At 39.4% G+C, this 136,922-nt stretch overlaps 3 protein-coding genes across 3 annotated transcripts in view; 1 reads left to right on the forward strand and 2 right to left on the reverse strand.

Moving 5' to 3' along the window:
• Window positions 1–351: 351 nt before the first annotated feature.
• pdzrn4 (PDZ domain containing ring finger 4) lies at window positions 352–61,250 on the forward strand. The gene is made up of 8 exons (XM_036576808.1): window positions 352–700; window positions 45,839–46,086; window positions 48,336–48,438; window positions 53,358–53,456; window positions 55,135–55,197; window positions 58,129–58,230; window positions 59,140–59,256; window positions 59,352–61,250. The coding sequence occupies exons 1-8, from the start codon at window positions 632–634 to the stop codon at window positions 60,954–60,956; spliced, it is 2,406 nt and encodes an 801-aa protein (XP_036432701.1). The 5' UTR covers window positions 352–631; the 3' UTR covers window positions 60,957–61,250.
• A 57,126-nt stretch (window positions 61,251–118,376) lies between these two features.
• On the reverse strand, window positions 118,377–130,867 carry gxylt1b (glucoside xylosyltransferase 1b). The gene is made up of 7 exons (XM_036575508.1): window positions 130,542–130,867; window positions 123,957–124,146; window positions 123,613–123,744; window positions 122,229–122,480; window positions 121,917–122,040; window positions 119,922–120,094; window positions 118,377–119,031 (listed from the first exon to the last, which is right to left on the reverse strand). Exons 1-7 carry the CDS (start codon window positions 130,724–130,726, stop codon window positions 118,858–118,860), a joined length of 1,230 nt encoding a protein of 409 aa, XP_036431401.1. The 5' UTR covers window positions 130,727–130,867; the 3' UTR covers window positions 118,377–118,857.
• A 2,259-nt stretch (window positions 130,868–133,126) lies between these two features.
• yaf2 (YY1 associated factor 2) overlaps window positions 133,127–136,922 on the reverse strand; it is an 8,185-nt gene continuing 4,389 nt past the window's right edge. The window contains exons 3-4 of the mRNA XM_036576809.1: window positions 136,168–136,320; window positions 133,127–134,265 (exon numbers count right to left, since the gene is read on the reverse strand). Coding sequence (XP_036432702.1) covers window positions 134,022–134,265; window positions 136,168–136,320 — 397 coding nt within the window. The 3' untranslated portion in view covers window positions 133,127–134,021. The remainder of the gene's footprint in view (window positions 134,266–136,167; window positions 136,321–136,922) is intronic.

Consider the following 136,922-nt stretch of genomic DNA (forward strand, 5'->3'; position numbering starts at 1 on the left):
CACACACACACACACACACACACACTCGCACACACACACACACACGCACACAACAGCGTTCTACTACCCCTTTTATGAATAACCAATGAGTTCATTATTATTCATGAGCTCAAGTGAATGTAGTCATGTGTACTGAGCCCCACTCACTGACAGAGAGAGAGAGAGAGAGAGAGAGAGAGAGAGACAGAGAGAGAGAGAGAGAGAAGGGGGTGTGTCTTGAAGCTGAAGCTACTACAGCTTGTGTATGTGAGTGTGAATGTGCAGTGTAGTATGCCTGAGAGAGAGAGGTGAACAGAGAGAGATAGAGAGAAAGAGAGAGAGAGAGAGAGAGAGAGAGAGAGAGAGAGAGAGAGAAAACACGCTGACTCCCACACGCTTACAGTCTAGTGGAGGGTGGTCAGAAACACTGCTGGCTCCAGTCTGCTGCTCTGCCGCTCGCTCTCTCTTGTTTTTCTCTTTTTTCTTCTGGGTTATTTTTCTTCGCTGCTGATCAGGAGAGAGAGAAGAGGGAGACACTGATGAGAGACGTCGCTCAGAACTTGCGGGAGATCCCTGGTGTGTGTGCGGGTGTGTGTACCACTGCCAGACGTCCGTGGGGGGCTGCGAGCGGCGCCTCTCGCGCTCCGCCAGGATGGGCTGTAACCTGTGCACGCTGCAGAAGAGAGAGGAGCACTACAAACTGCTGTACGAGATCGCTCAGGTGAGCCTTATCTTTGTCAGTTTAACCCTCTCCTGCCTGTTTGAGTTTGTTCTGTTGGAAGATCACCCTTAAAGAAAGAGTGACTTGAACTCACCTGAATCACATGTGTGCGTTGCTGCTATCTAAGTAAAACATATCACCACTCAATACTTCCTGAAAGACAAGGGGTTCTAAAGTGGGCAGTTCTAGGAAATACCCTGGTATAGAACCTTTACATTTCTGAACTTTAAACTTTACACATCCACATCTCATCTTCTCTATAAAGAACCATCCATTGAGAAAGAACCAATAGTGGTTCTTGTATAGCATTGCTCCAAAGAAAACTTTTGTGGAGCCGCTTTAGAATAAAGATGAAAAAGAGATTTGTAAAGAACCTTTCAAAGGTTTGGGGAATCTACACATAATATAAAGGTTCTTTACCAATTTAAAGGGCTCTTTTTAGAAACTTTACATTATGCAAAGGTTCTTTAAACCTTCAAAAGGTTGTTCATGCTTGCATATTTCATTTACAATATGGTTCTTCAAAGAAGCATCCAATATTTCTTTAGGGAACCAAAAGTGGTTCTTCCATGGCATCGTTTCATAGAACACTTCTTGGCACCTTTTGCAATTTTTACATGCAATATGTTTTTTTTTTCATGTGGAGCTGATGTACATATTTTGAATTCAGTGCACTTTGCAAACTGCTGTCTGTTGGAGTTGGACTCAGGTGGTCTGTGTATTCTTTGATAGAACGTGTTGAATGTGGTGGGATGAGTTTTTTGCTCCTTCACTCTGGCAGTAGTTGCATCTTCATGGACATCATGCTTGCACATTTGTGTTTGTATATCATTGGTGTTGAAAGAAAACCTCCAAGAAAAAAGTCCAAAATGATAACTTTACAGGAGGACTTTTACTTTTAATGTAAGTCAATGGAAACAGACTTTTTTCCAAGTCGTTTTGGGCTGATTCATTTGGTCCATTCATCATGAAATTTACACACAATGTAAAGGCCAACAGGCATTTTCAAAATATGTCAAAAACTGAAAAAGATACGAGGTTTTCTTCTGACAGAAGAGATATATGGGAAGGTTTCAGTCATCAGTGGTCCCAAAAAGGACATTTTTTGTCACATTTAAAAATGCATTAAGCTCATTGTGTTAGAAAGCAAACTGTCAGAGTGGCATTTATTTAAAACAGATTATTCCAAGACTGTCAGTTTCTTTTCTTTCAAAATGTGGCTGGTGGGTTGCAGATTGTTATCAGTTGAGCAGTTTATTTGCAGGTTTGCATCCAAAATGTGAACACAAGCTCACTGACACTATCGTAAAACACCAGGATATCTCCAAAACTCTACCCTCAGTTTGATGTTGTGTTAGAAGTGATTTTCTCTGAAACCATTGTCATTTTCTTAAACATTTTATGAAGTAACTCAAAAGACGTCATTAAAATGTATGAATGGTTAAAGTGTCTAAATACTTTTGGGGTTGCTGCAGGTCATTGAATTGTCTAGTAGTAGTAGGTCAAGGTAAATGGTACAATGCTGAAGACATGCTCATCTAAAAGGCTTCACCAACGAAGCCTTGAATTAGTGGTGAAACATCTTGAAGCCCAGTCACCGTCACTTCTACTGCTAGTCATTGATGGTTGTACTTCATGATGTCTTAACCTCACTTGTTACTGTTCGACAGCGGTGGTAATGAAATGCGCTGTGTAGCAGCACATGTCCACTGTTGTGGCTGCCCATTCTGTGTGCCAACCTACACAGTCTCATTCAGATTAAGACTACAGAAGGGTCAGCATCGGTGGAGTTGAAGTCTCTCATGCTAGGTTTGATGTGAACGCAGGCAGGGAGCGAAGATCGTTGGGGTGTCCTTTTCATGCTGCCAGCTGAGTTTCCTCTCTGATATTGAAGATGCTGACCTGAGCCCATTTTAGCTGAGACAGTGAACCCCTTAAATGGCCAGTGGCCGCCAAAGTTTTATTACACACTTCTGTAACCTAAGAATAACTCAACCAGTTTGCATTAGAGTCTCTGTAGTTACTGAATAATAAGCCTCAGTATGTAAGAAGCCTGGGATTTTAAGGGGTTAAAGTGATAGTTTGGTGAAAAATGTAAGTTGGGCAGTTTTCTTGTGTTTGATCAGGTGAGACATGTTTGGTGTCAGACGTTTGCTTCTTTTGTTTTACACTGGAGCCCTATGATTAATGTAACTAGCAAGTAATGGGGACTTATTTAAACCAATTAGCATGGTGTAAGCTCCATGCCAAAATGTTTTCATAACGTGATGCAGTAAAAGATATTATCCTTTATCTGTGGTATTTCCAGCGCTGTGGTCATGCGCGTATCTGTGACAGTCAATAGACGCAGTTGGTATTGCACCGGGGGGGCACCCAAGAGTGATGAGCTTGTAGAACCTCAGCAACACTAGATCTATTCAACACTGAAACTGATACTGATGACTGGCAACTTCAATTATTATATATGTTGACCAAGAGGGCACTTGTACAGTCTGAGGGCAAAAGGGACAGGAGCTCAGTAACGCTGTGGGGTCTATCTCTGCAGGTGCCTGGTATAGCATGCTGTCATCTATAAAAATGGACAAGGGTAAAGACAAAACTCAGTCATCGATTCAAGATTGCTGCTACTGTTTTTAGTTATGCTTTACATTTTTATAGATATAGATGAGGCAAGGGATAATTTAGGCATGCAGTTTGGTGGGGATTATAAACTTTCATTACTTATTAGGTACAGGGTGATTCAATAAGATTCATCCGATTTCAAAGCACCGTATTTTTACAACCATGAGGTGCCTAGGAACAAATCACATACCAATTGAAAGAGGGGGTCATAGAGTTTCTGCCTGTCACCGGCAGTTGGCTCCCTTCAGTCTGTGAGGAGATGGCGACCCCTGAGCAGAAAGCGTTTTGCTTTCTCCACTTCAATAAGAGTGAATCTGTCATAACTGTGCAACATGATTTTTGTTGGCAGTGAACCTCTAACAGCTCAGAGCGTTCGTCGTTGGTTCCACAACACTGATCTCTCTCTCTCTCTCTCTCCGAAATTGCATTGAAAGAGCCGTGAGTACAGTGACACCTGACATGCTCAATCGAGTATGGGATGAATTTGACTGTCACGTTGAAGTTGTCCATACAGCTAGAGGAGGTCATATTGAGCACTTGTAAAATTACATAATAAACTTTAAGCTCACTTAAACCATTTACAATTTACTGCATTGTTCTGTAACGATTTACAAGTGAAATAAATCATTTTGAAATCAGATGAATCTTTTTGAATCACCCTGTACATTAGCTCAGTAGCAAAACAACAATCTTTAGACACCAAACATGTAGAGCTGAAAGGTTTAGCGTTTTTATTTCAAAATCATGATTTAAAGAGTGCAATTTTCAAATAGCTAGTGGTGCAGTTTTATTACAGCCTATATTCGGCATTTGAGTCTCAAAGCGGTAAAAGTGGATATAATGGTGGTCTTGGCTGAAATAGCAGGGCTAGACCTCAATTTATAGAAAATAGCCACAATTTAAATTGCAGTCACAATATTGGTCAGAAAAATGGCAATTCTCTGAATCGTTCTGCCCTAAAACATGCTGATTGACTACATTTAAGGGGCCCATATCATAGAAAGCCACAACTGTCTTGCTTTTCGAAATAAAGAGTTTGACATAATATGTAAACATTGTTAAAGTTTTAAAATGTATCGTTCACTTTTCAGTCCATACAGAGTTCATTGTTTTTGTGATGTCATTCATATTGAAGTTATAGGGAGTGTTTCAAGTCTTTGAATGAGGCACAATACATGAAAACCAATCGGAACAGAGGTCATTTTTCTTCTATCAGTCTTAAAGGTACAGTAACAAAAACAGCATGTTTGATTCTAAAGGATAAGGGGAGATTAGAAAACGTTCATGTAAAAATGGATTATGACCATTTCTGGCACATAAAACCACACTAATATTTTGAGTGGACCTCGGGGAAAAAATAAAAGACAAGGAAAATGTAAGATATGGGCCCCTTAAGGTAAAAGTAAATTGTAAATTGTGAAAATATCTTTTTTATCTTGCTTATATTGCTTTATGGTTGGAATTTGGTGGAGTACGGGGGCTAATCCAGGACCCCTGGCTCTGCTCCTTTCCCTCCAGACCAGTTACTTGCGCTCCTCGTCGGTGTGGGAGGGCTGTCGTGTCTCTCCTGAGCGCTGCGTGTACTAATGAATATTTTCACGCCGCTCTGATCGCGGCCTCATTAAGCTGCTTTGCGCTTTAATTAGATGTAAAAACGGCCCTTTTTTGTTCGCACGGACGCCTATCGGAAAGATTATCCCTGCTGGTGACTGGCCGGGGGTGATAGGAAGTTTTCTCTGAGTGTGTGTGCAACTCTGAACAGCGGGGTCTTACTTACAGTGATTGGTGTACAAAAACGTGAACTTCTTCAACCCTAATGGGCCTCCACTTCAGTTCTCACTTTAATAACTACATTACTTACGTTAGCTTCACAGTAGTAGTTAACTGCATAGTAATTACTGAATAAGTCTTAAGATTAAAGGCTTAAGATTAACAAGCTTGGGGTTGAAGTGTTTAATATTGGCCCCTGTCTGATTCCCAGTTGTCCTTGGTGGACTGAGATACAGCACAGTCATTCAGATGTGTGGCTACTGCTGGCTCTTTTGTGGCTGGGCGTTGAGGAGTGAAGTGCAATAAAGGAGGGACTGCTGAACAGCTTTATCCTTCACTGAGTGCCCCGTTAGACAACAAAGAGGCACATCCTCTCTTATTTCTGCTCTTTTGTGCCCCCAGCGTGTCTGCTGCTCACGCACCTCTTGGGTTAATTTGTGTGTGTGTGTTCTGCTGCTGGAAACGTGTGTGTATGTGTGTGTCTGTTGTGCTTTGTTTGTGTTCCCCAAATGACATGAAACCGTTTTGTACGTGTGTCGCCTTTGATCCTGTGGAGTGTGTTTAATCCTTATGAGTCTGTGGCAAAGAAAAGATGTAAGGGTGGGTAGTATGCTCTACAGAGAGAGAGAGAGAGAGAGAGAGAGAGAGAGAGGGAGAGAGTTACAGTACAGTACCACAGGGGAGAGGGGGTAGAACTCTACAGCAACTCTCAGTGGAGCGAATTTCCATGGCAAAACAGAGAAAGTGTGTCAAAGAGTCTGTGCCTAATCTTCTCCCTCTCTCTCTCTGTCTCTCTCTCTCTTTCTCTCAGTCAGCCTTGCTCTCTCAGTCTCTGTCTCTTTCTAGCTCTCTCTTTCGCTCTCTCTATCCCACTTTATTCTCTCTTTCTGTCTCAGTCTCTCTTTCTCTCTCTTTTGTCTCTGTCTCTTCCTCTCTCTCTGTTTCTCTATAATTCTTTCTCTCTCGTTCCTTTTCTTACTTTCCTGTCCCTCTATCACTATTTCTCTCAGTCTTTGGCCCAATCCCATTTCTTAGTTTTATCCCTACCCCTTGTTTTCGAGTGTCACCTTGCCCCTTGGATCTGAGTTACAAGTTGAAGGGGTTGAAATCTTTCTCTATGACATGAGACCCTCAAATAAAAAAGAACATTACTTCATGAACAGCTACTAGTGGTGCTCTGTAGGCGACCCTGCCAGTCTGCAGTGATACCAGAGGAGGGTAAAGTTCAGCCACCTCGCTGCTGGGCTTTGGTTTACTTTAGGGAATCATATGCCTTCAGAGATGGGGGATGCGACAATTATTTATTGTTGCCCACACATAATCCTTTAGTGATGTGAAGCTGAATTTAGCTGAATTTTCCTGTTCCACCTTAAATGGAGCAGCAGTTACATTCTGGCACTTCAGGCATCAGAACTGCTGGACTATTTAATGTGGAACGGGAAATTTTAGCTAGCTAGCTACCAAGACATTAGCATACTATTAGCTATGAAGTACTATTAGCAATACTATTTCTTATGCTTGTTATGAAGAAAAGAACCATAATACACTGAAATGACATTAAACTAAGACGAGGCAATGGTTATTATAATTTTTAACAGAGAAAATACTCACATTTGTGGGTTTTTTGGTTGCTTGCCGTTTATTATTTTTTTTTCCATAACACCAAGTTTGAAGTGTGCCTCTGAAAAACGCCCTACCCCTCAATCTCAACGAAAATCGGGACACCCTAGCCTTAGACATGAACATGCAAAACAGAGGGGTAGGGCTAAGTGGTAGGGGCAAGGGGTGAAATGGGATTGGGCCTTTCTCTCTTTTTTGCTCATTCTTTCTTTATCTCAGTCTGTCCTGCTCTCTATCTGCCTTCCTTTTCTTTCTCTCTCTCTCCTGCTCTTTCTTTCTGTCTCTTACTCTGACCTTGACTCATTCTGTTACTTCTTCAGTGCCTTTCTTTCTGTCTCTGTCTGTCTTGTTTTCTTTCAGTTTTTCTTTTTCTCCTCATCTCTCTCTTTGTCTCTCCTTTGTCTCTCTCTTTTTTAACCTCTTTCTCTCCCTCTTTGTCCTGCTCTCTCTCTCTCTCTCTCTCTCTCTCTCTCTCTCTCTCTCTCTCTCTGTTCTGTGTTTTTATTGGAGTCAGATGTTGGAGTGTATTTACAGTGTAGTAGCAGATTTACAGGTTACAGATTTCAGGCTACAGTAGAATATTTATTTGAAAACATGGGAAAAATTAATAACAGTAATGAGGCTGAAGGAGCGGAAATTAAATAAGCACCAAGCAGATATAATGATAAGAACTGGAGAGATATGGAGAAGTGGGAATTTCCTGTTAATGTGCCTGTCTATGCTTGTGTGTCTGTGTGTTTGATTGTGGATGTAAGTCCACTCTTTGTTCCCCTCACACACACACACACACACGCACACACACACACATACGCTATTTAGGTTGTGTGTGATGATTGTGACTGTGTTCCTGTTAGCTCAGGTCTGCAGCCCTGCAGGCCTAAGAGGGATTTATGATTTATGAGTGTAGTGTGTGTGTTCGCTCTGTCTGCGCTCGGCATAGAAACCCGCTCTCCTCTATTCACCACTCTCACCACAAAGAGCACACATTAGCATCTCTCTACCACTCTCTCTCTCATCCTCTCCCTCTCTCTGTCTCTCTCTTTCATTCTGCCTCTCACAAGTGCTGTTATTTGTTCCTTGTGTCTGATTTTATTGCACTGTAATTGACATGGATCTCATTTTAGCTGAGTTTTGGAAATAATGCGTATGATTTGATTGTGTTCCAAAGATATTGCTCTATATCTTCTATTTTGTTATAAATATAAGGTGTTATGGTGACTGATGTCCTCCAGATCCTCATAACAATTACTTCTGTTTTAACCACCACAAAGAACATCTAAAGGCATAATTCAAAACTTAAAAAGAAGTGATTGTGGGTTAATAAGAGCTCTTTTTTCTGCAAGTGTACAGACACATTGTTGGGTATCCCCTGTTTATTTTCCTTTATTTCCTTTATTTTTTTTTAAAATCACCAAATATTGCTGTGATTTATGAGCGGTATTTTACAGCAGCCTGAGGTGATGGATTAGTTCCGGTGTTGTGGTGCTAGGTGGCGCTGTGAGTCCGGCTCCCAGGGGAAAGATGGAGCTTCTGGCCGTGGTCAGTTCTCTGTATGGACAGATGCTCCACCACATGCCCTGTCTGTGGAGTGGCACTGGGGTGGGCAGAGGCGCATTTCCTACCTGCTGAGCACAGCGGCATATTTCATACCCAGTATTTGTTTACTATTGAGAGAAGGAAGGAACCATATTAATTACCTAAACAAATAAAGATATAACTGCACTCATGAAAAATGGTTCTTCAAGAGTTCTTTAGTAAAGGCAGTGGTTCTGTACAGAACCATGAGCCATTTGAATGCATAAAAACGTATGAGAACAAAACTGTAGTCCCTGAGGCCTGATGTGATTAAACATAAACAATTCAAATATGTAAAAAAGGAAAGACAGTGTGCATACCTACAGACTACTTGTAGCAACTATAAAGCATGCTAAAGAGAAAAGAGTGATACAACACAGCAGTTAACATGCAGGGTACATGAACAGTACACTTGTTAGATCTATACAGTCCAGTTCTGTCCTGTTTTGTCCAGTGGGCAGGTAGCCAGTCCACCTCCGCTGCAATACTGTGGCCCTGAAAGCCAAATAGCAGCAGAAGGAGTGCTGCTGTGTGTGCTGATGACCATATGGAGTAATGTGGTCACTCTGAGTAACTTGGTCTTTAATGTGGCTCCAGATGGGTGGACTGTTTTGTTTTTATGTGCGTCAGTGTTCATGCACGCATATGCGTATTCACTGGCAGTCAGAAAGAATTACTCAGGTGCACATACAACATACGCTGATACATACCGGCTGTTCTGACCTGCCCTTTTTACTCATTTAACCCTTAGATTTCACAGTTATTGCTGGTAGATATACAATGTTAATGATTTCTCACTTGCAGCTGTAGTAAGAAAGTCTAAGATACTAAACTATCAACTAAACTGGAAATATTTTAAGATCTGAATTTAATGAAAATTGTGTGTACAATTTTGTTTTGCAGAAAGAAAGTGTCCTTTACATTTTTTGCCATGTTTTTGACATTTCTTGACACATAAATGTAATAAAATAAAAAATACAGACTTGAACCTGTCGATACAAAATGTAAACCAACTGTGAAAGAAATTCACAGTTATAGCAAAAGAAAAGTAATAACAGCTTTAAAGGGCTGAAGCAAGAAAACTACTTTTTTTCTTTTAAAGCATATAATAAGTAGATTGTAAACCTGTAGTCGTAGTCATTCAGAGTGGTTTCATGTGAAAGCTCCAATTTACAGAAACATATTAAGTCAGAATTGTTCACAGTGGTGGAATCAGACATTCAGTTTGTTTAATGACTCTAAAATGACTCTAATAATTTTCTCAAGAAGGCTTATTTTTTCAATACCACTATTTTACCATCATCAGCATTATACGAAAACTCAGAGGACACGTGTAGGTTTACAGGTGGTTTTGAATAGTAAATAAAATGGCTATGTTTGTGTTGTAGACATTGTGACCCCTGGTTCCCATCACCACCACTGTAAAGAGAGAACTTCACACCAAACTGCTCAGAATTACTCTGTTTCCTCAATGATTGAATTATGCAGAAATTTTGAAAAGTTAGTGGAATTGCCCTTCAAGGCAATGCAAGATGCCACAGCGATGGTAAAGTAAGGGAGCCGCTGAAGGAGGAGGAGGAAGAAATTCAGGTGATGACAAAAAAATTGGCAACACTTTTTTTGTCCATCTTAGATGCTTTGTAGATACTTAACTTACTTTCAAGTTACATTCAACTAAATATCTACTAAATTGACCATAATTTATCAACTATGATCAACTCTAAACCTGGCTCTAATCCTAACCCTAGCCTTAACCAAACCTTAACCAAAACCTAAACCCAAACCTCACCCTGGTCCTAGCCCTAATCCTGGTCCAAATCCTAACGCTAACCCCACCACAGTTTAGAATCAACTGTGCTTCAACAGATAGTTTGTTAACAATCTGAACATCTGTAGATAATCTACAGGGGCAAGAGTGGACTATCTAAATAAAGTGAGACCAAAAAATTTCCAGATTAAAATTCCATCGAGAACTTGTGGGACCATATTGGAAAAGGTATGAGGAAGAAATGCGTGAGAAGCAGTTTGCAAGAAACAATTTTTTATAAGAAAGTATGAGAATATGGTGTGATGTCATCGAAACTAGTAGAGAAAACTACAAAATACAATAGTTGTGCATTTTCTATATTTACGTTCTTTTTGTGTGTGTGTGTGTCAGTGATCTTTACAAAAACTGAGCAGTGTGTGTGTGAGAGGGGTTGGGTGAACTTGCGTGCATATGTGCTTGTGTGTCTTTGGTTTATGTGTCGGCCGCTTGCACTCATGTTTGTGTGCAGTTATCAGCATCATCTTTGCCGGCCCCAGACCCCTGTTTGTCGACCACAAATGTAGTCATCCATCTTGCTGTCTCTAAGCAGCTTTCTGACTGATTCTCTTCTGCCATAAAACACAATGGGGGAAGAAGAAAAAGAAGGGGTGTGAGAGAAAAAAAGCGTGTTGTTTTGATTGATCTTGTGTCCAGGCCAGGATGATAAGCCTGACAGAATGCGCACGCCCTAGAGGGGTCTCTGAAACAGGCCGAGACAGCACTGGAACATCTATGTGTGTGTCTGTGTGTGTGTATGTTCATCTGTCATGGGAATCTAGTTTAAAACATATGTTATTCCTCTGTTCTAATGGGGGTAGAACGGCTTTGATTGGCAGTCAAAACCCCTCCCTCTCTCTGGGGCTCTCTTTACACTGGAGCACATTTGGGTGATTCTGTGCTTTAAATGAATACTCTGGTGTTTTTTAACCCAACCTCTGTCTATTCCATCTGTAGTCTATGCACTGTAATTTTAAAGCAATTGCCTGTCCTTAGAAGAGAACAGAAAACTTGTTTTCTTAAAACACACTTATAATACACTGCATGTCCAAAAGTGTCCAGACACCCCCTTTAATTAGTGAATTCAGGTACCTTAAGGTGCACCCTTTGCTGACACAGATGTTTAGTTGTGCCCACACAGCTTATATAACCTCTGTTAAACACTGGCAATAGAATGGAACATCTGCACATGAGCCTAAGATTAACATGCTCAATGCTGACCGTCAGCTAGAGGGGTATGAAGACCCTCCAGCATTAGGCTGTGGAGCAGTGGAACTGTGTTCTCTGGAGTGATGGAGCTCCATCCAATATCTTTGGGATGAATTGGAGTGATGTTTGTGATCCAGAACTATCATCCAACATCAGTAGCTCTTGTGGATGAATGCAATCAAATCCTCACAGCAATGTTCCAGCATCTAGAATAAAGCCTTCTCAGAAAAGTAGAGGCTATATTAATACCCTTGATTTCAGAAGAAACATTGGATGAACAGATGTCTGCTAATGTTTGGACATAAAATATAGAAATCAATGGGAAGGCACTAAAACAACTGCCCGCCAACTTCTGTTATAAGCCAATAGGGTTTCTATTAGGTTTCTTTTTACCAAGGAAATATGCTGAAATTACTGTCTGTGTTAATCAACCATATGTTACAAATGTATAAGTGAGAGATTAGGATGTAACAGCAAAGCTGCTGAGTTCATCTTTTTCCACTTCTCTACATGCTGACCTTGTCCACGTCACTGTCTGGAGCTTTTTACTTGGCGTTTGAACAATTTTAATGTTGAACAGCACAATGAGTAGAAAAAAAACAATAGTAATGATATGAATGCAAAACAAACCAGTGTGACCACATGCATTGTGGTAGGAGAAATGACGAGAAACATAATTTATAACTGCTGGAGTCTAAGTGTGTGTGAGACCATGTAGGCCAAATATATATTCTGTATTATGATGGAAAAAATGAATATTTGGACCCTGCAAGAACATTTGGCCGATGCTTCTAAGGAAAACTACTTTTTACACAAAATCCAGAATAAAAACTTTTATTAGGAAAAAAGTAAAAGATCTGGGCTTAAAGGAGAAGTTCAGCAGGAAAATAAATCAACACAATTTTACACTGACCACAGCTGTAATCGATTAGCCAAGACGCTGGTGCAATGAGGCTAATGTTGCTGAAAACACTAAAAGTCAATAGTCACCCAAATCTTTTCTGTAAATAATCCCCAGATCTCCTCTAAACCCACTCAAACTGCGACCAGGTCTTCACTGAGGTTGGTGTGTTATAGGACACAGTATGACTTTTCAACTATAAAAACGTCACTGCTGGCAGCCACTTTAGATAAAAGGTGTTGTGCTAAATTTTAGACATCAAACAAGTCAATCAACCAAGACACGATGTCACACCATGGACTAGTCAGAAATTGTGTACATTAGATTTTTCACTGACCATTCTTTTAGGGTTATGGTTTGGGTTGGGAACAGCATTTAGCTACAGTAACACAGTAACAAGTGTGAGTGGAAATGGTCCACAAAGATAGGTGTGTGTGTGTGTGTGTGTGTGTGTGTGTGTGTGTGTGTAGGTGTGTATGTATGTGTGTGGGTGTGTGTGTGTGTGTGTGTGTGTGTGTGTATGCACTCATTATCTTCTCTCCATTGTATCTGGTTAGCCAACAAAGCCCAAATTGCACAGTACCTGGTTTAATAGGTGCTATTCAACTTAAATGGGAAACTGTCGATCACGACAAGCTGCAGACTTTTAAAAAAGCTTTCTCTTTCAAATTGAAGCCACTTTATCCACTTTATCTTTCATTTGTTGTGCCACATAATTGACTGTAGTTCTGTATTGTCACATTAAATACAGCACATCTGTTTCTTATTAACTATACCAATGAAAGTGTTTAGCAGAAGATAATTGTACAGATATAAACAATACAAAAGGGTGATAACAGTGTGCAAAAAGCAATGAGAACACCCAGAATATTTTAACACAGTGTTTGCAGTTTGGTGTTACATTGGGTTTTACACAGCTGTTTGCCAGGTCTTTGACAGCTTCAAAAGCCTACTGTATGGAATAATCAAATGACCTTTTCCAGTCCTCTGGTTTTTCATCCCACAGAGTATGGAGCTTGACCTTTTCATCTGTTTATCAAACCCTGTCCAGATGCTCTTCAGCATGCCTTATTTTATCTCTCCACATCTCTGTCCTATTCTCTCACCCACTGCCACCACGAACACTGACCAGTTTATCAGAAACCTGATGCATCATTTTCCAGCCAGCAGTGATATTGAGTTGTGTAAAAATTTGCAGTGCTGCTGTACCTGTAGCTCTGCAGGGCCAGACTTGATCTCTAAGTTCCAAAGACTACACTGGATGGTTCTCCAAGAGTTCTTTAGTAAATACAATGGTCCTCTATAGAACCACGAACACTCAAAGAACCATTTGCATGCTTAAATTGTTCTTTTCATGGTGAAATCGCTCTTCTGATTGATGAAAATGTGTTGTATATGGTTTTATATAGCAGTTCTTCTGTTCTTATAAGCTTGACATCATAACAACAGCAGAACCAGTTTTGGCGCTATATAGAAACATTTTCAAAAAGGTTCTATATAGAACGATGTACAACTCATTCTCCATCAGTGAAGAGCCATTCAACATGCAATGAACCATTTAAGCATGTAAATGGTTCTTTGAGTGTTCATGGTTCTATATAGAGTCACTGTCTTTGCTAAAGGGTCATTCAAGGCTGATCCAGTCAGAAAGATTATTGGAATGCAGAAATGCAGCATACACTCTGACGCTGTCAGAGTATCCTTCACCGTCTTCTGCTGCCCATAATTCTTTGCGCACACATCCAACCCAATGAACATTCAAGTGAAACGTCTGCAGGTGTGAAATGCAGTCATATTCAGTGAGTTTAACAGTTTTGAACTTGCAGGACAGCGTTTAATTACAAATAGTTTTGCCTGCCATATATTACATCTTTCACATTAACTTTTTGTTAGCCAGCTTGTATTAACATCAATAATATTTTCTCCATTAAGTCTTCTTTCTGAGGCCGTTACAAAGCAGCCTGGGTAGACTGTTCTGCTTTGCTTTGTGAAATGCAGATGAAGAGCCTCCATATGACGGTCCTACCGAGGACCCACCTTTCTTGGCTGCGGCCCAGCTTTTTGAACACAGGTGTTGTCCAGCAGACAACAAGCCTTTCAAACAGTTACGCATGTAGATGTGTGTTACTTGTGCAGAGAACACATTACGGATGGTAGAAATAAACATTACCTCTTGCAAGGTGGATTTCGCTGCAATCCAGCAGCAAGTTTAACAAGTTGTCTCCAGACAGGCCTTATGAGACTACCTGATTTAGGTCTACTTATACCATACCACTACCATGCCAGTCTCCTGCTGTGCTAAGAATGGTCCACCAGCTGAATACTGTCTGGTCAGCAGAGGTCCTATGGTTCCACTGATTGATGGGGTAGAGTGGGGCTGTTAAATTGTTCAGGAACAGACTAGAGTCTGTCCCTATAAACCTATATGGTAGGTGTATGTGATGAACCCAGAAAAGAGTATATACATGCAGAAGATGGTGCTGACTGTACAGAATGTTGCACATTCACAAATGTGTGTGGTTTTGTGTTTGGCAGATAATTAACAATGTACGCGTGATGTCATATGCGTTGACCACCACAGATTCTGAGCACTAAATAAAGTGTAAAGAAAAGGCACAATAATGTACACTTGTGTCCTTCCGTTCCAGCAGAGTTAGCTCATTGTGTGTTTCCGGAACTGTGTTTCTCTCGGAATAATGGTGAGTTGTTTCCCTGGGAATTGCGCCCACTCCCTCTTTTGTTCTGCTTTAAGGTGAGGAGGTATGAAATGCTCTTTTGTCTCAAATCAGACAGAAGAGAAAGTGACCCCACTGTCCCCTCCAGACACATGCGTGTGTGTAATTAGTGTGGGGCTCCTGAGCACTTTGGAATCTGATTGGTAATTATGAAGAGAAGTTGAGCTGCAGAGGACTCCTTCATTACCTGCACAAGTCCTCTGTGAGTTGTCCCACTTACTGAGAAGATTAGACTGAGGTTCATTATGGCAATTTTGGCATGCTGGTACCGAGAAAAAGAATACCCCAAAAATCAAAATCCAAAAAATGTAATAAAGTGCAGTTAATTTAATGCTAGTTATTATTTAAGTGGATGTGTCATTGCTCTAAAGTGATATGGCATCACTTTAAAGAACCTTATATGGCTCTTTTATTTTTACTGCTTGTTGCATTTTGTATTAGAACCAGTTAGGAGTTTTAACCACAAGAACCACAACAACTATGGTTAGGAATCTTTCTTAGTGATGCTCACTTAAAGCAAGAATAACCAAAACAGTTATCACAATTGTGAATCTTTAGGTCAAGTGGTGCATGTATTTAGATGTTTACCATACTCCATGGTGGGCGAAGCCTGATGTAGCTCACGTTTCAATATTGTACAATGTCAGATTACACCTACTTTCTCAATGAGTGAAACACTCTGATGCCTTTACAGCCTTAAACTGCAGACAGTGTGTAAATTAAACTGCAAAGGCAGGGGGCCAGATTCATAAAACTCAGTGGTAACAGCGCTACGCCATGCAAAATGTGTCTTAAAAAATAAGTCCCCATGACTGTTAGAGCTAGGTCTTCAAATAAATGTCAAAAGAGGAAAAAAATACCTCTACAATAATGCTAATTTCTGCTAGCGTCCCTAAATGATTCTAGTAGTTTGCTAATCTATCCATTTCTCCTTTCTGGACTAAACACACACAATTTGAAGGTTTTAAAAGACATGCTATCATATATTTGACCTTGTTTGTAGCAGTTTTACAGTGACTCTTTCAGTAAAGACCCACAGCTTTCCATTCCTAACAACTGAAAAAATATGTTGATTAGTTTCAGTTTTTAATTATGTGGGTGGTTACTCTGACGCATTAGGCCTTCATTTCAGATCCTGAAGTCCTAACCAATGAGAGAGCTCGCTTACCCGTTTCTACCGAGGTACCAGAGGAAAAAAATTCTGATTGGATAATTTTCCATTATGCATTTCGAGATTACTAAAAATTACAGACTTATATATTTTTATGTCACAGAAATCATTAGACCTTCTCTGGAGGCTTAAAAGGCCCTGGAGCTTCCCCTCTATTTTTCACCTAGTCTCTATGAATTCTTTTCATTCATTTCATTCACTTATTGATGTTGTCCCTCCTAAAGAGCAACATCAATTTGTCCCCATTATAATCCAAATATCGTGCCATTTTTTCATACTCTTTCAGTTTTTTAGTAATGTCAGTCACTGAACTACCACACTGTTGCACAAATTGTAACTGTAAATGTAAATATCTAACACATAGGTTGTATAATACTGCATAAACAGGATTGCTAAAAGTAGTAGTGGTGAATGTCTGCTCTACGGAGAGCGACAGTCTGCAGGACATGTTTTTTAGCAGTGTGGCAGCATGGTGAAGTGAGCCATTGTGATTATCACCTGATTAACAGGCCCATATGGACAGAAGACACATGGGTAACACCTCCGCTGGCTCTGAGCCAAGAGAGGAAATAGCTCCTAGCACTGAATGTGAGAAAGGATGGGGGAACATAAAACACAGTTTTCAGCGTGTGGAAGAGGGAAAATGAAAGAGCTTAAGAAACAATCTGCCAGAGAATTGGAAGAATGCAGTGCTTCTATTCAAAGGTGGAACTGAACAAAACAGTAATGTGGGTTTAATATGATCATGACTCTAATATCACTAAAACCTCCTGTTATAAATGAAAAAGAAAGGGTTTGATAAGCATTTATATGGTTGTGGCTTTTTGATGCTGGGCAAGAAAGAAAGCAGTGTTTCAGGAATTTTCAGAATGGACGATGTTGAGCTTGCTGCTAAACCGGTAGGGTGAATGTAAATACACTCAACGTGTACTCCCTTACGTGCCTGACTTTTAAATAACAGCATTGCCTCATTACACCTCCCTCCTCAATGTGTGACGCCTTTACAGCCTTCAGCTGCAGACAACGTGCAAATGAATGTGTTTGGATTATTTTCACCCATTCTTTTTGCACTCATCACTTATTGTTTTTGTTCCTCAAAAGATCACCTTCAGCGGCATATTAATTAGTTCCCACAGTCATCGACAACTCACGCAGTTCCGCTATTTAAGATCTTTAGAAATTATTCTTGTTTTTTTGCTTGTGTTCACACTTTTGTACTTGCTTTCAGAAATTAGCCCCAATGGACTGTCATCTCTCTATACATCTACAATTATTGAAACATTTATATTGCTTATCAGATGTATTACAGAATCATTTCTAGATCTCCAATATTTTGTATACTGTATGTTTTGTCAACAAACAATATTAAACGGGATTAGTACTGATTTTCTAAAATCGTGAATTAAATAATTCAGATGTAATCAGTCATTCAGAGGGTTTTGATGCGAAATGCTCCTTTCTAGAGAAACTTGCAGGGTCAGATTTGTTCACAATGTTGGTGATAGGAACCAGACATCTGAAGCATTGCCTTTAAAAGATCCCTTACAGAAAGGTAATATATAAAATGGTTACAAATATGTTGCCTGATGTCAGAGATATTTCTTTACTATAGTTTTGAGGTAATGTTTTGCCCTCCAAAATATCCAAAGAACATTTTTTATCATTCACCAATTTCCAATAATCAATATTACATACAAAGACTGTAGTTTCACTAGTTGTTTTGGATGGAAAATAAAAGGCTATACTTGCGTTTTAGATATTGCGACCCCTGGTTCCTATCACCACCACTGTAAAGAAAAAATTTTGAGCTGGTTTATTTATCTAGAATGAACCATTTCACATTACCTTAAGTCTGAATGACTTTTGTATTTCAACAAATGAATTCTGCATTTTTTTTTTTAAAGACATCTGTGGAATTCCACTTTCAGTTGGATAATGAGTGAATATACGTACACTCGTATGTAAAAGTTTGGGCACTCCTGATATAATTCAATGTTTTGCTACTATTCTAAGTGAAAATAAGTTTACACATACTCAGGATGGCAGGATGGTGGCTCCTTCTTATATTGTTCCACTGATGGGAGACTGGTGACAGGACTGGTGAGAAAGCTTGAAGCAGAGAAACAACAGTGCCTGCGAAGGGTGGTGATGTGTGTCTGTGCGAGAAACAGAGATATTGAGTTTCGTGTACGGACAGGGTCAGTGGGAAATGTGGCAGGTCCTGATGTGTCTGTCCGCAGCTCTGAAAAGACAGACACGTCGTCACACGTGTCAGTATCAAGTGTGAGGATGAAAATGGAAAGTTCCTGAGAGCACAGAGCTAAAGAGAGGCCTCTATTGAAAGGGAGCATACTCTGAATGTGCATAGAATGACTATAATAATGTCTCAATATGGTCTGATAAGCATTGAAAAGCTCTGTCTGTTTTATATTCTGGGTCTTTTTTCCTCTCACGCAGTGTATTGTGGAGCGCACTTATATCTGGCTGGATCAAATTCAAATGGTCTTGCAAAGAACCACAATAGCCTGCACTCATGTGTCACCCTGGGCTATCCTTCCATTTGCAAACACTGTCTATAATGGGGCTTTGACAAGGGAAGCATGAATAAAGAAACATTCAGTGAAGTATAAGAGGTATGTAAATGGATTTAGCTCTTTGTGTGACAGCGTGACATACAGTGAAGTATCTGGCAGTGACAGACAGGGTAATGTACGGTGTGTCACCTTGGCCATGTATGTTTATTTATTATGAGCTAGTGAGCTACTGTGGACACACACACACACACACACACACACACACACACACAGACAGTGGCAGACTGAGGGGTCAATGCTCCTGTCTGTTCCCCTTGGCTGGCCGCGGCCCCCTGGGTGAGTGACAGCCTGTCTGACCACTGACAGACCCTGGCTCGGACACTCTACTTCCTCTGAGGCTGTGTGTGTCTGATAATAACCCACACCACACTGACCTCATCCATCATTCATTCAGCAGCTTAATGCGGCCTTCATTAAGAAATGCAGGACAGTGTTAACTTGCTGCGTGATCGTATGAGTATGTGGCATCAAATGGTAATCTGTGTGTAATTATGAGCAGGTGCTCTGTGGGGCTGCATAATATATCACTTGTTAGTCATTATCACGATATTAGCCTTTGAAATACTGTTATAAAAAGGCTGCAATATGCAAATGAACCCTCTAGGCTATCACAATGTTTTTGTGTGTTGTGTGATGTATGTTTTGATGAATTAATCACAAAAAATGCCAATTGTTGTGTAAGACAGTGTTCAACTGTGCCACATTATTGATCAACAAATGTGTTTTAAAAATGCCACAAGGAACCCATATTTTCTTCATAATTTGGTGATTCTCGCTCTTGTGGGAACAAAATATACACATACAAGTATGTCCTATGAATAACTTTTGAAAGTCTACTAAATGACATAGATTTCACCAAACATTTCCCCTTAAGTGTAGACTGGGAAGTGCTAATTTTGGGTAAAATTTGCCTTTAAATGCAAGACTGATGTGGTTTCCATATCAGCTTTAGCAAAATGATGTTCCTCCGCAATCTATTTCTCACTGTTTGAGTCAGAAAAACTTACTGACAAAAAGCTAGCAACCAAGCGAAAGCTAACCTAGCAAGGATATCAAACTAGCTCGTCTCCATGCCTGTTGTGTGTTTGGTGTGTTCGTCCAGCCAGCCTTGCTACCATTCTGTGCGTGTCCATTGCCTGGATCCAGTAGTAATGTAAATAACAACCATGCACCCAGTAGGGCCTACACCACCTACATAATTAGTGCCCATTTCACTCATTTCCCTTTACTTCTGTTCTGTTTTGTTCATTGACAGAGGGAGGTCAGTCAGGCGTGCTCTTAGGGCCATGCCTGATTGACATCCCTCTGTCAATGAGCAAAGCAGAACAGAGTATTAGGACCAAATAGGTTTAATCAGTGCTTGTTTTTTTATAGTGGTAGTTTATCTTATTTCATACACTTTGCTGAATGTTTAATTAACACTCAGTTTTAGTATCATACAACTTTTTAGATATTGTGCTATGTTCCCTATGACTGCAGCCCTAGTCTATTTTGTATGCCTAGTGTTGCTGTATGTTCTGTGTCATTCTTGGTCTGCATGTCCCGACTTTAAGCTTACTTAAACAGGCAAGTCGTTATTGGTGCACTACCAAGTGTATGCGCAAAAAGTCATTAGCTGCCCTCAGATTCCCCCTGTGCTGCTCAGTTGAGTATTGAGTAACAGACAGACCATCTGTGGCCTGTGGCTGGTATCGCCTCACTGTAACCAAAGAGGAGCTATGAGTCATCAGCATGGGCCGCGCTCTAGAGCAGACCTTTTCCTGGAACACAAGACCTCTACTGTTCAGTTATAGCTCAAATAGCTGTGTCTTATTTGTCAGGGTAATATTGAAGAAATTAAGGAAATCATGTCATGCTAATGTCTGATTAGCCAGTTATTCTAAGTATGACTTCAATCAAGAAGTCATACTTAGAATACATGAGAAAGCTAGAGCTCATTGATTGACTATGGGTTTAAATGGCACTAAATTACACTGCAACTCAATCCTGGTACCTTTGTATTAAATTATCTAGAGTGTCAGGCAGAGTGTGCTCGAGGGTGTGTATTTCTTCTGTTTTTGTAGGAAGGTAGGTGTGGGTACATATACATATACATATAGGGGGGGTACATATATAGGCTTGCCACAATCAAGAAATATAAATAATTGACAGTTCAATAGCAAGTAGGCCAATTGGTACAAGCCAGTTGGGTGATTGGCTTGCGTTCTTCTTAGCTGTCAATACTAAGTAGCACCAAACAAACATTACTCACTGCTGCCATCTACAGGTGATTTTAACAAACATCAAATAAACAAACATCACTCACTGCTGCCCTCTAGAGGTGATATTAACAAGCACCAGTGCTGAATTAGAATGTTTGTGTGAAGTAGGGGTGGGCTATATGACGGTATTTATCGTTATCGTGAAAAATTCTCTGCGTGTGGCAGAATGCTTTTCTGAGTATGTTGTGGATATCTTGAGTACTTAAAACACTCCCCGACTGCATGTTAGATTACAAAGAAAGCATAATCAGCCCTGTTTAATGAGACTGAGTGTAGTGCAGTATGTGAAATGTTAACTATAATTGGATTCATAATTTTTCATGGTATTTTTAAAAATATGGCACTACTTTGTCTGTTCTGACTTACCAGATGTCGGAAAATATATAAATATTGTAACGTTTATCATGTCGATCTCTTGAAGTATCACCCTGCTCTTTCTGATTACATGTATCATTTGTTTCACTCCAACAGAGGAAAACAAACCCAGTTCACATTCTGCTTATTGTGTAGGAGTGTAATGAGATGCAAATTACATGATATGATACATTTTGCTAGTTTGCATCACGATACGATACATTTTCAGGCGACGCTTTATTTTGAATGGTCCTTTTTAGATTAAACTAACGCTCAGCGGACTCTCAGTAACAGGAGTATAACATTTTCTTTTTTAATTCTGAGGGCTGCACAGTGGTGTTTTTAATTCAAATTGATGGTTATCACTTTTAGGAATATGGATTGTGTTAAACAGAACTATAAACCCATTCCAAATGTTATGCATTGTATTGCATGAAATCTAACTGTATTAGATTAGCAGCATCCCCCATACTGACAAAAATTAATATTAACATCCATATCGCAACACCCTTATTGCTGTATCATGTGTTTGTGGAAGCTAATAACTGTGGAAAAATAATTAAGGTCAGCTTAAGTTATCATGATCGAGTGAGGACGTAATAATTGGGAAAGGCCTAAGCAGCGCTGGAGATTATAGCTAGTTAAAACCTTGGTAAACACAGTAATGCATGTGTGTGTAGGTGTTCTTAGGGTTGTGAGGGTGTGTGTGAGCGTGCGTCTCCTCCACTGTTGGTGTGTGCCGAGGTGTGAAGGTGTGTTTTCCGTGTTTGTCTCTGCTCTGTCAGTGAGCTGAATTCCTCGCCCCTCATGAATAATAATGCTAGTTGGTGCAATAAAGGAAAAGCGGCCAATTACGTTCATGTTAAAGGCGGAAAAATGTTCGGCTGAAGGTTGAGAGCTTATTAAAAGCAAATCGTTATTTGATGTAAATGTATTTCTCGTTCTCACGGTTGCTTGATTGGCTTCAGCCATGGTAAGCGGACACGTTAGAATGTGTGTTTTTGCTTCTAAGCTGCCAGGTTATTCAGATCATGAGCCTGAATGTGATGAGGAGCAGATGCCCGGCTTGGCAGAGCACTGGCCACAGTCGTGGTGTCCACCTGTAGTGGCACATTAGAACCCCACTGTGTGCCAGTGCAGGCCAAGGAACCACTGTCATATACACTAAATCTCAATGCCTAGCGAGCTGTAAACACAGGAAGGATTTTATTTCATCAAACGTGCATCACATAAGCAACGATGGTTACTTAGTAGACCTGTCATGCCTGAAGTCAGGGTGTAAGCACATATCTCTTTGGGAAAAATGAATGGCGTTTTTGAATAAGGCTGCTTTTTCACCGTGTGATAAACAAATATGTTCCAAAGATGATACACTTTGCCATACATACATATTTCCTCTGAGTATCACTATATTCTCTGAATTCTGAGCTCCTTATGTAGTTGAAATATGAACACATGTTGTATGCAACCTAACGCTGCTCTGCATTGAACTGACATCATAATACTGACAACCCTGCCAAAACACACCACTCAAACCAGCCAGCTTTGCCAAATATGGTAGTCAAGTAGCTTAAGTAGTAGAAACCTAAAGTTTGAGTCGCTGGTGTTGTTAAATAAAAGTAACTTTAATAGTAAGCTTACTTACATGTGACATCTTTCCAAAGCATGTTAGCTTGCTTTTAGCATGTATGTAGCAATATTCGTATTTTGACTGTTAAAGGAGCAATATGTAAGATGATGCAACCAATCGTATTCATGATCCATGCAGTCCCTCCTCCTCCCCTGTTTACTTACCTGTCTAGAAGAAACGTTGCAAGTTCAGCATCAAACGCCATCCCTTTACTCACAATGTGTTTGCTACATCTTCATCCTCTCATGTTGGACTGATGGCAAACTCGTCACTACAGTGACTCACTATTGCCTCTTCAGGTACAAAGTGGTATTACAAGGCAGGATGAGCCAGTGCTAGCTGGATAGCATGCTAAGTTCAGTCGATATCTCTGCAAGACGATATACCGACATCTTTGATGTAATGTCAAAATTGTTGTTTCTTCACGTACAGTTGATAATTGTGGATCAGACACAGCAGTGCTGCCGGAGTTTTTAAACACCTCAGTGTCACTGCTGGACTGAGAATAGTCCACCAACCAAAAACATCCAGCCAACAGCATCCTGTGGGCAGCGTCCTGTGACCACTGATGAAGGACTAGAGGATGACCTACAGCAGCAGCAGATGAGCTATCGTTTCTGACTTTACATATACAAGGTGGACCAACAAGGTAGGAGTGTCTAATAGAGTGGACAGTGAGTGGACACTTTAAAAACTTAAAGACTCCAGCAGCACTGCTGTGTCTGATCCACTCGTACCAGCACAACACTCACTAACACACCACCACGTCAGTGTTACTGCAATGCTGAGAATGGTCCACCTCCCAAATAGTACCTGCTCTGTGAGGGTCCATGGGGGTCCTGACCACTGAAGAACAGGGTAAAAGGGGGCTAACAAAGTATGCAGAGAAACACTATATGCACATATATTGCCACTATATTGCCAAAAGTATTCACTCACCCATCCAAATCATTGAATTTAGGTGTTCCAATCACTTCCATGGCCACAGGTGTATAAAACCAAGCACCTACCCATGCAGACTGCTTCTACAAACATTAGTGAAAGAATGGGCTCGGTGAATTCCAGCATGGTACCGTGATAGGATGCCACCTGTGCAACAAGTCCAGTCGTGAAATTTCCTCGCTACTAAATATTCCACAGTCAACTGTCAGTGGTATTATAACAAAGTGGAAGTGATTGGGAACGACAGCAACTCAGTCACGAAGTGGTAGGTCACGTAAAATGACAGAGCGTCAGTGGATGCTGAGGCGCATAGTGCGCAGAGGTCACCAACTTTCTGCAGAGTCAATCACTACAGACCTCCAAACTTCATGTGGCCTTCAGATTAGCTGAAGAACAGCGTAGAGAGCTTCATGGAATGGGTTTCCATGGCCGAGCAGCTGCATCCAAGCCTTACATCACCAAGCGCAATGCAAAGCGTCGAATGCAGTGGTGTAAAGCGCCACTGGACTCTAGAGCAGTGGAGACGTGTTCTTTGGAGTGACGGATCACGCTTCTCCATCTGGCAATCTGATGGACGAGTCTGGGTTTGGCGGAGGGGGGATTATGGCGTGGGGTTGTTTTTCAGGAGTTGGGCTCGGCCCCTTAGTTCCAGTGAAAGGAACTCTTAATGCTTCAGCAGACCAAGAGATTTTGGACAATTTCATGCTGCCAACTTTGTGGGAACAGTTTGGGGACGGCCCCTTCCTGGGCCGACATCATATTAAATCCTACGGATTAAGAATGGGATGTCACTCAAGTTCATATGCGTGTGAAGGCAGGCGAACGAATACTTTCGGCAATATAGTGTATATATAACATAGTTTATGTAAATTTCTGGAAACTTGTGGAAAATTTATTCAGACTGAAACACATTTTGGATGATGTTCAAAGCATTGCTTGATGTATTCGTTTGTTAAAGTGAAATCCTAACCTTAAGCCAAAACCTAATCCTAACCCTCACCCTGGCCCTAATCCAAATCCTAACCTTAACCAAAACCTAATCCAGTTATGATCCAGTTACAGCTTGTTGAGGATGGTGAGATGGTCTGTATTAGACCTGTTACATGTTCAGTGACATCTCGGGTTAACATCTACAGATATGAACCTGGACACTAAATAAAGTGAAAAACAACTGAATTCACACACACACATTTTCTAAGCCACTTATCCTTCTGGGTCACGGGGGGAGCTGGAGCCTATACCAGCGGTCATTGGGCAGAAGGCACAACTGAATTCAGCAGATTATAAATATATTTTATGTGCGCAGTTATTAAAAGTCTCTTGATAGTCCACTGAATACATTCATTGCTGCTACATCATTGATATGTTGTTGATAAGTTTGAGTGTTTAGTTGATCTAAAATAACTTATACACTTATTTTTTTATTTATCCTTGATCTAATGACAGTCATTGTTGTCTTAACTTTGGGTGATGATGGGCCAGTGAGCAGTTAGATCTCATTGTTTTAAAGTAAATGTGTCCCAAAGTCTGAAAATCATTGTGTAACATTAAGAACTGACACTATTGAAACACAGATTTTCTGCAATTAGGTAATGTTTTTGTGTTTTAATGGAAAATATTGATTTTATGTGTGTAGAATCGTTCTACTGAATCATTTTGTAAAGTTTCAGTAGGGTCATTGTTGTCTTATTGGTAGTAACAAAATAGAATGTTCAGTCACTTATTTTAATAAAATGAACATATATAAGGTATAGGGTCACTCAAAGGATTTCTGTCTAATTTCAGTCAAAAGTCTGACATGTTTTTAACTCTGACTTTGAACCTTTTTGGGAGAATGATCCTAATATATGTATATAGTCTGTAAGCAAGAGAAGAACTCATCTTCTATTTTGGCTTGCACTGTGGTCCACTGGTCTTGAGAGAATTTAGCATCTAGTTAATATTGCTTATTAAAAGTGTAATTTTAAAATCCAGTAGAAATGTTACTTGAACTGAAAATAACTTCCCAAGTTCCAGATGGTGCCTTCAATGCTGGTCACCTGCAGAATACCATCAAAGTGTTTTTGTTTCAACAGGCTCAACAGACTCTTACTGCTACTTTCATTAGGCCATGTTTCTGTGATGTGAAATCTATGTGGTAATACTTGCTCTCCAGCCCCTGTGGGAACATCTCCAAATAATTTATCAGTGGCTTTGAGACCTGGGGTCTTCCGTATTCAATTTCTTTGAGCATGAGTGCTGATCTTGGATCAGTGGCTGGCGTTAATATTTCAGTGAAGCGTATGACACGGGCTGGGGGCAGCTGATCCCAGATGGTTATCTCTTATCGTCCTTCAAGATGTCTGATATACTGACCTCCTCCTGAACCCACACTCACACTGTAAAGCAGCCTTTGCTAATGTGCTCCTCTAAGGGCCTAATTTAGATAGATTGCTGTGTGCGTGTGTGGGGCTATTGTTTGCAGAGCTGCTGTTTGTTATGGTAATAGTTGATGGGGGATTAATGTGTTTGTAAGAGCGTGGGAGGAGGCCCCAGACATGCTACATCCATTACCCACTCAGACAGCGAGACTGGACCAAACTCCAGTAGAATAATGTCCGTAGCACTACTGCACTCACTGTTTATGACCATCTCATCACTTAGCGCTTGTCTGACCATATTGTTCCTTTGTTGATCGTGTTTCCTCTTCTGTCCTCTGGTGCCACATCTCTATCGCTCTCTCCCCCATCCCTCTCTTTCTCTCTTTCTCTGGAGCATGGTAGAAGAGTCCTTCATTACAGTCATTAAGGGGACACAGTAGTGCACTCCTATCAGAGCAGAGGGGCTCGCTAATGACTGAAGAGAACCGAAACCCTAAATTATGCTCCCATTAGTCTCTCTTCATGTGTGACCCCCACAGCCTACAACTAGCCCCTTTTCCGCTCAACTGGGGACCATATTTAGAACATTTTTAAAGATAATCACACCATGAAACTGTCTCCATAGTCCCAAATGCAGTGTCCAATCAACAAACACATGTAATCTAACACTCACAAACACCCTCAGCACCAAACGGGTGATGCGGATACGTTCCTCACACTCAGTGCTCGCCAAACACAGGACTACATCGTTTAATTCATGATTTCTCTGATATAGTTATCGATGTTGCTGACTATGGAAAAAAGTCAACATATTGTTTAGTCATTTTGCTATACCATTCAACTGTAAGTACGTAACCACCAGAGATGTTCACAAGTTGCTTCATGCAAGTTTTGAGTCACTGGGGTTCGAGTCCAAGTCTTTTGTTAAAGCATTTTGGTTTAGCCTCATTATTAGCTGCAGACATTGCATTGCGCAAAGGTAAACCTCTACAAAATCCCTACCTGTCAGGTGTGACACACCTTCAAATAACAAGCCTTTCCTTATCCAAAACCTTGAGTGTAAGCTTCCAGTGTCATGAGGCCAAAGGTGCTGAAGTGCTGAGCCAGCGGTGGAGAAATCTTTGAATAGTGAAAATTAATAAAGGAATAATTTTTAGCTATGTCCCCATAATGCTACTAAAGTCTGCTCTCATCATTTTGTCACTGCTGGACAGTTAAGTGAAGGGAGAAGCCTATAGTTTTGCTCTTGCTTCGTTTTTTGAGTGTTGAGAATTGCTCATGATTGACCATTAATATTAATTGATGATTGATTTATGCAATCTATTTATGTCTCTTAGGCTTTAGCTAGACAATGAATGAAGTTGAGAGAATGCCAGAACATTAGTAGGGCTGAAGCTAACACTGAATAAACTTGTCAAGCACAGATATGTAACTATTACTCACTTTTGTCACGTTGATGTTTGATGACATAGTTCAGGCGTGCACAATTCTGGTCCTGGAGGGCCAGTGTACAGCACAGTTTAGTGGTTGCCCTACTCAGACATACGCACTAAACCTAGTAATCAACAGATGAGTGAGATCAGGTGTGTGTTTGAGCAGGTAATTCACCAAATTGTGCTAGACGCTGGTCCTCCAGGGCTAATGTTGTGCACTCCTGGTGTAGTTGATGAAACAAAGACAGAATATTAATATACACTATACACTAAATAATTACATGATTCTAGCGATTTTTATGCTTTTATCTCCTGTGATGTGTTTGCTGATGCAGTATTCACAAGGTAATTATAGGTGACTGGATATCTTATTGCAGCCGATAATGCAGCATTTACAAGGTAATTATAGATGTCTGGATATGTTATCGCGTGCAATAATGCATAATCAGGTCCGACTTTTTCATGTGTAGGCCAGTTTTTGGTTCTATCTCACACTGACCTGTATTTAAAGGACTAAGAGACAGAAAACTGTTAGCATTGAAGCGGGAGAGCATTAAGAGTCTGTGTGGCGTTATACTTTTAACCCCTTATATGGCTATGGGCCTGCCGGCAGGCCCAAAGTTTAATTACACCCTTCTATAACCTATGAATAGCTTAACCTGTGTGCATACATTCCCTATAGTTACTGAATAATAAGCACTCATATGTAATAAGGCTGGGATTTTAAGAGGTTAAATATAGTCTAGTATATTAAGCAATGCTCCTCAAGGTAGCACAGATGGGTTTATGTCATTTTAGATACGTTACAACTGAGTGAATAATGTGATGAGGCTATGTGTTTACAAGATATTGTAAATAGGATAAATACCACATTGAGAATACTGCCTTAATCTTACTTGCTAAATCGACAAAAAGAGAGAAAGAGAGAGAGAAAGAGTTGAAGCCACAGCCGGCATTGACTGTTCATACACATTGTGCTGATGGATCGTCAACAATATGGCTGTGGGGCGCTTTTTCCAGGTTTATTGCACTAGCTAGCATAACTGATATTTAAGCTACACGTTAACCAAGTTGTTTTTTCTCTCTTTCCTTTAACCTCTTAAATGGCCAGGCCACGCCAGTGGGCCCAAAGTTATTTTATACACTTCTATAATCTAAGAGTAGCTCAACCAGTTAGTATTAAAGTCCCTGTAGTTACGTACTAATGAACCTTAATATGTAATAAGCCTGGGATTTTAAGGGATCAGCACATTTTCTGCATTTCGTGCTTTGTTCTGCCTGTCAGACTGAAGGTTTTTTATAATGTAAAATTTGTTATTTGAATTTGTAGCGACTCTGACACTGCTGCAAGCTGGCAGAGAACGGCATTGCACTACTGATTGCGCAAGACTGTAGCAAAACAGGTGAAGTTATGCATACAAACTAGAAATGAAAGATTGTAATCATTTACCAAAGTAAAATTGATGCTAACGACTGGTCCTGAACTTCAAATGATTTTGATTCAAGTAGTTTATTCATCAAATAATAGCTGTTAGATCAATCCATTTTTAAATGAATCATTAATTGCGGCTCTGACAAGTGCAATGCAGCAAAGGCCTGAAGAGTGAACTGGTGTTTGTTTGAAGGCTGGTGTCAGGGTAGGTGTAAGGTGTTGTGAGCCCTCATTAATAAATAGTGTGTTGATGTAGTTTGTCATAACCTGTGCCATCCACGGCTCGGCCTCTCTGAAGGCCCCATTACTTCTACACACACAGATAGACATGTTAGCCTGCTATGATATATGTCCTCGTTGGACCAAATACATTATTCATTTAGAGAGCACAAACTGAGGAGTGTGTTGCGTATGATAGGACGTTTCCTCGGAGGGGGAGTGCATGGATGCTGTGTTAGTGTTAATGGAGCTGGAATTAATTCTAATGTGAGATACTGTAGTACTTTGCCTGCAGGGGGAACTTTATTATATTGGTGTAGCTGCTATGATTAAATTCAGCCCAGACAGTAATCCTGCATTGGATGCACATCACTTTACATATAGTTGCTCCAGAAATTGACTATTACTGATTAATAACAATATTAATTTAATTTATTATTTAATGTAAGTTTTTTTTTTTTTCCTTTTTTTTTGCATTTTTGTATGTTATTAGCAGCATTGCTGGCATACTGACATATCTCTCTCTCTCTCTCTCTCTCTCTATATATATATATATATATATATAGAGAGAGAGAGAGAGAGAGAGAGAGACTTCTAATATATATATATTAGAAGTGTATCTGTGGTAATTTGTGAGGTCACTGATGTTGGATGAGAAGGCCTGGCTCTCATTTGATGTTCCAATTGATCCCAATGGTGTGGGGTTGAGTTCAGGCCGCTGGGGCCCTTTATAGACCTTTTTGTGTGTACAGGGGCACAGTCATGCTGGAAAAGGAGATGGCCTTCCTCAAACTGTTGCCACATTATCCTTCACTAGAACTAAGGGGCCCAAACCCTGAAAAACGGCCCAGACTATTATCCCTCCTCCACCAAACTTTACTGTTGGCATCATGCATTCTAGTAGGTAAAGTCTAGTAGGCAGCGTGCTTTACACTCCTCCAGGCGACGCACTTAGAAAGCACTTATAAAGGCTTTTTTAGCTTGGGCAGTGCATCATAGTATTCTTTTGTTGATTTTGTTTAGTAGCTCATATTTTTCTTAAATTTGTATCATTTTTTTTTTGTCAAAATCGTTGTTTAATCTACAGAATGCATGTATATACACACTGATGAGCTTAAGTAACCCACATGTGACCTTGATCTCAACCAGTTCTTATTGACCAAATTATATCTCATCAAGCGCCTTGTGCCTACTCTAACTTTTAATGTGTTCAAATGTTGCTGTCAAACTCAGTTTCAAAACTCGATCCACTGGAATATGGAGCAAAGACAGGAAATACGAAAATGGAAAATTAAATTTTGTTTAATGAATCACTAACTAGCACTGTTAGCCCCATTCATATGCAGATTTTGTTTGCAGTCTGGCTCGTCGTTGCTGAGTTCGGATGCATGTGTAATGAAGCTTACCTTTACTCTGTTAGCAAACAGATTTCTTTCTATCAGGCCTGCATTGTCTGCTCCCACACACTTACTTCTTTTCTTTCTTTCTTTCTCTCTCTCTCTCTCTCTCTCTCTCTCTCTGTCTCTCTCTCTGTGTGTGTGTGTCTCTCTCTCTCTCTCTCTCTCTCTCTCTCTCTTTACCTCTCTGTGTGCATGTGTGTGTGCTATGCATTTTGTTAAAGTGCTAATTGCCTCTCATTAATTCCTTGTCACATTGATTAATTGGTGCAGAGAGGCCACGGAAAATAGCTTCTATGCAAATGCTTAATGGTCTCTTTCAGAATGTATGAATATTTTAATGTGCAAGTGAGTACACTGGAAAACGTGGTCGGTTACCAGACAGAGAGCAGAGATGGTAAAATGGTAAACACAGAGAACAATGGGACACAAAGGCTGTGCGAGTGATTGGATAGAGCAGCCTGTGTGGACCCTCACCGACCAATGCTTATTTTGGACAGTTCAGGTAGATGTGTGCCAAGGGCCTTCGCCTCTCATTTATTACAATGCTCTCTGCTTAATTTTGCATGTAGTAGAGTATGTGGGTCTGCACATATAAGGTTTTTCATAATTCATATATCCCTTGTTTTTTTTTTCCAAATTAGCATTTCTCTCATACCCCTCAGCTCTACCACTAATCAAAGGTTACACATGCCTCCAGTGCATACGGCAGTTGCTATGATGTGCAGTCGTGCTAAGAACCTCACTACACTCTAAGGGAGTCACCAAGTTCCTGAGAGTGGCATGTAACCATGCTTCGAGAATATATCCAATTTTACATCAGAAGCGATGCAGTGCAGCAAGCCAAGAGATCGGCAACATTACAGAATGACATCATGATACTTCAGGTAGTTTTTACTGACACAATATGTCAAGATATTCATGAGATGACATAGTACAACATTTGGTAAAGTACTATCAAAAACTATGAATCCAAGTATTTGTAAGCAATATTTCTCACACTGTGCTGTACTAAATCAACTTAAACAGCGCTAAGGATGCTCTGATTCTAATCAGAGATGCAGTTTGGGAGTCTTTTTATGTACCAGTGATGAGCACAATATGCTCAACAAAGCATATTGTGACATATTGTGATGTTATTTATCACAATATTGATAAATATTGTCATATTGCCCAGCTCTGAGCAAGCCTACACTGTGCTTACACTGATGCTTGCTATTCACACTGGAAGTGATTCACGCATGTTTTTCTGTCCACATTCGATGATAAGTCCAGTAATAAATAAATAATAAGTACATCCAATAATAAATAAGTTAATATAACCTGAAGATGAACCTTTATCCCATATACCTGTATCCCATACATATTAAATAAACTTTATGTACACAACAGTTGAGTGTAGCTATTAGTTATTAACTGTTTGAAAAGGGTTTTGATTGGCTGACTCCTCTGTTATTTTCCTCATCAGTCCAGCAGACTTTTATACTAGTGCTATGATGCTCCTACAACTTCAAATGTAGCTGCCTGCTGTTTTGATTATGCTCCTAGACTGCACATTATAGCAAGATTACTGAATTGTATACTTTATATATATTTTTCTACACTGTCAGAAAAAAAATGTACTGTCCTGGTAAATTTTCCAAAAAAATTATTGTAAATGTACAACATGGTCCATAAGGTCCAATTGTTTACCTTAAATGCGGCTCACTACATTCACTTTCCAAGGGGAAAATAGGTACATCTTTTCATAACTTAACCTTTTTCAGTTAATATAATAAAAACCCTGGAGTCAGAAGAACATAAAAATAGTACAACTTTGTTTCTTAACTAAAGGTACTGAAGTCATACTTCTGAGGGTACCACGTCAATGACACCATTGCACCTGTGAAAGGTCCAGCCACGTGGTACCACCATGACACCGTGTGATGCATGCATCTAGTGTGAAAAGCTGCACTGACTAGCACAGAAGCACACTGCGTGCAGCATGGCAAGGTTAAAATGGGCTTGAAGGCACAAAGCAACAGCGCCGAGCCATCCATACATAGTGGAACTGAAATGCAGCGTTAAAGCAATAGTCTGATTTAAATGAAAGATTACACGATTTTTCTTTTGGCTAATGTAGCTCACATTTAGTGGAAGCTTATAACTAGTAGTGAACTGCATGCCTAAATCATCACATATTTTACTCAGACTATTGCGTTGTTAATTAATCTCTTATGTTGTTAAGTAAAACTTGCTTATGTGGTTTCTGACATTGAGTGTGTAATTCTGATTATGATCAATAATCTGATCATAATTGGATTTCTGCAGCCATCTGATTATTCAAACAGTCATGTAAACAGCATGCTCGGATTTCTTAGATCGGAGTAAGGTCTAGAAATCCGATTAAGAAATTTGATAAAGAGAGCTGGATTTTACCACAGTAATTGGATTTCTCAGTGCATCTGTACTCGTACTCTGATTTCTTTCATATTTCTCAGTTTGTGCATGTGCGACAACTGACAGTGGTACCAGAAATTAGCAAGCAGTGTTGCCGCGAGATGGCAGCAAAACACTTTTGGAGCGAAGCTGAAACCAGCTACATGCTTGACCAAATAAACGCTATAAATATTGTTCATCTTCTAGATTGTGCTTGTTTTTAGGTAAGAAAAAAAAAGCTGCGGCATGAAGTTTGAGTTTTACTTTACATTTACGTCATGTCTTTTTTCTATGAGTTTATTGGCTGGTTGCAAGGCAGAAATATTATTATTGTCTGACTCATATAGACCTGGAGTTTGCCCATTATCTAACTACCCAAGTGAATGTAAACGCATTGATCGGATTACTGACAAAATCTGATTTTCTGCAGTTATCAGATTATTTAGTGCATGTAAACACACTCATTGTATGACTTAATGTTATTGATAAAATGGACAAAACTATATTGTAACTATTTTGTAGTAGCAGCCATCTTGAAACCTGAATTTTGACCATACTTTTGTCCATTTTTATAGCTAACAGTATGTCACACAGTGTCAGATGATTTATGCATGCAGTCTGCATGATTCTACATTAGCTCATTGCTGTATGTGTCCATTACTTAAGTAGTCTCACTAATGGCAGCTACATTAACCTCATAGCTCCAGTGCACAACTAAAGCGGTAAACTTCAGACACGTCTTGGCTAATCAGATACATTTGAGGTAAGGATTTTTTGCTACATTAGCACTTCAAAACACCGCGCTAATAAGAGTTGTGTTCCATGGGGAGACAAGGTGCTTTTTTTTTCCAGCATAAATCCTACATTGCAGTTAACATTAGTGCGATAACCTTATGTGGAATGCAATAAACAGTTTATGGAACCACTTCTAGCAGTCTTTCCGTGGGCTCCTACACTCTTAAAAATAATGGTGCCAAAAAGGGATCTTCGAGTGATGGCATAGAAGGACCATTTTCTCAGTGGATTCTCTTTATCAAACATAGCAAAAGAGGTTGCCTCTAAGCCATCCCTCAAAGAACCCTTCGTGACACCTTTTTGTAAAGATTGTTTGTGTTGCTATTCAACCTTATAGATTCAAACCACTGATGAAATCATTCGTCTTTTCCCTCTCAGTATCTCCAGCCCTGTGGAGGAGAAAATAGCATAGCAGGCTAAGAAAAAGAGTGAAATAAAGGTTTATGATAGGGAGAAGCCAAGTATAGTGTATTCTTAAAGGTCGAGAGTAGCTATGCCGCTCAGAGAGAAACTGATATAGTGATGATCATTCCAGGAAATTGGAATGTCTCTGTGGTGGTCTACTGTGTAAATGGCAAGCCCATTACTCCAGCTAGAACCTGTGGAAATACCAGAGCGTTTAATGCAGTTATAGGCCACATCTGTGTTGTATATGCAGTGTGGCAAAAATCTGAGTCTGCTTTAGGTTTCTTCTTTTTTCTTCCACAGAATGAAATGCCATTCGGTGGTGTCTGTCTTCGGATGCACACTCAGTATTGAAATGAGTCGTCCTGGGGGTCTTGAATGAGAGTGCAGGTCTCCCAGACTTCCCCCCCATTGTAGAGCTCTGGAGATTACATTTTCTGATTGTTTGGCCTTTCCCAGCTGAGCTCACTCTTCTGTTCTATATTCAGAGTGCTAAAAAGCAAAGTGCCAATTGAATCAGTATGAACCAGATCGGTTTGGGAGATTGGTGTAAGTGGGCTTGTTTTGTGGCTCGCGCTTGAAGAGAAGCTGGAATAGAGTGGAGAATTCTCCAGGGAGAGACTCAGGACCATTCTGTTGTGTTCCTGTTCATTCCTACGGCAGTCAGCGGAGAGGCAAACAATACGCTGTTGAATGAGGGTTGTCCAAATAACCTCAAGGGGCTGGACAATTCTTTCTGAACTGACGTCCATGTGGCATGCTGTCGCATTTGTTGCTATCTCCATGCTCTGGTTGCCCAGCCAAGAGCTTCTCGTCCAGCTCTTATCTTGACGTGCCACACACACACAGAGCCTTTAGTCTTATCTCTCCAGCTTTGCTTATCTCACCTGTGTAAATGGCACAGCTGGAGGGACATAATGACTCTGAAGATGTGTGTCACCTGAGGAGAACTGACCTACATATGGATATGAATGTTTGTGCTCTTAATGCTATATCTGCACGTTTACACAACACACAAATGTATGCATGCAGCTTCTCGGCATCCTCTGAAGTAGTGGTGGGTGGTCTACCAGTTTACAGTTGAAATTCTTAGTAACACGTTATTGTAGGGCAGTGTTCTTAAGGTTACATGACACCCACAGAGGCTTGTTGTGACCGTTTATACCCTGCCAGAAAAAAAGGTACAAAAGTCGTTCATCAAGGTACAAACAGTGTAAATATACCCTCGGAGGTACAACAAATAGCATTTGTTGATTTTTTAAATAATAAATGAACTAATAAGTTAACACATCCTCTACAGAGAACACACTTAATTATGGTATTTTTCAGCAAATTTTAGTGCACTATTTCTATTTATTTACTTAACGTAACATATTGGGAAAGAAATAAAACAAAAAATGTGGTCTGTGCAAAAGTTAGGACACATTTTGTACTTTATGTTTTTTTCCCAATATGTTAAAACCAGCAAACAAAATTACACATTTCAGAAAAATGTCATATTTAAGTGTGTTCTCTGATGAGGATATGTTCAGCATGGGCCCATATTGGTGCATACCTCAGCATTCAGAGGGGAATCCTAAAGGCCTTCAATGCCTTCTTTCTGTGTCTCTGTCTCTGTCTCTTTCCCTCTCTCTCTCTTTCTCTCTCACTCACTCCAGAACTCTCCCAAAACACTGATCTTTACAGCCTATAAAAATCAGTTTCTTTCACTTTGACACCTTGATTGTGAATTATCATTATCATTGTGCTCACAAAGTTCTGTCAATTAGCAGAAGATAAAAGATTTAACGTGTTTTCAAAAGATAGACATTTTAATTGTACTGAGAAAGCAACAGTCACAGGAACAGGATAAATTCAACACATCATTAAACTGGCAGTAGTTATTCGATATCAGCACAAAACAGCTTACATAATGCCTTAGGGGGTAAATCAGTAAGCAATGGTGAGAATAAGTCACAGTGCAGTTTAATATATAAATAAAACCACTTTGAGCAAAGCAATGTAGAGGACACAAAGACTTTCTGTAAATATAAATATATATATATATATATATTGCTGTTGTCAGAAGAAAATCTTTGGTTACTTTACAGGAGAAGGAGAAAACATACTTTACTTTTAATGTAAGTCAATGGAACCAGAGTTTTTTCCAAGTCATTTTGTGTCATTTCTTTTAGTCCATTCATCATTTACACACAATGTAAAGTGTGTGTATAGATAGATAGATACATTTATTATTATTATTTATTTTTTATTATTAAAATGATTGACAGTTTTACATTAGCATAGCAGTTTGTAGTTTGTGTTAGATTCAAATTCCAGGTCATTGTCAGTCACAAAGGAAGGGCTGACATTTGAGGGTTAAGTGCTTTTGAAGCCATAACCCATGTACACTGCAAAAACCTTGTTACCAAACGAAGATGATACTTGACCTTTTTAGGCTGCTGTTTTGAAAAGGAAGGCTGTAGGCCAAGTACACACCTACATGACAGCTAATACAGAAGCCTGGCTGTGGAAACCATGTTTTATTGACATTAATGACCTTTGACTTCACACTGTTGAAGCTGGAAGTGACTGTTCCTCTGGTTCCCCTGTTGTCTCTCAATGGGCAGCGTTTCAAAGAAAAAACATTGCTGGAAAGTGAATGCTAACATCTTATTTAAAGGTTATTACAGAAGGACGTCATAAATGATTTATAACTTATAACTCGCTGGCAGGCTACATAGACAGTTATGAATGTTGATGTGAAACTCAACCTGAGCATGTTTACGCGAATGAACAAACCAGAGGCTAGGAGCAGAATCTGATTAGGTGTGACCAATCAGATGGTCATGCAGTAGGATTACTAACGCTTGACTGACAGCAGCAACTTCCACCCCCATTTTGGCACCACTGCTCTGTATAAGAGTTATTAACTGAACCTTTTGTTTTTTTCCTTTGAATCTATTATAAATGTATTCCTTCTGCTCTATATTAAAGTCCCTTATTAACCAGGGATGCATGATAATATCAGAAACATAACTGTCAGATGATTGTTTAAAAAACCTATTGGATTCAGACCGGCCCTTAGATTTGACTATTTAATTAAAACCAATATTTGATGACGCATTTACATTACCATTATTTATAACTAAGATCTATATGTAGCAGATAATTGTGTACTCTGAAAGAACATTTAGGCAATGCTGGGCTCAGGCCTGTGTGTTTAATAGGTGCGTGCCCAGGTGTCCGAGCCACTAGGGGGCCCCCGTGAGCAATTGTGACAAAATCTAAAATGCTGTCTTGACTCATGGTGGGGACTTTACTAACAGCACATGGAGAAAATGAACAAATTTAAGCCTTGTCACTGTGTTACAGTCGAACACAGTGTGCAAGATGAACATTCCCAAAATGCAAATACAAATACAAATGTCAGCCTGACTGAAAGCTGCCACATCATTGTCTGCAGTGGTCTATGAACTGTCTACTTCTATGTATAAAGAAATCAAAGGTAAGACATAAATGGGAAAAAAAAATTTTTTCCACAGCTGCTACGGATATATGCTATAAATTTATGCTTTGTTTGGCAACTTACAATTGTCTTTTGCAATGTTTGTTATTTGCAACTAATGCAGGCCAACACAGTTCCTACTGGATAACAACAACCAAATGACTTTATCATATTATAATAAACGTTTAATTTAAGAGGTTTGTTTCTAGAACCACTTAGATGGTATGTTTCTAAAGAGCAAAGACTATGCAGCTTAGTCAGAACATTCAAAAACATTCTTCCCAGTTGAATTAATAAATTCATGAATTAATTAAATAACATAAGTAAATATGCATATTTAATGGTTCCGAAGGCTGTCATCATGAAGGTGCCCAGCCCTTATGTAACCTGCTGTTATCATAAAAAGAATTATGACCACCAACAAAAGTAACCTGGTAGGGGCCCTTCAAACATTTGTGCCCTGGGTCCAATAACCCCAATCTGTGGTTGGCTGGGCTACTTTGTTAAAATGCCTACATTTTACTGCATTTATAACTTTCTATAAATAAATGTTCCATTTCTCCATAATGCTGATCAGTTGAATCTAGAATCTAGACACAGTTTCCAAATATAAAAATGTTTATGTATGAGTCGGGGAGATGGGGACTCAAATCGCAATTTGACTCAGACTCGCACTTAATTGACTCATGACTCAAGTTCAGCCTGAAAAACAAACACAAACGAAACTGATTAAGTTAGGTCCACCAATATAAATGCTGCCATAAAACATTTTCTTTCCAAAATACATCTTTGACTTTGTCAGTTTCGAGACATGCACAGTGATCACGTTCCTTTCAACTTTACGCAAACTTTATCTGGTTAGCTGTTAAGCTAACTGGCTAGCATACATGCTATACAATCTACAAACACCCCTTTTACTGCGTGTACTGCCTTTGTTCTGTCAGACTGAAGGTTTTTCTAATATTAATGACGCCATGATGAGTACTGACAGGTTTTCAGTAAGGGTTTATTTTTGCATAATCCAGTGCCTGCAGCTAAAAATGAGACTGAAATTCTCTACTAAAAACTCTCAGCTCAGGCTCACACCTCAGAGACTCGAGACCTGACTCACACAGCGCATAAATTGACTTGGTACCATCTATGGCATGAGCCTCAGCATCAGCATTAACTGACATGTACATAACAATATCAGAACTACAAAAAAAAATGAAGTATTCTGACCTTTGGTGTTTACAAGGTTTATGTTATGATCTATTGCCATCTATCAAGGCATTACTTGAGATAGTATCAAACTACATATATATAAAATAAATAAATAAATTAATTAAATAACATAAGTAAATATGCATGTTTTTTTAAGATCTTTTTTTTATTTGTATTCAAAAATGCTGTGCCATGTCCTCATTTCACTACAGAAACAGAGTTTTAGTCCATAGGCGGAGCTTTATTTTAGCCAACCTCCTACATTTTAGACCAGGAAGTGAGACTGCATCCCTGTCCCTTATGGCCACATGTTGAGCAGTTGGATCTCATTGTTTTGAAGTAAATGTGTCTCAAAGTCTGAAAATCTGTGTATAACATTAGAAATTGTCACTACCGAAACAATATTTGGTAGTATTATGATCTACAGTCAAGCGAGCTCTCCTATTCGTTAGGAATTTAGGAGCTAAACTGAGGGCCTTACACCTCCAAGTTGAGGTCTGCACTTATATGAGTTTCTGGCTGGGCCCGCAGGACTCACCACAATATCTTGCAGTGCTGGTAACCAGCCCACTCCAGGTGGAAGCAGGACAAAGAGCTAATTAATGAGTAAACTAAATGAAGTAGAACAATCACTGAATCATATATACAAACAATATAAAATGATAACAGTAAAACAAATTACCGTTAATTAATGAAGTCATTCTAAACAGTTGCAAAGCAACCTATCACGTGAACAACATGCAAATTCTCGTAGCTTGTAGAGATGGTGAAGCCTTCAGTCTGACAGCCACACTGGCTATGCCCAGCAAAATACCAAAAATAGGCATTTTGTGGGTTAATTCTTGTTTTATGTTTACTGGCAATAAAAGGCATTTGGTGAAGTTACTTGGCAGTAAGAGAATAATGCATTTGTGAATAGACTATGTTGAGTATTCGTTGTCAGTTCGCCTTGATGGAACTGTGCGGGCAGGAGTGGAACAAATGATTGCGATTTTCTGTAGGATTAGGATGAAATCTTAAAGGATCCGGAGTGGGACTGAAAAAACAGTCACGCACAGACCTCTCCCTCCAAGTGTTTGTAAAGCAACACCCTTGATCATGATATGTTCTCTCTTATGCATTGTCCCCTATTTGCTCCACTCAGACACTCACATCTGTTGAGCCTTCCTGGTTTGCTAGGAGCAGGTAGAGTAGCGCTCTGTCTCCCTATCTTTATTATTCAATCGTTTATTATTCACTTCTTGAGGCTCGATTAATTGGCCCATCTGTCAGGACACGCAGCAGTGCTGATTGTGCCTCTCCTCCCTCTGCATGTGGTCCCGTTGATTAATGACAGCCATGTTCGGGACAATAGGGACCTCCTTAGGTGCGAGACCAGGTGGACCGTACATCAGGATGGGAGGGAGTGCAGCGCTTGCAGGTGGCATAACCTGTACGACTGCGAATGGCATTAAATTTTAGGTAGCACAAACAGTTTTGTTTTATAAAGTTTTTTGTTTTATAACAGTTTTAATTTATAGCAGACTTTTTAGAGCATATTCTTGCATATTTGAGGCGATATTATCACGGTGTTAAAATAGAAAAATGGTTTATTCTGGATAACCAAAGTATAAAGCACTGTATTCAGATGCAAAGTAGAACACATACCAGTTGTGCATGAGGTTATGAACTCATTGTAATTCATTTAATACACTATCTAAAATCATCAACAGCCTTCTGTATCTGTTTGTACTTTCTACATCGTATGTCTTCATGCACCTGCTTGTTCAGTGTTCTTTGTATCTTAAATATTATTTGCTTTATGCAATTCCACTGTTAGAAAGAAAGATTGCTAAATGGTCCAAGGCTTTATCATATGGTTCTAGGAAAAACTTTAATTGGTATAAAACATTTACATTATAGGTAACACTTTATTTAGAGTTCGCCTTTGTAGGTGATTAATAAACTCTTAACAGATTATCAGTAACACATCAACAACATATCAGTGAAGTAGCAGTAGTGAAGCATCTGAATACATTGAAGTAAATATCTTGTAGATGTTCTGTTGATACATTACTTACATTAAGTAGATGTATCCTTAATATGTTACCTCCATTTCGCAAAACCTAACCTTACCAACCTTACCCAGAACCTAACCCTAACTCTGGCCCTAATCCTAACCCTAACCTTAACCTCAACCCAAAATCTAATTCTAACCCTCATTGTTTTTGACATGTTACCGAATCTGTTGAATGTTTGTTTCATTTAAAAAGACCACTCAAAATAAAGTGTCACCAAAGGACCACCCATTGAAAAGTTCTTTAGGCAACCAAAATGGTGCTTCTGTGGCGTCACTCCCAGTATGCCTTCTTTGGCACCTTTATTTTGAAGAGTGTATGGGAGAGTCGGTCACAAGCTATTTTGACTTTCACTTAATTATAATAATAAAGTTTAAAGGTATCTGAGCAAGATTTATCCTTTTTAATATGAGCAACCTTCACTGCTTTGCTACAATTACAAACAGAAACTTTGTTCCAGGCACCTACTGTTCGTGAACAATTCAGCCAAAAGTGGCACGAGTGCAAACATTACATCTAATCCCATAGATGGGTTAATTGTACAGGTAAGGGGCTGGTTGTAATAGTTGCTAAAAAGTCTGGTAAGAGACACAATTAATTTCAATTCAGTACTTTGTTGTTTGAAGTGTTCTAATCTAAATGCATAAAATATATTCATCAAAATATATGTGATCAGTGAAAAGAGAGCAGCAATTTATTTTTGGCCACAAATTAGAACAGCAAATATCAAATAAAACTGAAATACATTTTATTTACATGAGATCTGTAGTACATTTTCGATTAACCTCTGCAAAAGAAAAGTTCCAAAAATAACCTGTTTTGAGGGTATATGGACTTTACTCTTTGCTTACTATAAGAGGCTTAGTTGTAACACAGTGTAACACTAAAACTGTGTGGAGGCTGTTCTTTAGCCTGGCTAGCTTTCACTGTGAACTTTTGCACTCTTTGAAATTAAGCTATAGCCACCAAGAGGGTGATTAAAATAATATAGGTGTGATTTTTTGTCTTTTAGACACAGTTTAGTAGTTTTAAAAATAAAAAAGTCACTTTCATGGGATAAAAAATAATCTTCCGAGTGAATGTTGAGAAATATCTATTCAGTTTGCAGACAATGTTGCTATGAGAATTAAAGAAGATGACTAAAAGCATGTTCTACCTGTTCAACTACATAAAATATCCATGTTACATTTTACCCCATGTTAGTTTGTGCCGTGCTCTCACCCACACCAAAGGAAATTTCCATGTCTGTGAATCTTGTAAGCACATAATCTGCTGGCTAAAAGTATTCATGATTCTGATTCTGGGGCTTTTGTCATTTTAGAAACAAAAGCTGCTGTTAAAAGTACTTTTTGGGTGACGTGCCATCAAGTCACATGAAGCCTGAAGTTACTGGTGGCTCAGTATTAGCTTCAGTTTGCCCCAGATTCCTTTAGCTCCAATTTCAAAGCCTCAGAATGCAAACCTGGCTCACAGTGAGATCAGACTCTCCTGCTGCAAGGTCGTCACAAGGTTGTGTTCTTGCCAGGGAGCTCCAGGTTTGGTGCCCCACTGAGAGAGCTGTGGAGGACCGGCTGAGCCAGTTTGGCAGTGAGGGCTGCTGGATGCACATTGAGCACTCACAGCTGTTCTCTCATGGCCATGCCTGTCACTCTAGAACATGCAGCCTGACCTAAAGCATCTCACTAACACGCTTTTGTATGCATGATATCACCATGGATGCACTTTGAAGAGACCCAAGGGATTCCCATACTCTGGAAAATTGAAACAAAAAGATATTTGATTGGCGTGGTGTGGCATTGTTCGTTCTATGGATGTCCTTGCTCAACTGATCTGTCAGGGCTAGATGCAGAGCTTGAGCAGAAAGCCAGGATTTTTGATATTAAGCTATAGTCACACTAGAAAATTGCAGTTTGTGTGGCCAAGGCTGGACTTAATGTCAACAACATAAATCCTCCATTTTGATGTAGTTAGCAAGCTAGCTAACTCAACAATCATAAACAGTAAAAACTAGGGAGAATAATTGTGATTGATTGCATTACTTTGTTGCAGTTGACGCAGCGGAGCAGTAATCACAATTACTTGCTCTTATTTGACACTAATAAAATTTTTTTTCCATTTAAAAAGCTGTGCATTTTGCAGTAGCTGTATGAGTGGATCGGTGGTAAATGCGCTTTATTGGTGTTACTGATATTGTTGGCATCAGTAGTCTATATATATATATATATATATATATATATAGACTATATATATATACATATATATATATGTTTATATATACATTTTCTAGACATTTAGATGTAAATATTATACGTTTTTTGGGAGGCATTTTCGTCCTCCATTTTCAAACTAGAGACTAGTGACTGATAAGACTACTTCCAGGCAGGGAGTGTAGTTAACAGCTGATCCTGAGTGGTATTACAGTGCATTGATGGAATTTTCAGGAAACAAAATGGCTAATTCCCTGAGCATTGTCTTAACTACTGGTCTAGGGAGCTCTATGAGACACCATAAAATGGCTTTTAGCAGCTCCTTTTATAGTTCTTCACTAATGCATGTATTATGACAAAAATGTTGATAGACATTATGCAGACCAATAGTATGATGGTAGCTATACATTCATATTAGTAGTGATTAGTGCATTTCAGTAGTAAGCCCTGATGCCCTTGATGCAGATGTATGTTATATGGGCTGTGTGAGTAACTGAAAACCTTTCCTGAATGATCAGCAGAAACATATGTGATGTAAGGTTCTGTTCAATAGTATGCAGCAACCGGAATGTATGAGTGCTCACTGCATACTACATCATTTCTAGTTACCCCAGAATAAATTGTGCAGTACTTATTTTAAGTTGTATTTTGCTGTTGCATTCCTTGTTAAGTGGTAAAATTATGCTGTAATAGGAAATTTTACACTCGGTCCCATTAAAGAGAGAAATGGTGCAGAACTGTCTTCATCTCTGTAGCTGATGTTTGGATAAGTCTGATTTAATTAGGTTTTAAATAGCGCTATTCTGTCACTATTGATCTTGGATGCATTGATCTCTGTGGGAGAGAGTTCTTACATGCAGAGAAGCTGGCTATGTGTGGTGTGTGTCTATGTGTATCTGCACACCAGCATGTCTTTTTTTGTCACATGCATACTGTAAGTGTTAATATGTTTAGGCAGATAAATTCACTTTTAAAATGGAGCTTCGTTACTCTGTTTTCTGTCACTTTATTTCAGGTGTGATGTGTGGTTTCACAAAAACCTAAGAGTTTAATTAAACTGAATTTTTTTTTTAAAAGTGTTTTGGAAAATCAATAATACATTGAAAATTGGTTGAAATACAGGTTGCACTGAAGATATAAGAGGCTCATTTAATTGGCTGGGCAGCGAAGCCTCTGTTCTGGCTGATTGGAGGCCAATAGGGCGTCTTTGACAGGTGTCAGGTGTTTCGTGTCAGGCATCACTTTGATTATGAACGGCAGATCCCTTGTGAGTTTCATATATCGGGTGGATACATGTACACACATTTAATCACCAGAAGTGCTTTAGAACTGGCATGTACAGACCTCATTTCCAAAAAAGATAGGTGTAAGTATGTGAAATGATAATAAAAACAGAAAGCAGTGATTAGTAAATTCTGTTTTAAATTGAAAACAACAAAATACATGATGTTTTACCTTTTTTTTTTAAATACACAGTAAATTCTAAATTTGATGCCTTGAGGTCTGGACCGCAGACAGGCCAGTCTAGCGCCCACACTCACAGATTACACAGCCATGCTGTTGTAACACGTGCAGAATGTGGTTTGCCATTGTCATGCAGCAATAAGCATGGACGTCTCTGAAAAAGACAGCATCTAAACGGCAGAATATGTGTCTTTCAGCATTCATTTATCTTTCAGCATTAATGATGCTTCTGCAGATTTGCAAGTGACCCATGCCATGTGCACTAATGCACCCTCAGACCATGACAAAGCATGGCTTTTGAACTTAATGCTGGTAACAATCTGGATGGTCCATTTCTTCTTTGGCCCGGAGAACACAACGTCCATAAACAATCTGGTACACATTTCCACTGTGCACCAGTCCATTTCAGATGAGCTGGTTCCCAGAGAGGTCAATGGCATTTCTGGTTATTGTTGCTATATGACTTCCACTTCACTTTCATTTGTGGATGCAGTAATGAGCGACGTTTATTGACAGCAGTTTGTCTAAGTACTCAGTTTATCTCCTGAACTGAATGTGGTGATATATATCACATACTGAATTTTTAACATAGTGCTGTCTGAGGGCTCGAAGGTCATTGTTCGGTTAAGTTTTTTTTTTTTCCTTGCCTGTTTGCACACAGAATTTTTTTCAATTAGCTAGTCTAATAATGATGTTTTGCTTCGTCCTTGCACTTACACAGTCTTCCCTGGATGTTCTTTTTAAACACAGACATGATGCATGACCTGTATCAACTTTTCTGGAATTGAGGTTTGTATTTGATGGAATACTTTAGAGAAAAATCATATTTACACAACCCCCCCCCCAAATGTAGGCAATCTGTCAAGAAATGTTTGATGTCTGAAGTTAGTTTTTTTTAGTTTTGCACTAAAGCTATGAGGCTAATGTAGCGAATAAGTAATAGAAACTTGTGACCATCACTTAGCATTGGGTAAACTGCACTTGCTTTAACTAGTACCTGCTTGATTTACTGTATCAATAATACTACACTGTTGTAGAGGCTTTTCTAAAGCAGCTCAATCTCTCTCTGGCAGGTAAATGGGCGTGACTTTTCGAAATCTGGACATGAAGTGGCTGTTGAAGCAATGCGGAAGGAGCCCATTGTTGTCCAGGTATTACGGCGGGGTCCCGCAGCCAGTAACCATGGCAACCTGCAAGAGGTTTGCGTGGTGGATGTGTGTACTCAGACAGACATCACGTTCGAGCATATTATGGCTTTGGCCAAAATGAGGCCAGCTACTCCACCAGTGCCTGACATCTGCCCCTTTCTGCTGTCGGACAGGTACTCACTCGCATTACACTTATAAGTACTGTGCAAAAGTCAGAGACCACTCTTCATTTACTTGCATACAAGTTGTTAACCTTTCAGTGTCAAGGATAAAAGCAGAAAACATGTATTTAACAGAAAATTATACATAAGCCTCAACAACTAAATATCATTTTTAGCATCCTTTCAGACTCATAGTGTTGAGTTGTTCTTCTCACAGTGGAAGGATGGACAGAAACACCTGTGGATTTTTTCAGATCTGAATCAAGAGTGGAGCTTGATTTTCTCCTCTCTCTCAAAGATGAAAGCTTTAAGTGCTGTTTATGTGATGGTGACAGTTTTAGTGGTCTGCCAGGTCTTTCAGTCCCATCTTTTCTAGATCTTTTCAGTTCCAGTTCCACTCCAGTTTTGGAAACATCATCATTATCATATATCTAATCAGAAAAGTCTCCTGAGAAATTTCATTTTTTAATTTTAAAAACTAAAGAACTTATTGTCTGATTGAAATTAAAAAATGAAGGGTGGTCTCTGAGTTTTACATAGCACTGTGTATTCATCAAACATTACTCTGACTTTAGAATGAAACCTACTGAATTTATCCTACAATGCATAACTTTAAACTTTGTAAGAGGTTGTGCTGAAGGGGCTATTTACAACTGTAGGTACTCTTAAAGCCTCTTTTTTGCAGAGAAACATTTGCCTTTGGAGAGAACTCAAAATATTCCCTTATCTTGGGCCTTTACAAGCCAACATGTGTTTTTTTTATATTCTATTGTTCTATTATTGCTTTAAATCATTATTGCCACTGATCCTTGCTGCTACACCTCTGCCTGTGAGGGTAAAGCTGAAAAGTCTGACACATCAGCTTTTATAGCTCATAAATTGACAGACTCAGCACTTTGCTTGTTAAAACCACTGAATGAATCTTAATTTCACCACTCCGCTGCTGCATCAAGCCATTTTTGAAAGCAGCACATTTTCCATCAATAATATGGACCTTTGTTTAAGCCCTGCCATCTTGCTGTGAATTCCTTCATTATGGAGCGTTTTCTAATGTGTAATACCCCCCTTCACTCAGCTAATATGATAAAGCTGCATTATGCCCCGCATGTAATTACCGCTGCTGCTAGCTCTATTCATTGTCTTTAATAAAGAGTTTACAAGGTGATTAAAAGCAAAATGGAGTGGCAAACAAGGCACACTTATCCATGGTCTGGTTATAACCTTCTACAGCAGCCAGACTGAACCAGTTTGTCTTCTAAACTGACCATGCTGTAAGGAAGCATTCTTAGTCATGACCTGGGAAAAGAGAAATATCTTTTCAGTAATTGTAGTGTTTCCAACAGACCTCTGATCAGTGCATCTTTAAAGTAGGTGGTGTTTAGCATTTTAACCTCATCTAAGTTCCTGTATGTGGCCCACTCAAGTAGCTCACTATATAACTTACGTTATTACATATAAATGGCATAATATTTACTTAAAAATTAATGTTAGTAACTGAATAATTGATCTTAACATTAATAACTGTAGGCCTGTGGTTCAAGGGGTTAAGTACTGGAGGAAAACTGCACAAGCACATGCAGCATAACACTCATGTTTTCATAGTAGTTTTATAGTACACATTGTACCCCTTTAGCGTTGTACAGGCTTCTTATATTCAGTAGCAAAGCTCCAAAATAATGCTAACTTTTTCTAGCACCGCTATGGAATTCTAGTAGTACACTCTTTAAAAGGATGGTTCTTCAAGGCTGCTTTAATAAAAGACAGTGGTTCCATATTGAACCATGAACACTTAAAGAACCACTTGCATGATAAAATGGTTCTTTGTTTGGTGAAATGGCTCTTCAGATTCTCATAGGATGTGTGTGTATATATACTTTGGAAATGGTTCTATATAGCACCAAAAAGTGTTCTACTATTGTTACGATGTCAAACTTGTAATAATAGAACAACCCTTTTTGCACATGCTAACCTTCACCTAGCACTATTAGTATTGTGAGACCTAGCTAGTGGATGGAATTGGACAAAAGCTGGGGATATAGATAGATAGACAGATAGATAGATAGATAGATAGATAGATAGATAGATAGATAGATAGATAGATAGATAGATTTGAGGTAAATAATAAGAGTAATACTACAATATCTTCAGAGCTTAAAAACAAGAATCTTAAGGCTTTTCTGAAAGGCTAAAAGGTCATGAGGGTCACCTACTGCTTATGCACTCTCTCTTATTATCTCTTTTTTTTTGGTCTATCACTCTAGCTGTCATTCCATCCAGACAATGGAGCATGAATACTTTGAGTGTCCGGAATATTTGTCCAACCCTCGGGCAGAAGTGGAAAGGGCAGATGAATTTGAGTATGAGGTATGTGTTGCATCCACCAGTCACCCTCATAACACTGTAAAGATTTTGAATGAAGAATTAATGTCTGTTTAATGTCTATATATTGTACAAATATTCCAGCGATTTTCAACTTAGTCACTATCTGTAGTGCATGGTTTATTATTATGGACAACGATTTCAGTGTGTTTTCCTGTATTTAGAAAAGAACTGAGAATAGATTTAAAAACAGATCTAAATCTAAATCTAAACAGATTTAAAGCTTAAGGAACAGGAATAGGACAACCAGATTTATATGATTTTTTACTCACCCTATAAACAGTTGATCAACCAAGACATGTTTAGTGTACAAATTTTGCTTCTGTAGTTCAGCACTAGAGCTAAAGAGACGGAAGGCTAACAGTGCTAACAAACATTGGAAGTGAATAGTCCCTCAAACCGTTTATGTAAATACATTTTGTAAGCCGCTCAAGTTCTAAACTAAAGAAGATAAGTGGGGTAAGCGAAAAAATAAACTTAATAAACTGAATAAACTAAACTTAAATAATTTGATGTCACAAAGCCATTCTTTTAGTTTACCAAAAAAAAATACAAAATTTGAAAATTTTTGCAATTTTCCTCCATTTTCAGTGCCAGTACATCCATAGCATTGGCTGACAATGCTACCGATCTGATATTTTTTCTTTAAAAACTACTAGCCTACTACTAAGCTACTATTTACACTATTAGAACAAGCCATATTAAAATGAAACACTTCACTTAAGGTTATCATCTAACTGTCTAAGTGATAGACCTGTCATCAGGAGATCACAAGTTTGATCCCCAATGATGCCACTGCCATCTGTGGTCAGGAGTCCAAGACAGCATAATTGGCCTCAGTCTCTCTGGGTGGGTAGGATGGCCCTCTCCATTTCTGACAAAACAGAACAGGTAGCGTGTTGAGCCGTCCAGTGACATTGTGTTAGCGACAGTTTGAAAAGATGCAGTGATGCTTCAGTGTCTCAGAGGAAGCACCTGCTAGAGTTCACTCTCCCAGCTTGGTTAGCAACTGCTCAATGACTATTATAAGTGTATTTAGAGTAAACATATTTCTGTTCTTTTCTAGATGCAGGGAAACACATCAGAGTTAATGTCTGTAAAAATCGATGCCATGTAGATAACAAACAGAGATGAGATTGAAAAACATGGGAGTTTTCCCATCTTTTGGAGAAAGTCCCTTCCAGGGTCTTCCTCATCAGTCTGAGCTATTTCACATGTGAGTAAGCTTCCTCCATGCATGATGGTACTTCAGTCCGTCTGTCATGGATATTCTCTCCTTGCTGGGCTGAGGAGACGCTAATGTCCCTCTTGTGAGTGCATTTTTGATAGAAGCTTATATCTAAGATTGTATGTGAAGAAGTATTGCTGTGATGCAATACAGACAAAATACGCTCGGGATTAAGGGGTATTATTAATCCTTTTCTGTCCAACAGCTGAGGAAATACCAGTCAGTGAATGCATAGCCTGAAACAATGGACGCTTTGAAGAGATTATGAGTTATTGCTGAGCTTAGGAGACAGATCAATACTGAGCCACATTAAAGCTGGCAATGACGAATATCCTTCAGCGTGATTATTGGCATCACTCCGGAGCTGAAATAGAGAACAGCTCTCATACTTACCCCTTAGAGATGAAAAAGTAATGCCATGGTGCACATCAGAGTTTTCCAAAAGCACTGTAAGCCTGAGATTATCCTACCTCTTAGTACTGCGGTGTGTTTTTCATCCACTTATGATGACCACAGCACTACCATGCATTTGATGAACTGACTTTTAAAAGCTGCATCCCCACATTTATTAGATACATCTTATGATGTACATGTACAGTTATATGTAAAAGTTTGGGCGCCCCAGTCAAAAGACAAAAGTTAACACATCCTCTATGGAGAACAAACTTCTGCACATTTTAATGCACAATTAATGTTTATTTACTGAATTTAACATATTGGAGCATTTGCAATGCTTTTTGCATAAAGAGGACACCACTTTTTCTTTTCCGATATTGGATGTTGAACACTGAGTACTGGCTAGTGATGCAAATGATAATCCTTTGCCAAAACTGAAATTCAGCACAAATCACATAAACACAGTTTACATTAAATGAACATAAATTTATTACAGTATGTAAGCAACGCTATATGCCATGAAAGCAAATATCCTCAGCAGTGGAGAACAGTTGGTCATCCAAGACAGTGAATTCCATTATTTAGTAACACTTTGCACTTTGACTCATTTGTGATTTTTTTCTTGTTTTCAAAAACTGGCTACAGATGTTGTCGATGTGCTAGTGGGGACCTTCCTTTTTGCTTTTGTTGTTTTGCTGTATTCTTCATATTGAGTGGGATCTTGTGTTTTAAGGTGGTAGAAACTGTGAAAGGGTTTCACATGGCTGACATCTGTTGAAGCAAAGGGAATAAACATTTTAATCAAATTATTTGTAAAGCCTTAGAGTTTGACACTTAGGCTAGATTATTTTTTTTTCTTTTTTAAAGAAAAAATAGTGGATTGGATTGTATTGTTTTCAGCTGATAGTAGGGATCCACTGATGTTTTGGCTGATCGGATTACTATACCAATCTGAAATATATTCTTTAAAAACTACTAAGGTACTACTAAAACTAATAAAACAAGTTGTTTTAACCCCTACAATGGTCAGGGCCCACCAGCAGGCCCAAAGTTTTATTACACACGTCTATAACTTAAGAACAGCTCAACCAGTTTGCACTGAAGTCCCTGTAGTTACTGAATAATAAGCCTTAGTATGGAATAAGCCTGGGATTTTAAAGGCTTAATTAAATTACTTTACTTAAGATGAGCATCTAAAAGTAAAAGTCATAATCAAACTGCACAAACACTCTACTACCCCAACAGAACAAATACACAGCTACACTGTAAAAATGCTGCAACTTTTCTAACTAAAAAAAGTAAGTAACCAGGTGGACCTTCTAATATAACATTATTTTAAGAGGATTATTTTATTATTTGAGTATATTTTCACCTAAAAGATCAAACAAAATGTAATTTGACTGGAGCGCCCAAACTTTTGCATACAAATGTATGTGTGCATACATTTGTGTGGATACATGCATATTTATGTATGAGCAAGTGTACGTGTATATGCATGTGTACATTTGGTATATACATTTCTGTGTGTGTGTGAGAGATACAGAGAGAGAGAGAGAGAGAGAGAGAGAGAGAGAGAGAGTGAGAGAGAGCACATATGTGTTTCATTGTGCTGTGCTGGCGGCTGGTTCTGCTGATATATGGTCGTACAGTCAGACTGCTGAGTGGTAAATGGGTCGTTTCTGGTCCAGTGAACAGCAGCTCAGGGTTGTTAGCGCTCCAGAGCTGTCAGCTGTGACTAAATGGTGTCCTAAGACAAATGAACGTCACTCAAACACAGCACTGTCCTTACCCTTCAGTACGAGGATGGCAGTGCTGACATGCCCCCTCATTTCTCTGCCTGATTAATTCAGTGCTCAGACATGCTGTAACTTTTCATTGCACCCATTTAATTTGTGGCTAAAAAATGCAGGATGGAACTGCTGTCTTGCATATCTTATTCTGTACACATTTTATTAATGCAGATTTTTTTTGTGCTCTTAGATCTCAAGATTTTCATCATGAGATTAAAGTCTCAGAATGATCAAACTGTGTTCACCGTGTTTTTCAAAAATTCTCTGCGCTACCGAGAAGCGATTAAATGCCATTACTGCTTTATTCTCAAGAGACTCTCTTGTGGCACTGGTTTTAAGCATGTTGGAAATGGTTTCATTCCTATTAACCGCTCATGCAAATGATGAACGTGCTCATTAAGTGATTTATAATGTACGCGCAGCATCTAACCATCGCCCACTGCTGCCACTTAGAAGTTTGGTTAAGTCCAAAGTCTTAGTGAAATATGGTGAAAGTAGGTAAACACAAACCCACATTACAATCTTTTTAGGCAAATTTTAATACTTCAGTTAATTTCAATTGTTGTATGCTTATTGAATCTGCTTAACTGTGTATTTAAAAATCATTCACTGAAACATGAAAGGGTTTGTGGATGGATGGATGGATGGATGGATGGATGGATGGATGGATGGATTGCAATGAGTGGATGGATGGATGAGTAGATGATGGATGAGTGAATGGATGGATGAATGCATGGACTGCAATAAGTGGACGAATGGATGAATAAATGGATGGACGATTAGATGATGCCTGAGTGGACGGATAGATGGATGGATGCATGAATGGGTGGATGAGTAGATGACAGATGAGTGGATGGATGGATGGATGGATGGGTGGATGGGTGGATGGGTGGAAGGATGAGAAGATTGGTACGTAGATACGTGGATGTATAGATGATTGGTAGATGGATAAATGGATGAATAAGTGAATGGATGGATGGATGGATGACAGATGAGTGGAGGGACAGAAGATGAGTAGATGATGGATGAGTGGATGGGTAATTAGATAAGTGGATGGATGGGCAGGTGGATGCCTGAGTGATGAATGAGTAGATGCACAGGCAGATAAGTGGTTGAATACGAAAATGGATGGATAGATGGATGGATGGATGGATGGACTACAGTGAGTGGATGGATGAATGGATGGAAGGATGGATGGATGGATGGATGGATGAGTAGATGACAGATGAGTAGATGACAGATGAGTGGATGGGTAGAAGATGAGTAGATGATGGATGAGTGAAGGGGTAGGTAAATAAGTGGATGGATGGGCAGGTGGATACATGGATGATGGATGAGAAGATGGATGGGCAGATGAGTGGATAAATAAAAAAATGGATGGATAGATATATAGTTGAGTGGAAGGATGGGCAGATGAGTGGTTGGATGGATGGATGGATGGATGGATGGATGAATAAATGACTGATTATTTGTGGTACATTTTGTTTCAGGAGGTTGAGTTGTGTCGTCTGAACAGTCAGGAGAAGTTGGGGCTCACCCTCTGCTACAGGACGGATGATGAAGAGGACACAGCTATCTACGTCAGCCAGGTGACCAACTCTGGCTGACATTCATACATATCTGCTCAACTGATTGCTTTCATCAAACAAATAAAAATCAAGCTCAGCAGACGATGAAAGGATCTGAAATATATTAGCTGTCAGATTTCATTTAGACTGCAAAGGCACTACACTTCCAGATTTAAATATAATCAGCATTTGAATATAATCAACACACATCTCACTGCAGGTCTTATAAAAGTATGATTTTCTGTCTGATTGTTTCTCCGGGCCCTGAAATCATCTCTCTTCTTTTCCTTATTATTTAGATCATGAAAGCGATACGGCACATGCTTATCAACAGTGAGAAAGAACAGAGAAAACCAGGCAACCACCACAGATAAGGACAGAGAATCTGTATTATATGGTGCATTTTGGAAGTCTTGGTACTATTTCAAGCCATAGTGAACAGCATAGTTGGGGGGGAGGTCTAACACAACCCATCAAATGACTTCTAGCCACTGAATTAATCCAAGCGGAGATTCTGCGCTCCAGTCAGGTAATTAAAAGATAAGCCGTAGTTCTGTCTGATGCAACCTTATTGTTTCAAAACAGCACATCGGCACAGTAAAATTGAAGGGGCTTCATTTGGTGAGTCTCAGCAACAGTTCCTGGTTTTTCAAAGTCAGAAGTCTAATTATCTGCTAAGACAGAGCCAGGCGTGGAGAGAGGAAGTGAAGTCTGAAATGCGATTCCCGCCCCTTCCCTTTCTGCGTTTTAATTGATGATTTTAATTGCTCGAGAATGATACCCCTCTCGTCTCCAGCAGTGGGCAAAATGGAGCGGTGGTCCTTGGCACTATTTTCTACACATTAACCACGAACAAAGGAGGAAAGGAGTAGGAAATGCAGCCTAGTGGAAGAACTTGTCTCTTGTTGGGCTCAGATAGCTTGCTGTTACACCAACGAAATCTCTTTGAGATATGTAAATACAGCGTATCTTACATCAAAATGGCTCCGGCAGCACCTAAACAGGTTTTTTCGACTCTCTCAGATCCCTGGCAGAAGGCAGATCGTAAACAACCTACCAACCTACAGAGATATTCTATTTATACACCTCTAAGGGAGAGGAAAGCGGGGGATATGCTAATGTTTCTCATTAAAAATGCATGTATGGATATGATGTTTATGTCACCGTTCTCTGGTTTTCTCTGTTTTTCCGCACTTTTCAGTATCTCTTTCATGATCTGAATTATAGAGATCATTTCAGGGCCCGATGCCAAATAGACACACAGAAAATTCACAAGCATCTCCGTTAGGATGTGTGAAAATACAGATGTTGATTTTATTCAAATCTCGAATTGTGCCCTATATTAAGTGTGACAGCCAGCATGTTTTGGTCTCTTTCATCATGCTCTTTGCCTGATTTTCATTTGTTTGAAGAAAACAATCAGCTGTGTCTTTTTTCCCCCAAGAAAGATCAATGCACAAAGCAACAGCTGAGATTGTCTGTTAATAAAAGGTGATATTTCACCACTGAACATGAAGAACAGAGCAAGCAAGGAGTACACCTGTACAGATCACAGTGTCAGATCCTAAAAATAAACATCATAATAAAGCAAATGCCATGAAAGGCTTTCAAACTATCACAGAGTGTGGCAGTTTCTCAGTGGGAGTTGATAATGGACAATGGTCGTATGAACTGATCTGAGCTTTACGGTCTCTTCTAGGTCGGCCCCAACAGCATAGCCGCCAGAGATGGACGCATCAGAGAGGGCGATCGAATTTTACAGGTAAAGCTCCTACTGGTATAACAGGAAATGCACAGATGTTAGCTTGCTTGTAACATGTATACACAATTATTTGTTTTCAAACTACTTAAGCCCTTTCGTAGCAGCCATAAAATTGAATTCCCGTCTGATTTGGAGGTCCCTCCATTTTTGCACTATGCATTTTTTTTTTCAAAAATATTGAGTGCGTTTATATGCACTCAAAAATCCGATCATAATCAGATTTCTGCAGTTATCTGTTTGGTTAAACGGTCATGTAAACAGCATACTCAGATTTCTTAGATCAGAGTAAGGTCTAGAAATTCGATTAAGAAATCCAATAAAGAGAGCTGGATTTCAACGCAGTAATCAGATTTCTCAGTGCGTGTGAACTCTTACTTGGTTTTCTTTCGGATTTCTCAGTCTGCGCATGTGCGAAAACAGATGGCGGTACCAGAAATAAGCGAGCAGTTTTTGCCGCGAGATGGCAGCAAAACACTCACGCTGAAAGAAACTACATGCTTAACCAAATTAAGGATTTAAATATTCTTCATCTTGTAGATGATTTATGTTCATATTTTCAGGTAAAGTGGTGCAATGATTAAAAAAAGCTGCAACATGAAGTTGGAGTTTTACATTATGTTTACGTCACGTCTGCTTCTGTGAGTTTATTGGCTGGTTGCAAAACAGAAATCTGATTACAGCCTGACTCATGTAGACCCGGAGTTTCCCATTATCTGATTACTCAAGTGCATGTAAACGCACTCATTGATGGAATACATTGTCTCTGTCCAAAGAAAAACATGTACCTCCTTTTTAGTTTATTTCTGTTTTTCTTCATCATTTGACAGGATCATGGCAGCTGTATGTTATATTGCGTAAAGGTTTCATGATGAATGGACCAGCAGAAATGCTCCAAAATTACTTGAAATTAAACCTTTTTACATTGACCTTCGTTGAAAGTTAAGAGCGTTTTTGCCTTCTCCTGTAAAGTTACTATTTCAGACATTCTTGTTTTTCTTTGGACAGTGATGATATATTGATGAAAATGTGTCTGACAAAACTACACAACTGGATTTTTGTCTTTGTAGGTGAGCAAGGCAATTTGTATGTGTTTTTCGCAAGTTCAGAACGCATGGTCATAGTATGAGTGTAGTCTGATTGAGGAAAAGAACCCACCTTGAATGCTGGTAGGACTGACATAGGTCTGAGGAATAGAGGGGAAATGGAGTGGTGGTAAGAATTATCAAAACATCACATGAAACAGAAATGGGAATTTATCAGGCGCTAGATTGGAAGAAAGATGATCTTCCCCCATAAATTCTGTTATTTTCCATTTTTTGCTGAATTGTTTTCACAGCAGGGGTTTTTCACCCCTCCCCATTTGCCCCTCATTGCTCACTAGCAGCCCAACACAGTCGCAACATTTTACACTAAAGTGTGAAGCATCCGACTTTGTTTTCAATTTCAACTGTCCAAATCAACTTTCAGCAGAATGGCTATTAGTGTCGTAATTCAGAGAACCTCACCGTGTGTGGGGGAGGGGTACCCTGTCATTAACAGTACATTTGTGTTTACCACAGGGTGTGATAGCGTGTTATTCATTTTTCCCATGTAGATAGACAGTTTAGACCCAGAGTCATTATTTACACATATTACAGACTAAATGGTGACACATGACCTTGGTGATCTGTTGCATCTACACTATAGAGAAGGTTTGTAAACTCTTTGCAATTATCAGGATTTCTCTGCATTATCAGAAGATCCTTGGCTGTCTGCCATTTATTTGAAGGTCCTACATCTGATCTTTGTAGGACACCCTCTAATAGGGAGAGTATTGACAGTGCTGAATTTATTACGTTAGCCTGATTAATGGAAACCCAAGTCTTTAGGAGTCCTTCAGTAACTTCAGTAAAGTATTATCAGCTTGCAATAACATTTCTTCTAAGGTCCTCTGAAATCTCCTTTGTTTTGGCCATATTGCACTTATTTAGTTCTTTTCTGAAGAGCAGGTAACTAAAACTGTGTGTGGTTTATTTTATATGGCAAACTCACACCTGAACTGTTTGGAACACTTGACTCCAGTGTATCCTCTTATCACTGCTTCCTGATTCCAAAGCTTCATATACTTTTACCGTCAGTGGATTAAAAACATTAATTCAGCAAAATATATCACTTGCTATTTCTTAAAGAAGACAATTGTCTTGATTTATTGTAGCAAATTCATAAGGAAAAGATCACATTTTACAACTCATTCATGCAGAAATCCATATTCCAAAGGGTGTCTCACAATTGCACATTTGAGACATCCTGTTGTTCAGCAAGCTGTGGATGTATGAATTGCAGCTGTTCATTTCTCTGAATGTTTCAGTCTGTAGACGCTTCAATGCACCAAGCTGGTGTACATAAATATTCAGGAAAACGCAGAAGATATATATGGCATGGGGTGATTATAAGAAAAGAGAGAGAAGGCGAGAGATGCAGGATTGTTACGTTGAAGGAAGATGAGTAGAAGTGACTTGTGGGTCCCATGAATTTCTCCCTCTCTCTTTTTCACTCTTTCTCTCTTTGGCTCGCTCTCGCTCCCCACCCCATTATCTCTTTGTGACAGTCCCATTACTCTATACAGGAAGAGATGAACGCCACCTGTCAGGGTTTGGTTAATTGTGTGTCTGAACTTGCGCTGCTAGGATGCTTTTATGAATGCTCGGACTCCCGAGGCTGAGGTGGCTCCTTCTAATCGATGCACAGCCACTCTTCCTGTAAATATATAATTGACTGTGGGTTCTTATCTCAGGATGGGGGCCGTGTATGCGTGTGCATGTGTGTGTGTGTGTTTGTCAGTGTGTGTTTATTTGGGTGAGGGGTGAATCTTTGTTCCACTTCCCTCACTGATGTGGTGCATTTTGCATAGTGTTGGTAGTCCTTTCAGTGTGTGTGTTTTTTTTTTCCCAGATAAATGGCTGTGATGTGCAGGACAGGCAGGAAGCTGTGGCTCTTCTCTCTAATGAAGACACCAAGAACATTGTATTATTAGTTACCAGGCCAGAGGCACAGGTGAGCTACCAGCCATTGTCCATGTCCATGACCTCTCTTGGTACTTCCTTCCATGGAACAGGAGCGATTGTGATCAGTCTTGAAAGCTCCTGGGTGAAGTTCCCCATGAATGCTGAGACCGATTGCAACCATGCCTCTGAGTTTAGCAGAGAGCAGAGTTCAGCTCTGATTGGACAGTGATTACATTTTGTATGATTCCTGTCTTGAAGGAAATCACATTCACTTCTGACACAAATTAATTTGCATTTGCATTCAAATTCAGGCATTTCTTAAAAACAAATCCCTGTTAATCGTTTTTTTCAGTAAAGAGTTCAAGAGATTTCAAAACGATTTAATAAAGGTATTGCTTTGATTAGTTAAGTTAGGTAAACACGTCTCTGGAGACCATTTTCTTTATGGTGTACTACATTGTTCATTGTTCATGCTACTGTTGGGTTATGGTACAGTTATTTCTTTTCTTTTTTCTCTTTTCTTTTCTTTTCTTATTTATGTATTTTCTATTTTTATCTACCTTTTTATTTTCATTAAACAAAAAACAACTTTATTTGAATGTTATCCTATTTTTGTCTGACATTGTCTTATTTACACTGTCTTGCTGTTTTATGCAAACATATCCTATTAATGGTATAGTTAACACAATTAGCATTTAAATTGTCCCCAGTAGTCTATTCCATCTTACTTCTATCTCACTTGTCTATTTATAAGCGTTCAAACTTGCAACCATTTAGCATGTAAAATAAATGTTCCTTATAAAAACATTTAATGGTATCTCTCATTCAAAGCTAGGAACATTTTCATCCAATATTTACTCACATTTACTCAATTATGCTAGAGCAACATATGGTGCAGTGCTCAAAGCAAGAGGGCCCGCAGACAATTAGTTAATCTAGTGATTGTCTCTTCTTCCAGATGGATGAAGCCTGGTTGGATGAAGAACACCATGACTTCCTGGAGGAGCTAAAGATGGAAATTCTGGAGGAGCGGAGAAAAGAAGATATCTTTCAGACAGCCAAATGTGATAAGCAAGTGAGTAGCAGTACATGAACCCGAGCACATGATTCATGTCTCTTTTTAAAGAACCCTTCCAGCTGAACCTCACACCCATGTGTGTATTTTTGTAGTCCAAGATGCCAGATGAGGATCAAGCCACCTGCTCATCCACCTTGCAGGATAAAGGCAGTGGGATGGGACATGGAGGTGAGGAGTGCTCCGGACCTCATGTCCAAAAAAGGACTCCTAAGCGTATGCATCACCAATGGGAGGTGGAGCCACATTTGGTTCCCACCAGCCCAGCCAATCAGGAGCTGAGCCAAGAAGGTGAACGGAGTGAGGCTGGAGTGGAATGTGATAGTTTCCAGCAGCTTCTGCAACTGAAGTGCCAGATCCGGAATGAAGGCGAGTGCGGCCTGGTGTACCGGCGCAGCAGCACCATTGAGTGCAGTCTGACAGAGCAGGCCGGCAGAGGAGGGGTGGAGCGTGAGCTACGTATGCTGAATGAGGAGCTACGCAGTATTGAGCGCAAGTGCCAGAGCATCATGCAGGCCCACCAACTGCGCAGAAACAAGCGGGACGTACCTAGAGCAGACAAGGATAGTAGGACTCGCCGGGCCAAGCTGGAAGATATCAATGAGCAGCCTGAGAGGACGCAATGTGAGAAGCTGAGGGACAAGGACAGCTCAAGTGCATACAACACAGCAGAAAGCTCACGATCCACTCCTTTGGGCACCGAAGGTTCACCTGACCACTCTTTGCAAAGGCACATCCACCAAACCAATCAAAGGAACTTGCGCAGTGGCAGTGCAATTCATGCTCAAGGGGTATCTTATGGTAGCCCCTTAACTTCCCACAACTGCCCTGCTTATAGTCATACCTCACCCACTCATGGCAACCTCACCTTTGGTAATATTACTCCTGCTAACTCCTCTCAAAGTAGACCCACTCATGCTAACTCCACTCCACCACTACAGACCCCAATCACCAGTCCTGGGTCGCAAGGTCCAGGCCAGGCTCTGTCCAGCAGCCTGGAGCAAAGTCCCAGCAACCCATCTGAGTCAGACCCAGCCCTTCCGGCTGATGACGAGCGGCATGATCGGACGAGGAGCCGAAGCCGGGCAGCCCCCGTACGCAGCCACCCCTCTCCTTACCACCCCAACACCAGTCACTACCAGGGCTACATGCAGCTCCTCCAGCAGCACTCATCCTCCTCCCTAGAATACTCTCAGAGCCAGCTAAGTTTGTTGAGCCTCCGTGGACGGCCCTCCCCTCCTCAGCCTGGTAGGCTGGAATGGAAGGTAAAGGTCCGGGCAGACGGGACTAGGTACGTGGCGCGGCGCCCTGCTCGTGATCGGATCCTGAGGGAACGGGCGCTGCGGATCCGCGAGGAGCGCAGCAGTGGCATGACGACAGATGACGATGCTGCCAGTGAGCTGAAAATGGGCCGCTACTGGAGCAAAGAAGAACGAAAGCAGCAGCTGGCGAGGGCCAGGGAGCAGCGACGCCGCCGTGAGTTCATGCAGCGCAGCCGTCTGGAGTGCCTGAGAGAGGCTGCCGGGACGTCAGGAGCAGAAGTCAGCATCCTGGAACTGAGCCACAAGAAAATGCTGAAAAAGCGCAACAGGAAAATCTTGGACAACTGGATGACCATTCAGGAACTGATGAGTCACGGGGCCAGAGCGCCCGAGGGCACCAAAGTGCACAACGCCTTCCTGTCTGTCACCACCGTGTAGGGGTCAAAGCTCTGAATCAGTGATTTCTAACTCTGGTGCCGGAGTATCCCTGACACATATTGTACAAAGTACATTTTGAGTGTTGCTCTAACCTGATCCTGCAAATCAGCTAATTAACAAGCCCTTTCTTTGCAGAAGAGGGTATGTTAGATCAGGAAAACGCTAAAATGTGCAAAGCAGGGGAACTCTAGGACCAGTGTTAAAAAGGACTGATCTAGACTAAGGCTCCGCATTCACTCTGTGCTACTATCTTTTGTACTGACCTCCTTCCAAATGACAGTTTTCTATTGTACAAAAGGCGATATTTTTCATGTTTTGTATTACACCTTGTAAAGACATTTCGTACCTTGTTTCAAATCAGACATGACTGTGATGAATGTTCAAGCTTTTTTTATATATTAACTGGAAGTATTTGACCACTACAGACCTCTCTGTCTTTTTTCTACAAGTGCATAAGACTGCCATTTAAAAATTGGGTTTCAAACACTACTGTATAGTGTTTGGCACCTTAACGTTACTGCCCTTTACAAAGTCCTGTGTGTTTCAAAGTACTTGAATTTTCAGTATAGGTTTATGCAGCCGCTCTCAAACGTCCTGTAAATACACCTTTTTCCTTCATATTAACTTCTAAGTAAGTGAAGTTCTTTGTTTGAACTTGAATGGTTTACAAAGATCAAAGGCTTTTTCATATGGTATGACAATACCATTATCATGCAGTATTTATGATAACTTCCCATTTTTCCATAGCTAATGTACATTGATTACATACAGTATAGTTTGTCTGAATTTCCTCTTACCATACCTTATTCCACCTTTGATGCCAAATACGGTAATTAGCTGTATTACCGAATGATGGTACTGAGACGTCTCTGAGGGTTTTTTTTAGCAATTCTGAATTTTATCACTGTTGTTGTGCCTAAGGATCTGGTGCTTTCCACTGTCTGCAATGACTCATTTTTCTACTATACATTGTGGTGAACAAATGTGCATTTTTGCTAACTTATTGATCCTCTACATGTAGCTATTTCCAGTGTAGCTGGCCACTTTGCAGCCAGGTCAACATGTTCTAAGTGTGCTACTTGGAAAAAAAAAATGGATAATAAATTATTGGTATAAAACTCGAAGACGTGTTGCATTATTTTACGTAATCCTAGACAGTTTCGTTATTGATTTACTGCAAATGTGATGAACCAAGTCATGTCAATCATTTGTTGATTACCTGATTGAACTGACTGAGCTGGAGCTCCAGCTCCAGAGCACCTAACAGCATTCCAATTATGACCTGAAGCGATGACGACTTCGGCATTTGCTGTATTCCTGCCTCTGCCAAAATGCCATCCATGTCACTAGCATCAAACTCACATCACGCCCGACAAATTCAATCGAGCACGGCTGTCTTTTATCATAAAAGGGATTCCCCAGTCGAGGAGCCCATTCTCTCACTCATTATTTTGGGTTAGAATGGATGAAAGCGGAGGAGCTTGGCTCTCATGAATTCTTAAAGGGAGGAATGACTGGCTCAGTTTGTTGAATCCTGCATCAGAAGAGTTACTTCAGTACCTCAAATTAAAACAGCAGAAACGTATGTGCTCAAGCACATCATAAACCACATAAATGAAAGGCTGGTTTAATGTGCCTGTTTTCGTTGGGTGTGATCTAGTGTTTATTTGGGAGGAAACTGTCATGGCTGGCAATTCAAAGATTTTGAAACAAATCCCATTTTGCACGTCCAGAATGGATGTCTGAAGAATGTAAAGAAACCCCTCAAGGCAAGTTGACTCTCATGCTCTATGAAAGCTGCCCCAGAACACTGATTTTCCCCTACTGTCCCTCTTCAAAGATTTCTTTTGTGTCGTTCTGGTCTGATTTAGCATAAAGATGATGAACTTTTAACTCTAGGATCAAAGATCCAGCATCCACTCATGAACTTTTTTCTCTTGCACAGCAGTACAGATAATGCATACAGGAAATAATGAGGTCTAATGCAAGCTGTGATTTAAACATGATCCACACTGTTTGAAGGTTCAGAGAGGTTTGGTAAATGTGTAGGACTGTACATATTTAGCCAGCTGGCTACCAAGATCAAACCATAACTCAAGGTTAGTAAGTAAAATAAAAACAGCTGATGGCAGATTCTAATGATTGTGATAAAATACTTGTAAACAGAGCGATTCAGAGTGGTTTGATGTGAAATGATGTGATAGGAACCAGGGATCGTCTACACCACAAGTAGAGCCATTTTATTTACTATCCAAAACAACAAGTGGACCCACACGAGTTTTAATATGTAATATTGATCATGTTATGGGGCCCACATCACAGAAAACTAAATACTGCTCACTCCTCAGTCCGTACAGTTCCTACATGGTTGGAACTGTGTTTGTGATGTCCAATTTATTGACATGTATCGGCCTGCTCAGCCTACAGCAGTTTTCAGTGCTTTTTAAAGAAGGAAGAAAACAGGGCAGCCAATCAGAACAAAAGTCATTTACATAAATCAGTCTGTTCAATTCTTAGTGATAAAGAGCGGTTAGTGATAGTCAAGTAAAAATGATTCATTGTCATTATGCTTTTGCTACATTAACCCACACAAATACCATAATAAAGAAATCCAAATGTAGGATATAGGCCCTTTCAAATAATGGTAAATTAAATGTATTTTTTGGCAGGGTGGAGACTACTTTGCCTTATAGCACCCTGCATGTACCTTTCCAGCATTAATATATTTAAAAAAAATACATTGCATCTCAGCTATTTTTCAACATGGTCTCAGTTTCATGTAATGACTTTCGGTGACGGAGCTTTTAGGGGCATTAAACGCTAGGATGCATCTAGGGATGCATCAATACAGATGCTGGTATCAGGTATCGGTCTGATACCATGCTCATTTACTCGTACTCATAAAAATTCATAACACCAACATTCTGATACCTGCTGATACCGTGAGATGTAAGCCGAGTGTGCACTGCTGCACTAATAAACAAATGCAGTGTAGGAGGCTCTGCTCACACAGAGAAGCATTTCTGACTCTGTGACAGTCAGACACAAGGCTACGTTTCCACAGCAGGTAAAAGTGGCCCAAATCCGATCTTCTTCCTCAAATGTGACACAGATGTGTATCTGTGTGGCAGTGTGAACAGCAAAAAACGCACTGAATCTGACATTTTCAATTGCGATTTGAGACGCTTTCATATGCGGTACTGAAATCCGATACGTATCCGATCTGCAGCAATGCGACTCAGTCCGAACAGCCAGATCGGAATTCATGCGACTTTTACGTCAATCCAAATCGACACTCGTCAGAATTTCGCGCTGCTGAGACTCATAAACATTTTGTCTGATGTTTCTGTACAAAAACATTAGAAGAGACTCATCAAACCGCTCCGTGTTTGAAGAGGTTTCGAACGAACACGCCCGAGGAGCCCGAGGCTGCAGCGTCAGAGAACAGTTTAAAGAATCCGAGGACACGAACCAAAGAAATGGCCGAATAACGAGCCCTTTTACGGAGAGCTCGAACACACTGTGGGTGTCAACCACTGGAACTTTATACCCGCTCCTGCGATGCTGGCGAGGGCGAAACTGAAAGCTGCGGGAGCGACTATCGTTCACTGGCCGTCATGATTGTTAACCTCTGGACAAGCCCGCCACCTGAAGCTCTGTTCTTTTGTGCATGCGGGTCGGTTTAGGAGCTGATCTGTTCAGACTAATGTCGCTTACAGGTCACATTTAAAAGATAATGTGAACAGCCAAACCAAATAATCAGATTTGGTGAGAAAATCAGATTCGGGCCACTTTTACCTGCTGTGTAAACGTAGCCAAAGTTGCCGGTCACTTTAAACTATTGACTTTGGCATATTCCCACCAGACCTTCACTGTGTGACACAATCACAACAGCTTTACCCAGTATGACACAATCACAACAGCTTTAACCAGTATGGGTGGAGACATGTAGGCTAGAAAGTAGAGAGTGAGATATAAACTTTAATACGATTTTTCATAAAATTGGCTGTAGAGAGATCATATTGTCCTACCATGTACATCACAGCCTGGCTTTAGCTTCAGTACTGTTAGCAGCCCTGCTCAGTTTCTCTGTCCTCGATGCACAGTGTGTTACTTTGAATGAAACAGCTTTATATGAAATTGTACACAGACAGAGCTTCTGTCTGTGGAGGATGTATGTCACACAGCACGGACTGAGTGTGTTTGTACAGTGTGAGGCTCTGTCCATACATGGTCAGTGTGACTCACCAAAGAACAAGATTTCTAAAATTGCACAGGTCTGGATTTAGAGGACATTCAACCACAGTTCAACCAGCCAAACAAAAGACTTCAAACACAAAACTCCACAAGTCAGCTCCTCGGATGTGATTCCTGCTGTCACTGAGTAACAGAGAGTGTTGTTGAAAAAGACAGATCAGGGTTCAAACTAATGAAACACACTTTACTTACAGCCATACAGAAGCTTTTCTGACTAGGGACAAAGCCTGCTCTTCACTGCAGGAAAGATACTAAACTAATTAAGCAACATGCTAAATGTCTGTTGACTAGCTCAATATTAACTATCAAAACATCTCATGCTGATGTGGATGAGACTGGATGGACACAGCAGGTGCTTTGCTCGCTAATATGAAAATGGTCTATAATACATCATAATTAATGGCTTGCTGTTTGGCCAAGAACTCCTTGGTGGTCATGCGCTCTAATGATTATGCCAAATATGACAGAGGTATTAGTGTTAGTATTAACTCAGGGGTTTCCAATCTCAGTCCTGGGGACCCCACATATGCACATTCCCTCATCTAGCACACCTGATTCAGCTCATTAACTAATTAACAAGCTCCACATGCTATGTCAGGTGTTTTAGAGTAGGGGAAATAACTGACTTTGGGAACCACTGTTAACCAGCATTGTTGTGTACTTCCCTGCTTTAGCTTTCAACTAATTAGCAAGCCCTTCATGACATGAATCAGATGTGCTGGCGCAGAAAACTGTGGACTGCAGTTAGGTCCCCAAGTCTGACAGTAGCTGTGCTCTAAAAGCTAGGCTGCGGTCCAAGTGGGCTGCATTTCCAGACCGCTATGTCATCCAAGGCCGTTCGAATCAGAAGGATCCTTTGAATACATTTGAGAAATGCAGCATATATTTTTCAAGGATGCCGCTAGAGTATCCTTCACAGTCTTCTGCTGTCTGTAATCCTTTGTGAACACATCTGACCCAAAGAAAGTTCAAGATGAACAGCAGCAGATGAAACCAGCTACTACACATTGTTTAAAAAGACCAGTCAATCTATAGTAACATGTATAGTACACTATTTGCGTAGCTGTATATCTGATTTAAAGGGTGTAAATTGAATGCAGGGTGTCAGATACTGCTATTGCTTGTTGCCTGGACAGCATTAAATTACAAACGCATGTTTTGCCTGCCACAGATTATATCACTTACATCAGCGTTTTGCTTGCCAGCCTATCTTTTACATCATCAGTATTTTCTGCATAAAATTTTGACTCCTTTCTGATGACATGACAAAGCAGCTTTGGTAGACTGTTCCACTTTACATTTTGAAATACAAATGAGGAGCCTTCATATGACAGTCCTACAGAGGACCCACCTTTCTTGACTGCAGCCAAGTTTTTGGAACACTGTTTTCCCAGAAGATATTTAGCTTAACTGGATAACTTAAGCCAAAAAGTGTCTTTGGACTACAACAGCATTTTTGGGCTTAATGTCTATTTGCTGTATCTGTAGGATCCATTACTACTGACATTACATTACTCTCATCCCCCTGCAGTGTGCCCGCCATCATGGGATGATGGGTATCCCCAGACCGGCATCATCTGCAGCCTTTTAAAATACAAACCTCACCCACAAAGTGTTAACTGTTTTAGTTGCGTCAATCATGCCAAATAAATAAACTGGTGAGCACACAAATTGTCACATGCTACATAATTTTAGGTTGAAAAATTCTGGATTATTCCTTTGAGTTAGCTGGTTGTTGAGAAATCCTGGGCGGTATTTCACAAAGCAAGAATTCTCAGTAAACTGGATAGATTAAGCCAAATAATTATTGATGATTGTGTGTTGCAACGTTCTTTAGCTCTTCTACTATTGAACATGCTTGTTTTTTGGCCTAAGTTATCAGGCTTATCAAGAAATCCTGCTTTCTGAAACATCCCCCTGCTTTGTGAAGCAGAAGAAATGCAAAACATGCTCTTATGTCAGAATTTAGTGTATACAGTTTGTTTAACACTTTTAAAGTGCAATCAAGAATTTCTAAAACAAGATCACAGGCAAAACTAGTTCTGAATTTACCAAGAGCGACTCTGACAAATTTACTTCTTACACTTTTTAATGGCCATGTTGTTGTTGTTGTTGTTGTTAAAAAGCCACATTAGCAAAAACCCTGTCTGGAGTTTTATGTAGCGCCATCAAAAAGTACCAAAATCATTCCAACAGCATCTTTCAAATCAACCTAAAATCAGTGTGAAACTGCGAGATCTGTCCACCACTGACCATAACAAACAGCTTTGCACAAGCTACAGGACAATAATAATGTTTTAGAGATTTCCTTTTTCAAATGGAATATGGCAAGCTAGGCTCTGTTTTATCTGTGCATGCTGGTTTATCAGAATATCGGCATTTACCTCGTTATTGCTCTCTTCCATATTCATTTATTCATACCTACTCAAAATGATTGACAGGAGAGAAGTGCTGGAATGGGGAGGGGGAAATCAAAGGAGGGTCTCTCTCGCTCTCTCTCTCTCTCTCTCTCTCTCTCTCTCTCTCTCTCTCTCTCTCTCTCTGCGGTAATGAGTAATGAAAGCGTGGCATTCTCTCATTGCACTATTCTGTTATGGATGTGATTAATCCTGACTTTCACACCACAGATAATTGAATAAATTTCACTTTAGCTCGGGCTCGCTGCGATTTCACACCAGACTGGGATTTTGCACGGGTGACAGTGACGAGTGTGCTTCAGTGCTGTCTGTTTCAGTGATGCCTAGGTGTGTGCTTCAGAGCTCACACTGGCTCCACATGAAATGCCACAAATTGCCTTCTGCTTTTGGAGTTCTATTATCATATGCTGATCAGTCTTTTTGCAGTATTTGTCATTTGCAAGTTATTTACAATATTGCATAGATTGGGTTATGTTTAGCAGATACATACATGAATTCCCACCTTTGGGTGTGTCTGAGGTTGCAAATAGGCTGCAACGATTCTTGGTGCCGAAGTTGCAGCACCAAAACATTTTACATAAGACCCTTTAAAGTCTAGTGAAAATGACTGAGACATCAGTCTTGAAGATAGATATATGTAAAAGAATTCCCTTGGACAACTGGACAACTCAAACAAATTCATGTGGACAAGGTCATTTGTTCATTGGTCAACTGCAACTCATGTCATTTGGTTGAACTTGAAGGCTTACATTAAGGCCTTCCTGTTTTTGCATGCATTTGTGTTTTATGTTAGCATGTTTCACAGTAACAACAAGCATGATCCACTGCAAGGGTTTCAGAATTTATTTGTCCTAAAAATAAGTTAATAAATAAATAAAACTAGCGGAACAGTGGCTGACTGACTGACAAAAGACAAATTTTGGGTAATATTTTACTTGAACCCGCTACATAATGACATAACCATGCTGTAAACATGTTATGGCAGATGTCAAATCCAGTCCTGAGTTGTCTTAACAGATTTTTTTCAGTAATATAACAGTGTCATCAGTGTACTTTCAAACCATTGATTTCACCGGATCATTGGACAAGAAAATAAAAAACAGAAGATGGGTTATTGGCCAGCTGAAAAGGAGACCCATCTGGACTGACTCAGCTTCCTGATGACAAACATGAGTTTCTTGAAGCTAATGTTTTTGTAACCAGCTGCATTAATTAGCCAGCTAACGAGAACAGTTGTTTAACCCTAAAATTCCAGGCTTATTACTTACTAAGACTTATTATTCAGTAACTACATGGACTACAATGCAAACTAGCTGAGCTGTTTTTAGGTTATGGAAGTGTGTAGTAAAACTTTGGGCCTGCCAGTGGGCTCTGGCCATTTAATGGGCTGTTTAAGGGGCTAAACAGCTGGTTGTGCCACCCTCTTATTTTACGTAGAGTGCAGATTTATTCAGGATCCAATATTTGAAGGGCAGAGTAAGACATGGTCCATGATGAACTTATGTTTCTAGGACAGAATGAGTAAGGCATCAATTAAGTTGTAACCATAGTGACTACTTTTTTCATGTTCAAAGGCTTAATATACACATAACTAAAAACCCTCATATATAGAAAAGAACAATAGATAGATAGAAAAAGTCAGAGGCTATAGATATGGAAAAAAGAACAGCAGTAACAGCTGGAAAAGGTATACGAAAACAATAAAATGCTGCAAATTTGTAAATTAAACCTCACAGATGACTTTATAGCGATAACAATGTGGTGCTGCTAACTTGGGTAACTTGTAGAGTAATTGAATGTATTGCATGCAACTTTGTTTTTGAAATGCAGCTGTCAAGTTGCACAGAAATTATGTCACAGCTAACTCAAAACATGCAACTATTTGCCTGAAAGTTTCATCATGTAAAGCCGGTCTTACCATTTCTGTTAATTGTCATGACAGGAGACATAATGTTTGATGTCATGATGGCTAACTAGAGTACACTTCGAAAAAACTAGCATGTGACATTGGGGTGACCAGATTTTTTGACGCTGAAATACGCAATACTGTGGGTACTATATGTTTGACATTATTTGTATGCATTTTGTCAAAATCCAGGCAACATATACCTCAGCTTTTCAAATACATTAGTTTGTGTCTTACTCACAGTTAGCTGGAGGTGTTGGGCTGTTCTTCATGCAAAGCAGCTGAGGTTTGAGGAATTATTTGTTAAAGGCAATTTTTCATGACTTCAGACTTTTCTGCCATTAGTCCATCAAACAACAGCAGAATTCTCTCAAGAGATGGCCCTAAAGAGAGAAACTCTGTGCTGCCATGTTACAAAAGGTTAGCTTGCTCACCTTGAGCAAAATGGCAAAAAGCCTTTAAGTTCCTCAACACGCTCTGTGTAGATGTGGAAAAACTTGTAAACTTTCCACAAAACTCTCAAAGAACAATCAGAAGACAATCTAAGGCAGCTGATGAAGACGATTGTGTGCAATGTGAGCAGAACAGCCTATGCCTAAAATGTCTTTTTTGTCTAAAATGTCAGGTTCTTTGTATTTGTTTGTTAGTTTGTTTGAATATGCTGATTAATATCGTTGCAACCTCCATGTGAAATTGAAAACAGCTCCACATTTCTGGTAAACCACTTTGCTGCTATCCAATCTATCTTTTGTCAGAAATTTTTACTCTTTTTGAGTGTCATTAAGTGACAAGCATGTTTGCCATCACAGTACACGCATCAGCAGAGTGAGGCAATAGTGACATGCTGCGTTTGCATAAACACAAGCGCTGTTGGGAAAATGTCCACCCCGCCCTATAGATCAGTGAGAGCGGAGATGTTATTTTTAATAATATGTGCCCTGAACCAAATCCGAATGTGGTGAGGTATTGACCCAAAACCTTGAAAAGTGGTGGGTTAAATGCCTGCTCACTTCTGTTCTTCTGACAGCCATGAAACAATGAGTTGCCAGTTTATTAGGCATCATGTCAGGGTCACTGCTATGCTATCTAGTGATAGATGGGGTCTAGGGGGCTGATCAACTGTGCAGCAACAGATGAGCTACAGTCAGTACCTGTATATCTTAAAAATGTATGTATATGGTAGGTGTTTCTGATAAAATGGCCAGCAAGTTTAGCTACAAGGTAGGTCACAAGGTCAGGAAACCTAGTCTCTGCTGATGAGATATACCAATCAACCCTCAACACTCCTACACAACAACACTGAATTTTGCCCCACTGGTGAGACAGCTATTAAACTTTCTGTGGAACTGACATATAGCATTCTTCTTGAGTTGCTGACATGCTGAAGTTGAACTCAAACTGCACCAGCGCTTTCTCTTTCATGATGCTGTTTGAAGCTTTAGCTGAGGGAGGGTGCAGAGTTGAGTGGACTTGCATATGAACAGAGTTATGACAGACAAGAGGAGAAGGGTTGTTGTGTGTTGAATGTTAAAATAACCTTATATAGTGATTCTTAAAGAGAAAATGGCCAGATCGCTCAGATATCTCACTTTATATTGTGCTCTTGAAGCTCTGTGATAGCTACCTGAATTAGTCTATTTGGAAACTGAACTTGGCGTATGATTATAGGACAGTGAAGAAGTCCAAAAGGACTTGTTACAAACTGAAATTATAATGCACTTAGAGTCAGTTTCCAAGACAGGGATTAAGCCTAATCTTGAGCTATTTTTTTCCTTTCAGTGTAGAATTTCCAGGCAGAATGCTGTATAGTCCAGGAATCAACAAAATACCTGTCTGGGAAACTGAGCATTATTTCTTAATGTGAAAAAAGCTTAGCATGACTGAATTTACTAAAGCAACAACGTAGGAACTAGGGGTGGAAAAATAATTCACTCTTAAATGCATCAAAGTTCTATATTTAAAGATTCTGGATTGATTCATAAAGCAGCATAATCACACCTAAGTAGCATACTTTGGCACAAATCAGCAAGAAGAAAGGAAAAAACACAGAATCTCATTAGTGCACATGTTAACCAGTCACAAAATGTTTACAATTTTCATATTTTTGAAATAAAAGTGACCTGTCCAGGGTGTCCAGGGCTTAGAAAATGTGTGTGTGTGTGTGTGTGTGTGTGTATGTGTGTGAAATAAAGGTCCTAAAACCATAGTAAATATACCCTACATAGAAACTCAGCATTGTTAAAAAACTACCTCTGCAAATTGTTGTTTCCTCTTTTCATTTTTTAGATTTTAGTTTAAACCTATTAGATGATGAAACCGGCCTGCAGACTTCAGAAGCATTTAGAATGTAGGCCACATTCAAGTAATCTAAGACTACTTCAAAATGTCAATTAAAGGAAAAAAATCATAATAGAAATGCTAAATCAAATCATTAGGTGCCATGGGATTCCCACCCCAACACACTTGTTCTGCTGATGCTTGATTGGCTTGAGATCTGGGGAATTTGGAGGCCAGGGCAACATCTTGAACTCTTCGTCGTGTTCCTCAAACCATTTCTGAGCAATGGTCCGTATTCACAAAGCATCTCAGAGTAGGAGTGCTGATCTAGGATCTGTTCCAGTCAGTAAAGTCAAAGTAAACAAGAGAAGAATCTGATCCTAAATCAGCACTCCTACTTTAAGAAGCTTTGTGAATGCAGGTCAGTGTGTGCAGTGTGGCAGGTGCATTAATTTATTGAAAGAGGTCACCGCCATTACAGAATACCACTGCACTACCAAAGGGGTGTATCTGGTCCGCAGTGATATTTAGCAAGTAGCATGTGTCAACTTGACATCAACATAAATGCCTGGACTCCCAGCAGACTGCTGCTCAGAGAATCACACTCCCTCTATCACTTGTCTTCTTCACACAGTGCATCCTGGTTCCATCACTTCCCCACATAAATGGTGCCAATGTATTCCATGATATGAAATAAAACGGGACTCATTGGACCAGGTGACCTCCTTCCAAAGTGCAGTTCAGACACTTGTGAGCCTGTTGCAGGTGCTTTTGCCCTGTCTGTTGTGATGCATTGCTCTCATAACCATCATTTAAAATTTTGATGAATCAACTTTTGTTTTCAATTACACCTTTGGCTCCAATGATAATGAAAACAAGATAATCAAGATAAAACGATTATTGTGCTTCGTTCCATTTCGCAATAAAACTCTCATTTTGTCTAGTGTTGTAAACTCTGCGCCCCCTTTCCTAAAAGCTCAAATTCATCTAATTTATTTTGATTTTGTTTATTGCATTTCTTATTTTTATGTATATTTTGCAGTTTTCAGTAGTTTGTGCACCATTGTTATGAGATAATCAACATTATTTGCTTCATCTGTGAGTGGTCATAACGTTTTGGCTTGTGTGTGTATGACCTCTGATTTATCCTTGAAAAGCCCACCCTGGAACAATCATTTGTCTGTGCATATATCTGAGAGATTTACTAACATAAAACCTTATTAGAAGGACATATAAGATGCATGAATGCTTGATTGCTAATCCTTTATTTTCCTCCACTCTGTACTATAGCCAGAGGTACACAATATACATCAGTGGCTGATATTCACCAATAAACTGAAAATGTTCTTATTATTATTCAATGTTGGAATTACAGCCGACAAGATGCTACCAATGTTAAAGGTTGTGTTTTTTCCACATAACAAGACAACTTTTGATTAAATTTAAATCATAATTAAACATCTAAAATCAAACACAGTTGTGGTGTTTATGCTGAAAGTCATTTTTGGTGTAATGTGTTTGCTAGTTTCAATGAGCTATGAGCAAGATATAATAAATATTGGATTACTCCATCCGTTTTTTATTGCCAACAGTAACAGAGAATTCTAACTGTTGACAAGGTTCTAAGTTTAGATGAAAGCCAAGTGAAATGCTCGGAAAACACCACACTCTGGTAGTGTATTTTTATTTCAGGGCTAGAATAGGGAAAACAGTACTGTGTAGAGGATGTCATGTGTCTAAACAGGATGCATGAATTTATTCAAAAAACACCAACAATAGAATACAGTTGTGTGCAAAGGTTTAGGTGCTCCTTGTGAAATTACATGATTTTCTAAGTGAAAATAAGTGCACATGCTCTCCAAACATTTGTGCAAAGCTTAAATTTTTCCGAGGCTATCATTAAAAGAAGTCCAGTATTTACATTTACCATGCAGTACCTGCTTCAGCTAATCAATCCTTCATTACATTACATCAGATATGCTGCTGATGGAATGTCACTAATCCATACAATGAATTTAACAAATCCATATATTTTTATAGTTCCCTGAGACTTTTGCAAAGTACAGAATTTCTGCTAAAAAAGACTTACGATAATGTGCCATTTACCTGATATGGCTCGGCTCGTCCATCACTAACATTATGATAAACTTAATATCATCAAATAAAAGTATGGTCCGTAAGATTACAGTGCTTACTGTCTATCCATCATTATGTGTGGACTGAGAGGTACCCAACACTTACAGCTACTACAAATGAAAAATGTTCATTAGGACACATGATCACTAACACACTCATATTCATTAATTTGTCTGTGCACCAAATCCATAACACTATAAACACTTTTTCAGGATGAACACACAAGCCATCATATGTAATTGGCACAATGCAAAATAGACCTGCTTTTAAAATACAAGATAATGCATTGTTTTATGCTCCTCTGTGCCATCATCAATATGATTTATGCATATATGTACTGCAAGTCTATTCAAGACTATGCACAATATGGTGAGGCTGAGTAACTGATTAACAGCGAGTCTGATTGATTTTAGGCGTATGACTGGAACAGCTGAACCCACTTAGCAGAAGATGAAGAGCCACTAAGCGAAAAAGCGCTTGTGTGTGAGTTTGTGTTTGTTTGTGATGGGGAGACGGTATAGAGGGAAAATTAGAGAATGCGTAGCCTCGCTAACAGAGCTGTATTCACTTAGAGAACATATTTCATTCACTTTAATATTCACAAAGAATACAGAGCCTCCTGCTGCATCTGAAAGAGACTTTCTGGTATTTTAGCAGAGAACGGGGGTTGTTGGCACAGGAGTTGGCTGACACAGGGGTTGGTTGGCACAGTGTTAACTTCCAGCTCAGTAGGGGGAGCTCAAACAAATATGCAACTGTCCCTGGTTTTCATGGATCTACGTTTCTTTGTCACTCTGATAAGCTTCTAACAGTTTCCACTGGTCATCACTGTCACAATGGTTAATCTAAATACTTTGTCATTGGTTTTCATTAGTTAACCTCCTGCCTCCCTAAACAAATAGCTTATAGAAATGATTTGAAAAGACATATCGCAAAACACAATATTGGTATTGATACATGATTTAAAAGCATCGTAGCTACACACATTTAGGGGTTCTCTAGTAAAGGCAATTCAGTTTAGAACCATGGCTTCTATATAAAACCATTTCATGCTTAAATGGTTCTCTGCACAGTGAAATGGTTCTTCCTATTGATGGACAATGTGTTGTACATGGTTCTATATAGAGCCTTTTTAAGATAGTTCTACATATCACCAAAAAAGATTCTGCTATTGTTATAATGTCAAGCTTGTAACACTAGAAGAACCCTTAAAATTTAAGCATGAAATGTTTCTATATAGAACTCATAGTTCTAAATAGAACCACCGCCTTTACTAAAGAACCCTTGAACAACCATTGTTTTTAAGTGTGAAGAAGTAAACACAAAGGTGTGTTCTTACATGGGTGGGGTTGATTGGCATATTGATTTTGGGGTCGGTTGGCACGTGTGCCTGGCAAAGTGTAGCACGAATATGGCCAGCTGTTATCACAAATATGTACGATTTTATATTACACACTGCACAGGTACAAAATAGCATATTAAAGAACACACCTAAAAAGCAGTGTGTATGTTAAATTTACATTAAATTTGTAACAAGCTGTAGGCCATTTCATAATAAGTGGGTCTATCTTAGGATGAAAATAGCACAACTTTTTTTATGAAATATAAATACAGGGCATCTGCTTTTACTCAGGTAATATCTCATGAATGATCTCTATACTTTCACTCAAGTACAGGAACTGTGTACTTTGTTCACTTCGTTCACCGTTCACCTTTTTTCAATTTTTGTTCACCTTTGTTCACATTCAGTCTAATCTAGGTAAAAATGATAGAGGTTGCCACTAAATGTTTAAATTTGTTTATATTTTGCTCTAATTATTTATATTTGCTATTTAATTTATAGAAATGATTGCCTTTCAATTTCGTGCCAACCACTTCCATAACATGCTGGTTGGCCCAAATGCACAACATGACATAAACGTGATCATGAGAGCACTTATTCTAGGAGATATTTCCTGATGTTGAAAGTGTCTGAAGTGTCTGTTTTTGGGTAAAAGATTTTCAGCTTTTATTTGTTACTAGTGGGGAATGTATGGCATGGCTGGGATATTCGGCAGATTAGGATTTTGCTCTTTTACTGATTTATAGGCTCCTAAAGGATTCTTGGACTGGACATAGGGTTCTGCTTGGTGCAGAAACTTTACATTAAGTGAAGGTTTTTTGAACCTTTTGATCTGGTGAAATATATCAGTCATATGTTCATATGGTCTTTAAATATTCCCTCAAGAACCACAACTATATAGATAGTTAAAGTACACATAAAGGTTAAAAACAAAAGTGCCAAAATGGATTCAGGAGAGGTGTCTTAAAGGAACCCCTTTGGTTCCCTAAAGAACAGTTAATTTCATGAATGGTTCTTTAAATAGATGGTTCATTGGATGCTGCATTTACAATATTGTCTGGAATGCATACAGTGTCCTGGGATTCATCTTTCCAACTCTCCAACAAACCTGCAAGTCCTCTTTGTGAATCTTCTGAGAATATTCCTGTTTCCAGTTGTCCTCAGTAAGGAATGCGCAGCTAAACATTTGTAATTATAATTCATTTATATCTCTTTATATCTGCAAACAAAATGTTCTTGCACTTTTTCACAGATGCTTTCTCGCCTTCTCTGCAGAGTTCTCTCTTGTGTCTTAGCTCCAGCAGCTCATGCTTGGTGACAGATTCTAACGAGGCTCTCAGTAAGACGTGGATTTCACGGTGGGGAAGGAGAATAGCTTGGAACCAGCGCAGCAGAATATGCCTTCAAATTGACGGGTATGTGCCAAGAGACAGAAGTGTCTGTGTTCAGTTGCAACGATGGAAGTTAATCCATGGGAGAGACACTGTTTTAGCAGCTAAAATGCAGTCACAGAGAGTTCAGCCTGAGATTTACTATAAAACACTCCGAACATCACAGTTCCTGCTCGCCTGGTGCAGAAGGCTGCATTAAATTTTCATTTTTCCAGACTTAGTTGAACAAAACCTCCAGAAGCTGGGTTTCTGAGAACAAAAGGAATAATTATCACCGTGTTGAGGTGGAGAAATAACGGGGGAGACAAAGGAGGCTGAGAAAAGAGGGATGTGGAAAGATGCACAGCTGTATATCTTGGCAGGGCTGCTGGCTTTGTGCCTGGTGTGTGTGCATTTCTTTCTGTCTACTGGCAGAAAGAAAGCGTCTCTGGTCTGACTTACAAACACAAATGACTGATTCACAGACTTGGAAAGCCCACACTGGAACAATCATGAGAAATCATTCGTCTCTGTGTATATCTGAGAGATTTACTAATGTAAAACCTTATTACTATGACATATGAGATTCAGAACTGCATGATTACTAAGCATTCATTTTCCTCTGCTTTGTACTATGACTAGTGGTACACAATGTATATCCTGGGCTGACATATCATTCACCAATAAATTAAAAATGTATTTATTATTATTCGTCTGAAATTATAACTGCAAAACAATAACACAATAATACATTTGTAGTATGCTTATATGCTCTAATGCTGTAGAGTTAAACTGTCAGTGGTGTGAACATCAGAGTTGTGGACAAACGTTCAGCCAAGATACATTTGCACTACAACAAGCGGGAAAAGACTTCAGGGCCTGTATCCTACCATCCTTTCTTGAATTTTTTGGATTGGATATTTTGTTACTGTTTTTGTAACTGTGCCTTTACAGCTGCTACATGTTAATGTTCAGATTACCCTGTATTGTGCCTCATTCAGAAAGCACTCAGAGCTGAAACACTCCTTAGAACTTCAGAGTAAAAGGGTGGATCTAAACTGCTGTAGGCTAAGTTGATAGTATTCTGAGGATGTCACAATTACGCTGCCACCATTTTGGTAGGCAACTTGAAGTCCATTCAGCAGTGCTGTAGCTGTTTGTAATGATAACAAAGCCACAACCCATCAAGCAAAGGTAGTAAAACACATTTTTTATCACTGTTTTAAATTTCATTTTTAAAGTGTATAAACATTACGAACAGTACTTTTTGAAACTTTAACAATGTTTGCGTATAGTTTCAAATAAAAAGCAGGACAATTTTGGTTTTCCATGACATAGGTCCTTTATATATGCTACCACTGATCTAATTAGCCGTTTGGACTATCAAAAAATAAGATGTAACTAGTATTTTCAGCTGACTCTTTAGATGTTTAACCTTTTTTCCGCTCTACTTTATATATAGATTATAGTGTTAACTCCAGAGGTGTAAAGAGTACTGAAAATCTCTACTCAAGTACAAGTACTGTTACTGTAGTGATAATTTGCTCAAGTAGAAGTAAAAGTATTAGTAAATAAAATTACTCAAGTAAGAGTAAATGAGTAGTTCGTTGAAAAACTACTTAAGTACTGAGTTACTTTTTCGTATTTCCACTGTCACAACAGGCCAGTCAACAACAACGCGACAGAATCATCATTGTCCAGAGTTGATGAAGAACCTGTATTGGGCCCGAAACATACTTCTCGCAAGGACGCAAACGCAGGCGCTTCAAGCTACGCAGACGGGGTTTCATGCGTAGTTGCGTTCAAAAATGTGTCATGGTGCATTTCATAACGTGACGCAAGCGCAAGCTGCATTCTGAGCATTACAGCAGGGGGCGCTAGCACGACAGCCAAGCCTGATCAAGTGGTTCTGTGCCACCAGTGTGCTTCTCAACTACCATAGCAGACGAGCAGTCGAGTCTCACGCAAAGATGCCATAAAAATATGATTAATTATCGCATTTGCAATCCAAGAGAAGAGGTAAAGCAGCTCACTTTCCTCTACTGCCCATGTTTAGCTGTTGAGGCTGCTGGAATAACAGTAGATCTCTCTTTGATTTGCCCTCTATCGCCCCCTTCAGTACTGAGTGTTTTAACCTCCACAGCAATGTAAGAATGCGCGGTTAGTTTGTACAGAAGGACCGAGTGCTTGCAGTGCGCTGGCTGAGCGCTGTCATTTGCGTTCGCATCCTTGTGTGAAGTATGTTTCGGGCCTTAGACTAGATTTCTTGTCTCACAGCTGTTCACGGCTGTTTATCTCAAAAACAGCAGCTAAACTAGGCTGTATAAACGGGTAAACTCCCAGTCAGCAAAATTTATCTGGCCCACTTGTGGGCCACATCCTTGGTTGAGTTCTGGCCCAGTTCTGGCTGGGTCCCCGGCCCAGATCTGGCCCACATACTGTAAAACGAGAAGAACTAATGGATGCGGCCCAGATGAGGCCCACACACTATGAAATTAGTATAACTAATGGATGTGGCCCAGCTCTGGCCCATATACTGTAAAGTCAGTAGAACTAACGGATGTGGCCCAGATCTGGCCTATGTACTCTAAAGTGAGTAGAACCAAGGATCTGGCCCAGCTCTGGCCCATGTACTGTAATGTGTGCAAGTTTAATGGCTGTGGTCCAGATCTGGCCCACACACTGTAAAGTGACCATATTTAAAAGGTCTGGCTCATATATGGCACACAGTTATGGCTGACTACCCACCTTGGTCCCCGGCCCGGAAGTGGCCTTGCAGGATGCCACACTCATTTATTGCAGAACATGCAAAATTTAGTAATATTTCTTCCTAATAATCGATAAGTGTTGACAACAGCCATTTCAGAATGAAAACTCCATGTTGATTTTGGTTGAATAAATAAAAACAAAGCTTCTCCTCTGTGATAGGTCATTATCTGCAGTCTTTGTGTGCACATCTTCAAGGACATATACTGCTAGTCGTTCCACAGACCATCTGCCTTTTGTCAAAGAGTATAATATTTTCCACATTCATAAATACATTTCTCACAATATTTTTGCATTCATTCTAAACAGTGGCAGATGAAAAATTCTTGAGTCAAGTGGAGAGGCCACTGAAATAGAGGATACATCTTACATCTTCCTTGGAGTACTGTTTCAGCGGGTTTAGAATGTAATTTCTCAGACATTTTATTTTACATCAACGATGACAAAAATGTCTGAAAAATTATACTTTATAATATTATAAGCAGTCTGTGGAATCAAAACAGTTGTGTACGTCCCTAAAACATAGGTGTCAACCCATTCAGTATGTCTTTATAAAATACATACATTCCTGAGATCAAGCCAACTGTGTATGTCACATTGTTTTGCAATTTAACTTGATCAACAGCTACTTTTTCTGATTCTGTATGCAATAATTACTAAAGTTTTTTTAGTACACAAATACAAAACTGGATAATCTGCTGTATCACTAATGATTTTAAATGCATGATTTTATTCTATATTATGTTAAACATGGACCCTTTCTGGGATTTGCATTGGATCCCAGTTCAGTAAGAGGTGGGTTTAGAAATTTGCTCCATCATGAGCTTACGTGGGTATATTATGATCATTTTGCTTCGTTTTGCATACATTAATTTTTACCAGTGCAGAATCCCTTAAACAAAACAAAAAGCAAAAACATTTAGAATGTATTCAGACTGTTTATTTTGTATCACAATTAGAAACATTTTCAAAGTAGAAAAAATACTGATGCACAGAAGCAAACACACAAAGGCTACTGAATACACAAGATAAAACAAGCAACGTATGATTTTTGTTAATTACATAACCCATAGTAACATAATAAATAATCTAAGTTTGAAGTGATTTGTTGTTCAAAAATGTATTTAAAATACTAGATAATGACAGTTATTCAGTGACCTTAATAATAATAATAATAATAATAATAATAATAAAAGTTTTCAAAATACTTCTAATAGTAATAGTATAATAGTATAATAGTATAGTTCTAATGTAAAAACTTACCATTTATAAACATTCCTAAAATTCTACATCGGTCAAAACCTGTCCACCTCCTGATGCCTGAGGAAAGAGGAAAAGCATTCAGCTATCATTTACTTCTTTAACTGACTTCCAGATAACAGTTTATGTTACACTTTACAACAAATCCCTTTACCTGACAATCTGGAGCAACACCACAATCAGCATTTCCAACAGTCCCGCTCTACAGACTAAATGAGCTCTATCACTTTGTAAGTTGTTCCACTGTAAGCAGTCACAGAACCCCAATAACAGGTCGTCTGGAACAGAGGGTTCTACTTTAGAAACTGAATAATGAGGCAAGAACTCCACAACTGCAAGATCTGTAATCAACAAGAAAGGTTTTGTTCTACCAAACATTAAGAAACCCATAATCAATAATAAGCTACTTACAGGTCGAACTAATGTAAAGCGCTCCTGACAATGAACCCTCATATGAACTAGGAAATATCACCTCGGGTGAACAACCACAGCACCTGTTTTTACTGTTTTCTTCTAGTTTTACTGACTTACACAGAAGGGTGATGTGTGTGCAGAGGAGAGGACTTAAAACTGCTGTCAAGACAACGCGCTAGCTCCGAGCTAACCCGCTAACCACGAGCTAACGTTAGTTAACTACTCTGAACGTTTAGCTAAAAGGAATAAGTTAACATTATTCAAGACGAATTAGCCACGAAGGACAACGTAACTAAACCTTGTTATTGGGGGGCAATAACCTGGCCGCAACAGAGGCTGCTGCACTGCTGCGTAATTAACTTGGTTCCCCTGTTTTAATTAACTCCATTGCAAATACAATTGAGAGAAGTGTTTTGACACCTGTAAGTCATTCATCACTGTTTTTGAGAGGGCAAAAGAATGACTGTCATTTTGGTAAGTAAAGTGATTAACCCCTGCTATTTTATTAGCTCATGAACTCATCATGAAGAATTAGTATATAATCAGTAATAAATTGTGATTCGCTCATCACTTTCAGGGGCACAAACATGAATTCATCATGAAGAATCAGTATTTAATGAGTAATAAAGTGTGACTGGTTCATCACTTTACTTTAGGGGGCACAGACATTATGAATTCATCATGAGTCATCAGTAATCACTGCTTTCTTTATAGTGAATTGAGAGTTGACTCTGCATAGTTTTGTATTTTTCTCACTCTGAAACACCTCAACCAGCAAAACAGGAGCTTGTAAATTAGCAGTTGAGTTCAATCAGGTGTACGAGATCTGGGAAAGCACAAAAATGTGCATACAATTAAGGATTCTTATGACCCCAGGAGAAAGACACTCCAATAATGAACTCATTTCTGAGTTCAGTGGTAACTGTAGGCTAAACTATTCCCTCATGAGGCTCTGTGTATCAATACAGGAGTTAAAACATGTCATATTATTAACATGAAAGATGAATTAAAACTATGGCAACTGTCACAAATGAGGACTAGCTGCAAAACAATGTCAGTGTAAGCTTTTAATTTTACTAAACAGTCACCAGGTGGGTAGAAACAGATGAGGTAACGTAAGAAATCAAAAACAATAAACTGAAGACCTGACAGATAGAAACAGGCAAATACAAGGGCTGCTAACACAACATGATGAAGAAGAAGGACAAGATGATGAGAGGATGGAGCTATAAAAAAAGAACAGTTGACTTTGATAGGCATAATATTCCAGAGCACTGTGTCTCAGGGGGATCTTGTGACAACATTAACACATGAATTCCTAATTAATTCAGGCACTGAATAAAGCCTTTATTACCTTCATCTTCATTCATTAGTACATGCGTTCATGCCAGTTCATGTACCCTTAAGTGTTAAAGTGTTACCAAAAATTGCATTGGTTTTTCTTTATAAGCCCACACTGTAAAATGATTCTGAAAATGCTTAGTTAGCTGGCTAATCACTTAAATTACTTAAATAATCATTTTTTAAGGGGCAGTTTTTGCACGCACACTGATTAAGATTCAGGGAGATTCTGTGCACAAATTTGGCCAATGTATGAGGTGGTGGCTAGTTTATTAATATGATTGTTACATTTACTAAAACTGATTTATAGTATTTACAGTGTATTTATATTTAAATAACATTTAAATTTTGCCACTGCGCTTTAAGCCTGTTTTAAGGTCAGATTCAGAGGATGATTCAAATGAGTCTGACCTGGAAGAGGAAGATCTGTCTTCAGTTTTTACCAGAGCTATCAGAAAATTTTGCAGAAATCAAGATTGTCTCAGAAAATGTCCAGGGCTCAGTAACAGAGTTGCAAGTTCCTGCAAGCACCTGTTCCTCAAGAGTTGAAGCTGGAATGCCTCATATGCAGAGTCCATCTTCACCTCCCTCTGCAAGCGCCTGTTCCTCAAGAGTTGAAGCTGGCATTCAGGAGCTGTCAGCAAGTGGCCAGACCCTAAGGAGCTGTCAAAGTGATTATGGAACATACTTATCACTCCTAAATCAGGTATCTGAAGAACCTTTTTAAATGGTTCTTTGAATGGTCAAAACGTTCTTCAGATTGATGGAGAATGTGTTGTATATGGTTCTATATAGCACCGAAAAGCATTCTGCTACTGTTATGATGTCAAGCTTGTATACAATAGCAGAACCCTTTTTGGTGCTACATAGAACCAACAACACGTTCTCCATTAATCTGAAGAAGCATTTCACTATGCAATGAACCATTTAAGGATGAAATCCTTCTTCAGATTAATGGAGAACAAGGTTCTTTGAAGAACCCTTTTGTAAATGGTTCTATGTAGCACCAAAAAGGGTTCTGCTATTGTATACAAGTTTGACATCGTTACAGTAGCAGAATGCTTTTTGGTGCTACATAGAACCATATACAACACATTCTCCATCAATCTGAAGAACGTTTTCACCATCCAAAGAACCTTTTAATCAGGCAAACAGTTTTATATAAAATTCATAGTTCTAAATAAAACCATTTCCTTTATGAACTTCACTTTGAGTTTGTTCCCACACTAATAATAAGCCACCACAGTATTTTATTGAAGTACATGTATTTAAAATGTAACTAATTACTAAACAAATAAACACACCTCTGATCATGTGATCGGTCAACGTTTTTCCTGATAAACAATCTGAAGTTTGATTTTGTTCTTAAATATTCTACATAATTCATTTCTTCATTACCATTTTCCAGCCTCTCCTTATTCCTTGCAATTAAACAGGCTGTTTTTTGTTACGGTGCCTTTAGTACTGATATCTATATGTAAATAAGCTCTCTTGTGATTGGCTGTCCTGTATTGTTCCAAACCCAGTTCAATTCAATTTTGAGTGGGCGGGGCTAAACTGCTGTAGGCAGAATACGTGGATACATACATGAATAGATTGCAGTTTATTTTACATATTTGGACTGTATGGACTGCTGGACTTTTGAAACTGTAGCAGTGTTTATATACAACATTGAACTAATTTGTTTTTCAAAAGTGAGGAAAAAGCTTTTTTATGATATGGACCTTTTAAATAAATAACAACTCTGTATTCTATGTAACCCTGTATTCTCTCAGCAGGTTATTCAATAAAATATCTGAAAAATGGATTACAGTAACAATAAAGAATAAAGAGGCTGCAAGGCTGCAAGATATTTTAATATATATATATATATTTTTTAAGTTTTTGTTGATGCTTGTGTATGTGGGTGTGTGTGCCATTTTTTTCAATATATGTGTGTGAGTGTGTGTGCAATTTATTATTTTAAATGTGTTTATGTGTATCAGGTTTAGTGTGTGTCATTTCCTTGTTATCTGTGTGTGTGTGTGTTATTTTGAGTGTGTGATTTCTTTTCAATGCGTGTTTGTGTGGGTGTGTGTGTGTGTCATTTTGTCTTCCGTGTGTGTCTGTGTATGTCATTTTGTGTATGTGATTTCTTTTTTCTGGGTGTGTGTGAGTGTGTGTGTCATTTTGTGTATGTAATTTCATGTTTTCAATGTGTGTTAGTGTGTTATTCTGTGTGTGTGTCTTGTTTTTCTGTGTATGATTTCTTCTTTTTAAATGTGTGTTATTCTGGGTGTATGAGGGTCAGTTCTTTTTTCTGTGTGTGTGTGTGTGTGTGTGTGTGTGATGTCTATGGGTGGCCGTTTAGGGTGAAATACACTAGAACATTCACACATGCCACTGAAACACCCGCACACGCTGCTGAAACACTCACACACACCACTGGAACATTCACACACACCGTTGAAACACTCACACACACAAGTGTTTCAGTGGTGTGTGAGTGTTTCAGTGGTGTGCAAGTGTTTCAGTGGTGTGTGAGTGTTTCAGTGGTATGTGTGAGTGTTTCAGTGGTGTGTGTGAGTGTTTCAGTGGTGTGTGAGTGTTTCAGTGGTGTGTGCGAGTGTTTCAGTGGTGTGTGAGTGTTTCAGTGGTGTGTGTGAGTGTTTCAGTGGTGTGCGAGTGTTTCAGTGGTGTGTGAGTGTTTCAGTGGTGTTTCAGTGGTGTGTGAGTGTTTCAGTGGTGTGTGAGTGTTTCAGTGGTGTTTCAGTGGTGTGTGTGAGTGTTTCAGTGGTGTGTGAGTGTTTCAGTGGTGTTTCAGTGGTGTGTGAGTGTTTCAGTGGTGTGTGAGTGTTTCAGTGGTGTGTGTGAGTGTTTCAGTGGGGTTTGTGAGTGTTTCAGTGGTGTGTGTGTGTGTTTCAGTGGTGTGTGCGAGTGTTTCAGTGGTGTGTGAGTGTTTCAGTGGTGTGTGTGAGTGTTTCAGTGGTGTGTGTGAGTGTTTCAGTGGTGTGTGCGAGTGTTTCAGTGGTGTGTGAGTGTTTCAGTGGTGTGTGTGAGTGTTTCAGTGGTGTGTGTGTGTGTTTCAGTGGTGTGTGCGAGTGTTTCAGTGGTGTGTGAGTGTTTCAGTGGTGTGTGTGAGTGTTTCAGTGGTGTGTGAGTGTTTCAGTGGTGTGTGCGAGTGTTTCAGTGGTGTGTGAGTGTTTCAGTGGTGTGTGAGTGTTTCAGTGGTGTGTGTGAGTGTTTCAGTGGTGTGTGTGAGTGTTTCAGTGGTGTGTGCGAGTGTTTCAGTGGTGTGTGAGTGTTTCAGTGGTGTGTGTGAGTGTTTCAGTGGTGTGCGAGTGTGTCAGTGGTGTGTGTGAGTGTTTCAGTGGTGTGTGTGAGTGTTTCAGTGGTGTGTGAGTGTTTCAGTGGTGTGCGAGTGTTTCAGTGGTGTGTGAGTGTTTCAGTGGGGTGTGTGAGTGTTTCAGTGGTGTGCGAGTGTGTCAGTGGCGTGTGTGAGTGTTTCAGTGGGGTGTGAGTGTTTCAGTGGGGTGTGCGAGTGTTTCAGTGGGGTGTGAGTGTTTCAGTGGGGTGTGAGTGTTTCAGTGGGGTGTGCGAGTGCAAGTGTATCAGTGTATTTCATTGTAAACAGCCACCCACAGATTTCTTCTTCCACTTTGTGTTTCTCCAATTGTTCTTCTCTCTGTCTCTCTCGGTTCTCCTCCACGTCTCTCTCTTCCTCCATCAGCATTCCTCTCTGTCCGTGGAGGAGTGGACTCCACTCTAGGACCTTCTCTCGTTCTTCCCTCTCTCCATCCTGTCCTCCAGACTGTGAAGGTGTATGGCACTGCATTAGATCTGCCATCCATCTGTTCCTGCACCCGTCTGGGACGGAACACCTGCCTGCGTTCATCACCGCAGTTCTTTATGTCATTCTTCTGTCCAGAAGAACCTCTTGGAACAAAGACTTGTTGGGTTCACTATAAAAAAACATGTTTAATAGTTTAGTGACCGTGACTAGGACTAAAAGATTCACAGTTTAGGGACCAAGACTAGGACTAAAAGATCCACAGATTAATGACCATGACTAAGACTAAATGATCCATAGTTTAGGGACCATGAATAGGACTAAAAGATCCACAGTTTAAGGACAATGACAAGGACCAAAAGCTCCATAGTTTAGAGACCATGACTAGGACTAAAAGATCCACAATTTAGGGACCATGACTAGTATTAAAAGATAACTAGTTTAGGGACCTTGGCTCAGCTTCTTCCTCAGGATGGTCGTTTTTCTTTATATCCATTTCAGCTAGAGAACAAAATTAGATAAATCAGTAACCAAGCTTTTCTGTGATAGTCTGTCCCGGAGCACAGAAATAGTAGCCAGCATTTAAGTTACAACATATTTCAAATCAGCTTGTCTAAATGTCATATCTACATTTATTGTGACTCATCTCGCAGTTTTTGAGACTCAACACCAATCGACTCAATAATTTTCACTCTGATTGTGAGAGATGTGCTTCTACTTTGGACGCACACCATAACAAACTCTTAGCAACACCCTAACAACCACTTGGAATACTACAGCCACCTCTTAGCAACAACCTAGTGACCACTTGGGATACCATAGCAACCTCTTAGCAACACCCGAGCAACCACTTGGTTGCCATAACAAACTCTTAGCAACACCCTAGCAATCACTTGGGATACCACAGCAACCTATTATCAACACGCTAGCAATCACTTGGAATACGACAGCCACCTCTTAGCAACAACCTAGTGACCACTTGGGATACCATAGCAACCTCTTCGCAACACCCTAGCAACCACTTGGGATACCACAGCAACCTATTAGCAGCACTCTAGCAATCACTTGGGACACCACAGCCACCTCTTAGCAACAACCTAGTGACCACTTGGGATACCATAGCAACCTCTCAGCAACACCCTAGCAACCACTTGGAATACCACAGAAACCTATTAGCAACACCATAGCAAACACTTGAGATGTCACAGCAACCTATTATCAACACGCTAGCAATCACTTGGAATACGACAGCCACCTCTTAGCAACAACCTAGTGACCACTTGGGATACCATAGCAACCTCTTAGCAACACCCTAGCAACCACTTGGATACCACAGAAACCTATTAGCAACACCATAGCAAACACTTGGGATACCACAGCAACCTATTATCAACACGCTAGCAATCACTTGGAATACGACAGCCACCTCTTAGCAACAACCTAGTGACCACTTGGGATACCACAGCAACCTCTTCGCACCACCCTAGCAACCACTTGGATACCATAGCAACCTCTCAGCAACACCCTAGCAACCACTTGGGATACCACAGAAACCTATTAGCAACACCATAGCAAACACTTGGGATACCACAGAAACCTATTATCAACACCCTAGCAATCACTTGGGATACCACAGCCACCTCTTAGCAACAACCTTGTGACCACTTGGGATACCATAGCAACCTCTTAGCAACACCCTAGTGACCACTTGGGATACCACAGAAACCTATTAGCAACACCATAGCAACCCACAGAAATACCATAGCACCCACACAGCAACCCCACAGCAACAACCTGGAATGACATATTAACCCATTAGCAACACACTAGCAACCATCTGGGATAACATAGCAACTGCCTGGTCACTCCGTAGCAATGACTGGAAACACTAGAACAACTAAAAAATATCATCCTACCAAACTACTTTGGACGTCGTATCAACTCCTTAGCAACACCCTGGCAACCATTTGGAAAACCACCCTAGCAACCACCTAACAATCACTTACAATACGCTAGCAACTATCTAGAAACGCCCAAGCAACACCAGAACTGCTTGAGCTCTTCAGGAAATGATATTTTTTAGTTATCATCATAATATTTTACAGTTCTTTCTTCATCTTCATCAGCCATCCTCATCCTCATCCTCATACAAATTATTGTATTATCATTTGTACATTTAAATATTAGTACAATGGGGCTCCAAAAGTCTGAGAGCACTAGAAAAAGGCTTCTGTTTAGCATTCATTACTAATTTAATGCACCTTTTTCATTACAAATCAGCAACAGTAGAATCTTAACATAAATTTCAGAATTTCTCACTATTTGGTGGGGTGTCCCTCTCTAGCTTTAATGACAGCGTGCACTCGAGCTGCATGAAGTCCACAAGTCTGTGTAAAAGCCTCTGATGAGCAGATCAGATCCACCTGAGAGTTGACTGAACACGAGCTTCACTGAAAGAGACGAGACTAAAACCAAACCTGAGCTTTTAGCACAAAGAGCTTAACATGGTCAGCGTCTCAGAACTGCTTCAGTTCAAATAGTGAGCTACAACCAGAGCAGAACCTTCAAATTTTCTTCTTCATTCAAAAGGCTTCATGATGAAATCCCAGATTCTCAGTGAGCTTCTCAGTGGGGTTTTGGGCCTCACTGTACAGAACAGTGAAAAGTGAATGTTTTCATAGATAAAATGAAGATTCAGCTCGTGATTTTTATTGATTTATTAATGTTAAATTAACTTCGGTGCTCGGCAGCAGCTGATCTCGCTCTACCTCACCCAGACTAGTGAGTCTGCCTCATCTTAAGGAGCCCATATCCTACATTTGTCTGTGTTTTATTTTCCTCTCTGAGCTCCACTTAGAGCTTTTGTGCAGTTTTATTTACCAAAAACAGTCATAATTCATTTTTACATGAATGTTTTCCAAACTCTCTTTATCTCTTACAGTTAAACAGGCTGTTTTATTTACTGTGTCTTTAATTCTGATATATATATGTAAACGAGCTCTGCTCTGATTGGCTGCCTCATTCACAATAATATAAAACATAAAATAATACAAAAACTAAACAATGTATAAATGACCCATCAGACTGGGTGTTCGGACTCCACGTTTTGTCTGGGGAGCTGTGGGATCAGTAACATGGCATTGAAGGGGAACCAATGTTGCAAAATTACTTAATCATTCAATGGTTTAGATGTAAACAAAATCATTCAGAGTGGGTCGGTGTGAAATGCGCCTTTCTAGAGAAAATGAGTGAGTGAAAATTGTTCACCATTATAGTACTAGGGATCAGATGTCCGAAGCATTTAATATCATTAAAAACTACATCCTGTTAAGTTACACAAAATGGTTACGAATGCGTTGCTTGACACCTGAGACATTGTTTTGTTTTGTATTGTTTTTTTAGAGAGAGAGAGGAAAATTTGGCAAATAGGAACTTCAGCTTCATACTTCTTACTGTTTTTGGGGGTTTATTTTATTTTTATGTGCATTAAGATCAGAAGTGATCTTGACCTCTCCAACATGGTGGATGTACATACGTATCACCTCAGATAGAGAACAACAGACGACATGGCATCACGGTATGTATATCTATGACTACGACAGGGTAAACAAACATTATAGCATGCTAACGTTAGCTAAGCTAATCCTGTCAGTCTCACATCCCCAACTAGAAATCTAGAGTTTCTAACAGAGTTTAGTGTCAATAAAAGTCCTTCAGTGCAGAGCGAGCAGTAAAAGTCTGTGTGTTAACGAAGTTACTGACTGATTCCTGTTAGCGGAGCTGCTAACTCTGCGCTGAAGCCGTTTAACCAACTCTGTTCTGTTTAACTCATTTCAAAATGCAAAAATGTATGGTTATTGGTATCAACTAGTGCACTTGCAGTCATGTGGTCTTCATTTGCACATGCCATTAGCACTCTCTATGGGTCCTTAGGCCCTTGACAAAGCCCACATCAATGGGCTCAACAGCTGCTGCCCAAAATTCCACAGGACCAATCACGGTGGACAAGTTTGCTACCACCAACATGGTGGAGAAAAAATATTCCTGAAACATTTAATGGAAAATTATCCAATCATAATTTTTTTCCCATTGTATCTAGATAGCTGCAGCTAAGCAAGTTCTTTCATTGGTTAGGAGTTCAAGAGCTGAATTGAAGGTCTAACCGAACTGACAGTGGAATCAGCCAATCGAATTTTCCTTGGCAAAGGGTTTGGAACATTTACGTGAGAATAAAACTCATTCCAGTTCTTCTGGAAGTCCTATATATATCACTGACTGAGAGTACGAGTGGTAGCCTGACCAATGTGTTTCAGTCTGTCATTAGAAATGGAAAACTGAGGCAGCAGCTCTGTACCAAGCCTCTATACTAAGTCACTGTAAAACTGCTACAGGTTAAAAAAATATGTTAATATCTGATACAAGCTTCAAATAAAATATGGAATGTCTTTTACACGCTTCACATATTTGTGTTTAATATAGAACGGCCAAAAATTGTCCACTTGAATCGATGGTACCTTAACACTAACATACTACTAGAATACTGTAGTGGTGTTAGCAGAAATTAAAGGTCAAATTAAAGGTTAAATAAAAAGGGAAAAATGCTTTATTGCAGTGGTGTTTGTTTTCCTCATTTTTGACCATGTTTTGATATTTATGGCCTGAATTGAAGGCCCAACTCTAATAGGCACAGTTTGCCACTGCTGAGTATGATAAAATAACCGGATATGGTATCTGCATAGTCTGTACATCATACAAGTCTGTCCAAAATGCAAGATTTTAAACCTAGCAGTCTTGAGGACTCTTGTGCTCTACATCCACATGTTGTTGACAACACCAAAGTGCTGACTTGGAGGAAGACCTGGAGGGTTTAAGATGGCCTATGGCTGTTATTATGAGCAGTCAAGCCTATATCATCACCCCAAACAGCTTACCCTGCCTTGTTAGAGAACAGTCTTGTGGCACAAGGGCATGTTCTTGGAATCTAAATGCCCAGGAAAGAAGATTATAATGATGCCCAAGCAGCAGATATATCACAAACACTGTTTCCAGGCTTATCTTTTCCCTCGGCTGCACTCTTCACTGCTTCTTCATTCATGGTAACATATTTACTGCTGTGCCTCTAAGCTTTTTTACCTCTACAAAACACTCCCCAATGAGTCGTCCTCACCACACCATGTGGTGCGCTCACTGAGTAAATACTTCTTCGAAAAAGAAAACTGCAGATCACAGCCCAGGTTTTTTCTTCCACGTGTTCTTTCTGGCCTGAAGATAAATACATTAATATACATGCCCCTTATGCCTCTAAGCGTCCATTCCACAGTCTGAACATTTTTAAATTGTTAAAAACCCTCAGGTTACCATAAATGCTAACCTTTTACAATTCTTCTCTTGGTAAAAACACCTTTGATTTCCTCAGTTCCAACATATTTTACAGTGGTTGTTCTGACGATATCAGAAAAGTGCTGTTCTGAACAATAGAGAGCTTTTCAATATGCTCTTGAAAACGAGAGATTTTTTTCCTCTACTTTTCCCTCTAAACACGTTTGTACATTTAGCAAGTGGAATGCCTTGGATCTGGCCAATATTCTAAGTGCTTTCAACATCAAACTCCATGTGGCATTTGGCCATATGGACCATTACTTCCCCGTGTCCCAAGTCTTTATATTCTCTCTGTTCTGACCATTAACTTTTTAAGTGTCATTTACTCTGATGGAACTAAATTGGTTTTATGGATGGGAGCGTGGTTGGGCATGCTATTCTATCAGCTACAGATATCTCTACGGCAACGTGAGACTTGTTACTCTGGTCTTGTTTTTCCTGAAGATCACAGATGGCGCCTCTTTCAGAAATCCTTTACAAATCCCCCTGAAGCTTTGAAAAATGAAGCGCAAATGAAAACAAATGGAAGGACCCACTCAAGATGATTGCGCTAGCCTGTTTGGGCTTTACAAGATGTGGAGGCTGAGTTGCCAACATTTCATTGCTGCTGTTAGAGGTTTGTTGTCTAGCGTTTTAGAGCAAAGCCTCACTTCTGATTCATTAGTTTACTTGCTTACAGACTTGAGTAGTCTAAACTATTATCAAGTAAAAGTGTTCTGTGGTTTTCATAAAAACGTCTATGATATATGTGTCCTGTAATTTTACTTATGATATATGAAATCCATATAGCCAGTCACACTACTTGTATCCTCATGATAAATGTATGTTTCATGTGATATGCATGTTACTCTTAAATTTAGGGTGGAGTGTCACTGTTCTTTGGGTGCAAGGAAAGATAACAGCTACTCCTTACACTCTGTCTAGGTATTATCTGTTGTTTTCCTCTCCCGAGGCCTAGTTAGCTGTTAGAAGCTACAGTGAATCATTGTTTACGTGGCCTTGAGGTTGCAGGCTAGCTCCGTCTCAAAGAGAGCAGGTGTGAGAAGACTTCGCGGACCATATAAAAGCTTCCTTATTTGCCATTAATTATGCATATATGTTAACACTCACCCGTTTATTCATATCACAGTTATGTGTAACCAATGAAGTGTAGCTTCTTTGTTCTCTGTTACAACACCCCAGTTGGGGAATATATAACCTCTTGTAACTTGGTCTGATTTCGGAGATCTCTGTGTATCTGCCGTGAGCTTCTTCTCAGCCGAGAGTTTTTCATTCAGCAGTCTATGTGTGCAGAAAGACATCTCATGCTTTTCACAATTTCCTTACAATGAAATGCTAATGTTACCCAAGCAGCCTTTAGGGGCAAGAATTTTGAAATCAATGATCCTTCATTAATGCAATATTGAAATCTGCTTAAATTCTCCTTAGACATTCTTAAAGCTGAAAAATCTAAATTACATAATTTCCCACTGACCATAGATGTAGTCCATTAGCCATGGCATGTTGGAGTCCCAATTTTGATTATTTAGTTTAGAACTGGAGCTGCAAGGCAAATGTTGTTAACAAACACCAGAACTAAATAGTCGTCCAAATAGCCCAAATTTTCTGTATTGAAACATGCAGAAAAACTTCTCTAAGCTGCTCAAACTGCAACCACATTTTAAATAAGGTTGCGCAGACTGCTTGATGTGGTTTATAACATGGCATGACTTGCTGTTGTATTCCATTTTTATTGATCATTGTAAGTCACATTGTGTCCTAAACCACATTCACAAGTGTGCAGGCCTTATTGAAGACCTGGATGCAGTGTGAGGGGTTTTGGTGATGGATTTTTACAGTTATGCTTTTGTCTATTTGGGTGACTATTGAGTTCTATTGTTTGTGAGCCCCTCACACATCTAGTGCTAAACTAAAGTAAGTAAAATTTTTACTCCAAACATATCTTGGCTGATCGACAACATCTGGAATAAATGAAAAAATGTGTCAAAAAATCTGATTTGTCACTGGACAATTGTCTTTCAATAAAGACATTTTTCCTAGCCCATAACATTTGCATTCATTCTGATCTCTTTTCTCTTTTAATCTCATTACGTCACTATTTTGAATCCTCAGCCAGTCCACTGGCTGTAACCTGAATGACGCAGACTGAACTCCTCTTTAACTGCACCTCCTCCATCTCTGCAGCATTGAATTGAACCACACTAAACTTGCATGAGCTTCCAAGTGGGTGATACGAAGCAAAGTGTGCACTTGAGTCGCTCTCTGATCAATAAAAGATTCATTTGAAGAATGGAAGTGAGATCACAATCAAACTCACCGCCACCCTGAGGGAGGCCTAAGTTTATTATCTGACAGCAAGACAAACAAGGCTGCATGAAGCTATCGATTTAGCTAATTAATGAAACACAAGCTTGTGTTTGTGCTCTGAATCATAACAAAGAAAGTGACTCGATACATGCCGCTGTAAAAATGTGAGATATTGCATTTCTCTACATTAATTTTTTTAAATAAAGTCTAAAAAAGGTCTGCTCATTTTGTTCACAGTGACTTAAAGGGCCCATATCATGGAAAAATGACTTTCCCTCTCTTTTTTTAAATAAAAGAGTTCAAAGTAGTAAGTAAACATTACTAAAGTTTCACTTCTCAGTCTAGACAGTCCATACATGGAAACTAAGCTGCTTGTTTTGAATTTGTTGTTTCTGTGAACTCATTTACATATACAGCAGTTTAGCTCCGCCCATTCATACTGGTGGAGTTCACAGTATGAATGGCTTTGTTAACATATTGATGAATGATGCAAATATTTTGAAAAATTGGTGGAATTCATCTTTAAGATCAGAGTAAGCTAAATCCTGATGCTGATACTGAAGTTATAAGCAGTACTTCAGCTCTGAGAGCTTTTTGAATGAGGCACAATACAAGACAGCCAATCAAAACAGAGCGTATTTACATACATTAGTCTTAGTGAGACAGTAACAAAAATAACCTGTTCACATCTAAGGGACAAACAGAGGTTTATAGTCATGTACAAATAAATGGTGACAGTTTCCAGTACATTTAACAACACAAATGTTATTGGTGGATCTTGAGGGGGAAAAAAAATGAAACACAATAAAAATGTAGCATGTCACTTTTCTTTATATATTCTTCACCTACTTTATCGACTCGACTCTTTGTCTGTTCTTTGTCTATTTCATAGCTTCCTCATGTTCTTTCTCCTCTCCTTCACACACAGACTGAAAAGACAGCACACGCTTTGAACAATTTGGTTTAGTGGGTCACACCCACAGTGATAGATACGCCTCCTCCTCCGCCATTGTTCTATAATTAACCAATCCGTGCTTTGATAGGTAACGCATGCTGTGATCGTATTTGTACATGCTTCAGTTTGGCACCGAGGGAGCTGGGCTTGTTCTCAGCATGAATCCTGATGTCGCTGAATCCGAAAGGCCTGTTTAGTTTTAGCTGTTGTTGATCTGCTTTGTTGAGAAAATGCAGTGAAATAAATGCAAATGTCTGGTGGATAATCTGACATCATTGAAAGGCAAATTGTATGTCACTGAGATGTAAACAAAGTTACTGAACTAAATAAAGTCATAAAACTCAGATTTCTTTACAGTGGTGGTGATAGAAACCAGGAGTTACAATGTCCACAATTCAGATATAGCCATTTAATGTTCTGTAGCCTGTGGGAGTGATTCCTCTCTTATTTACGATGACTTTACTAACAGGAATAGACCCTAGATGATAAATCCTAGTCTGAGGACCTTCATGAATCTGCATGCATCTTTATTTCACTCGAAGAACTCTGCTTTTTCAATTTTGTGCATTTAAAAATTTTATACTAATGGTAAAACCTTATGCTCTGTTCATATTCCTCTTTTGTTATTGTTTGCTATCTGGTGTTGACCAGAGGAGGATGGGTTTTCCCTTTTGAGTCTTGGTCACTCTCAAGGTTTCTTCCTCTTGCTCTTAGATAGTTTTTCCTTGCCAGTGTTGCCATTGGTTTGCTCTGGGGGCTTGCACCTGGATTTTTCTATAAAGCTGTTTTACAATAATGCCAGTTGTAAAAAGCACTCTAAAAAAAAACTTTGACTTGACCTGACTTGACTATTTTGCTTCACAACACCCTGCATGTATCCTTCTGCCTTGAATGAATTCAAAAGAAAATACGTCTGTGGCCAAAATCTTTGTAAAACTATCATCAAACAATGTTTCAGGCATCATCTAGCATATGTATAACCATTTCATGTAATCATTTTCTGCTAGGGAGCTTTTAGAGGCATCAGATACTTAAGTCTGGTTCCCATCACCACCAGTTTCTCTTAAACATGAGTGGTTTCACATCAAACCACTCTGAATGACTTTGTTAACATATTGATGAATGAATTATGCAAACGTTTTGAAAAATTGGTGGAATCATCTTTAAGATCAGTGTAAGCTCAATCCTGATGCTTCTGTCATTGTCTTACAGTCATTGGCCACTTTATTAGAAACACATCCTCTTGGTAGTCTATAACTCATCTTTTTCCATGCACATCTTGTGTTAGTCATTCTCTAATCTTTCAACAGTGATTAGTTTCTGATCACAGGACCACTGTTGGCTGAATAGTTTTCGTTGGCAGACTATTCTAAACTCAGCAATGACAGTAAGATGTGTAAAAACTCCAGTAACACTGCTGTGCCTGATATACTTGTACCAGCACAACACACACTACCATGTGTTACATGGTCAGCAGTAGTCATACCGCAGTCTCTTTCCATTGGTGTATGAGGTAGAGGAGGCTGATAAATTGTGCCGCAGAAGGGCTGCAGTCAGAAATTGTAAACCTATAAAGTGCACCCCTGTGGTGGGCGTTTCTGACAAAATGGCCAATGAGTGTAGGGACAAGGTAGGTGTTTGTATCATGTGCAGTGTGATTAATTATTATTCAGAAATGATATAACTGTATGTGCAGGCTGCCAGATGCCAACACATTTGCAGAACAAACATAGCACCAAAGAAGGCTGTGTACAGGGTGATCTCCTTCGTGGGTTTTACATCTTACCGTGCTTATACACTACAGCAGAGCAATGAGTTGAATTAGTCATAAACATACACGATTCCTATGACAGTTGGTCCTCTCTCTGATTTGTAGCTTCTAAAAGAATCACACTGCACATGAAATTACAAATTAAATCATTTTGCTATACTTAGCGGCAGGTCATCCTGCACACACTGCAAAAAATAGATGCATTAAACTTTAAAGCTTCTCCTTGGGGGCTTAGGAGAGCTAAGTGTTTCTTATATCAACCCTATTTGTGCTCATCTCTCGTTAATCTTGATGGATTATATGACTTACTTTTTCACATCAATATTAGCACTTGACCTTTTCTGACCTCAGCCTGTTTGTGGGTATATTTCAAATCAATGTAATTCTTAAGCATGGCTGTGCAATGTGACAGTATTGTTGCTAGGAGAAATTAATCCAGTGCAAATACAAAAAGGAGTCACATGAGTGTGTTAGACCTTCATGTGTGCACGTGTGTACATCTCCATTTAAATATTGTGTCAAGTGTAAGTACTCATTCAAGTTGTAGTCAGTTATTCATAGTCAGCTATTCGAGAGCTGCTCAAGCATAGAGGTGTGAACTACAGTGCAGGTTAACCCCTTAAAATCCCAGGCTTTATTATTCAGTAACTACAGGGACTTCAATGCAAACTGGTTGAGCTATTCTTGGGATATAGAAGTGTGTAATAGAAGTTTGGGCCTGCCAGTGGACCCTGGTCATTTAAGGGGTTCAGGGGTTGTAGTGTTTAACAGTAGTTGTGGTCCATCATGTAATACGAACACAAGAGAACTAATCCAGATGTTTGTAAAGAAAATGGCCAAAAATTTGTTTCGTTTGAAGGGTGTAATGTAATATTTAAGCCAGTAATGATTTAAGGGTTTACAGTTTGCCTGCTGAAATGTGTCTCTGGACACAGGGACACCGCTAGCTGTGCCTGCTGTCTTTAATTTTTTTAGTCACTATACTATCTTCAACCTATTATGTAGAATTAACCGATTGCAAGTATATAAATATACATACAATCAGTTATATTTAAAACCTTGGGGTATAGAAAACCATAAGAAAACCTCCTATCTCCATTTTTGACGTTTTCCCGTTTTTGACATAATTTGAAAATGTCTGTTACCCTTTACATTGTATGGAATGGACTAAAAGAAATGACCCAAAATGACTTGGAAAAAAGTCTGGTTGTATGGTAATATACTGTATTTTACAATATCACGTTGACCACTGAATTACAGACTTTTTATTAAGAATATATAATTTTACTGTTTTTTTCTGGCACCCCTGCTGTCAGAATTTGCTGTCAGAACCACACATGCATTATTGTTGGTGCAGATTTCCTCACACTCAACGATGCAAAAGACTTCTTAAGTGCTAGCAGTATTCCCTTGTGAGGATCTGAATTATTGGGGAGCAAATTAATTATCTATATATTTCACAACATGAACATTAAAATATAAACCTTTCACATGCTGCTTCTGTTTTTTTTTTAGAATCATTTGATGTCATTTTTCTCTCAGTGCTACAAAAATTGATTTTGTGCGACAACACTTGCAACTTTTGTAGCACCCGTGCTAAATGCTCAAAAGGTTTACATACAGCCCTGGGTAATGTGATGTGGACCTGTGACAAACCTCAAACTTAGATATACTTCAAGGATATAATAGCAGTGCAAAGCATGTGAGTGTACAAATGACATTCTACATCTTATTGGAATGCAGGTTACGGTAGAGAGTTCTCTGAGTGCTTGACCCTAATTGGAAACATCTTGTGTAAAACTTCATTTTGCAGCAGGACTGCTGTTAATATTTAATAGCTATTATTCTAGACAGCCTGACAATGACAGATTGCACCAAAACAAAAGTCAGCTTGCGCTGCGCATGCTGGCCTACAAGATTAATAATGGTCCTCCTCACCTCACTGAGAAACATCTGCTGGGATGAAGGGGTCACAATATTTCAGTCCTTTACTTTCCTAATGTAGACTGCTTCTGGTTTCTACCAAAAACTTTCTTTGTGCTTTTTTCACTCTACTTTTTTACATTATAACTCATAGTGCAGAGAATGTTAGAGTCTTGAACTCCTTTAATAACTCACAAGGAGACTCTTACCCCTTTACCTCTTTGCACAGCCTTAATTCAACATTTGAGATTTTGCACACCCAGTGAGAAACGTACTGGAGCTTGTGTTGCAGAGCTGCGGGGCAATCTACTGTACTGTAATGTGTTTGATTGTTTTTATTAAGTACATCAGCAGGTGGAGAAAGAGCTGAGATTTAGCACAGATAAGTGGCTCTTTATGGTCTATTCACACTCCGCTTCGTGCTCATGCATAAGACTGAGTGTCTGTGCAGGGTGTCGGTGTATTCTCCTGATGATACACATCACTTTTTTGACACTGCTTTATTCTCCAGACAGCCTCACGTCTCTTTCCAGAGCGTCAGGACTGTTCGGCATCTGTCAGAGTCCGCAACGTGCAGCCAAGGGGAAATTAATTAGCTGGTGGGAAGGCAGGCAGATGGGTCTGAAGGACACTCTGTCTGCTTCAGGTGAGAAGACTTACACGCTACCACTGTCAAACTGCATCACACGCACATCCCCCCACAGCCCTGATCAGGTCTTGGCTGTATTCTCCAGAGAAGAAACATGTAGCTTTCTGACACCAATGAAGCTTTGATTCCTGAAACAGTGCCTCTCAATGAAAGGCATCTTAAGTGTAAGTTTAGAGTCACTATGTTACTCATTTGAGTGATATTCCTAGTTCTTTATGTGTTATTATACAACAACATAGTTAATAATGTAAATAGTAGTATGTGATGAATGAAGTACAACGCCCATCATTTATTTCATTTCCAGTCACCAGTCCAGAGCCATTAAGTACAAGTTATTCATTTTTTTTAGAAAAAAGCAGAAAACATATTTAACAGAAGCCTTGACAGCTAAATATATCAGATTTTTTAGTATTTAATGTGTCCACTCTTTACCTTTATTACAGCTTCCATTCTTTTTGAGAGCTTTGCTTTCAGCTTTTCAAAGAAATCTGCAGGGATATTTTTCCACACCTCCAAAGTTTTACATTTTCTGCTTCTCACAATCCAAGTAATCCAAACACATTCAGTGATGTTGAGGTCTGGACTCTGGAGTGGTAAGTCCATTGTTCACCAGCAGTTTCTTTGTTTGATTGGAAATTTTCTTCTTTTTATTCATTTATTTTTCTAAATAATGGCTTCTTGGCAGCTACACATCCTTTCACACTCATAGTGTTGAGTTGTCTTGAGTTGTCTCTCTCTCAAAGATGAAAGCATGTGTGTATGGTTGTATGGTTGTATTTTTAATCATTTTCTGAACTTGAAAATTCTTGTTTTTTCTCTTTCTTCTTTCTTATGCAAGTGGATAATCTTACATCATATCTCCTCAGAAATATGAATAACTTGCACAGTACTGTATGTAATGAATTACAAATATATTCATTACATCCGGTTTGAGTCGGCACTTCCAACTTTTTTCCATTTGTTTTGATTTCAAACCGCAAAGCACCAAAAATGGACTAACTTTGGTTCCCCAAATAATCTTTCAATAAATGGTTCTTAAGGACCCCTCCCCCAACATAATGTAAAGAAATTCAAATCAAATTAATATATCACATTTTCTACCTTCACACAAATGTGGTATTGAAAGTGTAGAATCTGCACTTTCAGCAAAATTTGAAGAATTTAAAAGTATTTTGAAAATGTAATAAGATGTATTTCAAAGCGAAAATATCATGGGGGACGGGTAGCGTTAACCAGAGAGACACGGAATCTCCAAGGTCATTAAAAAGCTTGGGATATGAATGGCATTCCCAAATGGCAATGCAAAATAATAACACCAATCTCCGTGCTAATCTCCAACATTCAAACAGACAATTCATCCTAGTCACTAATGCAGGTCCTTTTATTCGCCCTTTTTACTGCAGATGTGATAACCAGTTAACATAATCAGTGGCTTTTCAGGCAGCGGCTGGGACAATAAAGCCAGTCTTACATGAATGAGCTGAAAAGGTGGCGGCAGGAGAAGCCGTTTGTGATTTCTGTCACTGTGCGGTAGATAAAGCGGGAATGTGAGGAGACGGAGAGAAGAGGTCCATCAATTACAGGCCTATTGTTCCCTATTCATCCATAATTAAACGTGGAGAGACGCAAAGATTTCCAGTTCCAGGGAATGGAGATAGAAAGGGAGCAGTTCACAGTTCTACAAAAGGACAGCTATGAATATTAAGACACTCCCCGAAAATATGGGAAACAAAGGACAGCTGAGGTTTGCATCTCGTCTTGTTTACCAGTGATTGACGATGGTAAGTGTGAGTATTGAACTATCATCATGACAACCATGGCACAGCAATCTTAATTCATTTTGGAACCTTTGAATTTGTTCTCCTATTTAGCGAGTGTTTTCAAAAACCCCTTGGCCACATTATTGAATACCCCAAGGTCAATCTTGCTGGTTTACCGTTAAAGACTGAAACTCAGTTGACATACACTTTTTAGTCCTTCATCAGTGGTCAGTTTCTGAGTAGCTCTTGACTGGTGGACCACCCTCGACCTAGAAGGGACACGAATATTTCAAAATTCCAGCACCACCACTGTACCAGCAGTACACACTGTACTATGTCACACATGCTCATCAGCAGTGGTGCTTGGGTCAGAATCTCACCACTGCTGAATGGAGTGGAGGGATCCATGTTAGAAACCCTAGCAAAACCAGCATATGTTGTGCTTTGGATGCTGGTGTGCTGATCACCGCCAACACCAGCATATGTTTGGCTTTTGGATACTGGTGTGCGGGTCAATCAGCATGACCATGTTGGGTGACCAGCTAAACCAGCACCAGACCAGCACAAAGCACCTAAGACCAGCATGCACTTCATGCTGTTTTACGCTGTTTTCTTCAGCAGGAGAGACACAAACTGTTTAGGAAAAAGTCACTGAGGGTGTTTTTTCTGATGAACACTCCAAAAACAAAAACTGACCCAAATGGGAACCAGTAAAACTTACTGTTTTAGTTCTAGCATGAGAAACAGCCGAAACTACTATATAACCATTATTAATTTGTCTTTTTGGTCGATTTATGCCACCTTAAAGCATTTAATTTGGCTAATTAGCTAATTTATCTTGCATACTAGTTAGCCTAACTTATTGTCTGATATTAAACGATAAACTGCACTATTCTGAGCTCACACAAATGCCTACATTTACACAGAATCATGCGTAGAAATAAACACAACAATTTTTTCCTCAGGTTGTGAAAATATCAGCAAAAGTACTGATTCTGTAGAGGCTAGCATGAATGAGTTAACTTCCTAACTAGCTTATATCACCGTAGCAAGTTTTTACAAAGTAATAATTCTAAAAATAGCCATCAAAAGATCAACAACCCATTATAGGTTTGCACGTATTGGTCATGTAATAGTGCTTGGTGACTTTATCTTCACCTGGAAAAGTAAAGAATTTACTTATTTGTTGTTAACCGTAGCTGCAAATGTTACCAAAGACAGGAGAGAATGCCCTCAAGTATCATTAGGCCCTGCTGAGGTGGACCTCATAAAGTGGTCAGTGAGTGTGTGTACAAGTTAGATGTTTTTATGAAGTGGATGGTGAGTGTATTTCTCAAGCATATCTCAGTAAAAATGAATCTACCTTTAATCTGTCGTGTAATTTGATGAAGCTGTGACTCCGGGAAAACTAATGCCAAAATCATAATGAGTTTATCATGAGGCACAATTAAGAGATGTGATTATTTCTGCATAATAAATCAGGGCTAGATTGCCACTACGATGCTAAAGATTGCAAAATATGCACATGAATAGACATGATTCCCGCAAGTGAGTGTAAACAATAGGTCACATAATGACTGATTGAAGCTCTGCTCGTTTTAAGGTTGCGCTCCAACAAGACTCGCACGAGATGGAACAAAGAGAGAGCTACATTAGTGACACTGGCACATAAGTCAATGTACAAATCAAATGTGTGGCTGAGGAAATGAAGCCATTCAGAAGTCATCTGCGAGTGACTAATAGCCCTCCATGTCGGGGGGATGTGGTGGCTGCTGCATTCTCAGTCATCTTAAAGTGACAGTTTAATTACTCTAGGCCAATATGGAGATGGGGAGGCAACAAATTTGACTCCGCAAGCTCGGCCTATTTACAAAGTGGATGTGAAGGTGCATTTTTCAGTGTGGAGATATGAAGATATGGAAATTTATCAGGTTTTTTTAACTGTATACTTCACAAACAGCAATGGCAGGTAAACACCCTTATCCCAGGGTTTGCCAGCTTATAAGTATCATTAGCTTTAGGCAAAAGGGTATGTGAGCAGCAGCAGGTGCTCCCTCTGTTGGTCAGGGCTGAAATTGTTTAATGTGTTAAAATTAATATGATTGAAAAGAGAACCAAGTAAAAAGAACAAAAATGTCTATATTTTCTATTAAAGCTGGTAGAATGGTGTGATTATTTTCCTAAACACCTAGAATACTGTCTGTTTGGGTTTTATTATTGCTTTTGAAAAAAAATACTATTCAAATGTATTTGGATAGTATCAAATATATGTTTGTAATGTATGAAAATGGCCAAACATGTATTTGTTAAATATGTTTTTAAAAAGCATTTATTTGTATCTGTTATAACAATATATATTTTTTCATATGTAGTTTTCACAAAGGTTACAGATACAACCTCTGTGTTTTGCATTGTACTTTGCATTAACTATGCACATATGAGGTAAGACAGTGCTTACACAACATTTATTTCAAATTAACAAGATATCAAATCATACTCAATCTGACTGGCTGAGAAAAAGACTCTGATAGTGCCAAGCTATTAAAAATCATTACATTTCTACCATTTTCATAGAATTATCTTTGATCAAAATTATTATCATATTATTGTTTGCCTTTTTTTGCCTAAATTACCATTGAGAAGCATGTTTTTACAACCCACATGTGGACATTTACAAGGAGCCCCCACCCCCCTAAAAGAAGGAGAAAAGAAAAAATGAAATGAAACATAATAAATACACAAGCAATGGTAATAATAAAAGCCACTGTATGTACATAATAGTTATTCTATTTAAATCCCTTGATTATCATAAACATTTCATTTTTTGTCATTACAGTATAATTTCACTCTCCGCCATTTTCTCAATGGACTAATCTCCAATTTATTAGCTCTGTGTGGTACTTTGCTCAGGGTTTAGCTGCCAAACTGCACTAATATAAAATGTGTTCATGGTGGAAAATGAGCGATGAGGAGAAAGAAGAGAAGAATCAGGAAGTTCAAAAAGATTCAGGTAGCCGGTGGAGAGGTTTAAGAATAAGTGTAATATGATCCCTCTTTGTAGTGCATGGAAAGCTTCTAGCAGCGGCAAGTTATAATGTTTTCAATTATATATATATATATACACATATATACACACACACACACACACACACATATATACACACACACACACATATATATATATATATATATATATATATATATATATATATATATATATATATATATATATACATGTATACCATGCTGTGAAAAAGTATTTGCACCATTCCCAATTTCTTCTATTTTTGCATATTTGTCACACTTGAATGTTTCTGATCATCAATCTACTTTTAATATTAGACAATGATAACCCAAGTAAACACAAAACGCTGTTTATAAATGATGATTTTATTTGATGTTTTTATTAAAATGCTGTTCAGCCCTATCTGGACCTTGTGAAAATTCAGTAGCCATACCCAGGCATGATTACTGCCAGACCTGCTGACTCTAAACATCACTTAAACAGAACCTGTCTGGCAATGTGTAGCAGCTTGAAGGTCTCAAAAAGCAGCACATGATGCCACATTCTAAAGAGATTCAAATACAGATACGAAACAAAGTCATTGAGTCATCAATCTACCAGTCTGGAAAGGCTTACAAAGCCATTGCTAAGATTCTGGGGCTCCAGCGAACCACAGTGAGAGCCATTATCTACAAATGTGAACATTGGTGAACCTTCCCAGGAGTGGCCAGCCTACCAAAATTTCACCAATAGCGCACAGACGACTCATCCAGGAGGTCACAAAAGAACCTGGATGAACATCTAAAGAACTGTACACAGAAGTTATGGTCAATGTACATGATTCCACAATAAGAAAGACACTGGGCAAAAATGGCATCAATGGGAGAGTTGCAAGGCACAAACCACTGCTGACCAAAAAGAAAACAAAGGCTTGTCTAGCATTTGCTACAAAACATCTAGATGACCTGCAAGACCTGTGGAATACTTTGAGGACTAGTGAGTCAAAGGTGGAACTTTTTGGAAGACATTGGTCCTGTTATGTCTGGTGTAAAGCTAACACCGCATTCCACCATAAGAACATCATACCAACAGTCAAACATGGTGGTGGCAGTGTGATGGTCTGGGGCTTCTTTGTTTCTGCAGGACCTGGACGACCTGTCATAACTGATAGAACCATGAATTCTGCTCTCTGTCAGAAAATCCTGAAGGAGAATGTCTGCCCATCAGTTTGTGACCTAAAGCTCAAGTTCAGTTGGGTTATGCAGCAGGACAATGATCCAAAGAACACAAGCAAGTCCACCTCTGAATGGCTCAAAAGAAACAAAATTGAAGTTGTGGAGTGGCCAGGTCAAAATCCTAACTTGAATCCCATTTAAAAGCTGTGGCCAGACCTTAAACAGGCAGCTCATTCTCAAAAAACCTCCTATGTAGCCAAATTAAAACAATTCTACAAAGAAAAGTGGGCCAAAAATCCTCCACAATGATATTTAACACTAAGTTATCGCAAATGTTGATTGCAGTTGATACTGCCAAGGATGGCATGACCAGTTATAAAGTCCTTGATATAAAAAAAAAACATACAAAGTAAAACCAAATTATGTCACTTGCAATAAGCCACTTGAGGCCTAGCATTACAGTGATTTTACTATGGGTGGGTCTAATTCTGCATTGCATCATGCATCATTCTTTAACCTCGGTGAGATCACTGTAACACATGACCTCTCATGGCTTATTGGTCTAATATGCCAGTGCTACTGGATCTTGCTGATAATGCACTGACCCACACACAGTCATTCTCTTGAGGGGTCTGTTTATACCCACTAATTGGTGGACAACTGTGGCTGTGTACCTTAAGCTTCACGGTTCTTTAACTATAAAATACACAAAGCAGACTGGGGCCATTTTGTTTCCACAGTGCACAAATCAATTGGACCACAAAAGGAAGCATATACGAGACCACCGTTTAGAGGGGTTTGAAGTCCTTTCTGAAAAGTTTGAATTCATTTGACATGTTCACATAGGTAAAAGAAACAAGAACCATTTAAGATGTTCAAATGGTTCAAGCATGAAAATGCATTACCATTAAAGGCAAAGAAATGAGACCTGGAGCCTGGATCCCTCTCTTACCATGGCTGACAGAAGTGCTGTTATATTTAGTCTGCACTTCTTGACTGAAATTGAATTTAACTTTACTTGCCAAAGTAGACTAATCAGATTCATTTCTCTCAACTTGTGGGTTTAAACTCTTGCCTGCAGTTGATTAATGGACTGTAACTTGCTGGAGAAAAGTTTGATCAGCTCTGAGTCCGTGCTGTACTTGTTAGGGAATCAGCAGCAGTTGAGCACAGGCGGCTGATTTGTCTTTCATCTTAATGCGACTGCCTCAAACAGTATCATATGCCCATATCCATAAATATCTCTGAGAAACTGCAGATTTCAGGATTTTCCATTACAAATGCTAATTAAAACATGAATTGGAAGGAAGTTATGACAAGCAAATGATGTATCTGATTGGCTTTATGAAATGACTTCTTGGAGAAAGGTAGAAGAAGAAGAGGTATTCATGCACCTTGGAGCTGAAGAACATTAAGAGCTTTAACACACACACACTTTCATGACTATTTCTCTTTACATATGACATTAAATCATCTAAAATATCTGAAATATGTAGTTGGCTGCCCAGAAGGGGAGAAAAGCTTTCAGGGACCCTCTCTCCACGGAGGCTGAGCATTGTGTTCAGAAAGCATAACAGTGGAAAAAAAATATATATTTACATAATCTTATGGGAACACCTGACCATCACACTTTTATGAGCCTGGTGGACATCCAATTCCATAACCATGAGCATTAATATGGAGTCGGCTCCTCTTTGTGTCTATGATGGCCTCCACTCTTCTGGAAAGGTTTTTCATGGGAGTTCATTTTGGAGTGTGTCTATGGGAATTTGTGCTTATTTTATAGACTGATAGCAACAAACTACCCAGCTATTTATTAAGTCAATTTATTCCTAGTGTTACCATGGCATGTTCATGAATACTTGATGGAAATATGTTTCTTCACAAGCTGTCTGTGTGGCTGACTTTTAGCCCAACTGTGCCCAAAGTAGCTAATATCTGATAGCAAGTTTCTACAAGTTGACTGCATTTCATAAATAGCAGCACTTTGGCAAGCAAAAAAAATATTAGTAATAATAAAATAAATGTTTAAACCTTTTAATCTGTGGCATTCCCTGTAAGGGTGTTTTCAGCCAATGGAACAGGATCTATGACACAAGGTCGACCAGCTTGGTAGGGGGGACCACAACATAACTGAGAGAGAGAGGAGCCTGAAGCCAGGAGCCATTCAGAAGAGGTGGGGTGTGAAAATTTTGTCACAAGAAACTGAAATATGTAGAAAGTTAGAATGAAGGAGGAGTTTTTCTTACTGAAGTAAATGGTTTCATAACCAATAATGAGAATTTTAGGGCTTAACTTTTTCAATAAACAAGCTGAATGAGGTCTAATTTAGATTAAAATATGCATGTCATATATTGCAAGAGTTTATGCTCTCTGTCTCATTCTCCCATGTGCACACACACACCCCCAGAGTCACAGTGCGTTAGTTATGTAACCTGTCTAGTCTAGTGCTTAAATTTTCTCTCAGATCAAAGCGTGTCTGTTCTGAATATCTCCCCGAGGGTCTCCTATGTTTCTGATCACTTCACCTTGGTCTGATCTTCCTCACTGACAGTTGTCATTGCCCTCATATTCACCTTCATCATCACAGGTTGAGGGAAACTTGAGAGAACTTTTCATTCACATTTTAAACAAAACTATAAATTTACATAAAATGTTCTGTGTCTGATAGCATTTCTATTCAAACCACGCGATTTTCACTCTTAATAATAAATAGGAAAAAAGGTTTATTTGGAATTATATTATAGAACAACCATTTGGGTTTCTTAAATAACCATATTTGTAATTGACGTGTGTGAATGAGAAAAATCTTTTTAAAGTTTAAAAACCACCACATAATTCGAAGGTTTTATACTAATTAATGATGTTTTTCTTAGAACCATACGTCTAGGCCAAGAACCATTTAGGAACCTTTATGCTTAAGTCCCAATTCACACTGTTCTATAATGTTCTCCCCATTCACACTGTTCCATAAAGTTCTCCCAATTCATACTGTTCTGCAATGTTCTCCCCATTCACTATACTACAAAGTTCTCCCCATTCACACTGTTCTACAAAGTTCTCACCATACACATTGTTCTACAATGCTCTCCCCATTCACACTATTTTATAAAGTTTTCCCCATTCAAACATTGTTCTAAAATGTTCTAACCATTCACACTGTTCCACAAAGTTATCTCTGTTCAAACTGTTATACAATATTCTCCACATTGACACTGTTCTAGAATGTTCTCCTCATACACACTGTTCTACAAAGTTCTCCCCATTCGTACTGTTCTACAATGTTCTACCCATTCACACTGTTCCACAAAGTTATCTCTATTTACCTCTATTACACAATATTCTCCATATTGACACTGTTCTAGAAAGTTCTCCCCATTCACCCGATTCTAGAATGTTCTTCTCCATTCACAAAATTCTACAAAGCTCTTTCTATTCACATTGTTCTAGAATCTTCTCCCCATATATACTATTTTAGTATGTTCTTCTCATTCACCCTGTTCTAGAATGTTCTCCCAATTTACATCATTGTAGAATGTTCTCACTATTCACGCTGTTCTATAATCTTCTCCCCATTCACAATATTCTAAAATATTCTCCCCTTTCACGTTGTTCTAGAATGTTTTCCCTATTCGTGTTATTCTAGAATATTCTCCCCATTCACAATATTTTTACATTTTTTTCCCCATTCACACTATTCCAGAATGTTCTCCCCATTCACCCTGTTCTACAATGCTCTCTTCATTCTACCGTTTTTATATAATGTGAACCTGTGTTATAGCTCACATGTTGTCTTTTCCCATGAATCCCCTGTCTGTTTGGCCCTGGAAAAACATCTGTACTGAGCTTGCTGAGCTCCCCAACCAGGCCAGGCAGATCAAGCTCAAAATCAATGCTGCCCACAACAAAGTCAATGCAAGCAAGTAAGCTGAGGGCAGAGCACTTGCTGCTCTATTACTTCACACTGAACTTTCTATTCAGGCCAAACTTAAATATTCTTTCATGAACTTTGATATTTATGCATCTTTAATGTAAAGAAGGTGAAATGGTCAAGTTAGGATAAGGTTATATTGGGCTGTAGGAGGTAGAAAAGGTAGAATCCCTGGCTGCTTGTTGGTTTCCTTTGATTGAGTGCCATGTTGTTTGTGCTGTAGAGTTCTAATTTTGTTGATTAAGACAGGAGCACAAGCACAAGAAATGAGTCAGATTAACCCTTTAAACTCCAAGGGAACTGTTAGCTTCCATTTCTCACTCTCATACACACTACATACATTAAACATCAGATTCATGGTGAATAATTCATAATAACTACTGGATCATAAGCAAGATTAATTACTATATATTAGTGTTTAACAGTATTAAAATGAGCACGTATTGCAACAACCCAGTAATGAATAGAAAGTTGCCCAATGCATATGTAATATGGTCAACAGAGCACAATAGACCAGCATCAGTACAGTAAAGAGGATTGTATATAATAGCAACAATAGGTTTCTATGTGTAGTGTTTACAAACACCTGGACAGTCCAGTTACCTTTTAAATAAAGGTAAAAAAAAGTACAAAGACTAATAATAATAATAATAATAATAATAATAATAATAATAATACTCAAGCATTCAAATTGCTCTTTGAGTTGTCGTAGTTCCATAGAATCATTGCCTTTACTAAAAAATCCTTGAAAAACTCCTGTTTAAGAGGGTGTAAATGAACTGGTTTGTAACATGTTTTACATTTTTAGAAGAACATCTTTAGATTTTTTTCCCACTGAATTAAAAAAACAACATACAACTTTCAAATAATCTTCAAATAATCTTCAAAGAAACACCATCAATGCTTGTTTATTAACTATATTAAACTTAGTGCATGGCATGTAGCTCATTAGATGAACTCTAAAGAGGACCTCAATTAATGCCTTCTTCACAAATACTGAATTTCTCACTAAAGCCTGAGTGGACTGTGATGACTGTTATTATTCTCAGTGTTACTGAGCTCTGCTAAAGCCTGATTAGACTGATAAATCACTGTGATAAGTAATTAATCTCAGTGTTACTGAGCTCTGCTAAAGCCTGAGTAGACTGATAAATCAGTGTGATGATCAGTTATTAATCTCAGTGTTACTGAGCTCTGCTAAAGCCTGAGTAGACTGATAAATCAATGTGATCAGTAATTAGTCTCAGTGTTACTGAGCTCTGCTAAAGCCTGAGTAGACTGATAAATCAATGTGATCAGTAATTAGTCTCAGTGTTACTGAGCTCTGCTAAAGCCTGAGTAGACTGATAAATCAATGTGATCAGTAATTAGTCTCAGTGTTACTGAGCTCTGCTAAAGCCTGAATAGACTAATACATCAATGTGATGATACTGAGCTCTGCTAAAGCCTGAATAGACTAATACATCAATGTGATGATACTGAGCTCTGCTAAAGCCTGAATAGACTAATACATCAATGTGATGATACTGAGCTCTGCTAAAGCCTGAATAGACTAATAAATCAATGTGATGATACTGAGCTCTGCTAAAGCCTGAGTAGACTGATAAATTAATCTAATTAATAACAGGTCTGGACTGCAGGCAGGCAGGCCAGTTTAACACCCAGAATCATGCTGTTGTAATACATGCAGAATGTGGTTTGACATTGTCTTGCTGAAATAATCAAGGCCTTCCCTGAAAAAGACGTCATCTGGGTGGCAGCATATGTTGCCAAAATTGTTCAGCATTAATGGCGCCTTCACCGATGTGCACATCACCCATGCCATGTGCACTAATGCACCTCTATACCATCATGAATACTGGCTTCTGAACTGTGCACTGATAACAAGCTGAGTGGTCTTTAGTCCGGAGGACACAGTGTCCATGATTCCCGAAAAGAATTTCAAATGTTGATTCGTCGGACCACAGAACACTTTTTCAGTCTATTTTAAATGAGCCCAGGCCCAGAGAAAGTGGCAGCTTGTTTATATATGTTTTCTTGTTTGCGTTTTAGAGTTTTAACTTGCATTGTTCAGAAGTTTTTCTGAGCCCATGCAGTGATTTCCACTATAGAATCATGTCTGTTTTTAATTCAGTGCCACCTGAGGGCCCAAAGATCATGGCCAACAAATACTGGTTTTTGGCCTTGTCCCTTACATACAGAGATTTCTCCAGACTCTCTGAATCTTTTAATGTTTTTTTTATGTACCGTAGATGATAAAAAACAAAAGTTCTTTGCTATTTTATGTTGAGAGATGTTATTCTTGACTTGTTGCACTATTTGATCGTGCAGTCTTTCACAGGGTGGTGAACTCCTCCTCATCTTTAGTTCTGAAAAACTGTCTGGGGTGCTTTTTTTATACCCAATCATGTTACTGACCTGTTGCCAATTAACTACCAGGTGTTTTTTTAAACATTACATAACTTTACCAGCCTTTTGTTGCCCCCGTCCCAACTTTTTTGGAATGTGTTGCTGGCATCAAATTCAAAATATGCATATATTTTCCAAAAAACAATAACATTTCTCAGTTTCAACATTTGACATGTTGTCTTTGAAGTAAATGGCCAAATAACACTGACAGGAAAGCAGCTAAGAAAGTAGCCACCCTGTCTTGATTTCCACCCACATTTCAAATTGTCTGCACTGTTTGGTTCCATACCTGGCTCTCAGAGAGAGTTTGACTTGTTGGTCAGGAGCCAGATTGGCCTGGTGCGCTCTTCCTTGCAGTCCTGGACCCGTCCGAGCGCTCACACAAAGGGACAGCTCGCTTGGCGAGTAATTGGCATCTGCAGGGGACAGGTGCTCCTACAATGCAGCGGGGGCTGTCCTCCGAGAATCCTTTCACACACTGGTAATTACCTAATTGAAAGGCTCGCTGGGGGAGAATGAGAGCGAAAGAGATAAGGTCTATTTCTCACCGCCCAGCCACAGGCCTGCTTTTCTGTTGATCCAAAACCCACCCATTTGATGCTGCTTGAGGTAAATATTGTCCAGGTAGGGGGCTGGGGTGGTGGGGGAGCAGAGAAGGACGAGCTGAAATTGGAAAGGTATTGTGGAGCCGTGCAGGATTCAATAGAATGAAGCCAAGGAGGTAAAAGGGCTGAAGAGATGAGACAATAGAACCAAAAGAACCAAAGACCATGGTGCATCTTTCCTCTCCCCTGAACCTGAACTAAAGCTACAAAGATGAGGCTTAGAGATCCACAGAAGATCAGTGAAAAGATCAACAAAACTAGCACTTTCAGCACACCGTGGCAGCATTAGTCAGCTCAGCCTCATGATTGTGCTTTCTTCACTCTTAAATAGGAAAAATAAAGGGTTCTTTACAGTGATGCCATAAAAGAACACATTTGGTTCTTTAAGGAACCATTTTTGTAAATGAGATGTGTGAGTGTAAAGAAACTTGTTAGAAAAAAAAACTCCACATAATGTAGGAAGGTTCTTCTAAGAACCTCCACTATAATTCTGCCTGTTAACAGTTTTGACACTGAGCTGTGAGTTCTGTCTTCCACAGAATATAATCCAAACTTTTTTAGCTTCAGGAATGAATTAAAAACAGCAGCACCCTCCAGATGATTACGACAACATGTGTCAGGCATTCTATGCTCCTCAGTACAGTCTTTCCACCATTTCTTAGTCTAATAATTCAAACTAATTTACCACCACAACCGTTCTCACTGCAGGTTTGTTACGAATAGCGTTTCCTTCGCTTCATGTAGAAAGTAGCATTTAAAGATGATTATGACTGGCTGAAAGGCATTTCTGTATTCATTTTGTAAAAAGTCATTGTTCCTTAAACTGCACATCTAAGATTCCTAATTAGGAATCTTTTTTTTTTTAATAGTGCAGCCCCCTACTTGGACCAGTGATGAGGTTCTGTGATTTAAGGCTGCTGCAAGATCAAATCAAATGCAGATTAGTCTATCTTTTTCTTAAGAAATCATCTAAGGCCATGATGTAATGATCATCGCTGTCGCAGGACAACTTTGTATCTCTGAAATGGTCATTTTGTAGGAGAAGTAAACAACCTTTGTGTGTTCTAATGTATGTTAATGTACATTAACATAATGAGACGTCATAATGGCTTATTTCTATTGGTCCATTCATCATGAAGTGTTCAAACAATGCAAACGGCAGCTGATGTTTTCATGTAGTATTAAAGACTACGAAGCTTCGAAGTTACAAGGTTTTCACATGACAGCAGTGATTTACTTTTCTCACAATCATTATTGACACATTTGTTGATGTAAAGGGAGCAACTGCACCTCTATTAAAAGGCGTAGCTGACCAGTGAGCTCTAAAGTAAGAGCACACGTTTTTTTTCTCCTTATTGTCCTTGGGAAATATTCTCTTTCATGTTTCGTAGCTGAAGCTGTAACAATGACACTAATATTTTCTTCTCTCCAATATTCCAGCTACAAAGGATGGAAATATCTCCCAGGGCAAGGATGGCTAGCTGTCAAAGCGAGCAGGTTCTTTTTAATAATTCAGCAGGAAACTCTGACAATTCTTCACACTTCGAGCTGGCTTCAGATGTCTCAATCACCTTGCCTTTTTTTTGGCTGGTGATGGATGTGCTCTGTTTTAAAGTGTTTGCAGCTCACACCATAGGATGTTTCAGTTTGGTTAGGTCAGAAAGAACAGGCTGTGTTTTTTCCTCCTGTCTATAACATGGGCGGACAACATAACTTGGAGTTTAAAGAAACATTCCATTGTTTCCACCTTCCTTTTTTTCCCTTTTTCTCTCCAGTTTTTGGTGCTGTTTTGTGAAATGTTGATTTTAAAGTTATCGGTAATGGTAAGTTCTGATGTGATCACCATTTTCCCCTTTCCTCACTCTCAGACAGAGGAACTCAGTACTGACTCATGTATCAAGCAATTAGTTAAATAGCAATTTTCTTCTTTACTGTAAACAAAAAAAAATTCTGTATATTTACATTCAGCTGCCAGCAGTGATCCCAGTCATTTACTGTAATTTTACAGGGATACTACTGTAATTCTGATTTACAAAATAATACTGTAAATACCTAATGAATTTTTAGAAACATACAGATAACAAAGTTGTTAGATTTGCAACTATTCACAGCTTTTTGAGGAATAACATGATTGAGCTTTTATATACAATAGCAGTATACTGTTCAGCAAGCACACCATATCGCCGCTGTCCAAAGAAAAATATGTGCTTCAGGTATTACTTTTCTACATCTTTTGAGCTCAGCAGCTGCTTTTACATTGTGTGAAAATTTCATTATGAATGGACCAATAGAAATACTCCAAAATTGGAGATAATTGATTTTCTTTAGACAACGACAATATACAAAAGAAGACATTACAATAGGTGAATGCATTTATGCTAGTCTGTGAAATTGGCCATGACTGGAATAACAAAACATTTAAAATGCATTTAAACATATATATAGTAACAATAATGTTCTGGGAAAAAGCTAATAAGAAATGAACTGTAGATTTAAAAATAAAAGCTAACAAACATCCAAAATGGCAAGGAATTCTGGGAAGTTCCACCTCCAGTGTTAATATATTTTTTCCCCCAATTCAGTCATGGCAAATTATATTAGTTGTGGCTGGTTAGATCTCTTCCTATTACATGATGCTTCCAAGCTGGGAGAGTGAAGGGAGAGCACATGCTTCCTCTGAGCCATCTTTTGGAACTGGAACTACATTTCACAAATGCACTGCAAATGTAGAAAACACATGCAACTTCAGAAACGCTGCAAAGCCAGTCACAACAAAAGTGAGTCACAACATAATGGAAATGTTTCTGGAAGACTTTCAAAAGGGGATGGAATATCTGTGATGGAAAACTCGCTGACAGAAGTCGATTAGACTTCTCATGTTCAGAGTCATGATCAGAGTCTCATGTTAAAGTGAGTTCATTGTTAACTCGGCTGACTAGTTAGCTATCTGATATGTCATATCTGGTATTAGTATGTGAAATTTTACAGCTCTCTACAGCCACTTACCACTATGATACATTGATCATTATCTGCTCAAATAAAAGTTATCCTACTGGATTTAAAAGTTTGAATGGCTCTGTGCTCTTTGAGTGTCCTCTGGACTGTGATGTGAATGACTTTGCAGTTGCACATACTTTCTGTACAGCATGTTTGTAAAATGCTGTGCATGTGTTGCAATTTTCATGAAAGTGTATTTTTCAAACTTCATAATCTTCTCTAAAACATTTTGGTGCTAAATTAACTCCATAGTATGTTTGAGAGGAGATTATGAATATCAAAGTGTAATATTAAGGAATATTACACTTTGAAAGGACAGCGGTGCTCTGAGCGCCCAGCTAATGAACTGGAATGCACTTGTAAGCATGGAGTGTGCAGGTAAACGTCTTCGGATTTGCAGAACAATATATATATATACATGTATACCATGCTGTAAAAAGTATTTGCCCCATTCCCAATTTCTTCTATTTTTGCATATTTATCACACTTGAATGTTTCTGATCAATCTACTTTTAATATTAGACAATGATAACCCAAGTAAACACAAAACGCTTCTTCTAAGCCGCTTATCCTTCTGGGTCACGGAGGGAGCTGAAGCCTATCCCAGCAGTCATTGGGTGGAAGGCGCAGAACAAAACACTCTGGCTTTTTTCAAAACTTGAATATCTGCACAACAATGCTTTTATCTTTTCAGATGTCGTACGTCACTCAAAACCTGAAAACCTGCTCAGTGGTCCTCTTTACACTCAAAACTTAAACAAATGAACGTCATTTGTGTCAAAAGCCAATCAGTTTTCAAGGGGCCGTTCCTGTCATTGCACCAATCATGACAGCTTTTTTTAAGCAGCTTTATGCCAATTGGTCAAGGTTTTGAGTCGGCTAGTGTGCTTGTAGCCTTCTGACGTTGGTTAGATGTTTTTAGCAGCTCTAGTATGAAATTAATAGAAATGATTTAACAGAACAACATGGGACTTAACTTGAAGTTGAAATAAATATTCCATTGTTTCCACCTTCCTTTTTTCTTTTTTTTTCTCTCCAGTTGTTGGTGTTGTTTTGTGAAATGTGTGATTTTAAAGTTATGGGTAATGATAAGTTCTGATGTGATCATGATTTTCCACTTTCCTCACTCTCAGACAGAGAAACACAGGTAACTCAGTACAGGCTCATCTATCAAGCAAATGGTAAATAACAAATTTCTTATATATTGTATATATTTATGTTTTTTTCTATACTGTAAAAAAAAAACTCTGTACATTTATGTTCAGCTGCCTGCAGTGATCTGAGTCATTTATTGTAATTTTACAGGAATACTACTGTAATTCTCATTTACAGAATTAAACTGTAAATACCTAATGTAGTAGTCACCTGTAGATATTTGATATACATTTCACAAGAAAAATATTAAGTGTATGTTGGAGCTTTTTTGAAGAACAGATGATAGTGTATAGTGCCTATACACTCAGACCACTTCCTTATGTGTGTGTGTATCTGTGCGTCTTACACAAAATTACATCCTTTTGGATGTGCAACAAGCAGTGTTTCTCCTCACTTGCTGTTGTTCGAGCACCTCTACAAGAAGCTTTGCTCATTATGTTTATGATAAGCTCACCATTACAGAGCATCCAGTGTCTCAGGGGATTCACACAGATTATACACCGATGCATTCTTTCAGAGGAGCAACACACAGTGAAGTGATGTCATGTGTACATCATGAGGGACAGACTGATGGAAGCACTAATGTTTTTCAGAGAACATAAACAGAATTTTATTACTAGTACATAAGGGGATACTGTTCGGTGATTAACTGATTTAGATTAGACGTGGTCATTCCAAGGGCACATGTTTTCGGAGCAAAGCTGTGGTCATTGTCTTCATAGCAGCGTGAAGATTCTCAAGCACAGGTCATTGTGAGGTGAACCCATGCTGTCCTCTAGTGGTTGTTTCCCAGACTACAGCACGGTTTTGTTATATCAAAGGTAAAATACGCCAGCAGCCCAAAATAACTGCACCCATACACTGATGTTTAGTAAATGTTTTGATGTGTTTTATGTGTCTGTTCACTTATAGAAGGAAAAGCACAACAAACGATGGATAATCCAGTGAGACAATGCAAGATGCCTCACAGTTCATGAAGTGAAATTGAGGCACTATTTAAAACCCACTGAGAACTTGCGAGGCTACATTGGGAAATATGTGGAGTAGAAAACTCCAAAATGTATGGATGGTCTGTGGAGTGAAGAATGTGTGGGAAGCATTTCCTTTAAATCGTTTTTAAAAACTTCAGTACAGTATGATGAAGTGTGAGGCTGTTTTCAAGACTAGAGGAGCTACAAAACAGATAAAGAAAGAATACAGCAGCACCCTCGAGATGATTACGACAACATGTGTCAGGCATTCTATGGTCCTCAGTACAGTCTCAAAGAAACACAAAGAAAATTAAACACAAAGAAAATGAAAAATAATAACAAAATAAGAAAATGACATAGTTTTCCATGTTTAATCACCATTTTATAGGTTTTCTAGCCTTACATAACCTCACACTGCTTTTTCCCCTATACGTTTCCCAGCTTAGCCTCACAAGATCTTTAAATCATGCCTGAATTTCACTGAATGAACTGTGTGGCATCTTGCACTCTGTAGTTAGAATATCCATCATTTGTTGTGGTTTTCCTCCTTGAACATATAAACGCATCAAAGCTAGCTACTTAACATCAGTGTATAACATACATGCACACCAGTGTATGAAGTAATATATCGCTGCTGTCGCTACAAAACCTTGCACCTCCATTTTTGTTGTGTTTAATATTTTTTTTTTTTAGCCTAATTTGAAAACTCCAGTTGCCTTTTATATTGTGTTAAAATTTCATGATGAATAGGCCAACAGCAATGGTCCAAAAGTGAAGAACCCTTTTCAAAAAGTTCGATATTAGAACCATCTACAGTACATTCTCAATCAATCTGAAGAACCCTTTCACGATGCTTAGAACCCTTTAATCATGCAAAGGGTTCTCTGAGTGTTCTATCTTTACTAAAGAACCCTTGAAGAACTAATTTTTGTATGTAGTAGAAAAAATGTATGTTAACAAAAGCTTTGCACATACATTCTTACTTAATTGAAAAGAAGCAGTGAAAAATCACTGAAAACACTGAGCATTTCAGAAGTTAACAAACTGTCTTTAAACATTTGACCAGCATCATGTATATATACAGGACTACCAACAGTACAATCAATATCATATTCTCATCAGAAATTTTACCAAAATACTTTCAGATCTTTTTATTTACATCATCTAGCACAAAATATACAAATTTACATCCCTGAGTATTTTTCTGTTCCTGCTTAATCAATTATGCTTACACCAAATTCAGTTTTACATTTAAACATAAAAACAGACGATAACAGATCAAACTGAGCAAATCTAAAAGTATATGATGTATTCAAGAAATATCTGCTTCACGTTTTACAAAATCTGGCAAAATCTGTCATTCTGTGTTCAGTAACTGAGGCTACTTTTACTAAATATGAGGTTCATGAGGTTACATCCAAATATCAAGTCAATGTTGATCATCTGACTTTAACCAAATAACTGCTGATGTAGTGCTGAGCTTATTGTGCATCGTCATATTCAGATCCATTTAATCTAATGTTAAGGTAGGTGTACAAAGTTCAGGCCTGAACACTGTCATTAATCCAGTTCATAATGTCAAGAGGTCTCAATCACCATTCCAAAGGCACGTGCAGTCTTTAACATGGTAAGCCACTGAGAGAATGCAGCATACATTAAGCTTTGTTTCTGTAGTCTGGTGAAGTGGTTCTCTGGGTGGATCTTAGGGTTTGGCTCAGCGTCTTGGTAAAGAGATGACTGATTTTTCCACAGTACGTGTGAGTGGTCTCATTCAGCTTCTCCTCCAGGGGCAACCAGAATGAGTTTACCAAATCCTCTCCAAAGGAGTACTACAGGGAGAAAACAAGAAAACAAGAATATAATTAAATACCACCTCAACTACAGCGTAACTGTTTAACCCTTTTTCACAGCAAGCATAAAATGGAATCTCCGCCTGTTTTGGAGGCCCTGTTTTTCCTTCAATAACTTTGATGGAATACATACATACATCATCTAAACCGCTTATCCTTCTGGGTCGCGGTGGGGTGCTGGAGCCTATCCCAGCTGTCATTGGGCGGAAGGCAGGATACACCCTGGACAGGTCGCCAGTCCATCGCAGGGCAGACAGACAGACATACACATTCACACACACTCACACCTTGGGGCAATTTTAGCTCGTCCAATTGGCCTGACTGCATGTTTTTGGACTGTGGGAGGAAACTGGAGTACCCGGAGGAAACCCACGCAGACACGGGGAGAACAGGCAAACTCCTGGTCGCCCGGCCGGGAATCGAACCCAGGCCATTCTTGCTGTGAGGTGACAGTGCTACCCACTGCGCCACCGTGCCGCCCTTGATGGAATACATTTAAATGGAAATGTTTATGATTTACAAAACTGGAAGCAAACTGGATTTTCTTCTTCGCAGGTTAGCAAGCAAGTCAAGAGGTGTGACTTTACAGCGGGGGGTTCTTATCCCACCTCTTTCACTCCCCATTGCTCGCTAGCAGCTCAACATGGCCATTTCACACTCAGAGAGCCAACTGTGTCCTGGTTAATCTGACAACAGTTATGAGAAAACTATTTTAAAAATACCTAAAAAGGGCCAATGGGGCAAGCAGAAATAAGCTATGAAACACACATAAGTTGTATGGACAAATATTCTAAGCTCTAAAAGCAACTGCTTATCTTGCTATCATACACAAATCTGCAGAACTTGAGAAAGGACCGTGTATCTCTCACCTGTCTAATGGCTTCATACACAGCCCTGAATGCAGGCTGTTTCTCACTGTGGAACACTCCCCTATTGCCATGAAGAACAAACACCCCTTCCTGTTCCGCTGGGCTGCAGTTACTGCCGTAGATACAGTGATCAGGACGATAGTTCCAGTGGCATGGGAACACCAGCAGCTTCTCTGTTGTGATAAAAAAGGCATTTCTTAAGTATTAAGACTTAAATTTCAGCTAGCCACCATTAATGTAAATTAAAATATTGGGTCACACTTTATTTTGATGGTCCCCTATAAATGATTTATAGATGCATTATTTATTAACAAACTTTCTGGTGATAGTTGATTGTCAACATCACTATGGTAAGGGTCAGGGTTAGATTTAATATAATCTATTACACTCAGCTCCATGTTTATTTGCAGTTACATACATATTTAGTTAAGCGCTAGTTAATGACAGACTGAGCATCTAAAATTACACTGCTACCAAACTGTTTGCCCTGTACCTCACTGACCACTTTGTACTGACTGTAACCTTATTGTTAATGCATAATTTCTCAGCCACCACTCCACCTCTATGTATCAATAGAAAGGGACCACCACAGGACCACTGCTGATCAGATATAATCTGTGCAGGTGGTCATTCTGAACACAGCAGTAACACTGACATAGTAGTGACATGGTAGTATGTGTATGTGGTGCTGGTACGAGTGGCTCAGGCAGAGATTTTTAAGTACTGTGTACAATCCAGGAGCATACAGTACACTTATAAAATGAACTTGAGCTGGAGCAGATTTTTAAGTCCATTGCTGAAAGACAAATACAAAATGTATTTAAAGCCATGCATGTACATCTTCACCATGAATGGCTTTTAAAAATACATTTGAGGCTAAATCCTTCTCAAATATATCATTACAACAATGTCTCAGGCATCAGCAAATGTATTCCTATTACCAGAAACGTCCTATCTTTTTGACTTAAGTTAAGATCTGACAGGTCAAGATAAGATTTTTAACAAATTCGTATTACAGACGCAAATCTTATCATCATTTAGGAATCTTATCTTACATCATTTAGGAATCTAATCTTATCTTCTTTGATCGGAGTCGACAATCAATTGTCATGTCTGTCACCTAGCAACTGACCATACACGCCCAGCTGAAACGTAAACATGAAATCCAAATAATCAAGTTAGTTAGCCAGACAGCAAACGTTAGCTACCTTTACTGATGTAAAAAGGTCAAACAAAACTAAAGCGAGATACACTTGAAATTAAGAATATTGTGACTGTGCTTCATGCTGTTTTCAGAGCGCCGCCGCTCCCCAGTTTCAGTTTCCCAAATGTTTTAGCTGAGCACACTAACATTATTCCTCCTAATAAACAGCCACATGCTCAGCTCTGTCTCCTCATTATTCACCACCATCACTGTAAGATTTTAATCTAACAAGTTTTCATCAACATTAACACACAAAGGTAATTGGAGGGGGCGGTGGAGATCGTGTCTGCAGTGTCTGGGATTTTTAAAACACTATTAAAAAAAAACCCTCATAAGTCAAACAACCATTTTGTTAATGTAGATAAATGTAGCACCATTATGCTAGTTATAGCCAACTGTGCTGCCTGTCACTGCATAAAACGATACTAACAGCCAGTTATAATGAAAGTTAAGACAGCTCTGGGGTTGTCTTAAAGGTAGGACAGAATTTAGAAAATCTAGGCTAGTTAGGATGTTTCTGTAATACTGCTCTCTTATCTGGAGTTAGGATAAGATTATGAACTTAAGAACTGTTCTGTTTTAGCTTCTGTCCTGAATTCAGTCCTAACTGAAGTTGTCATGGTGACTAAACAGATGAGATTTCAGATTTAAGAAGTTTCTGTAATACGGCCCCAGGTTCCTGTTGCTTATTGTCAAATCACTTCAAATTACTTTGTGTACTTTATGATTAAATTACTCAGAACTGTTCTTAAAAATCAGTGGAATTCCAATGTAAGCATTCTGAGGCCTACCAGGGTTATGATGGAAGATGATGTTAATGAGGTCTTGGTCTCCCCAGGTGATGTTTAGTTTATATTTGTGAAGCAGGGGCACCAGGAGTTCCTCCCAGTGCAGACCAATTGCTGTCATGTCATTCTGTTCACACACAGAGATTACACCAAACATTTATTTACTTAACAGAGTATTAAAATCATAAGCACATTTCAGTTATAACGTCTGGACCCTGCTTTTCATAACGTCAGATTAGCAGTACTGCTTCCTACTGAACTCCATCACCATCTTGTGGATATTAGTGGTAGTTACAAGACATTGACAACATTCACCTTAAACTGAACCCGCCTCATTCGGGTCAAGTTCATCAGCATGACACCCGAGTTGATGCCTGTCATTCCGTAATATGGATGGCGGGCGAAGCGGTTGTACCAGGCAATGCGCGGCTCCTCATGCTCTGGGGCCATCGCCGCCAGCTGGCTGGAGTTAAACTGCATGAAAAGGTCCCACAGCAGCTCCACAGGCCGCAGGAACAGCACGTCTGTGTCCACATACAGCAGGGAGTCCACCTCTTTTAGAATCATCTGCATGAAGACAAGAGTGAGGAGCCAGTAAAAACGTGTAACCCATGATTTTCAACATATAAATATACAGAACGTTTACAGTTTGATATTTGATAAGGCTTTGACTAAAGGATCCCACCTTTCAGCAACACTTACTGGCCAATTTTTTTACTTTACCATAAAGGTGCACTTTGTTAGATACTATGCAAGTGTCAGAGACAAGCCTTTTATTTTTTTTTTTTAAGTTAAAACGGGCAATAAGTACAAGTTATTCGTTTCTCAGTGTTAGGAATAAAAGCACAAAACATAATTTACAGATGCAGAAGTCTCAACAACTAAATGTAAAACGAGCATTTCTCAGTATTTAGTGTGTCCACTCTTTGCCTTTATTACAGCTTCCATTCTTTTCATGAGACTCGCTTATAGTTTTTCAAAGAAATCTGCAGGGATATTTTTCCACACCTCCAAAGTTCCGTTGTAGAAGTTGGTTACATTTTATGATTCTCATGATCCGAATAATCCCCAACACATTCAGTGATGTTGAGGTCTGGACTCTGGGGTGGTCAGTCTGTTATTCTCAGACCACAGTAGCTCCTCTGTTTGATTTGCACATTTTCTTCTGCATGTCTATTTTTTTTTCCACAGTTAAGGCTTCTTTTCAGCTACCCTCCCTTTCAGACTCACAGTGGAAGGATGGGCAGAAACAGCTGTGAACTTTTTTTCAGATCTGAAACAAGAGTGGAGCTTGATTTTCTCTCAGAGATGAAAGCTTTAAGTACTGTTTAGCTGACGGTGACAGGTTTGGTGGTCTAAAAGGTGCACGTTTGTTAGGAGTCCAATTTTCTCTACATCTTCTACATCATTTTTGGAACTCCAGTTTTGGAAACTCCAGTTTTTTCACTTATTTTCCTTTGACTTTCAACCTTCTTTATAAAAGTGGATGATTATATTAACTCCTCAGAAATATCTCATGAATAATGAAGAACTAAAAGTGCTTAATGGTCATTTTGCTTGGAAATTGAATTAATGAAGAGTGGTCTCACTTTTGCTCAGTACTGTAAGTATAAAAAAAAAAGTGAAAGCTGTCAACTGTACTGCAAACACCACAAAATCAATGCATGCTTCACTCACAAGAAATAGAAAGTGGACTTACAGGCAGGAAAAGTCTCTGTGATGCACAGGGCTTAAAAAGCTTACTCCACTCGCTCTGGTGCTGGCTGGGGAAGGAGACCGGATACACAGTGTAGTTGAACTTCTGCCTGACAAAGTCAGGCCAAGAATCCAGCTGCATATGAGGAATATTAGGGGAGGAGTTACTTCCGAGCCAGAACTGTCTGATTCTGCTCAGACTACAGGTCATGGACTGAAGAGCGTGCACTGAATGTGAAAACGTGAATGTGTTATAAAGAGTAGAATAAAGTTTACAGTAGTGTTTATAATTAACAGTTGATATAGTTTAACATGTGCTTAAACAGAAGGAGATAAAACGCTACTCACAACTGTCTTTATACGGCTGTGCAGCTGATCCTCAGCAAATATATGAAACCTCATCGCTCTGTGGCTCAGTATGACTGCAGACTTCAGCAGGCTGACAGCTTCCTCCTGTCTCGTCCCACAAGCCACCACTGCCAGATGCATCATCTCCTCTCCTCGCTTTTCAGCTGAATCTGATCTCTGTGCAGCATTTCTGAAAAGAGGTGGCCTATGTTTATGACACATGCTTTATGCTGAAAACAAAAAGGGACAGAGGGTAAACTACTAATACCTACCAACACCAGGCATTTAAAATGCACTGGATACATGTGTACAGTAAAATTTTAAACACCTCTGGTCAAAAATACACAGTTTGTTGATTTTCTAAGTGAAAGTGAGTGAACGCATTCTCTACAGAGAACACAGATGTGACATTTTTCTGCAAATTTTACAGCACAATTTCTATTTTTTTGCCGGGTTGAACATGTGGCACATTTTATGTTTTATTTTTTGCCCCCAATAATTTTTGCACAGATGCTTATTTTATTTCTTATTTTATGTTGTTTTTTTTTCCAGTTGGATTAACCAAATAAACAGGAATCGTACATTAAAATGTGCAGAGGTGTGTTCACTGTAGAGATATGTTAACTTATTTTGACTTACAAAAGCAACAAAACATGTCACAGCATCCAAACTGGTGCACACGATTGTATGTTGACAAACAAAAACACACTTCTTAGTCATTTCATTACAAACACTTAACTTGTAGGTAGGGCTGGGCGATAAAACGATAAAGATAAGTATCGCGATATAACTTTTCCTCGATAGAGCGATAAGACAGGTTTGATAAATGTTCGATATAATACACCGTTCTCACACCTCCACGTTTTACCGAAAGCCCTGGTGGCGTTTTCTACTGCAAGGAAAGCGACACTACTCTGCTGTCGCCAGGAGAGGGCGCACTTCCGAATTTTTCGACTTGATTAGAGAGGGAGGGGGCCACGAGTAAAAAAAGGGTCGCCAAATATACTTTAGCAACGGCTGAAACGCGGAGTTATACATTCCCTGTTTGAGTGGAGCGACCGGCGATCTGTTCTCCTGTGACCGAGTGTGAGTGACGAGGTCAGTGGTGTAACTGTACTGACCTACAGCGAACTCACCTCTTTCCGTACATCCTAACAACTTTAGCGGTGTTAAATCACGTCTGCAGCGCCGTGTTTCAGCGCCAAACCGTCATATTTTAGTATTAGTGCATTCTCAAGCAAGAAAAAAAGTGAAAGAAAGAAGTGGGTTCATGTTCGAAAGTAAACTGAGGAAGCTGTGAGGCATTGGAGAGCGGGAGAGCGCCATCTTTGCAGGCTAGCTGTTTTTAGCTGCTGGCTAACTTGAAGCAGCGCTCCGGCAAAACACGGTGAACTGATGATACGGTAGATCAAACAAGACACAAAATCACCGCTTTCAGTTTAAACATGCCTAAAAGGAGGACTCTGTTTGTCTGGTGTGAGAGATTCACACTGCAGATAATGCTTTTACACAGTGAACGTCAGATATACTGCAGTTCACCCCTTAAACTGCTATGACAGCATAGAGAAACCCAGTCGTCTAGCTGGTGTCTGAATACTGTGATATGCTCTGACATGGATGTGGTAGGAGTGACCGCAGTGACCTACCGAACCGAGTTGACGATGTTGAGAAACTAAAGAGATTAGCTCTGTTGCTGGCCACTTGTTTAGCATTTGTAACGGGGTAGCCGAGCGCTCGTCACCACACAGCTAAAAATAATCTTTCTTAAATCTTGACTATTACAAAAATTGCAGCTGTGCTTTTCAAGCTGATAAAAACAGCTCAGAAACTTTCTCCCACTCTTCCATGACAGATTAGTGAAATGTTCCACTGTTTGCCAAATGTTTGTCATGATCGGACCATAAGTGATAGTTTAAAACCACAATTAACCACCCAGGAGCAAAATCAGCCTTCAAACGTGAAAGAAATCATGATTTGACATTTATCGCGATATGTATCGATATCGAACAATATGAATTTTGTTTATCGTGATAACGTTTTTGGCCATATCGCCCAGCTCTACTTGTAGGTCGACACTGCTGGTGTACAGTTGGAGATCTGCATGCACAAATTGTTTCAACTTCCTTTGATCCAGCGGTGCACAACTCCAGTCCTGGATGGCTGGCGTCCAGCACGGTTTGGAGGTTTCCCTACTCACCTCACACACCCACTACCGATAAGTGTAATCAGGTGTGTTTAAGTAGGTTAATCATCAAACTGTATTGGACACCAGCCCTCCAAGACTGGAGTTGTGCACCTCTGCTCTAGTCCTTCATCAGTGATCAGTTTTTGACCACAGCGCCACACTTTGCTGGACATTTCTGGGTGGTGGACCACTGTCTCAATCTAGCAGTGACACTGACGTGTGTAAAAACTCCAGCCAACACCACTGTGCCTGGTACACCACCCAAATAACATCTGTTCATAAGTCGTGGTCCTGTAGTTAGATACTGACCAATGATGAATGAAGTAGATGGAGCCTGATAAACCACGCATGGTAACAGATCATCCAGTGTTTCATCTGAAATCAAGGGTATTAATAGAGAGTTTGTCCCTCTTTGCTGCAGTTACAGCCTCTATTCTTCTGCGAAGACTTTACACCAGATGTTGGAACATTGCTGTGAAGATTTTATTGCATTTAGCATGAGGATTAGAATCTGTATTTGCCAAGTACACAGTGTGCAAAAAAATTCTCTTGGCGCAGGTGTCACCATGCGTTAAAATAAAAATATTAAAAAAGAATATGTACACAATATACACAATATAATCTACAAAACATGCAACTGGAGTTTAAAAACACCACATATCATTACAATAGACGCAAATAAACATAAATACAGGAAAAAGTAACAAGAAGTAGCTGTGAGCTTTGAAGAACTAAGTTTAGTTCCAGATTTCTCCTTTTTTCTTAATCACATGGATTTTTTTAATTCCATCACAAGCATACTTGATTTAATTTAACGAAGAACTGCTCAACAACCCCCAGCTACTAGATGACAAACACAAGTAACACCTGGCTGCCAAGAGGAGAGGTATGGAAATGGTTTGACAAACACACTGACACACGTAAAACCACTCCTTACTGTATTATTATTATTTGTATTTAATCTAATGTTAGTGTTTTTTTCTGAGCAATAAGCTGTAGCTTTACTTGGTGCATGAAGATGCACAGCTGAACCAGACGGAGATGCTTCCATTATGGTGGTGTACCATAATTAAATACCATAGACCAGCACTGCTTGAGGGAACCTAAATTTCTTGCGCTGTCACAGGTGCTTCTGGGCCTTCTTCATAGCTGTGATAGTGGATCTCAACTTATTAATTTCAGAAAAATTAAAATGTCTTGAAGAATTGTGATATAATATTTTTGCCATAGTTCCCACCTAATTCTGCAAAGCTCTTCTCTACAGTTTTTTGTGAGGCTGTCGGCTCACACCATGACCACACCATGATGTCTCACTTCCTCCAAGCATGTAGCAGACCATCCAAGATGGTGTCATCCACAAACATAATAAGCAAACTTCAGAGTTCAGCCACAAGAGCATTAGTGAGTCAGGCACTGCTGTTGGATGATTAGATGTGGATCACAAACACCACCCCAGCTCCTCCTAAAGGCAATGAATGGGGCTCTTTTACTTCACTATGTTCTTGTAATGAAGTGATTGGCAGTACTTCAGATAAAACAGCTAAGACAGATCTTACAGTGCTGTGAATAAGTATTTGCCAATTTCCTCTATTTTGCATATTCGTCTCACTTGAATGTTTCAGATCATGAAACTACATTTAACATTAGACAAAGATAACGCAAATGAAAACACAAAATGCTGTTTTTAAACGATGATTTCATTTATTGAAGGAAAAATGCTGTTCAGCCCTATCTGGCCCGTGTGAAGAAGTAACTGCCCCCTTAGTTACGTAATCAACCGGTTAACCAAATTCAGTTGACTACTGTAAGTCAAAAAGAACCATCATCCACAAATGGAGAAAACTTGGAACAGTGGTGAACCTTCCTAGACATCACCAGCCTAACAAAATTTCACCAAGAGCGAATCGACGACTCTTCCAGTAGGTCACAAAAGAACCCAGACAAATATCTAAAGAACTGCAGTCCTCATTTGCCTCAGTTAAGGTCAATGTACATGATTCCACAATAAGAAAGACACTGGACAAAACTGGCATCCATGCGATAGCTGCAAGGCACAAACCACTGCTGACCAAAAAGAAAAAGAAGGCTCGTCTCACATTTGCCTTAAACATCTAGACGACTTCAAGACTTTTGAAATAACATTTTGAGGACTGATGAGTCAAAAGTAGAACTTTTTGGAAGACATGGGTTACAGCTGGCATAAAGCTACATTGCATTTAACCATAAGAACATCATACCAAAAGTCAAACATGGTGGTGGTAGTTTGATGGTCTGGGGCTGCTTTGCTCTCTATCAGAAAAATCTGAAGGAGAATGTCAGCCTGTCAGTTTGTGACCTGAAGCTCAAGTGTAGCTGGGTTATGCAGCAGGACAATGATCTGAAGCACACAAGCAAGTCCACCTCTGTATGGCTAAAGTTTTGGCCGAGTCAAAGTCCTGACTTAAATCCAATTAAGATGCTGTGACAAGACCTTAAATGGGCAGCACATGCTTGAAAACCCTCAAATGTAGCCGAATTAAAACAGTTCTGCAAAGAAGAGTGGGCCAAATTTCCTCCACAGCAAAGTAAAAGACTCATCGCAAGTTATCGCAAACGACAGACTGCAGTTTTTACTGCCAAGGGTGGCACAAGCAGTAATTAGGCTTAGGAGGCAATTACACGGGTGATACAGGTTTTGAATAAATCTTAATCTTCAATAAATGAAATGATCATTTCAAAGCTGCATTTTGTGTTTACTCATGTTGTCTTTATCTTGTATTAAAATCATTGGGATGATCTGAAACATTTAAATGTGACAAATTAGCAAAAATAGAAGAAATCGTGTGGGGACAAATACTTTTTCACAGCGCTGTACAACAATGTCACAGTGCCTGCAGAACGGTTCCCTTTGCCAAATTTGCATTGTTTTTTTTTTCTTCAAAGTTTGTAAGCACAACACAACCAATCAGACAAGCAGAGCAAAAATGAGTCTAGGCCAGTGGTCAATCGTTGTCCTGGAGTAACTGCCCTGAACAGTTTCTTCAGCTCCAACACAGCTGGTCTAAGTAATGAACTAATCAATAAGCCGTTCCTGAGGTGAACCAAGTGTGTTAAAGAGGAGAGACCACTACAGCATGCAGCCCTTACAGAAAACTCACAGGCCTTTTACATGTGATCATATGTTAAGTGTCTAAAAACCACATTCATAAGTCAAAATCTGACATCATGTGAATGTGATCATGTGACAATGTGAACGATGTGATCACACATGACAACGTGAACGATGTGATCACACGACCATCTAAATATTTTATCACATGCCAACGTGAATGTGATCATGTGCCAGTGTGAAATGTGACCACGTGTCAATGTGAAATGTAATCATGTGTCAATGTGAATAATGTGATCACGTGACAATCTTAACATCCGATAACGCGTCAATGTGAATATGATCACGTGTCAATGGTAATAATGTGACCACAAATGACAATCTGAACACGTGATAAATATGTCAATGTGAATGTGATCACATGTGACAATGTGACTAAATTGTGAGCACGTGCCAATGTAAATGATGTGATCACACGACCATCTGAATATTTTATCACATGCCAGCATGAATGTGATCATGTGTCAATGTGAAATCTGATCACACATCATTGGTAATAATGTGATCACAAGTGACAAACTTAACATTTGATAAATGTGTCAGTGTGAACGTGATCACATGTGAGGATGTGACTAAATTGTGATCATGTGCCAATGTGAATGACGTGATCACGTGGCAATGAGAAAATGTGTTCACGTGATGTGAATGTGATTGATTACATGACAACGTGAATGTGGGTCTATGTAACATATCACACCATGAAATTACACGTGTTGTGTAAATGAATGAATCAAGATGTGCGAAAATCACAAATAAATGAAAAAATAAAAACCGTGATAACGTGTGAAAAGCCTACATGTGGAAAAGGATGTGAAACCGTGATTGTTGAGTAAGGGAGGTCAGTGTCAGCCTAACTTTACTCCGAGCAGGAACTTGCTATCTCGTAACTTCTTGTAAGATCTTCGCTCTCAGTGCTGGAGTCAGACTCATGATCACACATCAAAGCTGCTCTCAGAAGAGAGAAGTTTCACAGTCTGGTGAAGAAAATCCTCAACACATCCTGTGTGAGAGACAATATGGCCAACATGCGGTCGCAGCCTCGCCTTATTCAAACCATGACATTTTAAGAGAGTAAATGAAAGCAGAACCACAGCAGGCCGCGATTAAAACACACATCTTTTCAGGCGCTTTCACTGCAGGGCCGGGGTTAGCAACTCTCAGCTCGGCTCCCGAGCACTGCGAGTACAGAGACACAACGCCGGTTTAGCGGTGGGTCTGCAGTTGTGGTCACACAGATGATAAATGACCTTACCTGACACCTCGGCGAGGCTCTGCGTGAGTGTGTGTTTGTTTCGTATCTCGCCCGTTGGTCTGTGAGGAGGAGAGTCTCAGCGGAGGAGCTGCAGCTCTGTTAGCACGGAGTTCACTGAGCACGTAGAGGACGGAGAGCAGGGCAAACACCGCGCACAAGGCCAGAGCCCGCACATATCTCCGCATTATTCCTCACACACGAGCCTGAAACCCTGAAAATCCTGCACAGCAGAGACTACATGTCCGTCTTTGGCTACACAACACACGCCAAGTGGCTAACACTCCACCCTGCAGAGTCTCGGCTACACGCCTCACTTCAGCACCATCCCCCACTCCTGTGACCCAAGTAGACTTGGGGTGTCCCCCACTGTGGCTGCTGGTCCACAGATACTCTGATCAGCCATAACATTATGATCCTTGTTTGTACTCTCTTTGTCCATTTTATCAGCTCCACTTACTATATAGGTGCACTTTGTAGTTCTACAGTTACAGACTGGAGTCCATCTTCTCTGCATACTTTGTTAGCCCCCTTTTACCCTGTTCTTCAATGATCAAGACCACAGAGCAGGTATTATTTGAGTGCTGAATCACTCTCAGCACTGCAGTGACACTGACATGGTGTGTTAGTGTGTGCTGTGCTGGTGGGAGTGGATTAGACACAGCAGTGCTGCTGGACAGAGAGGTCAGTCTACAGCACTCCTGCATGATTAACTGAAAGGCCTCATGAAGATGCACCAGGGGTATTTCACAAAGCAGACGACTTAACAAGGAGTTCCACCAATTTTTCAAAGTTTCTGCATGATTAAATGGTTAAGATATAATTCTCCGCACTGCAGTGATTCATAGCGGTTGATACGATTCTCTGTTCTAAAGAAATTCTCTGAGAATTGTTCACAGTGGTGGTGATAGCACTCAGACATCTGAAGTGCTTAAAGGGGAATTCCACAGATTTTTTTTCTAAATTTCAACAAATTTTATGTCATGTTAATAATAGTAAAATAATAGTAATCTGAAAAAAAATCTGAGATATTTTGCATTAGAACACCCTGCATGTACCTATCATGCCATGAATGAATTAAAAAAAATGTTCAAGACCAAATCATAACCTCAAACCTACCATAAAACATCTCAGGTATCATGCACTGTATTCATAACTATTTTGTGTAATAATGTTTTGTGAGGGAGCTTTTAGAAGCAATAAACACTATAAATCACCTATCCCCAACAGTGTGAACAATTCTGACTTAAATTTCTGTAGAACTGGGCATTTCACATCAAAACTCTCTGAATGACTTTGTTTACATCTTCACCATCTAATTATGCAGAAATTTTGAAAAGTCAGTAGACTTCCCCTTTAATGCCTCTAAGTTTGACAGATGTGTTCTGAATCTCAAACGGCTCTGTACTCCCTGTACGCTGTTAGAAATAAAGGTTCTGTGCAGGTACATTTTTCTTTCATCAAGGTACAAACAATGTAAATGTGCCCTCAAGAGTACAACAGTGGTTTTAAGGTCCAAATGTGTACCTCATTTTTTCCTAGTGGAGAAATAACATATTTGTACCTTTTCATAACCTAATGTTTTAAAACAGACCAATAAAATAAAAAGCCTGGAGACGAGACGGGGTGTGTGGAGTAAATGCAATTTAGAAAATATCATTTCAGTGGATTATGGTACAGTTATGTTCTAAGGGTACTGAGATGTACCCTTGAGGGTATCACCCCAGTGACAAGAGGGTTCTGTCCTGGTGACAGCTTAATACCTTTATTTCTGAGAGTGTATAGTGCGCTAGGCAAGATTTGAAATTTTGGGTTCTTCCATATTCTTCCAATGCCAGTAGGGAATTGTGCGCACATAGCTGAATCAAAATGGCTATTTGTTGCATATATATGTACACTGTCTTGATGCAACAGCCATTATATTAAGATTTACATAGTGCACTATGTAGAAAGTAGGGAACCTTTTGAGATACAACTATTGTTATCTATTATATCCATTCCGCGTGGAGAGGTACATACAGGTTGGTTCAAGGCAAAATAGTCCCCAAAGAAAACAGAATTTTTTTTAGAGTTAACCACCATCCACATTATGCGTTAAACCTCAAAAGACGGTGTTCCACCCACATGAGTGTAGGTTCACTGGTGGTTTTGGACAGTAAATAAAATTGTTATATTTGTGCTGTAGACAGCGCAACCCCTGATTCCACCACTGTAAAGAAATCGGTTGGTGCAATTCTCTAAAATGAACCACTTCACATCAAACCACTCTCACTGACTCTGTCTACAACAGAGTTACGCAGAATGTAAAAAAAAAATGGGTGAAATTTCCCTTTATCGAAGCCAAGCCTGTCCATTCAGAGGAGTAAAGGACAAAATTGGATACCCCTTTCTTTTGGCCTAAGTTACTTACCGCTTTTATGATTATTTTAAAACATTCTTTATATTTATTCAAAGGGTGAGCAGTGAAACAAATTAGAGAGAAAAATGAACCCCACGAAAACATCCAGAAATACATGCAAACATGAGAACCATGCATGGCTTCCATGTTGTGACCCCCCAGCACACCCCTATCAACTGAAACACGTACATTAGGGAGTCTAAATATTACATTTTATTAAGAGATAATTCCTATACTGCAATATATTTATATACCACTGCTCATTATAAAGGAGGGAATAAGCAAAGTCAACATTTTACAAATACATTTCCCATTTTTCCTAATAAATGTTCTTTTGTTTTGTTTCACCATCTCGTGAGAAGAACAAAAATGTTCTAACACGTTACAGTACATGTGGGTGTAAGGATGAACTAAAACGCTGTTGCAATTCTCTCGAAATCAGACATTAAAAACAAACAACAAATAACAAAAATACTTTTTTTCCCCCACATGAAAACCACACCAAGTGCCAGCAGGTGTAATAAACAAGTGAGAAAAAAAATCCTGTTGCTACCACAGTTAGTTATCAACAGTTAGTTACAATTACAGAAAGGCATTTCGCTTCCTCCCCCGCGCTGGTTTCTGAAAACAAAACAAAAAAAACGTAACCCAACCATGCCACATTAGTACATAAGACAAAAGTAGATGGATGTCTGTGTTTAAATGCAAATTGACAGGTAACACTGGTTTGATGCATAATACTATCATGTCATATTGGCGCTGTACCGTCAGTCAAGTGTGGACTTGTTGCAATTCACCATCATCATCATCAAAGTCCTGTAAAAAGTAGCCAAGAGTTCATTGAAGCTGACCTAGTAGGTGTTGTAACATATGGACTGTGTTGTAACAGACCAGGAGCATTCAGTCCTGGCAGTTCCTGGGCTTTAATCCTGTAGGTGTGGCGGTGGTGGTTGTTTGATGGTGGTGCGTCGGTCTGTATCTTGCAGTAAGTCTTGGCGTGCACACACATACACTCCTGTGCATGTTGAGGTGCAAAGTGAACAGTCGGGTGCGAGGGGGTTAGGGGTCTGCTACAGGGTCTGCTCTTAATGGGCCTCTCCATTAACTGAAGAGGCCTCCCCCCGGGGTGACGAGGAGCGGGAGAACCCCCTCTCTGTGTTGTCGGAGCTGGAGCCGCTCTGGCTGTGGTGGTCTGCTGAGGTGGCGCTAGAAGAGGAGCTGGACGAGGGCTTGGTTTTCTCTTTAAAGTCTGTGATGATAACTGTCAGGTCGCCCACAGTCACCTCCAGGTGCTGAGCACTGCTCCTGTCCACGTTTTTCAACCTGGGCCTGTGGAGCAGGGACATGGAAAGACTTATCACATGTTCTGTGGGGTTCATTTTTTCACTGTAACATATTGGAAAAAAGACATACAACGTGGCCTGTGCAAAAGGCACATTTTATATTTAATGTTTTGTACACAAATGTGTCATCTGTTAGCATGTGTTCAAACTGTATCTTCTTTAAAAAATTAAAAAATAAATGGAGAAAACGCCCCTCAGTCAAAATAATGTTGCTTGCTGCTCCCAGTTGCAACTAAATAACTAACTGAATAAAAAATAGCAAGCCAAATTATACATTTCTTCAACAAACAACAATACATCAAGACCTCCCATACCAGCCAGATTGTTGCTCCACCCTGGCGAAAAATATTACAAAGCGTCAATCCAATGGGACCGTGTCTTTATGGATGGAGAAACTGGTTTTGAATGTAACAAAAGGCAAAAGCCCCAGGAAGACAATAAATAACAGTTATCTTGTGGGAAGCAAGAACAGAGTAGTACTCCCATTTATTCCAGAAAACCGGAAAAACTCCGACCACATGAGCTGGCCTAGACTGAGCCGACTAAGCAGCATAAACACCACTAACACAACTCACCTGAAACCAAACTATATCCAGTTGTATGCACACCACAAAGGCAGACCACGTAGCTTAAATTCAATAAAGAAGGTAAGGTTGCTGAAAAATTAGACAAAAATGCCAGGACAACAACAAACCTAGCTATCTATCAGGGATGGTTTAGAAAGTCATGCAAGTTTATCAAATTTTGCAAATTAGCTATCTTTAAGCTAATTCTGTGAATCTCTATCGTTACATGTTCAGAACCATCAGCTGTCTGTACTGTACACTCCACCAGAGGGCAATGTAGAGCCTACATCTTACATTTTTTTCAGAATTTCTTATCTGTTCTGTCCATAGAAGGTGGCAGAGAAAAGGTGTTGCAGCTACCACACACCGGACGAGAAGCATCATGGCGCCAGAGACCCTCTGGTGCTGGGTAGCAGATAGTACAGAGCGCAGCTAGGGCACACAGGAAACGATGCAGAAAAGGAGCGATAAACACCAAATTACAGTTCATTTTTCATTCTACACGTGTAGATTTAATGATTAAAACTTTTCAACATTTTCAGCATAAATTTATCAATAGTCATCAGCTAACTAACCCTTCAGAAACTGGTTTTCCAGCTAAAAGGTATGAGTTGAAATGCAGCCTGGCCAGGCCAGTAACGTTAGCTGAGGTGAAAGCTGTTTATCATAAAGACTTTGGATAAACACCGTTTTCAGTGTAAATTTTAAGATTCATGTCACCTACTGGGGATTTGTGGTCTGCTTGTGGTTTTAATACTGTACAATAACAGAGAGATACAGAGTGGCAATTTCATCCTACTAGCCTTAAAAGTCCTAGATTTTTTTGTCATTAATCAAATATTTTTCTAATAATGCCTTACAAATTCAAATATCAAATTTGACTGAAATGCCAATCCATACTGTCTATCTACTTAGCTGCTGCTACTCTGGCTTCGTCCTGATGCTATAAGCTCAATAAGAATCCTTGAAAAACAGTTACTGTAATGTAAGAAATTGATGTGCATTACATTATACACCTTAATCCATTTTTCTAATCCCTGAGAATCACTAAACTGTGAAGTTTAGTGTTTCCCCTGTTCTCACACTCATTATTCCACTTACCAGCTAACTGCCAAGGCTTTAATCAAATGACCAACACTGAAGTGGGGAAATCATTAAAGTGGAGGTTTTCAAGTCCAGCTCAGATCAAATTAACTACCGGAAACTGGATTCAAAGTCTGGATTTACAGACCCCTGCACTGTACACTGTGTAACTTTATGGCTATGGCAGGGGAAAACTTGTCCCCTAATCAAGAAACATGGGTGGGGAAAAAAGGATGCACCTCATTTTCTTGTGGTTATTCCTTTTCAACATGGGTTCCTTCTCATTTTTCTCCTTATCCGTCTTCTCTTTCTTCTCTTTCTTGGGATGAGTGGGCGAAGCAAACTGCTGCGTTACTTGCTGTGCTACCAGCTGGGAGACAGGACGAGGCTTCCTGCAGGAAAAGAAAAAAAAAAGTGAGTGAGATGAGAGACTGAGCGAGAAAACCAGAAATGCAAGACATGCAAAAGAAGCTGACCTCATCTGAGTGTAGCCTGAAAACAAGAAAAACACCAAGTTCAGACAGGCTTGTGCAAAGCCAGTGGGGAAATCCAGCCAGTATGCACATACTGTAATGTGAGAACGCTTTCAGAACCGAGGAGCGGCTGCTAATTCGTGCTCACCATTTAACCCTCTTACAGCAGACAGGCGGGAAAACACTGGCACTGGGAATTGCACGGAAACCCAATATTATTACTGGTTATTGGCTCTACAACCTCTGGCTTTGTGGCTGCACAATCCAGTGTGTGAAAACAAAGTACTGCTGCCACCAAAACAACACAAATTAACAACTGATGCAATTGAAAGTTATTTCTACAGCATTTGTTATATTAGCATGAAACCCCTGAAGTTTCGTAGTGTTCCATCATCTGTGGGATTAAAGTCAGTATGGAAGAATGTGGACCACACACTGTGTTCATATTCCAGGAAGTGTGCTGTTTTGCATTGGTCTAAGACCAGCTTTCCAAATCCAGGCCTGTTTTTAACCACTTTAAC

This window comes from Colossoma macropomum, unplaced genomic scaffold (assembly GCF_904425465.1).
Source record: "Colossoma macropomum unplaced genomic scaffold, Colossoma_macropomum, whole genome shotgun sequence".
NCBI lineage: Eukaryota > Metazoa > Chordata > Actinopteri > Characiformes > Serrasalmidae > Colossoma > Colossoma macropomum.

Bases quoted from the DNA above. Each gene is read 5' to 3' on its own strand.
- pdzrn4 (XM_036576808.1), top strand. From the start codon at position 632: ATGGGCTGTAACCTGTGCACGCTGCAGAAGAGAGAGGAGCACTACAAA. The intron at 55,198-58,128 runs GTAAAGCTCCTA...TTTTTTTCCCAG, and splicing joins AGGGCGATCGAATTTTACAG to ATAAATGGCTGTGATGTGCA. The intron at 59,257-59,351 runs GTGAGTAGCAGT...GTATTTTTGTAG, and splicing joins CAGCCAAATGTGATAAGCAA to TCCAAGATGCCAGATGAGGA.
- gxylt1b (XM_036575508.1), bottom strand. From the start codon at position 130,726: ATGCGGAGATATGTGCGGGCTCTGGCCTTGTGCGCGGTGTTTGCCCTG. The intron at 124,147-130,541 runs GTAAGGTCATTT...ACCTCTTTTCAG, and splicing joins GAGCCTCGCCGAGGTGTCAG to AAATGCTGCACAGAGATCAG. The intron at 120,095-121,916 runs GTAGGCCTCAGA...TTATCACAACAG, and splicing joins CATCTTCCATCATAACCCTG to AGAAGCTGCTGGTGTTCCCA.